The 144179-nt window shown below is 38.5% G+C and overlaps 2 protein-coding genes across 7 annotated transcripts; one reads left to right on the top strand and one right to left on the bottom strand.

The window, feature by feature from the left end:
- Positions 1 to 44455: 44455 nt before the first annotated feature.
- Positions 44456 to 127206, bottom strand: RAD51D (RAD51 paralog D). 4 transcript variants are annotated; one of them, XM_053707427.1, is made up of 10 exons: positions 87475 to 87702; positions 77284 to 77345; positions 75470 to 75588; positions 67099 to 67180; positions 52052 to 52186; positions 49598 to 49693; positions 49376 to 49466; positions 48736 to 48806; positions 48442 to 48600; positions 44456 to 44761 (listed from the first exon to the last, which is right to left on the bottom strand). In XM_053707427.1, exons 1-10 carry the CDS (start codon positions 87554 to 87556, stop codon positions 44678 to 44680), a joined length of 981 nt encoding a protein of 326 aa, XP_053563402.1. In that variant the 5' UTR covers positions 87557 to 87702; the 3' UTR covers positions 44456 to 44677. The 4 variants fall into 4 exon arrangements, with proteins under 4 accessions (XP_053563402.1, XP_053563403.1, XP_053563404.1 ...); XM_053707428.1 differs by having other exon boundaries at positions 77284 to 77342; XM_053707429.1 differs by lacking the exons at positions 77284 to 77345; positions 87475 to 87702 and adding an exon at positions 127047 to 127206.
- On the top strand, positions 87858 to 118174 carry LOC128653884 (uncharacterized). 3 transcript variants are annotated; one of them, XR_008401399.1, is made up of 4 exons: positions 87858 to 87923; positions 94418 to 94504; positions 117119 to 117184; positions 117386 to 118174. XR_008401399.1 is itself a non-coding variant. In XM_053707431.1 (4 exons), the coding sequence occupies exons 3-4, from the start codon at positions 104967 to 104969 to the stop codon at positions 118001 to 118003; spliced, it is 630 nt and encodes a 209-aa protein (XP_053563406.1). In that variant the 5' UTR covers positions 87888 to 87923; positions 94418 to 94504; positions 104900 to 104966; the 3' UTR covers positions 118004 to 118174. The 3 variants fall into 3 exon arrangements, 1 of the variants encoding a protein (XP_053563406.1); XM_053707431.1 differs by lacking the exon at positions 117119 to 117184 and adding an exon at positions 104900 to 104978 and having other exon boundaries at positions 87888 to 87923; XR_008401398.1 differs by lacking the exon at positions 117119 to 117184.
- Positions 127207 to 144179: the final 16973 nt, after the last annotated feature.

Genomic DNA, 144179 nt, shown 5'->3' with positions numbered 1-144179 from the left:
CCAAACTAACTCCTTTCTACATTAACTACGGCTACCATCCTACCTATCATCTATTCCACAGAGATGAGACCGTATCACCTTTAGTAAATGAAACCGTGAACACCTTGGCTCAATCCGTCACTCAACTCCAAGAGACCCTTAGAGCTGCACAAACCAAACAGAAACACTACTATGATTTGAGACGTTCTAAGTCACCTGAATATAACTCAGGAGATATGGTTTGGCTATCCTCAAAACATCTCCGCCTCCAAATACTGAGTAAAAAGCTTGGAAAATTATACATAGGTCCTTTCAAAATCACTAGTCGTAAATGCAAATGCAGTTACCTTAGAGTTACCATCTTCATTCCGTATACATCCGACTTTCCACGTTTTCCTCCTCAAACCATATTGACCTGTCCGAACATCCTCACAAGAGGATTCTGACCCAGTACTATTACAGGACGATACGGTATATGAAGTTGCTGACATCTTGGACTCCAGGTATCATCGCCGTTGCCTGCAATATCTGGTTCAATGGAAGGGGTATGGCCCAGAAGAAGATTCTTGGAAACCGTTTTCGAACTTGGCAGCTCCAAGGCTTGTCTCTTTGTTCCACAACCGTCATCCGGACCGTCCTCAGCCTTGATCTTTTGGGCGGCTCCTTGGAGGGGGTGTACTGTCAGGAACATGTAAGCATAGATTACTCTTGTTGCTACTTTCCATTTAAGACCTCCTCACAGGTGTTTAGGCATTCCTATTTAAGGCATCACAATGCTTCCTTTCACTGCTAGGTAATTTGGATTTCCCTTGTTCCCACAGGCAGTTTACTCACTGCAGCTCTCAACCGGCAGCCCTCTTTGTTGTGCCTTAGGAACTAATCAAGCCTGGCTATATTCCAATAGTTCCGTTCTTCTATTGCTCATCTGTAAACACGCCGCAGCGTGTGACGTCATCAGCACTTCGGATCCGGACTGTGGGACTGGAGGTCTGGATTTAACTACCGGGACCGTCAGCTAAAGGTAAAGTGGTTCCTGCAATTACCTCTTCATTTCTATGCACTGTTCAGTGTCCCACGGCTTCCCAGTTTCATTCCATCTGTCTGCCTCTTGTGCTTTGCAAGTCTGTTCACAGTTGTTACTGATACAAACGCTCTTAAAGTCCCCTGACTTTCTTATTGTGCCTTGCAAGTCTCTTCACAATTGTTACTGATACAAAAGCTCTTAAAGGGCCCCTGACATTCTAATTGTGCTCTGCAACTCTGTTCACAGTTGTTACCAATACAAACGCTCTTAAAGGGCTCCTGACTTTCTTATTGTGCAAAAGTATATCAGTTTCTACAGACACATGGTTTATGGCTTACTAATGTTTCCTGATAACAACTAATCTAAACATCTATGATCATAGCAATATTACCCAGCTGTATGCACTGTAATTATATGGTTAACCTGCTTTAAATCTATCAGCTAGTAGTAGTTAATTTATGAATATTCTATACATGATATATGTCACCTTACATTCTTATGCTCCAACACATAGATTCTCAACATCTATTGACACTTATTTATTAACATCTTGACCCTAACACGGTCACCCTCAGTTCTATGAGCATAACTAGAGAGTAACATGATAACTCTCAAGGTGTGGTGTGAGACTGAGTGGAGCTAAGGTATACTATAGGTACTTATCATATTGCACCGTATCCTGACACCCTCTGGCAGAGCTACCCAGTCAGGGTAGCTGGAGTCTGCCACAGGGTGAGACATTGAGTACTGGTGCTGTTGGGCATCAGGGGTGGCTACAGGCTGTGGTCACTAGCCAACTACATAGCTGCAGTCGGCAGGGAGGAAGCAGGACCCATTTGGCGGAGCTACCCAGTCGGGGTATCCGGGTATCCGTCACATGTAGTCTGTACTGAAATTACAGAAATTGACATAAATTCTATACACAATAACTTAACTGTTAAAGAAAAAGAAGCCCTTGCAGAAATGAAACAAGGGAATGATGTAATAATTCAGAACTCAGACAAAAGGGGGAAATATCGTAATTTGGCCCATGGAATTATACATGAGAGAAGCCAAAAAACAACTACATAACAAAGATTGCTATAAGCAACTAATCTTTAACCCCACACAAGACTATCTGAGAATCTACAAAAATATAATCTTAGAGGCAGATAAAGATCAAATTATCAATGATAAAGAATTCAGATTTCTTACAGTTGATCAACCGAAAGTGGCTACCTTTTACATTATACCGAAAATACATAAAAACAGTAAAAATCCACCAGGCCGCCCCATAGTGTCAGGGATTAACAACCTAACTGAAAAGGCAAGCCAATATATTGATATGAGGTTGAGAGAATTTGTAATAACCCTCCATCGTATGTGCGAGATACGATGGAGGTGCTTAAAGGGCCACTGTAAGTAAATATTTTCTATGCCTGTTACTAACTAACTACCCCAAATAAGCTTTTTATCAATAGCATTTCATTAACATATCTCTACCGTATATCAGAAATCTTGTCTGCAAATTTAATTGTTTTCCAAACCCACTTCGTGGGTATCCTTTGCTCTGTACCAATCCGTTTACAATACCTAGGTTTCAAAATGGCGCTTTAAACACAAAGTTATTGGTTTAAGTATTTTGAACATGCAGTGCTGAAAATAGTGGGCAGGATAACGTGACATCATCGGCGAATAAAAGATATAACTTTTAGAACGTTATGAAACTTCGTTTTGGAGAAAATATAGGTTAGTAGGTGTTACTTAATGTTTATTAACTTTAATATGTTAGTTGTTTAGCTTAAAAATTATAACAGAAAGTAATCCTTTAAACAATTAGAAAACGTATCAGTCTCCCAAACAACTTGGCTATGCTCAGTAGATGCAGAAGACTTATGCACAAGTATAAACTATCAAGTTGGTATAAAAGCGGTTGAATACTTCCTCAGTATGGCATCAGAAGAAGATTTATTACACAACAGATTTATACTAAAACTGCTCAACTTTGTGTTACACAACTACTTTACATTTGACAGACAATTATTTCTCCAAACTAGAGGCACCGCAATGGGTACGGCCTGTCGACTCACCTATGCAAATCTGTTTTTAGGGTGGTGGGAGAAAACATTAGTATTCATTGATGATCTGAATGAATTTACAAATCACATCCCATTCTGGATCAGATACATCGATGATGTGTCTTCCTTTGGAAAGGGACAAAAGAGAAATTACTGCTATTCATCTCCATACTAAACCAGAACAAGATCAACATCAAACTAACCATGAATATAGATCAACAAGAACTTTCTTTCCTTGATCTTAAGATTATGAAAAATAAAGATAGATCTATCTATACAGACATTTACAGAAAGGAAACAGTGACGATTGATATCCTCCACTCATCCAGCGCACATGCACCAAATACCATCAGAGCGTTACCAATTGGTGAATTTCTGAGGGTCAGAAGAAATTGCTATAAGGATGAAACATTTAAAGAAAGAGCCAAAGAACTAACAGTTAGACTCCAGACAAGAGGTTACAGTAACAGATCCATAAAAAAGGTAAAATGGAGAGCGGAACAAACACATAGAAAAGATCTGCTCAAAATCAAATATAAAGAAAAAGATAATCAAACCAGACTCATCTTAACGTACAACCCCCAAAATCGAAATGTAATCAATGTTATACAGAAACACACACATATCCTATACACTAATCCCACTATTATAGAAATAATAGGTGACAGAGTTCAAATAGGATTCAGGAGATACACCAACCTGCAATCTCTGATTAGCCCCAGTCATTTATGAACAGAGACCAAACGTATAACAACAATAGGCTCTTACAGATGTAGAGAAAGCAGCATGTGTAATTATATGGAAAATAAATCCTCAGTCATGGATAGATTTAACAGAACACACACAATTAAATCTTATATTACCTGCCAAACAGAGGGAGTAATATATGCCCTATCATGTGAATGCAATTTGATCTATATAGGAATGACCACCAGAAAATTAAGAACACGACTGGGAAAACATCTTAGAAATATAAAAAATGCTGCCAAAGACATCAAAGAAGGCAAAAAAATAACCAGCATAGCCCTACATTTTTTTCAAAAAACATTATTGTAAAAGTAAGACTGAAATGTTTTGGTCTCCAGCACATAAATCTGGGAGTAAGAGGAGGCAACATAGAGCAAGAATTATGAAAAGCTTAAGCCTAGTTGATTTACCTAATGAACACTGTATATCCACACGGCATGAATGAAAATAATAATTATTTCTCATACTTATAGATCGAATATCATCATTACCACATACATCTTACATTAGAGGCTTTTATCAATAGGTTATGCAAATATGAGGATTCTACTTTATAAATTCACCTTGATGAACATGTTCCACATTTGAAGTCTTTGCTCACATTAGAGGTTCTCACTACGAAGCTATTGATATATCAGGAATTTATCACATCACTTTCACTCAACATTCAAGACATAACACAATTAATCACAGCACAATTATTGAAATACATTCAACATTAAATCTTCACACATGCAACACTAGATTGGGGTAACTTTTGGTTTTGCCATCATACATATATGTATAACAAGTATAATATATTAAAGAGTACTATAACAAGTATAATATATTAAAGAGTACTATTCTTAAGAATCTACCAAAAGATGGCATTGTACCAAGGTTGTCCAAATTTCACTTATTTTATTGTATTTATTTCAAAAAACCTTTTGACCCAATCAGGGCACACTAGTGAATATATTTTAGCACTGTCACACAAACTAATGTAATCCATTGGTAATAATATATATATCACGTAATTAATTTTATCAGCACACTGTATTTACACATGTATGTATTTAAGCACAATATTAAGTAAACCTTCTCTCAATTACAATTCAGAAATAGGGTCGATAACCTATAATAATTCTAAATTTAAAATTCATAGCCCAATGTATAAATGATGTATAATCCTATATAGTAAGACTTCAGTGAAATAGTATGACTTATATGAAATAATTAATACCGTTTTCAAATTAATGCCTCTTTTTTGGTCCTGCTTCCCTGCAATAATACTTTAGAAAAAATACACTGATCAACTAAGTACCATTGCAATAGATAAGGCATTAGGTACAAGGATGCCTAGGATGATAGACGGATTGGAAGAATCATGACGTCATATTCCCAGATCTCACGAGAATTTACAGCTTTAAATCCCGTTGAGGATGGCACGCCTCATCCTTTTGGAAAAGCTGTTTGGTGAAACATGTCAAGGGCAGGAGGGAGTTGTTTGGGGCTCCTAGCAATATTTTAAACTAAGTACCGTGGCTTATCCGCATTTACCTTTAACTGGCAAACCGCTAATTGTAAATTTGAGTTTAAATTGATCGTAGTACTGGGTATAGTACCGCTATAGGCACTTTGACCTTAAGAAGTAGTTTGGATATCAAGCAGGGTGCTGGTATTGTAATAGTGCCTCTGTTTGTAATCTTAACTCTATGATATTTTAATACCAGTAAAAAGACCTTATCCGCACTGACAATACAACTCTCTATGGTTATCCGTAACTACATATTATTAAATATATGCTTATGTAATGGCAATGTTCTATTACATATGAGTTCGGAATCTACCAGGCGAATATTCTTTAAATACGGAAGGAATTTTACTGTCATACTACCGTCAACATCAATGCCAAATAGTGAGACATCTTTATTTAAGCACAGGCCGTATTAACCCTTAAGGTTGGCTTTATAAACCTTAGCTATGGGTCTATAACACTTTGCCAACTGCATTTTTCTTTCCTAATAGCTTATGACTGCTTATTTAACCTTATAAATGTTAAGTGACTTTATAAGCATCCCCATTCCCAGTAACATGTGATGGATACATATTAATCCTCTCTTAGCTGGAATATCTACTTGGTAAAATTGTAATAGCAACAGTTTCAATACTGGCTGAACTACAATTGCAATTCTGAGAACTTTTGATCCAATATATGTTCCAGTAACAGCTCAATTCACAGCGGTGTGGCGTTATCTATTCAATTATATGGATATACAGTATAGTCACGGCACTTTCGCTTTTAAGACCCAATTTTTAATGTTTAATTCAATAAAGATTATTTTAATTTAGTCTGTTAAATGTAGTTACACCAAGCACTATCTACACTACATTATACTTTTTTTTCTCTCTGTGGAACAAAGTGAGTGCTATATGTGTATTCTTTCTGCACAAACAGAGGATTTTCTTTTCCTCTGCTAGTGTATTTGTTAAAATATACATTATATATATATATATATATATATATATATACACACAAACATACATCTTAAGACATGTATATGTATGTATGTATCTCTATGTTAAAGCCCTTTGCAGGTCTTTTTTTTCCCTAACACATGAGATCTCATATCTTTGAAAAATATATAAAATCTTAAGGACAAATTAGTTAAAAGTTTTTTTTGTCAGAAGTCCCAGTACAAATGATTGGTTAGGGGAACATAGAAAGGTGAAAGGCAGCTTCCAATGCAGACATTGCGTTTTATGTAAATACATTGTACGTACAAAAACTTTTTCAACAGGTTCTTTGTCATACCCTATCAAGCAGTTTATTAACTGCAAAACTGAGAACGTCATCTATTTATTATCCTGTAGCTGCCTGGTTTTCTATGTAAGAAAGACTAGACGCATGTTAAAGGATAGGGTGACCGAACATAGGGACAACATTAAAATTGCAAAGGAGGGAAAGATAAAAAGTGGTGTGGCTTTACAATTTGCTACACACCACAACTGCTCCCCTAATGACCTTAAAGTAATAGGAATTGAAGCTTGTTCTCTGTATGGAAGAGGAGGGGCTATTGATAATATCCTCCTCAATAAAGAGACAGCTCCGATGTACAAGTTACAAACTGTAACCCCAAAAGGTTTGAATGAGAAGTTCGAATTTGCAGATTTTCTTTGACCAAACAAGTAACATTTATTGTTCCCCTTTTTTGGAACCATGTACATAAAAATGTATCTTTAAATTATATATAAAAAAACTCAGCCATGGTTATGGTATATGGAATCCTTCGATTTCATTTCACTATATGTATAAATTTGGTTTGATAAATTAATAATGAAATTTTTATTGCGTATTAACTAAGACATATGAACCACTGTTTTTATCAAATGATAAGGGTCTATTTTACTTTACTATATACTATAGTTTATTTGGTTACTTTATTTATTTTTAAATCTGTCTGATTAAGTTTAGTTGTTTGTTCGTACTTTATACCACAATGTTCCGGTGTTTGTCAATATATTTTTACTTCTTTCCAAATCAGGGGTGTGTTTGAAGGAGACTCTTTAATTGGTTGCTGGTTCAAAAAGAGAATCAAATCATGTTGATTTATGGCTTTTAAATAACCAGCCTGGTCCTCCAACCAACAACCGTTTGCCCCGAGGAAACCCCTATGACGTTGCTATCACGTGGGGGGTGAAACGCGCGTCGGCAGTGACGTACTCAGAGCGGGTTGCTCTGTCTCAGACCTAACTGACGGTTACAGTGTTTCCAGCTAAACAGCAGCTAAGGAGGAATTTGGTTTGTTCGCTACACACTTGCCATCTGTAGCGGTGCCTTTCCTAAGACAAACCTTTGGAGCCAAAAGTTGGTAATACGGAGGAAAACAAGCTTCTGACAGTTCGCACAATGGCATGTTAACTTTGTTCACTCCTTTTTACCTTGGAAAGTCACAGACTTTTTTTTTTGTGGCCTTTTAGCAGTACTGTATGGACGCTTAAGTGAATGCTTTAAAGGGAGATTATCACAACAATCTATACACACCCGTTTCACTAAAGAAACTTCTAAGCGTACCTGCATCGAACTGTTACACTTATGGCAGCAAGCTCTGTCTTTAGGACAATATTTATGCCAACTGTCCTTACACATTCCATGATCATAAGTTTAATTTAATATGATTAAACAATATAAATAATATGATGCTGTGTCTCTGATGGTTAATAACACTGATCCATAATTTGTTGTGGTAATTACTAGACTTTGGGGTTGTACATAGATCCTAAATAATAATTTTATTTTCATGGCACCAAGAACTATTTCATGATAGTGGTACCCTCTGAAAAAGGTGTTGTACATATCCCATAGTCTACATGACGTGCAGTCATAGGAGGCAGGTGAGGCAGCGCCTCACCTGTCCTATGTGTGTATTACACTTTCTTTCATGTAATTGGCACGAGTCCATGAGCTAGTGACGTATGGGATATACAATCCTACCAGGAGGGGCAAAGCTTCCCAAACCTCAAAATGCCTATAAATACACCCCTCACCACACCCACAATTCAGTTTTACAAACTTTGCCTCCTATGGAGGTGGTGACTAGAGACGTTTAAAATTGGTTGCAGCATGCCGGCACCTTCAGCCTCAGTCATTCCCTTCAGTGCTATGTGCATGGAAGTTTTAGGTCTCATGACTGCAGCATCGGACGCGATCCCCTTTCCTCGTTTTCACATGAGACCTCTACAGCTTTGTATGCTGAATCAATGTACGACACTCTCTGAGATGGTGGATAGATCACCATCGTTTAGTTCAAAGGGCTTCTTTTGTTCGGCCAACCTGGACTGTGATCACAACAGATGCGAGTCTTTCAGGTTGGGGAGCTGTTTGGGGATCTCTGACAGCACAAGGGGTTTGGAAATCTCAAGAGGCGAGATTACCAATAAATATTTTAGAACTCCTTGCAATTCTCAGAGCTCTTCAGTTTTGGCCTCTGCTAAAGAGAGAACCGTTCATTTGTTTTCAGACAGACAATATCACAACAGTGGCATATGTCAATCATCAGAATGGGACTCACAGTCCCCAAGCTATGAAAAAAGTATCTTGGATACTTGTTTGGGTGGAATCCAGCTCTTGTCTAATTTTTGCGGTGCTTATCCCAGGTGTAGACAATTGGGAGGCGGATTATCTTAGCCGCCAGACTTTACATCCAGAGGAGTGGTCTCCCCATCCAGATGTGTTTTCTTAGATTGTTCAGTTGTGGGGTCTTCCAGAGATGGATGTCCAGTTGCCGCTTTGGACACTTCCGTTCGGCCAGACCTACTATCTCAATGTCCGTTTTTCCATAAGGATCTCAATTCATTAAATTTGAAGGTATGGAAATTGAATGCTTAGTACTAAGTCATAGAGGTTTCTCTGACTCAGTGATTATTACTATGTTACAAGCTCGTAAATCTGTTTCTAGAAAGATTTATTATAGAGTTTGGAAGACTTACATTTCATGGTGTTCTTCTCATAAATTATCCTGGCATTCTTTTAGAATTCCTAGAATTTTACAGTTTCTTCAGGACGGTTTGGATAAGGGTTTGTCTGCAAGTTCCTTGAAAGGACAAATCTCCGCTCTTTCTGTTTTATTTCACAGAAAGATTGCTATGCTTCCTGATATACACTGTTTTGTACAGGCTTTAGTTCTTATTAAGCCTGTTATTTAATCAATTTCTCCTCCTTGGAGTCTTAATTTGGTTCTGACGGCTTTACAGGTTCTTCCATTTGTACCTATGCATTTTTTGGACATTAAACTACTTTCTTGGAAAGTGTTGTTCCTTTTGGCCATCTCTTCTGCTAGAAGAGTTTCTGAGTTATCTGCTCTTTCTTGTGAGTCTCCTTTTCTGAATTTCTCATCAGGATAAGGCAGTTTTGCGGACTTCTTTTTAATTTTTACCTAAGGTTGTGAATTCTAACAACATTAGTAGAGAAATGCTTGTCCCTTCCTTGTGTCCTAATCCTAAGAATTCTTTGGAAAGTTCCTTACATTCTTTGGATGTGGTAAGAGCTTTGAAATATTATGTGGAAGCTACTAAAGATTTCAGGAAGACTTCCAGTCTATTTGTTTTATTTTCTGGTCCTAGGAAAGGTCAGAAGGCTTCTGCTATTTCCTTGGCTTCTTGGTTGAAACTTTTGATTCATCAAGTTTATTTTGAGTTGGGTCAGGCCCCGCCTCAGAGAATTACAGCTCATTCTACTAGATCAGTCTCCACTTCGTGGGCTTTTAAGAATGAAGCTTCAGTTGATCAGATTTGCAAAGCGGCAACTTGGTCCTCTTTGCATTCATTTACTTAATTCTATCGTTTTGATGTATTTGCTTCTTCGGAAGCAGTTTTTGGTAGAAAAGTTCTTCAGGCAGCTGTTTCAGTTTGATTCTTCTGCTTTTGATTTAAGTTTTTTCTTTCAAATGAAATAAACTTATATTTTTGGGCTGTGGATTAATTTTTTTCAGCAGATTATGGCAGTTTTTATTTTATTCCCTCCCTCTCTAGTGACTCTTGAGTGGAGATCCCCATCTTGGGTATTGATATCCCATATGTCACTAGCTCATGGACTCTTGCCAATTACATGAAAGAAAACATAATTTAAGTAAGAACTTACCTGATAAATTCATTTCTTTCATATTGGCAAGAGTCCATGAGGCCCACCCTTTTTATGGTGGTTATGATTTTTTGTATAAAGCACAATTATTTCCAAATTTCCTTTGTTGATGCTTTCTACTCCTTTCTTTATCACCCCACTGCTTGGCTATTCGTTAAACTGAATTGTGGGTGTGACGAGGGGTGTATTTATAGGCATTTTGAGGTTTGGGAAACTTTGCCCCTCCTGGTAGGATTGTATATCCCATATGTCACTAGCTCATGGACTCTTGCCAATATGAAAGAAATGAATTTATCAGGTAAGTTCTTACATAAATTATGTTTTTTTAAATAATCTTTAATAAAAAAATAATTTGTAAAATTTTTTAAAAAAAATTTGTATACCAAGGTTACCCCCCCACCCGTGCTGCCGCTATCGCCACCATGCAATTGCAATATAAAATTATAACTAGCCTAGCCTGAATAGAGGCTGCTCTCTAAAAGCCTCGGGACTCAGGAACCAATCAGCGTTCCAGTGCTGGATACACGTGACTGTGAGTCTGTCACTGTTTCTCTTCTCTCTCTTCTGGGTCTGGGTGGGAACTGGGAAGAGAGCCGAGTCAAGTCACATGTGAGCCAGTGTGAGGAGAGCTGCTGCCGGTGAGAAAGGTAAGTTCATTTTATTTTTTTCTTTGATAGATATATGCCGGTGTTACTGAGTCCTCTGTCCTGACTCCTCGCTCATAGCAGCAATGCTTCGCTCTGTCACCCAGTGCAAAAACATAATTTATGTAAGAACTTACCTGATAAATTCATTTTTTTTCATATTGGCAAGAGTCCATGAGCTAGTGACATATGGGATATACAATCCTACCAGGAGGGGCAAAGTTTCCCAAACCTCAAAATGCCTATAAATACACCCCTCACCACACCCACAATTCAGTTTAACGAATAGCCAAGCAGTGGGGTGATAAAGAAAGGAGTAGAAAGCATCAACAAAGGAAATTTGGAAATAATTGTGCTTTATACAAAAAATCATAACCACCATAAAAAAGGGTGGGCCTCATGGACTCTTGCCAATATGAAAGAAATGAATTTATCAGGTAAGTTCTTACATAAATTATGTTTTCTTTCATGTAATTGGCAAGAGTCCATGAGCTAGTGATGTATGGGATATCAATACCCAAGATGTGGAGTCTTCCACTCAAGAGTCACTAGAGAGGGAGGGACTAAAACAAAAACAGCCATATTCCGCTGAGAAAATAATCCACAACCCAAAAATAAGTTTATTTTCACTTTTGAAAGAAAAAAACTTAAATCAAAAAGCAGAAGAATCAAACTGAAACAGCTGCCTGAAGAACTTTTCTACCAAAAACTGCTTCCGAAGAAGCAAATACATCAAAATGGTAGAATTTAGTAAATGTATGCAAAGAGGACCAAGTGGCTACTTTGCAAATCTGATCGACTGAAGCTTCATTCTTAAAAGCCCATGAAGTAGAGACTGATCTAGTAGAATGAGCTGTAATTCTCTGAGGCGGGGTTTGATCCGACTCCAAATAAGCTTGATGAATCAAAAGTTTCAACCAAGAAGCCAAGGAAACAGCAGAAGCTTTCTGACCTTTCCTAGGACCAGAAAAAAAACCAAATAGACTAGAAGTCTTCCTGAAATTTTTAGTAGCTTCCACATATTATTTCAAAGCTCTTACCACATCCAAAGAATGTAAGGATCTCTCCAAAGAATTCTTAGGATTAGGACACAAGGAAGGGACAACAATTTCTCTACTAGTGTTGTTAGAATTCACAACCTTAGGTAAAAATTGAAAAGAAGTCCGCAAAACTGCCTTATCCTGATGAAAAATCAGAAAAGGAGACTCACAAGAAAGAGCAGATAGCTCAGAAACTCTTCTAGCAGAAGAGATAGCCAAAAGGAACAACACTTTCCAGGAAAGTAGTTTAATGTCGAAAGAATGCATAGGTTCAAATGGAGGAGCCTGTAAAGCACTCAGAACCAAATTAAGACTCCAAGGAGGAGAAATTGACTTAATGACAGGCTTAAAGGGATAGTAAACCCCAAAAATTATGTATAATTTTCTAAAACTACTTCAAAATTTATTAAACATTATAATTCATACTTATTAACGTTTTTTAATATAATCAATTAATTATAAAAATAAAATATAAATCATGCCAAACCCATAATTGTAATACTTGTCACAGCAAATTGAAGATTTCTACCTAGGTAGAGATATAATTTGGCGTCACGCATGTGCAGTAGTCATCATTTTGGGAAGCGCATGCGTACTTGCACACAACAATATCTGTCTTCAGCAAGCTCGTCATCTCCTCGAGGGATATTAAGAGGAAACAAACGTGACGTTTGAGCTGTGGGTGTGGCGAGCCAGAGAGCAACGCTGTCAATTGAGAACACAGTATTTAAAAACAAAAGGCTCAGTAAATAACATTTTTAATAAAGAGAGCAGCTTTAAAACTAAGAACGGCTAGATTGTCTGAAGCACTTTGATCACACTGTTCAGACAGACTTTCAGAAGACGCAGTGTATCCAAAGCTGCAGGAATGTGAAGTATTTTTTTCACTCCATAGCCACTGCTCTGTCTGACTCTGAAAAACAGTGGTGCGATCAGAACGGAGGGACCTTCCCCCTACACAGCCTCTTGTCACTGGAATTGGAAATACTTAGCTAAATGTTTTCTATTCTCCAGCATTTCCCTATTACACTATGGCAATAAAAAGTATTGCAGATCCCCCTTCTCCCCTCGCCTCCCCAGCCTAGAAATGCTGACAAGCTACACAGAGATCGTTTAGGTAATAAATTAGCTGCACACACAGACTCACCGACAGATGAAAGTTTTACTCTCTCTCTGCTCTGTCAATAACTGTGCAGAGTGTATAGGGTTAAATTTACAGAGCAGAGTGAAACTTTCATCTGCCGGTGAGTCTGTGTGTGCTGCTAATTTATTACCTATACGATCTCTGTGAAACTTGTCGGCATTTATAGGCTGAGGAGTGGGGAGGGGAGAAGGGGGATCTGCAATACATATTATTGCCTGGAATTAAATGCTGGAGAATAGAAAACCTTTATCTTGGGAAATAAATTATCTTTTTTTTTTTACGGTCATGAATTGTCAGTGTTCTCAGTGGCAGTGTGTAACAGCACTATCTGATATTAGACTGCTAAGCAAAGCGCTGTCACTCAATAAGGAAATCAAATGCCCATTGTGACACAATCTTGTCAATCAATTGACAAGAATAACGCCCATATTAGAAAGCTAACGCCCAGTATTTTGAGTGAATTCTCCAGTGTGATACAGGAAGTGAAATTTTCAGACAACTGCTTTTTGGAAGGGCGGATCAGACTCTGCAGCAGGGCACTATTTGAGCATAATAACAGTATGATTTTAATGTACTTAGCATATGAGAAATTTATTTTTCACAACACTAGGGTGTTACTTATTTAGAAAGGCTTATTTAAGTATGGAATTTCAGTAGTTATTTTCTATTCCTTTAATACGAACTAAAGCCTGTACAAAACAGTGTATATCAGGAAGTATAGCAATTTTTCTGTGAAATAAAACAGAAAGAGCGGAGATTTGTCCTTTCAAGGAGCTTGCAGACAAACCATTATCCAGACCATCCTGAAGAAACTGCAAAATTCTAGGAATTCTAAAAGAATGCCAGGAGAATTTATGAGCAGAACACCATGAAATGTAAGCCTTCCAAACTCTATAATAAATCTTCCTAGAGACAGATTTACGAGCTTGTAACATAGTATTAATCACTGAATCAGAGAAACCTCTATGACTTAGAACTAAGCGTTCAATTTCCATACCTTCAAATTTAATGATTTGAGATCCTGATGGAAAAACGGACCTTGAGATAGTAGGTCCGGCCGTAACGGAAGTGGCCAAGGCGGGCAACTGGACATCCGAACCAGATCCGCATACCAAAACCTGTGTGGCCATGCTGGAGCCACCAGCAACACAAAAGACTGTTCCATGATGATTTTGGAAATCACTCTTGGAAGAAGAACTAGAGGCGGGAAGATGTAAGCAGGTTGATAACACCAAGGAAGTGTCAGCGCATCCACTGCTTCCGCCTGAACATCCCTGGACAGGTATCTGGGAAGTTTCTTGTTTAGATGAGAGGCCATGAGATCTATCTCTGGAAGCCCCCACATCTGAACAATCTGAGAAAACACATCTGGATGGAGAGACCACTCCCCTGGATGTAAAGTCTGGCAGCTGAGATAATCCGCCTCCCAATTATCTACACCTGGGATATGCACCGCAGAGATTAGACAGGAGCTGGATTCCGCCCAAACAAGTATCTGAGATACTTCTTTCATAGCTTGGGGACTGTGAGTCCCACCCTTATGATTGACATAAGCCACAGTTGTGATATTGTCTGTCTGAAAACAAATGAACGGTTCTCTCTTTAGTAGAGGCCAGAACTGAAGAGCCCTGAGAATTGCACGGAGTTCTAAAATATTTATTGGTAATCTCGCCTCTTGAGATTTCCAAACCCCTTGTGCTGTCAGAGACCCCCAAACGGCTCCCCAACCTGAAAGACTCGCATCTGTTGTGATCACAGTCCAGGTTGGGCGAACAAAAGAAGCCCCTTGAACCAAACGATGGTGATCTATCCACCATGTCAGAGAGTGTCGTACATTGGGATTCAAGGATATTAATTGTGATATCTTTGTATAAACCCTGCACCATTGATTCAGCATACAAAGCTGTAGAGGTCTCATGTGAAAACGAGCAAAGGGGATTGCGTCCGATGCTGCAGTCATGAGACCTAAAACTTCCATGCACATAGCCACTGAAGGGAATGACTGAGACTGAAGGCGCCGGCAGGCTGCAACCAATTTTAAACGTCTCTTGTCTGTTACAGACAGAGTCATGGACACTGAATCTATCTGGAAACCTAAAAAGGTGACCCTTGTCTGAGGAATCAAGAAACTTTTTGGTAAATTGATCCTCCAACCATGTTTCCGAAGAAACAACACTATAAGAACAGGAGAAGTGGACCGAGCGCTACACCCAGGGCCTTAAGCTTACTAACTATATAGCCTCCTAGTAGGCTAATAAAATAAAGTAAAATGGGGAGAAAGTAAGCGCTAAAAAGCTTAAAAGGCTAGTAAAAAGTACATTTTAATACATATAAAAATTACAAATGGCAGTCAGACGCATGGATCCATGTCTGACCTAACAAATATATAATAAACGAATCTAAAAGTATTTAAAAATATCCAATGGAGTAAAGTATGTGATGCTGACTTAGTGTGCCAGTGATGAAGAGTTAAAAGGACATGTACATTCAATAATATAAACAACCTAGGTGAGTGATTGAGTGCACACAATAGCTGTCAACAAAGAAAAATAGCGTTCACAAAAAAGTGTTCACAAAAATGGGCGTATATAAAAAATGTTCAAATGTTCAACCAGTTATCTGTAAGTGAATCCCGTAGTGTTTCCTCCAAAGTGACGTGTAGAGATATAACGTGAAGTCAATAATAGTAAAATGTAAACGTTGAGTGGGTCAGATTATTGTGGTTCAGCTTCTAAATTAAAAAATTGTAAATCTGTGAGGTGTATAAAAATAAGAATAAAAATAACGTGAAAAAATCCACGTGGAAAACTTGAGTTCAAATGATAAACAATGGTCAAAAATCAAAAGACAAAAATATCAAAAGACAAAAATAAAAAATCAGTGATAATATTAGAACGCACTAAAAATCTAGTGAAAACAAATCCTTAATTCAGATGTTAAAAATCCTTGGTAAGATCCATAACAAACAAATACATCGATAAAATACCTAAAAGGGAACAAAAGAGAAACAAATAGTGCAACACTGTATATTATATATAATATAGGTAATTAAAACCAAGCTCACCAGTATGCCAACGCGTTTCGGCCTAGACTAGGCCTTTCTCAAGACTATACTCACTATAAGACTATACTCACTTGGTTTTAATTACCTATATTACCTATATTATATATCATATACAGTGTTGCACTATTTGTTTCTCTTTTGTTCCCTTTTAGGTATTTTATCGATGTATTTGTTTGTTATGGATCTTACCAAGGATTTTTAACATCTGAATTAAGGATTTGTTTTCACTAGATTTTTAGTGCGTTCTAATATTATCACTGATTTTTTATTTTTGTCTTTTGATATTTTTGTCTTTTGATTTTTGACCATTGTTTATCATTTGAACTCAAGTTTTCCACGTGGATTTTTTCACAAGTTATTTTTATTCTTATTTTTATACACCTCACGGATTTACAATTTTTTAATTTAGAAGCTGAACCACAATAATCTGACCCACTCAACGTTTACATTTTACTATTATTGACTTCACGTTATATCTCTACACGTCACCCCGAAGAAACAACACTAGTTGATTCGTGTGAGATTCTGCAGTATGTAAAGACTGAGCTAGTACCAAGATATCGTCCAAAAAAGGAAACACCGCAATACCCTGTTCTCTGATTACAGATAATAGGGCACCCAGAACCTTTGAAAAGATTCTTGGAGCTGTTGCTAGGCCAAATGGAAGAGCAACAAATTGGTAATGCTTGTCTAGAAAAGAGAATCTCAGAAACTGATAGTGTTCTGGATGAATCGGAATATGAAGGTATGCATCCTGCAAGTCTATTGTGGACATATAATGTCCTTGCTGAACAAAAAGGCAGAATAGTCCTTATAGTCACCATCTTGAAAGTTGGTACTCTTACATAACGATTCAAAATTTTCAGATCCAGAACTGGTCTGAACAAAATTTCTTTCTTTGGTACAATGAATAGGTTTGAATAAAACCCCAAACCTTGTTCCTGAAGAGGAACTGGCATGATTACCCCTGAAGACTCCAGGTCTGAAACACACTTCAGAAAAGCCTGAGCTTTTACTGGATTTACAGGAATGTGTGAGAGAAAAAATCTTCTCACAGGAGGTCTTACTTTGAATCCTATTCGATACCCTTGAGAGACAATGCTCTGAATCCAATGATTTTGGACAGATTTTATCCAAAAATCCTTGAAAAACCTTAATCTGCCCCCTACCAGCTGAGCTGGAATGAGGGCGGCACCTTCATGCGGATTTAGGGGCAGACTTTGGTTTCCTAAATGGCTTGGATTTATTCCAATTTGAGGAAGGCTTCCAACTGGAAGCAGATTCATTGGGAGGAGGATTGAGTTTTTGTTCCTTATTCTGACGAAAGGAACGAAAACGGTTAGAAGCCTTAGATTTACCCTTAGGTTTTTTATCCTGAGGCAAAAAAACTCCTTTTCCTCCAGTGATAGTTGAAATAATAGAATCCAACTGAGAACCAAATAAATTATTACCTTGGAAAGAAAGAGATAGTAATCTAGATTTAGATGTCATATCAGCATTCCAAGATTTAAGCCACAAAGCTCTTCTAGCTAATACAGCTAAAGACATGGATCTAACATCAATTTTGATAATATCAAAAATGGCATCACAAATAAAATGATTAGCATGTTGCAGTAAGCGAACAATGCTATATATGTCAGAATCCAATTCATGTTGCGCTAAATTTTCCAACCAGAAAGTTGATGCAGCCGCAACATCACCCAAAGAAATAGCAGGTCTGAGAAGATGACCTGAATATAAATAGGCCTTCCTTAGATAAGATTCAAGCTTCCTATCTAAAGGATCCTTAAAGGAAGTGCTATCTTCCATAGGAATAGTGGTATGTTTAGCAAGAGTAGAAATAGCCCCATCAACTTTGGGGATCTTTTCCCAAAACTCTATAGATTTTGCTGGTAAAGGATACAATCTCTTAAACCTTGAAGAAGGAACAAAGGAAGTACCTGGCTTATTCCATTCCCTAGTAATCATATCAGAAATAGCCTCAGGAATGGGAAAAACCCCTGGGAAAACCACAGGAGGTTTAAAAACAGCATTTAAACGTTTATTAGACTGAACGTCAATAGGACTGGTTACCTCAATATCCAAAGTAATTAACACTTCTTTTAATAAAGAACGCATATACTCTATTTTAAATAAATAAGTAGATTTGTCAGTGTCAATATCTGAGGAAGGATCTTCTGTTTCAGATAGATCCTCAGCAGAAGAGGATGAATTATTATGTTGTTGGTCATTTGAAATTTCATCAGCTAAATGAGAAGTTTTAAAAGACCTTTTACGTTTATTAGAAAGTGGAAATGCAGACAAAGCCTTCATAATAGATTCAGAAACAAATTCTTTAAAATTTACAGGTATATCATGCACATTAGAAGTTGAAGGAACTGCAACTGGCAATGTACTATTACTGATAGAAACACTATCTGCATGTAAAAGTTTATCATGACAACTATTACAAATGACATTCGGTGGAATAATTTCTACAATTTTGCAACAAATGCACTTAGCTTTGGTAGAACCGATGTCAGGCAGCAATGTTCCAGCAGATACTTCAGAGACAGGATCGGATTGGGACATCTTGCTCAATGTAAAAGAAAAAACAACATATAAAGCAAAATTATCTATTTCCTTAAATGACAGTTTCAGGAATAGGAAAAAATGCAAAAAGCATAGGCCTCTTGATAGAGAAGAAAGCAGGAGGCAAACATGAATGGGGTATTGAAATAATGAAAAAAATTTGGCGCCAAGTATGACGCACAACGTAACGTAAACTTTTTTGGCGCCAAAAATGACCGGAAATGACACATTTGCGTCACTAATGACGCCACTGTGTGAAAGGTCTCAACGTCACGTATGACGCTGGAAATGACGAAGTTGCGTCAAATACGTAATTTCCCGCGCCAAAAATGACGCAATAAAGTCTAACATTTGACGCACCCGCGGGCCTAATACCCGCAAATGCAAAAGTAGTCAAAATTGAAAAAGACTAAACCCCAGGTAAGAAACAAATTTCTTAAAGTGTTTATATTCCCAAATATGAAACTGACAGTCTGCAGAAGGAAATACATGAACCTGACTCATGGCAAATATAAGTACAATACATATATTTAGAACTTTATATAATTTGCATAAAGTGCCAAACCATAGCTGAGAGTGTCTTAAGTAATAAAAACATACTTACCAAAAGACACCCATCCACATATAGCAGATAGCCAAACCAGTACTAAAACAGTTCTTTAGTAGAGGTAATGGTAAATTTGAGAGTATATCGTAAATCTGAAAAGGGAGGTAGGAGATGAATCTCTACGACCGATAACAGAGAACCCATGAAAAAGACCCCCGTTAGGGAAATCATCGTAATCAATAGGTAATACTCCCTTCACGTCCCTCTGACATTCGCTGTACTCTGAGAGGAATCGGGCTTCAACAATGCTGAGAAGCGCATATCAACGTAGAAATCTTAGCACAAACTTATTTCACCACCTCCATAGGAGGCAAAGTTTGTAAAACTGAATTGTGGGTGTGGTGAGGTGTGTATTTATAGGCATTTTGAGGTTTGAGAAACTTTGCCCCTCCTGGTAGGATTGTATATCCCATATGTCACTAGCTCATGGACTCTTGCCAATTACATGAAAGAAATAGAGAGCGTTGTAAAGCTGGGCCCTCCGGATGTGGCTGGTGGTCTGTTTCAGCACTGTTTCTTGATACCTGAATCTTGGTGCTGACCGAGTGGTTACTAAATCCATGAAATTTTATTTTACACACAGAGATGACTATATACATGGTGCTTTGAAGACTTGGCTATAGTGTTATGTGGGCTTGAGAGTGAGAGAACCATTTAGTCACTGTTTCATTGGGGGTCCTATTAGAACCTTGCAACATGTGGTAATTTCACAGCATAATATATTAACAGACATTATCTCAACAAAGAAATGCAGGCAAGTGTCAAGAAACAATGTTATTTACTTTGCTTCTTTTTGGCCAATAGATGATGTGCAGGAAGCAGCCAGTGATTGCTTATGTGAAAATTATGTAATTTCTGGGACATGCTGAAAAGGGAGGATTATGTAGCAGGCACATAAGGAAATTAGCTCTAACGTTTAATTTAACTAGTTTTCTGCTATGATTTACTTTACATTCCTAATTGACTGAGGAGGCAGATGAAGTCTCAGTCCCATGCAGACTCATTCACTATGGGAATAAATTGCTCTTTTTCAAAATACACCACTCACAATATATAATCAGTAAAATACATGCAATTAATATGTTGATTTTTTTTATTAATAGAATTACTCCCTGCCTTGCAGGTGTGAGATTCAAACCAGGAATAAAAAAAAAAGTCTGCAAAGAAATTCAATTTACAATTGAATGAGATTTTTATTAGCTTGATTTGTCAAGGAAACTAGATTTAAACTGTCAAAAATTATTTAGAGTCTCCAATCATCTGGATAATAATTAGGTCGAATTCTATGATCCAGATCTCAGTATCATATAAATGTCTTATTTATTGCATATCCAAAAGATGTGATTAATTTTTAAAAGGCTGGCTAAGTCCTCACATAGCTGTTAGAGTTGATCACTACAAGTATACCATGACCTTTTCTGCTGTGCCCAATGTCGCTGTGTACCCACTGCTCTCTTGCCTTTTTACACAAGATTCATCTAATGTGACATAAAGTATGGGAATTGTTTAAAGCTGTGACACCTTGTGTTGTTTATAAGGGTACACCTTTAAATCTTGACAAGAGTTTTTTAGCAGAGCAATGACATTTTCCAGACTTACTGAGGTTTATCCTGTGACTTGGTTATTAATTTGACTTTTAGAACACTTCATATTGTGTTAAAATTTGCACACCCTTATTTATAACTATAGCTGATAAATTATGCCTCATTAATGTGTACAATTTTTTTTCTTTTATCTTGCTTTGACTGTCATAACATTCTGAACACCCTTCCCCAATATGCCAAGAGGTAAGGCTGGGATTTAAGGCTTAGCTTATTTTATGTAGCTCATATAGGTACTAAGTAAGCACCCAGTACAATGACAGTCTGTCTGACACCCATAACCTGAGCCTATTTGTTAATAATACTGATTGCATTGCAATCGTTGCTGGGTTTGCTTCGTTGTTTTCTAGGCCTAGGGTCTTAGTTAATTATTGGTGTTTTTTACACTACACCACCAGGGTTGGGCTATGTGGGGCAGCCGGAAGTGCAAAATCTGCAAATACTGTACATGCTGCACTGCAAAGCTTACGTTAACCCAGCATCTGCATTCTGCCACTGAGAAAAGAAAGGACAGAACAATGTGTACACGCCTGCCAACCTGTGCAAAATATATAATGTTGTACAAAAATATTGTGGCAGGTGCAAACCCAATCAATTAAAGACTAATGCATAGTGCAGTTTACACTATTGGGCTATGTAGCTAGATGATTCCTACTACCATAACTGGGTTAATAAATAGTTGAATGACCACACATTATAAATATATATAAAAAAGCCTGTCTTAAACCTTTCTTCTGTGATAAAATTGAATTGATCAGTGATTTATCTGCAAGACTTGCAGAGACATCACTGAGCAATTAAATTTTAAAACAGATTCCAGAAATAATGTTTAAGACACTAAGACAGGCTTTAAATTTATTTATTTTGATTTGCACAGGTTGGCAGGTGTGTACACATTGCTCTGGCCTTTCTTTTCTCCGTAGCAGATGGGTTAACTTAAGCTTTGCAGTTTGCACAGTCCAGTGCAAGATCCTTTATTTAGTGAGTAATATAATGCAGGAGGTTAAAATATTGGAGCTGTATTTGAGATATATGCATTACTTTTACTACATGATTTTATCTGCTGGTATTGGGTTAGGCAGTGGCACCTTTTAAACTTTATATAGCAATCCTTTGTTAGGTTAAAAGTTAGGCAAGGGCAGTTTGTGTGTGCTCCATTGAGCAGGGCTGCATGCAATGTCTTTTTCAGCTTCTTAAACTCATAATAGGAAACTAGGAGTGCATTTGTGGCACCTCTTAGTATGGTAAATTATTTTTCTTTTTACAACACAGTAGTGAGTATAGAAGAGATTGTGTATCATTCTAATTGCTTATTAACTGGCACTGTGCAGAGTGTTTGTATGTGCATGTAGTGTGTGTGTCAGTGAGCAGATTAGGTGTGCTTTTACTTTATTCTCCAGGTAATTAACACATTTCAGATGAGCAGGTGCTTAAGTGCAGTGTTTCTCAACCACGGTCCTCAAGTACCCAAACAGGCCAGGTTTTCATTATAGCTGACTCGGTGCACAGGTGAAGTAATCAGCTGATCAGTAACACAGTGGTTACTAACTTGCTCTCACCCATCAGCTGATTATTTCACCTGTGCACTGGTTCACCAATAATTAAAACCTGCCCGGTTGGGGGTACTCCGGTGTATCATATCTAGTGCCTCATCAGCCTCTGACCTCACTGCACGTCACCTTTAATGACCATAAGGTCATCTTTGTATTTTTATTTGTTTGCACTTGATCATGTATGCAACTAATTTGAATATTATTAGGAGTGAGTTTATTAACAGGCATAGATCCTCATGGATCACTATGGTGGCCAATTTTCGCTATCTATGCGAAGCCACCCTCTAGTGGAGGTGTTGCTGTGTTAAGAATATAATAGATTATTCATTTGTTTGCTCCTGCTTTGTCGTAATTGTGTTTAGGTCCACAAAGCAACCATTGCTCTTAAGTACTTCCAGATGGTTAATTTGTCTATATAATGTTTATCTGGATGCTCTGCCTATGACGTATAAGCACGATTGGAAAAGCACTGAGATATACCATCTCTATATGGTGGGTTCTTTGAATGATGTATTTATAAAATAAATACGATGTACTGAAATCCCTGTCTTGTGTGTAGTAACTTATTTAGTTTCTACATTTTCTTCCTTTAATAAAGTTTACATCTCATATCTTTGACCCTTGTAACTTTTTTATGCAATTTTTTTTCCAATAATTTTTTTTAGACAGTGTTAATGGGTGTAACTGCTACTTTTTTTAATGCGTTTTGTGCAACTTTTTAATTGAGCGTAAGTTAACCAGAGCTCTGAAATCGTGCTATCCTGATGTGCATTAAATTATTAAATTTAATTGCACTCAAGCGAATGCATTTACTTGCAACTTTTAATACGTGCGCTATTTCAGACGCACGCAAAGAGCCAATATAAACCCATTAGCGCTTGTGCGCAACGGTTAGCGTGCCACTCATAATCTAGCCCTTTGTTAGCAAATGCTGCATAGTATTGCAAAATTGGCTGATTTAAACTGCTCAGGCCAATTAGAGATAGATATCAAAGAGAAGGTAAAAGGAAAAAAAGGGAATGCGAAGGGGAGAAGGATTAAAAAGGAAGAAGTAGGGAAGGGAAAGGACCAAAGAGGGGAAAAGGAAAAAACACACATACACACATTATATATATATATATATATATATATATATATATATACACACACACACACACACACATATATATATATATATATATATATATATACACTCACATACGTATATATACATACACACACAGACATATTATGCTAACTTTGGACCAATCACCTATCACTAGGACTCTACGAATCACAAAGAAGCGTATTAGAGCACTCACACATATTTCTCACTCAATATTTGATCTGTTTTTCTTTTTTTTTTGTACTATTTCTATTTCACTACCCTTAAAAAGGAAAATATCACTCCCATCACTTTATGCACATGGAAAAATTTGTTACACACACTAAAATACACTCTCCCCCTATGCCTGTCAAAACTAGGGGGGGGGGGGAAATCGTCTTTCTGAGACATGTGCTGAGATTCCAAATGAAGCTTTAATCCCTATAAAAGATCTGAAACCATTAGTTGCACAATTATCTGACCTTTTCTTACCGCAGTTTGACTTAGTTAAAAGTCAAATTTCTGCTCTAAACACTGAAATACGACAATTTGCTAATAGACTTAATGAAGTCGAAGACAGAATTTCAGAGACAGACTTAACCTACAAGAACAGTCTTTGACCTCACAAGAGAAAAATATTAAAATCTTACAAGATAAAATCGAAGGCTTAGAAAATCGCTCCAGACGCAACCATTTAAAAATCATTGGCCTTCCAGAAAATATAGAATTCTTAGACCTTCATTTTGCTGCCACAGTTTTACCTAAAGCTCTTATGATCCAACAGCAGAATCTCCCACTAGCAGTAGAGAGGGCACATAGATTAGGTAACCCAAAAATACAATCTACCGGTTATAAAACGTCTACACCCATCTTGATTAGGTTCTTAAACTACCAAGACAAAATGAATATGATAAGATTATACAGGAAAAAGACGAATTTATTGATAGGTGAACATAAGGTTTTGCTTTTTTAGGACTTTTCTGTGAAGGTATCATTGAAAAGAAAAACTATGGCACCATATTGTACAAAACTGATTAACATAGGTACAAAAGCTAGGCTTATCTACCTTGTTAAAATCATCATTAACGAAGATGATGCCATCATTACATTAGCTAAAGTTGATGAGGTGAAGGAATATTTCCAACAAAGAAATATTTCCCTTGTCTAATATAGATAGGGGGTAATAATATGTGTTGTTTATATATGCATCTTTATCTGGTTACAATGCACTCAGAATATATTAGGATAGTGGACTGTCTGGTTGTGATGTTTTTAATGTTCTTCTTCTTTTTTTTCCCTCTCCTACCTCCTTTTGCGCCCCCCCCCCCACTCCCTTTATTCACTGGAAAAATAAAGATAAGTATACCTATTTACTTTTTTCTAATAAATTAACAATGTTATTAAGTACCTCTATTGGAATGTAGGAGGTATCACCTCCCCAATTAAAAGAAAACTGATTTTAAAACAACGTGGGAAATATAACCCAGACATAGTTTTTATTCAAGAAACGCACCTTAGAAACAAGGAAATAGTTCAACTAAAATCCAAATGGGTCGGGGAAGTAGTTGCCTCCTCATGTGCGCACAGGAAAGAGGCGTAGCAATCCTATTTAACAAAAATCTTAGTTATAATATCTTAAACACTGAAATAGATTCAGATGATAGATATTAGTAGAATTAGAAATCCAGGGTTTTAAATTTATACTATATAACATATATGGACCTAATAAAGTAGAAAAAGAGTTTTAGTATAAAGTTATCCTCCATCTTTCCAAATATATTGGACAAAATATAATAGTAGCGGAGGACTTTAACATGATTCCCTTCCCAGCCCTAGACAGAATTGGCCAAAAAGACCTAGGATATGTGACCCAAAAAACTAAAATCTGTAAACAACTCTCTAAAGACTTAAAATTGCATGATATTTGGCGAATCCAACACCCGGATGCCAAGGAATACACCTGTGAGTCCAAATCATTTAGATATTTCTCCTGAATTGATTATTTCCTAATTTCAGAGTCTATCTTCTTTCAAGAGACTAAAACCGAAATTAACGACATATTATCTCCGACCATGCTATTAATTTTGTTACAAATCCCAAATAAAATAGTTATGCCTGGACAAACATCTAATTTCCCCCCCCCCCTAAATTTTTAATAAATAATGTGCAATTCCAAAACTGGTTAACCCAGAAATGGAGAGAATATAAAAAATATAATGATGCTTATTACGAAAAATCTGAAATATTCTGGGAAACAGCCAAAGCCTATCTCAGAGGAGAAATCAAAGCTTACATAGTAAAACAGAAGAAGAAAGCTAGAGCACGAGAGCTACAACTTGCAAATCAAGTCAGAAAGCTTATAGGATCTATATAGCCTCACTGAATAGTATACTGTGGAATAAATATATTACCTCAAGACAAGAGAGAGATCTTTTTTTAAATAAATGCAAGATATAGAGGTCAAGTCGGTAAATCGGCAAAATACTTAGCTAGTCTAGACAAAGCGAGGAAAAAAATCTAATATCATCGAAAAAATTATAGAAAACAATAAAACCCATACAGACCTGATGAGTATTAAAAATTCCTTTTTTGAATACTATAAGAAGATAAATACAGCAAAAGAAGTAGATGCTGTGAATAAAACCCAATTTTGGAATATGGTAAAACCCCCTAATATTACACCAGACCTTTTAGAAGATTTAAACAGTCCAATAACAATAAAAGAAATCGAAGACGCTATTGACGCAGCCAAAGCAAATAAAGCGCCGGGCACAGACCAGATCCCAGCAGAGTTTTTTAAAATATTGAGGCCTAGATTTGGAGTTCGGCGGTAAAAGGGCTGTTAACGCTCCGCGGGCTTTTTTCTGGCCGCACCATAAAATTAACTCTGGTATCGAGAGTTCAAACAAATGCTGCGTTAGGCTCCAAAAAAGGAGCGTAGAGCATTTTTACCGCAAATACAACTCTCGATACCAGAGTTGCTTACGGACGCGGCCGGCCTCAAAAACGTGCTCGTGCACGATTCCCCCATAGGAAACAATGGGGCTGTTTGAGCTGAAAAAAAACCTAACACCTGCAAAAAAGCAGCGTTCAGCTCCTAACGCAGCCCCATTGTTTCCTATGGGGAAACACTTCCTACGTCTGCACCTAACACTCTAACATGTACCCCGAGTCTAAACACCCCTAGCCTTACACTTATTAACCCCTAATCTGCCGCCCCCGCTATCGCTGACCCCTGCATATTTTTTTAAACCCCTAATCTGCCGCTCCGTAAACCGCCGCCACCTACGTTATCCCTATGTACCCCTAATCTGCTACCCCTAACATCGCCGACCCCTATATTATATTTATTAACCCCTAACCTGCCCCCCACAACGTCGCCGACACCTGCCTACACTTATTAACAAGATGAGGAAAAAGGAGGCTGAGTCCTGGAGTCAATTTAGTAAGAGTTTATTATGGAGCAGACTTCAGCATATCAGGTGAGCTCCTATCTTACGCGTTTCGCGCATGGGCACATGCGCTTCATCAGAGAATTCAGTCTCTGCCGGCCAGGATCCATATGAAGGTGTAGTGGACCAATCAGTTTGATTCGGATAATTGGCCATTAAAAAACAGGTGTGTTACAAAAGTGATGGAAAAACACCCTCAATATGATCACATAGATCCTGGTCGGCATGAGACAGACAGAACAGATTATTTATAAACAATTGTCAATGTGAGTAATACTTGCTTATGCTCAATATTTCAGACACAAAAGTATTAGCATTTAAATAAAAACAATCTTAACAGGGGTCTCTATGGGAAAACCATATAGAGTATGCTAAATTAATGTTAAGCATTGGTTATGATTTCACTTTCAATGTCAATGACAACTTATGCTATAATGATGCAACAAAATTATTTAGCAAATTTTAGATTGAGTGGGGCCCCTTGATCTGAAATAATGCTATGTCAATACTATACTAAACACGACATTGTATGGGCCTCCAAGAGTCCTCTCAGTGTGTATAAAGCATCAATTAGTTAAAACCTTAATAACATTCTATAAACCCTATGTATATTCTAATGTGTGAATACTACGTTTTAAATCTATAAGGAGGGGGGAATGTGTATGCCTCTCTGTGTTGGATGTCCTCTAAGAAACATTTGGCTGTTAAATAGACTTCGCTCTATTTAGTGAATGAGTATATGAACCTTAATGTTCTAGTCCTCTCTAAGATAATTGTATATACAATAGAGGGGGAGGGTGGCTCAAATGATTCTAGATCTTATGGAGAGCTGGAATATGTTATATACCTAGCCAGCTCTAAGATGGCACTCTAGAGAGAGGGGGGGGGGGGAGGGTTAATAACTAATGGATTGGCATAGTAAAATCATAAGTGTATAAAACTTGAGGCTAACCTTGCTTTTTTCATGAATGTTCTAGGAGGGACTCGTCTGACTTGGTTAGGATAGCATTCGACTAGTTATATTCCATGGTGGGTGTGTTATAGATGTTGGTTGGACTCTTTGTCTTTCTTATCTCTTATGTTTTCATATGTTTGAGGATTTTAAAGTTGGAGAGAGACACTAACAGAATAGAAAAAATCCTACTGTTTTATGTATAGGGTCAGAAAACTCTAAAGGATTATAAAGTATTTTTATCAAGAATCAGAGTGGAGTAAGTCCTGTTTATTCTATATATATGTTTACATCATATCTTTTGTTCATGCCCTGGGGTACCCTAGTTTGTAACATGAAAATCCAATATACTTCTCTTTTGGAGAGTGTTTTGTTTCTGTCACCTACCTACACTTATTAACCCCTAATCTGCCGAGCGGACCTGAGCGCTACTATAATAAATGTATTAACCCCTAATCCGCCTCACTAACCCTATCATAAATAGTATTAACCCCTAATCTGCCCTCCCTAACATCGCCGACACCTAACTTCAATTATTAACCCCTAATCTTCCGATCGGAGCTCACCGCTATTCTAATAAATGGATTAACCCCTAAAGCTAAGTCTAACCCTAACACTAACACCCCCCTAAGTTAAATATAATATGTATCTAACGAAATAAATTAACTCTTATTAAATAACTTATTTCTATTTAAAGCTAAATACTTACCTGTAAAATAAATCCTAATATAGCTACAATATAAATTATAATTATATTATAGCTATTTTAGGATTAATATTTATTTTACAGGTAACTTTGTATTTATTTTAACCAGGTACAATAACTATTAAATAGTTAAGAACTATTTAATAGTTACCTAGTTAAAATAATAACAAATTTACCTGTAAAATAAATCCTAACCTAAGTTATAATTAAACCTAACACTACCCTATCAATAAAATAATTAAATAAACTACCTACAATTACCTACAATTAACCTAACACTACACTATCAATAAATTAATTAAACACAATTCCTACAAATAAATACAATTAAATAAACTAGCTAAAGTACAAAAAATAAAAAAGAACTAAGTTACAGAAAATAAAAAAATATTTACAAACATAAGAAAAATATTACAACAATTTTAAACTAATTACACCTACTCTAAGCCCCCTAATAAAATAACAAAGCCCCCCAAAATAAAAAATTCCCTACCCTATTCTAAATTAAAAAAGTTACAAGCTCTTTTACCTTAAATTAAAAGAGAGAAGCGCTCAACCTGGAAACGAACAATAGCATAATAGCTTGTTCTATGGCTAGTTACCACCCAAGAAGCAGCCTCTTTTTGCTCAACATGTGCCTTTCACAAAGAAAAACTTTCCTGAAGCATATCAGTCTGATCCTGACTTCACAGTACAGTCCAGCACCGAAATACCAGGCAATTCTTCTCTGAACGGGAGAAACAGCAAAACCCCAGACGTACGTTTCGGCCTATTGTGGGCCTCGTCAGTGAGGTGCAGCCATATCCCCCTAGGCACACTGAGCAACGGGTCCACGTCTGGATTCCCGCATCACACTTAGGGAGACTTCCCAAAATGTCATAATTTGCATAAATTAAAAGAGAGAAGCGCTCAACCTGGAAACGAACAATAGCATAATAGCTTGTTCTATGGCTAGTTACCACCCAAGAAGCAGCCTCTTTTTGCTCAACATGTGCCTTTCACAAAGAAAAACTTTCCTGAAGCATATCAGTCTGATCCTGACTTCACAGTACAGTCCAGCACCGAAATACCAGGCAATTCTTCTCTGAACGGGAGAAACAGCAAAACCCCAGACGTACGTTTCGGCCTATTGTGGGCCTCGTCAGTGAGGTGCAGCCATATCCCCCTAGGCACACTGAGCAACGGGTCCACGTCTGGATTCCCGCATCACACTTAGGGAGACTTCCCAAAATGTCATAATTTGCATAAATTAAAAGAGAGAAGCGCTCAACCTGGAAACGAACAATAGCATAATAGCTTGTTCTATGGCTAGTTACCACCCAAGAAGCAGCCTCTTTTTGCTCAACATGTGCCTTTCACAAAGAAAAACTTTCCTGAAGCATATCAGTCTGATCCTGACTTCACAGTACAGTCCAGCACCGAAATACCAGGCAATTCTTCTCTGAACGGGAGAAACAGCAAAACCCCAGACGTACGTTTCGGCCTATTGTGGGCCTCGTCAGTGAGGTGCAGCCATATCCCCCTAGGCACACTGAGCAACGGGTCCACGTCTGGATTCCCGCATCACACTTAGGGAGACTTCCCAAAATGTCATAATTTGCATAAATTAAAAGAGAGAAGCGCTCAACCTGGAAACGAACAATAGCATAATAGCTTGTTCTATGGCTAGTTACCACCCAAGAAGCAGCCTCTTTTTGCTCAACATGTGCCTTTCACAAAGAAAAACTTTCCTGAAGCATATCAAAAAGTTACAAGCTCTTTTACCTTACCAGCCCTGAACAGGGCCCTTTGCGGGGCATGCCCCAAGGATTTCAGCTCTTTTGCCTGTAAAAAAAAACATACAATACCCCCCCCCAACATTACAACCCACCACCCACATACCCCTAATCTAACCCAAACCCCCCTTAAATAAACCTAACACTAAGCCCCTGAAGATCTTCCTACCTTGTCTTCACCATCCAGGTATCACCGATCCGTCCTGGCTCCAAGATCTTCATCCAACCCAAGCGGGGGTTGGCGATCCATAATCCGGTCCAGAAGAGGCTCCAAAGTCTTCCTCCTATCCGGCAAGAAGAGGACATCCGGACCGGCAAACATCTTCTCCAAGCGGCATCTTCGATCTTCTTCCATCCGGAGCGAAGCGGCAGGATCCTGAAGACATCCAGCGCGGAACATCCATCCGGACCGACGACTGAACGACGAATGACTGTTCCTTTAAGGGACGTCATCCAAGATGGCGTCCCTCGAATTCCGATTGGCTGATAGGATTCTATCAGCCAATCGGAATTAAGGTAGGAATTTTCTGATTGGCTGATGGAATCAGCCAATCAGAATCTAGTTCAATCCGATTGGCCGATCCAATCAGCCAATCAGATTGAGCTCGCATTCTATTGGCTGATCGGAACAGCCAATAGAATGCGAGCTCAATCTGATTGGCTGATTGGATCAGCCAATCGGATTGAACTTGATTCTGATTGGCTGATTCCATCAGCCAATCAGAAAATTCCTACCTTAATTCCGATTGGCTGATAGAATCCTATCAGCCAATCGGAATTCGAGGGACGCCATCTTGGATGACGTCCCTTAAAGGAACAGTCATTCGTCGTTCAGTCGTCGGTCCGGATGGATGTTCCGCGCTGGATGTCTTCAGGATCCTGCCGCTTCGCTCCGGATGGAAGAAGATCGAAGATGCCGCTTGGAGAAGATGTTTGCCGGTCCGGATGTCCTCTTCTTGCCGGATAGGAGGAAGACTTTGGAGCCTCTTCTGGACCGGATTATGGATCGCCAACCCCCGCTTGGGTTGGATGAAGATCTTGGAGCCAGGACGGATCGGTGATACCTGGATGGTGAAGACAAGGTAGGAAGATCTTCAGGGGCTTAGTGTTAGGTTTATTTAAGGGGGGTTTGGGTTAGATTAGGGGTATGTGGGTGGTGGGTTGTAATGTTGGGGGGGGGGGTATTGTATGTTTTTTTTTACAGGCAAAAGAGCTGAAATCCTTGGGGCATGCCCCGCAAAGGGCCCTGTTCAGGGCTGGTAAGGTAAAAGAGCTTGTAACTTTTTTAATTTAGAATAGGGTAGGGAATTTTTTATTTTGGGGGGCTTTGTTATTTTATTAGGGGGCTTAGAGTAGGTGCAATTAGTTTAAAATTGTTGTAATATTTTTCTTATGTTTGTAAATATTTTTTTATTTTCTGTAACTTAGTTCTTTTTTATTTTTTGTACTTTAGCTAGTTTATTTAATTGTATTTATTTGTAGGAATTGTGTTTAATTAATTTATTGATAGTGTAGTGTTAGGTTAATTGTAGGTAATTGTAGGTAGTTTATTTAATTATTTTATTGATAGGGTAGTGTTAGGTTTAATTATAACTTAGGTTAGGATTTATTTTACAGGTAAATTTGTTATTATTTTAACTAGGTAACTATTAAATAGTTCTTAACTATTTAATAGCTATTGTACCTGGTTAAAATAATTACAAAGTTGCCTGTAAAAACAGAATTTATGTTTACCTGATAAATTTCTTTCTCCAACGGTGTGTCCGGTCCACGGCGTCATCCTTACTTGTGGGATATTCTCTTCCCCAACAGGAAATGGCAAAGAGCCCAGCAAAGCTGGTCACATGATCCCTCCTAGGCTCCGCCTACCCCAGTCATTCGACCGACGTTAAGGAGGAATATTTGCATAGGAGAAACCATATGGTACCGTGGTGACTGTAGTTAAAGAAAATAAAATATCAGACCTGATTAAAAAAACCAGGGCGGGCCGTGGACCGGACACACCGTTGGAGAAAGAAATTTATCAGGTAAACATAAATTCTGTTTTCTCCAACATCGGTGTGTCCGGTCCACGGCGTCATCCTTACTTGTGGGAACCAATACCAAAGCTTTAGGACACGGATGAAGGGAGGGAGCAAATCAGGTCACCTAAATGGAAGGCACCACGGCTTGCAAAACCTTTCTCCCAAAAATAGCCTCAGAAGAAGCAAAAGTATCAAACTTGTAAAATTTGGTAAAAGTGTGCAGTGAAGACCAAGTCGCTGCCCTACATATCTGATCAACAGAAGCCTCGTTCTTGAAGGCCCATGTGGAAGCCACAGCCCTAGTGGAATGAGCTGTGATTCTTTCGGGAGGCTGCCGTCCGGCAGTCTCGTAAGCCAATCTGATGATGCTTTTAATCCAAAAAGAGAGAGAGGTAGAAGTTGCTTTTTGACCTCTCCTTTTACCTGAATAAACAACAAACAAGGAAGATGTTTGTCTAAAATCCTTTGTAGCATCTAAATAGAATTTTAGAGCGCGAACAACATCCAAATTGTGTAACAAACGTTCCTTCTTTGAAACTGGTTTTGGACACAGAGAAGGTACGATAATCTCCTGGTTAATGTTTTTGTTAGAAACAACTTTTGGAAGAAAACCAGGTTTAGTACGTAAAACCACCTTATCTGCATGGAACACCAGATAAGGAGGAGAACACTGCAGAGCAGATAATTCTGAGACTCTTCTAGCAGAAGAAATCGCAACTAAAAACAAAACTTTCCAAGATAATAACTTAATATCAACGGAATGTAAGGGTTCAAACGGAACCCCCTGAAGAACTGAAAGAACTAAATTGAGACTCCAAGGAGGAGTCAAGGGTTTGTAAACAGGCTTGATTCTAACCAGAGCCTGAACAAAGGCTTGAACATCTGGCACAGCTGCCAGCTTTTTGTGAAGTAATACCGACAAGGCAGAAATCTGTCCCTTCAGGGAACTTGCAGATAATCCTTTTTCCAATCCTTCTTGAAGGAAGGATAGAATCCTAGGAATCTTAACCTTGTCCCAAGGGAATCCTTTAGATTCACACCAACAGATATATTTTTTCCAAATTTTGTGGTAAATCTTTCTAGTCACAGGCTTTCTGGCCTGAACAAGAGTATCGATAACAGAATCTGAGAATCCTCGCTTCGATAAAATCAAGCGTTCAATCTCCAAGCAGTCAGCTGGAGTGAAACCAGATTCGGATGTTCGAACGGACCCTGAACAAGAAGGTCTCGTCTCAAAGGTAGCTTCCAAGGTGGAGCCGATGACATATTCACCAGATCTGCATACCAAGTCCTGCGTGGCCACGCAGGAGCTATCAAGATCACCGACGCCCTCTCCTGCTTGATCCTGGCTATCAGCCTGGGGATGAGAGGAAATGGCGGGAACACATAAGCTAGTTTGAAGGTCCAAGGTGCTACTAGTGCATCCACTAGAGCCGCCTTGGGATCCCTGGATCTGGCCCCGTAGCAAGGAACTTTGAAGTTCTGACGAGAGGCCATCAGATCCATGTCTGGAATGCCCCACAGGTGAGTGACTTGGGCAAAGATTTCCGGATGGAGTTCCCACTCCCCCGGATGCAATGTCTGCCGACTCAGAAAATCCGCTTCCCAATTTTCCACTCCTGGGATGTGGATAGCAGACAGGTGGCAGGAGTGAGACTCCGCCCAAAGAATAATTTTGGTTACTTCTTCCATCGCTAGGGAACTCCTTGTTCCCCCCTGATGGTTGATGTACGCAACAGTCGTCATGTTGTCTGATTGAAACCGTATGAACCTGGTCCTCGCAAGCTGGGGCCAGGCCTGGAGAGCATTGAATATCGCTCTCAGTTCCAGAATATTTATCGGTAGAAGAGATTCTTCCCGAGACCAAAGACCCTGAGCTTTCAGGGATCCCCAGACCGCGCCCCAGCCTATCAGACTGGCGTCGGTCGTGACAATGACCCACTCTGGTCTGTGGAACATCATCCCTTGAGACAGATTGTCCAGGGACAGCCACCAACGGAGTGAGTCTCTGGTTCTCTGATTTACTTGTATCTTCGGAGACAAGTCTGTATAGTCCCCATTCCACTGACTGAGCATGCACAGTTGTAATGGTCTTAGATGAATGCGCGCAAAAGGAACTATGTCCATCGCCGCCACCATCAACCCGATCACTTCCATGCACTGAGCTATGGAAGGAAGAGGAACGGAATGAAGTATCCGACAAGAGTCCAGAAGCTTTGTTTTTCTGGCCTCTGTTAGAAAGATCCTCATTTCTAAGGAGTCTATAATTGTTCCCAAGAAGGGAACCCTTGTTGACGGGGATAGAGAACTCTTTTCCACGTTCACTTTCCAGCCGTGAGATCTGAGAAAGGCCAGGACAATGTCCGTGTGAGCCTTTGCTTGAGGAAGGGACGACGCTTGAATCAGAATGTCGTCCAGGTAAGGTACTACTGCAATGCCCCTTGGTCTTAGCACCGCTAGAAGGGACCCTAGTACCTTTGTGAAAATCCTTGGAGCAGTGGCTAATCCGAAAGGAAGCGCCACGAACTGGTAATGTTTGTCCAGGAATGCAAACCTTAGGAACCGATGATGTTCCTTGTGGATAGGAATATGTAGATACGCATCCTTTAAATCCACCGTGGTCATGAATTGACCTTCTTGGATGGAAGGAAGGATAGTTCGAATGGTTTCCATCTTGAACGATGGGACCTTGAGAAATTTGTTTAAGATCTTGAGATCTAGGATTGGTCTGAACGTTCCCTCTTTTTTGGGAACTATGAACAGATTGGAGTAGAACCCCATCCCTTGTTCTCTTAATGGAACAGGATGAATCACTCCCATTTTTAACAGGTCTTCTACACAATGTAAGAACGCCTGTCTTTTTATGTGGTCTGAAGACAACTGCGACCTGTGGAACCTCCCCCTTGGGGGAAGTCCCTTGAATTCCAGAAGATAACCCTGGGAGACTATTTCTAGCGCCCAAGGATCCAGAACATCTCTTGCCCAAGCCTGAGCGAAGAGAGAGAGTCTGCCCCCCACCAGATCCGGTCCCGGATCGGGGGCCAATATTTCATGCTGTCTTGGTAGCAGTGGCAGGTTTCTTGGCCTGCTTTCCCTTGTTCCAGCCTTGCATTGGTCTCCAAGCTGGCTTGGCCTGAGAAGTATTACCCTCTTGCTTAGAGGACGTAGCACCTTGGGCTGGTCCGTTTTTACGAAAGGGACGAAAATTAGGTCTATTTTTTGCCTTGAAAGGCCGATCCTGAGGAAGGGCGTGGCCCTTACCCCCAGTGATATCAGAGATAATCTCTTTCAAGTCAGGACCAAACAACGTTTTCCCCTTGAAAGGAATGTTTAGTAGCTTGTTCTTGGAAGACGCATCAGCCGACCAAGATTTCAACCAAAGCGCTCTGCGCGCCACAATAGCAAACCCAGAGTTCTTAGCCGCTAACTTAGCCAATTGCAAAGAGGCGTCTAGAGTGAAAGAATTAGCCAATTTGAGAGCATTGATTCTGTCCATAATCTCCTCATAAGGAGGAGAGTCACTATCGAGCACCTTAAGCAGTTCATCAAACCAGAAATATGCGGCAGTAGTGACAGGGACAATGCATGAAATGGGTTGTAGAAGGTAACCCTGCTGAACAAACATCTTTTTAAGCAAACCTTCTAATTTTTTATCCATAGGATCTTTGAAAGCACAACTATCCTCTATGGGAATAGTGGTGCGTTTGTTTAAAGTAGAAACCGCTCCCTCGACCTTGGGGACTGACTGCCATAAGTCCTTTCTGGGGTCGACCATAGGAAACAATTTTTTAAATATGGGGGGAGGGACGAAAGGAATACCGGGCCTTTCCCATTCTTTATTAACAATGTCCGCCACCCGCTTGGGTATAGGAAAAGCTTCTGGGAGCCCCGGCACCTCTAGGAACTTGTCCATTTTACATAGTTTCTCTGGGATGACTAAATTTTCACAATCATCCAGAGTGGATAATACCTCCTTAAGCAAAATGCGGAGATGTTCCAATTTAAATTTAAATGTAATCACATCAGATTCAGCCTGCTGAGAAATGTTCCCTAAATCAGTAATTTCTCCCTCAGACAAAACCTCCCTGGCCCCCTCAGATTGGGTTAGGGGCCCTTCAGAGATATTAATATCAGCGTCGTCATGCTCTTCAGTAACTAAAACAGAGCAGCCACGTTTACGCTGACAAGGGTTCATTTTGGCTAAAATGTTTTTGACAGAATTATCCATTACAGCCGTTAATTGTTGCATAGTAAGGAGTATTGGCGCGCTAGATGTACTAGGGGCCTCCTGAGTGGGCAAGACTCGTGTAGACGAAGGAGGGAATGATGCAGTACCATGCTTACTCCCCTCACTTGAGGAATCATCTTGGGCATCATTGTCATTATCACATAAATCACATTTATTTAAATGAATAGGAATTCTGGCTTCCCCACATTCAGAACACAGTCTATCTGGTAGTTCAGACATGTTAAACAGGCATAAACTTGATCAGAAAGTACAAAAAACGTTTTAAAATAAAACCGTTACTGTCACTTTAAATTTTAAACTGAACACACTTTATTACTGCAATTGCGAAAAAACATGAAGGAATTGTTCAAAATTCACCAAATTTTCACCACAGCGTCTTAAAGCCTTGAAAATATTGCACACCAATTTTGGAAGCTTTAACCCTTAAAATAACGGAACCGGAGCCGTTTTAAGCTTTAAACCCCTTTACAGTCCCTGGTATCTGCTTTGCTGAGACCCAACCAAACCCAAAGGGGAATACGATACCAAATGACGCCTTCAGAAGTCTTTTATAAGTATCAGAGCTCCTCTCACATGCGACTGCATGCCATGCCTCTCAAAAACAAGTGCGCAACACCGGCGCGAAAATGAGACTCTGCCTATGCTTTGGGAAAGCCCCTAAAGAATAAGGTGTCTAAAACAGTGCCTGCCGATATTATTATATCAAAATACCCAGATAAAATGATTCCTCAAGGCTAAATATGTGTTAATAATCAATCGATTTAGCCCAGAAAAAGTCTACAGTTTAAATAAGCCCTTGTGAAGCCCTTATTTACAATCGTAATAAACATGGCTTACCGGATCCCATAGGGAAAATGACAGCTTCCAGCATTACATCGTCTTGTTAGAATGTGTCATACCTCAAGCAGCAAGGGACTGCAAACTGTTCCCCCAACTGAAGTTAATTGCTCTCAACAGTCCTGTGTGGAACAGCCATGGATTTTAGTTACGGTTGCTAAAATCATTTTCCTCATACAAACAGAATTCTTCATCTCTTTTCTGTTTCTGAGTAAATAGTACGTACCAGCACTATTTGAAAATAACAAACTCTTGATTGAATAATGAAAAACTACAGTTAAACACTAAAAAACTCTAAGCCATCTCCGTGGAGATGTTGCCTGTACAACGGCAAAGAGAATGACTGGGGTAGGCGGAGCCTAGGAGGGATCATGTGACCAGCTTTGCTGGGCTCTTTGCCATTTCCTGTTGGGGAAGAGAATATCCCACAAGTAAGGATGACGCCGTGGACCGGACACACCTATGTTGGAGAAATAAATATTAATCCTAAAATAGCTATAATATAATTATAATTTATATTGTAGCTATATTAGGATTTATTTTACAGGTAAGTATTTAGCTTTAAATAGGAATAAGTTATTTAATAAGAGTTAATTTATTTCATTAGATAAAAATTATATTTAACTTAGGGGGGTGTTAGTGTTAGGGTTAGACTTAGCTTTAGGGGTTAATACATTTATTAGAATAGCGGTGAGCTCCGGTCGGCAGATTAGGGGTTAATAATTGAAGTTAGGTGTCGGCGATGTTAGGGAGGGCAGATTAGGGGTTAATACTATTTATGATAGGGTTAGTGAGGCGGATTAGGGGTTAATACATTTATTATAGTAGCGCTCAGGTCCGCTCGGCAGATTAGGGGTTAATAAGTGTAGGCAGGTGTCGGCGACGTTGAGGGGGGCAGATTAGGGGTTAATAAATATAATATAGGGGTCGGCGATGTTAGGGGCAGCAGATTAGGGGTACATAGGGATAACGTAGGTGGCGGCGATTTGCGGTCGGAAGATTAGGGGTTAATTATTTTAAGTAGCTGGCGGCGACGTTGTGGGGGGCAAGTTAGGGTTTAATAAATGTAATACAGGGGTCGGCGGGGTTAGGGGCAGCAGATTAGGGGTACATAAATATAACGTAGGTGGCAGTCGGCAGATTAGGGGTTAAAAATTTTAATCGAGTGGCGGCGGTGTGGGGGGACCTCGGTTTAGGGGTACATAGGTAGTTTATGGGTGTTAGTGTACTTTAGGGTACAGTAGTTAAGAGCTTTATGAACCGGCGTTAGCCAGAAAGCTCTTAACTCCTGCTATTTTCAGGCGGCTGGAATCTTGTCGTTAGAGCTCTAACGCTCACTTCAGAAACGACTCTAAATACCAGCGTTAGAAAGATCCCATTGAAAATATAGGCTACGCAAATGGCGTAGGGGGATCTGCGGTATGGAAAAGTCGCGGCTGTAAAGTGAGCGTTAGACCCTTTAATCACTGACTCCAAATACCAGCGGGCGGCCAAAACCAGCGTTAGGAGCCTCTAACGCTGGTTTTGACGGCTACCGCCGAACTCCAAATCTAGGCCTAAGAGTGGAAATTATAGAGGTTTTGAATCATTTATATAATAACTATTATACTAAGAATCAATCGATGTCAAAGATATTTACTGCTTCTTTGATTACGCTAATCTTAAAGAAAGACAAAAATCCTACTGACCTACTAAATGTAGATTATAAAATACTTACCTCTATTGTGGCAAATAGACTTAAAAAATGTCTAAATGTGATTATCCATGAGGATCAGTCTGGAGTTATGGTTGGTAAATCCCCAACTAAAAATACGAGGAAAGTAGCTCTTTGGTTGGACCTTTTTTGGAATGATTTGTATAAAAAAAATAGAAAATGGTGATACAAATTTTGCAATTTTAACAGTAGACGCAGAGAAAGCGTTTTATTCTGTAATATGAGATCACCTATACTCATCACTCCAAAATGTTGGGTTCTCAGGCCATTTCACTTCTTTTGTTAAAGCAATCTATAACCACCCAGTTTGATCTATTATGGTAAATGGCTGCCTCACCTCAAATTTAATTTTAAATGAAGGGACAGGACAGGGGTGCCCACTCTCCCCTCTTATTTAATCTTGCTCTCGAACCGTTGGCTATACTTTTTAGGCAAGAACTAAAGGGAATTAGACTAGAAAAGAAGGAACTAATACTTACCCTGTATGCCGATGATCTCTTATTATTCCTCAAAAATACAAAGATTAGTATCCCCTTATGCCTCCAGATCTTTGACATATTCAGCTCAATATCAGGACATAAAATTAATATATCCAAAACAGAAATTTTATGGCTATCCAAGCATAAAAATAGTTACCACCATCATCCATTCAGAGAAGTAGAATCAATAAGATATCTTGGAATCCTATTTCATAAGAACCCAAACAATTGGTATAAATTTAACTATACAAACTTTTTGTAAAGGCACAAGCTAGGCTATACAGATAGCAATCATTTCCCATATCCTTCTCAGCGAAAGTAATGTTAATCAAAATTATCTTACTTCCCCAATTGCTATACATAATACAAAATTTACCATTGTTTATCTCTAATAAAGATATTAAATCCTTTTACAGAGCATGTGCTACCTTTATATGGGCTGGGAAAAGACACATACTATCAATACATAAATTATCACAACTCACGAGCTTTGGCGGGTTTTCCTTCCTGGGTATTAAATCCTATAATATTACTACTTTAGCCAGATATGCAGTGGATTGACTTACCAAAGAGAATTTTTAAGAAAAACCAACTCCCAGCAAACATTCAAAATAGAGATATAATATGGAATACTATTATTGCTTGGCAGATGCTATGCACTATGCTAGGAATAAATTATAAAATCTCTTCTTTTCTTACAATTAGGGGTAACCCAAATTTTGTCCTCAGGTTAAATTCGCAGGTCTTTAGATCCTGGGAACAGAAAGGCTTGGTTTTCGTAAACCAAATTTTAGATAGTAATAAACAGATTAAATATTTTGAAGCTATCTCTCGAGAATATAATATTTCTAACAAATCTTTTTTCGCTTATTTGCAAATCAGGCATTTTATATCCTTTAATATAGAAATTACACAAAGGTTGTGTGGATTAGGAGAGTTGGGGGATTATATTAGACTTTATCAAAAGGGATGTCATTCATCTTATTCTCTCTACAAAATATGCTTAACTAAATACAGTAAAGATTTTCTTGAGGTACTTCAGGCTAAGTGGGTAAATTATTTCCCTGGTCTTGAGGTTAGAGATTTAAAAGATAGCATTACATGGATTGGGAATGCACCAATTTCCAATACATGGAAGGAATCGCACATTAAATTATTAGATAATACCTATATTACCCCTCACCAAAGTTAAGCTAAGTGGAAAAAAGATGAGAATATAACTTGCATTAGATGCAACTTCTCTCAGGCAGATATCATGCATTGTCTGTGGTATTGTCCAAAAATAAATCAATTCTGGAAAAAAGTCTGTTTTTGGTTAAACAAAACTATGTTCAAATTATAATACATCAGAAGGAAATCATTTTTCTACACAATCGAATAGACAAAAATCTAATCTAATCTAATCAATACTTCTATCATGATAGGACGCAATTTAATCTTAAAGAATTGGAAGAGTAGAAAAGCACCTACCTTATCTATGCTCAAGAGATAGGTATTTCTATTTTCTTTCTGAAGTGGCTCAACATTTTTCTTTCATTTCCAACAACCACCCATTACATATTTACCCTACAATTACATAGTTCTGAAGCATTTCAGTATTTGGCGTTAAGGGAGATTTTTCGTCCAGTATGGGCATTTGGTTAAATTCTCGAGATTCCTAGGGTGGCAAGAGGAGGTGATATATATCAATTTTTTTTCTCTTTTTTTTCCTCTCTCTGTCATTTTTTCCCCTCTTTTCCCTCCACCGGAATTAATGCTGAGGGCAAAGGAGTCGAAGCGAGGAAAGTAAATAAAGAGACTTAATCCTAACCTATTATCTCGCTCCATTGTTTAGTTGAGATCATGGAAACTTTGTTAAGGTATTAAGTATGTCATAGGAATACTCCCCTTAAAGGTGGAGGGATGAAGGGGAGGGTTTTTATTAATTGTTGTGTTATATTTCTTTTTCTAGATATAAAAAATGTGAAAAGCACTAACAGTATATACATTAGTTTTGACCTTTTTTTTCTTGTTTTCGGTAAAAGAGAGTTTCCTAGAGTAAAAAACTGTCTCAAGATTTATTCAATGGTATCTATTGCAATTTTTGTTGCCCTGCGTGGCTACTTATTACCTATGTTGTATACTTGTATATCTGTTGGCTTTAAATAAATAAATAAATAAATATAAAAAAAGAGATAGATATCAAAGGGTCACTTTAGTAAACTCTTCAAATTCTTAGAATTGGAAAACCTACAATTTTCAGAGTTAAATTGCAAAAAACCTCTCATTTGCGAGTATCAAACAAAACAGTGCTTTAACCCCTTACTTATCAGCAGCACATAGAAGTGAATTAGCAACACGCACAAATTAAAAGCAGGGTTGGAAAAATCCTTAGAGAGACAGTCATCAATCAATCCACTTATCTGTTCTCTTCAAACAACATTTCACTCTAGCTGCACTGTGCTAATGAAGTTTCACAGTGCAGTCAGAGCACTGTGCTGTTTGAACAGAACCGCCTGATGTGGAGTAGCTGCAAAGCAAAAGTGCTAATAGTTCTAGCACATATCCTGTTCTTTCTGTAGACATGCTGCATTTTCTGTGATGACATCGCACATCACAGTATGTTCTGCTTTGGGGCATGAAACACAATTTTTTTTATGTAATGATTCAGATAGAGCATGTAATTTTAAACAACTTTCTAATTTACTTCTATTAACAAATTGTCTTAGTTCTCTTGGTATATTTTGTTGAAACACAGGTACATAAGCTAAGGAGTGTGCACGTGTCTGAAGCACTTTATGTCAGAAGTCTTGGAAGAATGTTATCCATTTGCAAGAGCACTAAATGGCAGCACTATTTCCTGCCTTGTGGTGCTCCAGACATGTATCTCTTTTCATAAATGAATACCATGGGGACAAAGCAAATTTGGTAATATTGAAGGAAATTGGAAACTTTTTTTAAAAAATTGTGTGCTCTGTCTGAATCACAAAAGAAAATTTTTGGGTTTCATATAATTTAAAGGGACAGTCTAGTCCAAAAAAAACCTTTCATGATTGAGATAGGGTATGTGATTTTAAAAAATTTTCCAATTTACTTTTATCACCAATTTTGCTTTGTTCTTTTGATATTCTTTGTTTAAAGCTAAACCTAGGAAGTTCATATGCTAATATTTCTTAGACCTTGAAGGCCTCCTCTTTTCTGAATGCATTTAGACAGTTTTTCACCACTAGAGGGTGTTAGTTCATGTGTGACATATAGATAACACTGTGCTCACGCATGTCGAGTTACCTAGGAGCCAGCACTGATTGGCTAAAATGCAAGTATGCCAAAAGAACTGAAATATCAGGGCAGTTTGCAGAAGCTTAGATACAAGGTAATCACAGAGGTAAAAAGTATATTAATATAACTGTGTTGGTTATGCAAAACTAGGGAATGAGTAATAAAGGGATTATCTATCTTTTAAAACAATAACAATTCTGGTGTAGACTGTCCCTTTAAGTATATAGTAGACAGATCAGATATGTATTAAAGGGACACTAAACCCAAATTTTTTGTTTCATGATTCAGATAGATTATGCAATTTTAAGCAACTTTCTATTTTACTCCTCTTATAATTTTTTGTTTGTTCTCTTGCTATCTTTATTTAAAAAGCAGGAATGGAATGCATAGGAGCCGGCCCATTTTTGGTTGAGAACCTGGGTTATGCTTGCTTATTGGTGGCTAAATGTCAGTCACCAATAAGCAATCGCTATCCATGGTGCTGAACCTAAAATGAGCTGGCTGCTAAGATTTACATTCCTGCTTTTTAAATAAAGATAGCAAGAAAACGAAGAAAATTTTATAATAGGAGTAAATTAGAAAGTTGCTTAAAGGGACAGTATACACTCATTTTCATATAACTGCATGTAATAGACACTACTATAAAGAATAAGATGCACAGATACTGATATAAAAATCCAGTCTAAAAATGTTTAAAAACTTACTTAGAACCTCTTAGTTTAGCTCTGTTGAAAAGGTAGTTGGAAAGCCCACTGCAAGTGGCAAATAAGACACTCCCCCCCTCCCCCTTCTTTTGCATATGAAAAGACCCTTTACACAAACAGGAGCAAGCTGGAGAAGGTAGCTGACGGTATTCTTATAAAACTTTGGGGCTTGGTTAGGAGTCTGAAAATCAGAGCAATGTTATTTAAAAATAAGCAAAACTATACATTTTTAAAAAAAACAAAAAAAACAACTTTATGGGCTTTATAAATAGATCATCTACAAAACATTTATGCAAAGAAAAAATGAGTGTATAATGTCCCTTTAAAATGTCATGCTCTATCTGAATCATGAAAGAAAGAATGTGGGTTTAGTGTGACTTTAACTGGCAGTTTAAAAGTTGGTTATTGCCTTTTTTCTTAAATTTCTTTATTAACAATAATTGCATTTATTTAACCATTAAAACCAACTAGTGTATAATGCCCAGTGAAATTTACATGGAATAACCATAATATAAAATAAATTATAAGACCTTGAAATAGAATACAGATATTGAAAGCATATAGATGTAAATTAAGTTAATATAGTTGTTATGGCTTTATTGTTTCTCACTTATTAAAACCAATACAATGAAGAGAGATGACCTCTGTTGATTTCTCTTCTTCCTGGGAAAAAAAGTTTACAGCATGTTTCAAACACCAAGAACTTCCTTTGACACACAAGAAGGTTCTGTTATACAATTTATTTATAAAAGTGTTGTACTAGAACTTTAAACAGTCAAAATAGGATGTAACATTATGAGCAAGTTGCAGTTTCCCCACTGTTAGCCTCTAATGTCTCACAGAATCCAATGTCCAACTCTGTTTGCAGGTTGCTGGGCTGAAATAAAGAACATGTTTATACAATTAATAGTAACAAAAGGGAACACTATTTAAACACATCAAGTCTGAGGTAAAGATGCAGGATTTATACTAAAAGTCAATTCCCTTTCTTCATGTTCATTGTGACAATACGTGAAGCAAAAGATGAATAATTACCAATGGAGTGAGATTCATCTACAGACAGAATACAGAGATTCTGCGATCAATAGGAATCAGAAATATCCAGTGAATAAGGGAAATTAAAACTGTAAACAAGCAATGTTTCCCCCAAAACTTACCTCAGTATAATATAAAGCATTGCAATGACAGAACCTTGTAAATGTGTGAAATGAGGAAAAAGTATAAACTTTTCAAAGCTGCTCAAGTGAATCCTTATGTCTAGCTGCCCATGAGGCATCAACGTAAACGGTAGAAACTGTATTTACACCAAAAAGGTGGAGATTCAGCAACCAAATAATAAGCTAAGGTAACAACCAACAAACCCAAACAGGGAAAAAGGCTTTTAGTGTCTTAAAAACTTTTCTGTAGATTCAGTATGGAACAAAAAGAGTGTCAAATAGGTAATATTTAAATATCAGTAAATATTAATAATAATAAAAACTAATATAAGCCTTCAGTTCTCAATCTTTTACAATAGTATAATAAAATGTGGGCTGCTTCTGAAGACAACACATCCTTTTCACTAAAGTGGTCTTTTACAGAAATGCTTTGGCCAGGCCCAATACCAGATAAGGAAGTTTACAGGCTTGGGGAGGCAAGCAGTAAAATGGATTGTAGACACTTGAACATAAAACTTAAATAGCTTGATCATTGGCAATCTTGCTTAAGCTTCTCATGAACATTCTTGATCCTGAATACATAGGTAGGAACCTTCTTCCATCTGGGCGCCATGAGATTAACATAGGGCATTCCACAACATTTGATGAGGGTCAAGAAAACTGCAGGGTACAGAAACTATTCCCTGAAATAAAAAGACATTGTGTCTGAGGTAATCTGTGTCCCAGTTGTTCACCCAAAGATTCAGAAATGTAAAATCGGCCTATAATCCAATGCACACTGAAAGGCCAGCCAGGTTGGTTAATCAGAGGAACAAAATTCAATTAATTAATCTGAGTTTTATGGCATTTGTAGCGTGGTTCATCTTGCTTACCAAGGAAGAAGTAGGATGTTGCACTAACAAATTAGATATTGTTTTCAAAAGGACCAGTGACAGAGGAAGTGCACCTGTAATTACCCGATTCTCACAATCTTAACAAATTTAAAATCACTCCTTTATTTTGAGCCTTAAAGGGACACTTAACACCTGATAAAAATCATTAAAAAGAATGTTTTCTTTCACTGGGCCCCATCGGAAAGAGGAAGAGAGGTTAGAAAACAGAGGTTGAATATCTGTTTGACACCTACTACAATGGCCGCCCGAGTCTATCTAAGGTTTTGAATTTGGATAGTGGCTTAGTTAGTTAAGGGAATTTAGTTTAATATGTTTAGAAGGTTATTAATAAAATATTTTTTTTTTAAAATGAAAGCAAGAGAGAGTTTGAAGACAACAGCTTTATATTGTTTATGGTAAAACCAAGGAACTGCTAAGGCATCCACCATCTCCGCCTAAGGATCCCTGGAAGGTATCTGGCAAGCTTCTTGTTTAGACAGGAGGCCATCAGATCTATTTCTGGAAGACCCCACATCTGTACAAGATGAAAAAACACATCTGGATGGAGAGACCACTCCCCTGGATGTAACGTCTGACGGCTGAGATAATCCACTTCCCAATTGTCTACACCTGGGATATGAATTGCAGAAATTTGACAAGAGTTGGATTCCGCCCAAGAAAGTATCCAAGGTACTTCCTTCATTGCTGAAGGACTGCAAGTCCCTCCTTGATGATTAACATATGCCACTGTTGTGATATTGTCTGTTTGAAAACTAATGTAAAGTTCTCTCTTCAATAGAGGCCATGCCTGAAGAGCTCTGAAAATAGCACAGAGTTCTAAAATATTGATTGGCAACCTCGCTTCTTGAGGATACCAAACCCCTTGTGCTGTCAAAGACCCCCAGACAGCTCCCCAACCTGTGAGACTTGCATCTGTTTTGATCACAGTCCAGGTGGGACAAACAAATGAGGCCCCTTGAACAATAAGGTGATGGTATAAAAACCAAGTCAGAGAGAGTTGAGTGTTGGGATTTAAGTATATCAGTTGTGATATCTTAGTATAATCCCTGCACCATTGGTGCAACATACAAAGCTGTAGAGGTCTCGTATGAAAAGGAGCAAAGGGGATCGCGTCCAAAGCTGCAGTCATGAGACCAAAAACTTCAATGCTCATAGTCACTGAAGGCAATGATAGAGACTGAAGGTTTAGACAAGCTAAAACTAACTTTATTCGTATCGTCTGTCAGAGAAAGAGTCATGGACACTGAATCTATCTGGAAACCTAAAAAGGTGACCCTTGTCTGTGGAATCAAAAATCTCTTTTGTAAATTGATCCTCCAAACATGTTCTTGAAGAAACCACACTAGTTATTTTGTGTGAGATTCTGCTAAATGAAAAGATTGAGCTAGTACCAAGATATTGTCCAAATAAGGAAACACTGCAATACCCCGCTCTCTGATTACAGAAAGAAGGGTAGGAGAACCTTCAAAAAGATTCTTGGAGCTGCAGCTAGGCCAAACGGAAGAGCGACAAATTGATAATGCTTGTCTAGAAAAGAGAATCTCAGAAATCAATAGTGGTCTGGATGAATTGGAATGTACAATATACAATGTGAGGAGGAGGAGGCGCTATAACAAGCACTAGAAGTAAAAAACTATGGTATTAATATTTCTTACGTCAATGGTGCTTTGCCTTTCAATAGAATATTTAGTAGTTTGATGTAACAAATAGGTTTAGAATAGATATGGAGCATATAAATGAAGAATATAAATGAAAAGGACAATTTTTTAATCACTGAGGGTATTATCCTCACAAAGAAGGCACATTTTAAAATAGTGTTGCAACACTAAAAAACTTAAGAACTTGAAAAACTCTTAAAAACAAATTTGACCAACATTTCACCAGTTATATTACCGATCACAATATCGTTTTCAATTATAATTAAAACAGTCCTAAGAAAAAAGATAATTTCCTCTGATATAACAATATCTTAACGTTGCTGCTATTCCTTCAAGGTAAAAAAAAACTTGTTTCAAAGCTTGTAGACAGTTTGGGATCAGACTTTGATCTTTTAAGTGATATCGGCAACTGTGTATGGTTGAGCCTTCTACGGGATACACTTTAGTGCCCAAAAACATGTGATAATGTCTGAATATGTAGAGGCTAATGTGACTCAGATGTAATGCTGGATCTTTTCAACCGGTCTTATTACCGTGATACAGTTCCCCGATCAGCAGTCTGTCTGATTTTCCGTGCAGACTATCAAAGCGGTAATTGCCACGGTATTTTTTTGAGAACAATATTTCATATCAATGTGAAATGGACCTTCTTCTCCACTAGAGTCTCAAAATATTACTATTATGCATATAATATATGTGACTAACTGATTATACATAATATAATTCAATTGTAAAGAAAAGAAAACTTGGAAACAAAATGCCCAATAATAGAATGCATTTGTTAAACTATATTTAACAGCTTAGAGATAACAGGGAGCTTATGGACTCTAATTCTAGCTAAGATCTTACCTGTCGAGGTGATTTAAGAAGTGTTACAGAGCGATGTTGGCTCCCTTTAGCTTCTTCTGGTCTTCTCAATAGGATGCGAGTGCTAGGTACAAAACTCCATGATCGACCCAGAGCAGGGCGTATGCAATTGGCTCCATCTCTAGTGATATGATTTGTTACCTACAAATGCATTCTTCCATCAAGCACACAAAACAAATCTTATCGAACATAATGGATAATCTTATTCAAGAAACTATTTAAAAAAAATAATAAATTTAAATTTCAGGTGAAAGTGTAAATTCTCTGTAAACTTACAAAAACAGACAGATTGAATTCATGGGCTAGGGTCTGTAGTTCCCGTGCTAGATGCATCATTATGGCCATACCTAAACAAAAAACAAATAGTTCCTTAGATTCTACTGAAACTCTTTAACTTCATATACCTCACCTGACAACATTTACATTTCAGTTTGCCAATATTTTATTTTAGGACTCAAATAGTCACATATAGTTAATTTAATTCTACTATATTTTTACAGTATTATTTATATTTATTTGTATTAGTCTTAAAAGGACCACTAAAGTAAAAATTAAGCTTTCATGAATCAGATAGAACACACAATATTAAACAACTTTCCAATTCACATCCATTATCTTAATACACACAATCTTTTTATATGCACACTTTAAGAGGCACCAGCTTCTACTGAGCATGAGCACAGAATATACACCTATGCATTTTGTGATTGGCTGATGGATGTCACATAATGCAGTGGGAAGGAAAATAAAACTAACTGAAATTTTCAGAAAAAAACCCCTCTCATGTGAAATTCAAACCAAGTGCTTATGCATTATCTTTTTATTATGCATTTATTGATTATTCTGTTCTACTGTGCTTAGTGGTCCTTTAAGCAATTAAAAAAAGGATTTTGCGCATAAATATTTAACTACTGACCTTCAATCTGATGTCCTCCTAGAAGTGGGTAAATTACTGAACAGATTGAGTCAATGATCACAAGTCTCAGCGGATCTCCAGATCTCAACAACTGCAAAACATACAAAACTAATACAAATGTGTGTAGTAAAAAACAAAAACACTTGCACAGTGTATTTGCCTACTTATGTGTACATACTACACAAGCTGTACAAAAGCTATTTGAAGATAAAGCAGTCACACCTGTTGAGAAATACTTTGCCTTAAATCCTGTAGCACATCCAACATCTTGTAAGCTTCATAAACGTGGACCACTTCAATTCTCTTTAGTGCTTCTACCTGTGAGACAAATACTAACATGAAACTGGTTTGAAGTTCTTGATTTAGTTCTGTCCTCTTCTATTTTAATTAAACATAAAACACTACAAACACATAAACACATACATACAATGCTTCAAATTTCCACTAGTTTCCCTAGTCCTGGAAGAGTAAGATATATTTTGAGTAGACTAGTAACGGTTTTCTCTGTTGGCTAGTAACTTTTAATCCCGGACTAGTAAACTAGTGATATTTTTCTTATTAATATTAAACTTAATATTATGGCTGCCCTCCAAAAAAAAAAAAAAAAATACCAATGAATCGTGGGTTCTATCATTTGTGGTCAGGATAACCTAGTATGTGGCTTGATTCATGCCTGATCTGCCCGATTCTAGGCCTGCTGAAGCACCCCCCAGATCATCACAGATTCTCCACCAAATTTCACAGTGGGTCAGAGACACTGTGGCTTGTAGGCTTCTCCAGGTCTAAGTCTAACCAGTAGACGACTAAGTTTTGGGCAAAGCTGAAAACTGGGATTGTAATACAATAGAAACCTCAGCGCTGAGAAAGTAACACAAAGCAGCTGTATATAAAAAAGATTCCCCAATTACTTAAAATGCGAAGTGGTATATGGTCCTTAAAATGCACAGTGGTATATGATACATTCTTATGTGAATAACTGTATTACTGTATATCATTATGTTGAAGCTTTTAAATTGGACAAGGCTAATACACCATATGGTCTGTTTGAATGTGTGTATATCGCTTTAAATCTGTCATATAAATCCCCAGACCCTATGCAGCTTAACTATTGAGCTTGACAAAGGCTGTACGCAGCCGAAACACATTGCTCTGTTTTTTGAGTCACTTGAGCATTCATAGCTATACTGAACGGACGCTGTAGGAGTTCACTGAACCCATCCATAGGAGAAATACTCTTTGGAGGTTTTGAAAGCTACACAGGCGAGGAGGGAGGAATACAGACCCAGATATACTCCTTGGGAAACAACTACAAAACGGCACCGGTGTAAGTATAAATGTACACCTTGCCTTTGGAATAATTTATATGCCTTAAAGGATTTTCCTGTCGTCCTTCTCGCCCACACCTTGCAGCTTTTTAGCTATGCATCTTTCCAGCTTTCCACCTGCTGTCAATAACGATTGTGGCTATCTCTGTTAAAACTAACCAGCAATTAACAAACTACGACTGTGGTCTCAAAAAGACTTTTACTTTATAAAACTGAGACTTAACCTGCAACTTGCTGCAATATTTTGTGTATTTGCAAATGGGTCTACAGGTATGTTAGACTGTATGAAATGTATCTTTAAGTGTTGTTGATATGATTATCACATGATTTTATGTCTATGCTGCATATTACAATCTATACCTATGTTGTTTATGTTTTCTAAACTTAGTTTATGTTTTTAAACCCTGCTTATTTTAAATTAAATATCTTTTGCAATACATATTTTCTGCAATACCTATTCAGGTCTTTATGCAAGTCAGATATCATACACATTTAGCTGCTTCTAGGGCAGCGCAGCTGTATAAAATTACTAGCCTGTAGTCCCCTGCAGACACTGTAATTTACCATATAAAACTGAAAACTGGACTCAGAGATTACATGGAATCAAGCAGATTTATCTTTGTAAAGGACGCATGAATCAAGCTATATACAAGATTATTCTGGAAGAAAACTTACTTCCTTTTGCTCTGACAATGTTCCCCAAACTTGAGGATTGTTTTTTTTCCAGCAGGACAATGACCCATACCACACAGCCAGGTTAATCGTGTGGATAGAGGACCACCAGATCAAGACCCTCTCATGGCCAGCCCAATCTTCAGACCTGAACCCCACTGAAAACCTCTAGAATGTGATCAAGAGTAAGATGGATGGTCACAAGCCATCAAACAAAGCTGAGATGTTTGAATTTTTGCGCCGGGATTGGCATAAAGTCACCCAATAGCAATATGAAAGACTGGTTGAGAGCATGCCAAGACGCATGTAAGCTGTGATTAAATATCAAGGTTATTTCATCCAAGTATTGATTTCTGAACTCTTGCTATGTAAAAACACGAGTAATGTGTTGCTTAAAAATGAATATGAACTTGTTTTCTTTGCATTATTCAAGGTCTGAAAACACTGCATCTTTTTTGTTATTTTAACAAGCTGCCATTTTCTGCAAATAAATACTATAAATGGCAATATTTTTATTTGGGGAAAATTTCAGTAGTTTATAGAACGAAACAAACAAACATATACCTATTATATACCATATACCAGATTAACTGATAATTTTGCAGTGGTCTCATTTTCTTTCCAGAGCTATATACTCATACATACGGTCTCTAATCTACACATAGCTTCCAAGACTTACCTGCTCATCTTCCTGATCAGTCCTGGACTGCACCAGCTGCAGGAGACGTGATGCGGTTAGCCCCCCAGTGGTATCCATATACAGAACACTCTGCTTTATACTACAAGCCACATTCACAGCGAGGCACTGACACACCTAAACACATAAAATTAGCAAGTTTTAAAAAAAATAATAGTAAAAGTGCACAACAGTTTCAAACAAATTTCATAAAGAATTTGTGGGGGGAAAAACGTAATTGTCAACCACTCGTTAGCACCACTTATTTAAATGGAAGTCATGAAAGTCAAAATTAAACTTAAGTGACAGCGTATTGTAAAATTGGTTCCCCTTAAAGTGTATTCAATGACTTGTTATACCAGCAGCAGTATACAATGTATGAAGAATTGTTCCTTTAGGTTTTTTTTTTATATAAAAGCTGTTTCTGCTAATTGAAACCACAAACCAATGCAATGGGCTGAGCTTGAAGGGAAAGTACACCTCATTAGTTAATCTGTCTAATTATACGTCTTCCTTATCTTATTTCTTACTGTTTACTCAAAACCCAATACACAGAGAAAACAATTGAAAACGAACATTTTAGTATATCTGTCACCCCCCCCCCCACACTGAGATAGCGACTTAATCTCAACCATCTAGTTTTTCTATAACCAATACTTAAGTTACTGAAATTTTCAGTATAAGTGAGGATACAAGATGAAAATCAGCTGTTTTAAATGACAAAATAAAAAAGGTATAGGAGACATGTATACATACATACACATACATACACACACACTTAATTAAATGTGTTTGATTATAAGTCCGGAGAGTGCTTTCTCAAAATTTCAAGTTCTAAGCTACTAACCAGGACAAAATGTTACTCGCCACTTCTAATACCAACCACACCACCCCCTCTGCATATGTTTAGCCATTGTGTAAAATATTGTAATATTGTTTTTATTTTATACAATAAAAAAATTAAATAATGCTACATACAGTAAAAAAATAAGTTCATAGTAATTAGAAACATCAACTAGAGGTTCTGGGTAAGACAACAGCTGGATAGAAATAGGAAGTTGTTGAACTGAGATAATACAGAGAGTGCTGACAGTCATGGAAGGACATAGCAGACCTGGAGATTTTTTTTTTTTTAAATAATTATCATCTCTCCCTTCTCGCTCTTAACTATCTTTCTTTACTCCCTCCTCTCTCCAATGTCTCTTTTTACCATCTCCATTATCTCTCAGGCCATATCTTCTCTTCACACACTCTTTCCCCTCTCTCATATCTCTTCACTCTTTTTTTTCTCCATTCTCTCTTAAAGGGATATTCCAGCCTAAATTGGAAACCACATGGGTGCATTTCGATATTGAACAGAAGCAATTTTGTAATATACATGCATTAGCAAAAATGCTAATAATATACTTCAAAAGTATATTTAAGTATGCATCGTGCACCAGCATTTTAGACACAGCACTTGCTCAGAGAGCCTAAGGTGCTTTTACCATCTGGTAATGACTCAATTTGTTAATTGCTGACATGATACAAGCCCCAGTGATGATCTGAGCAGCTGCATTATTTAAAATGTGGGTGCAGTAACAATATCTAGCTATGCTTACCATGCAGAGAAAAATGTTAACACTAAAGCAGTGATAACTTTTACTAGAAACATTTTTTCTAATACATGTACTTTGCAAATATGTTTCTATTCAAAGATGTAATTAATATATGTGCATTTATATTTTGACTGGAATGTCACTTTAACTCTACCTTTCACTTTCACTTTTCCTCTACAATCTCTCTCTGTGTCCTGTTTATCCTCTCAGAAGTAACAATCTAAGCACTATTGGGGTCCCTACAGCCCTAGAGGAATGACATATCCTTGCACTTTCATGGCTATATAATATCCCTTTAGATAATAGTTTTAGCACATAGCCCAAAATGTGTGTTTGTCAGTTCTTCAATAGAAATGTACATTCTGCAAATACAATGTGCCATACTTACAACATGCCACCAGACTTCAGATTCAACATTCACTGTCGCCACCCTTAAATTTCCACAATTGGCAATACATTAAAAGGAGAGAAAAAAAGTTACAGTGCACTGCCCCTTTACAAAACAACAACAACCCAGAAACAAAACTTTCATTTTTTATTTTTATTATAAAATTAACCTATTTCTCTTTGTATCATTTGTTGATAATCATACTAGTGTGTGCATGTGTTGTGAGCACCATGTGGCAGCTATGTTTGTAACAATCTGATACCTATAGACATGTGCATACTCCTGAGCCTATCTAGGTAAGCACTAATGCAAAGGAGATGCATTTCAACAAAGGATACCAAGAGAAAGAGGTACATTTGATAATAGAAGTAAAATTGTTTTAAAAACATTTCACACCATGGGCCAGATTACGAGTGGAGCGCTAACGTTTGCGCACAAGTGATAAAGGGTTTATTGTTGGCGTTTGCGCTCATCGTGTTTACCACTGGTATTACGAGTTGAAAGTAAATGTGATCGCTTGAGCGCAATCACAATTTATGCTAGAATGATTACGGCGTCCTCAGAGCTCTGGTTAACCGTTTCGCAAAACACATCACAAAGTACACTTACACTCATAATTACAGCATCTAATAAAAATTATATAAAAATATTGCACACAAAAGTTATAAAGGCTCAAAAATATGAGGTCTCAGGTGTTAGAAAAAAAGGCAGACAAAGAGCTTTAACAAAGATAGATAAAATTTTTTATATATATATATATATATATATATATATAAATATAAACACACACACACTGTATAGAACATATTCCTGTATGAGAACATTGGAATGTAAAATATTCATATTTTCATGTCGGGTTAGAACACATGAGAATATGGGATCGGGTTTGCGTGTGAGTAGAGTGTTAGGTTTCCCCCCCCCCCCCCCCACACACACTTTTTTTGCTCCATTGATTTCTATGGCGGAAATAAGTGAACGTGCACGCAATATTCAAAGTTTGGCTTTTTGCGCTCGACCCCCTGCAATTCGGAGTCCGTCTCAAACACTCAACTGAGACTGCACTTACCAAGGCTACTAACGATCTTCTTTCTGCTAAAAGTAATGGCCACTACTCTATACTTTACTTACTTGACCTCTCAGCTGCCTTCAACACAGTTGATCACCCCCTCCTCCTATAGACCCTGAGCTCCTTCAAATCCCCCCTCTAGCTCTACGCCCACTTCTGACTTTTCTATCCCTGTTGACGGCATCATAATCTCCCCATCACCCCAAATCCGCTGCCTCAGAGTTACACTTGACTCAAAACTATCCTTCGCCCCCACATCCAATCGCTTTCTTTATCCTGCTGCAACCACCTACGCAATATTTCCAAGATTCGCCCTTTTATGAACACTAACACCACAAAGCAAATAATCCACTCCCTTGTTATTTCCCACCTTGACTACTGCAATAACCTACTTACTGGCCTTCCTCTTTCCCGCCTCTTCCACCTGTCAGAGTATCTGTGAATGCCAGCAGACAATATATATATATATATATATATATAAGATAAAATAAGTATGCAACCTATCAAATATTATATTTGAGCATGCTCATTTTATCGCTGAATACATTCTGTGTATTGCAATTCTGAGGTCAGACATGAGATGCCTTGCTGACTACACATCAAAATTCAATCCTCCCCCTTCTTCTTAGTTACACAGGAGAGAACAAAGGATTTAGACCTTTGTATAGATATACAAAGTAAATATTAGCATTATGGAGCCCTCAGATGTATATGCCCATATATGGGTTTCCTGCCCAACATGGATAATAAACTTACAGACCCTATGTGGAGATATACAGACATAATGTCTGGGACTGAACTCTTTGAGGCTTGAGTGTATGCAGAGACAAAAACAACAATGTTACAGGGGAACTGACCATTCACACTTCGATACAAATTGGTACCTGCTGTGTTTTCAATACACAAAGAATCTGAACTCAAGTTACCTATAGACATATGGGAATGCTGTCACTTAATCTTCATATAACATTATATTAACAACATGTATTTATTTAAATATGTGTATATCTATTGATCTGAAAATTACTGTATTGGATAGATGTCTGCTGTATTGAAGGGCTGCATTGGTGAATTTAAAATGTGTTATAGAGTCTCAGAATAATAACATCTGTTTCTTTTTATTTTTCAGACATGTGATAACAAGATGTCCTATGAATAGTGGTCATAAACATAAATCCACTCAAAAAATGTTAGAAACATGAAATATACTGTATTCACATTAAGATACAATATAATGCCAGGATGTTGAATGCAATGATTCTGTGAAGAGCCAAATAATTTACAGTATAATTGCTTACTAGTATGATACTGGAAGTATACTCATGTTTGGTCTCTATAAATACATGCTAAATTATATGGGATGGGGCATATATGCTGACCAGATACGTTTATTAATACAAGAAATTATAGTATATTAAATAAACATTTTAAGGTGAGATATTTAAACTGCAGCAATAATTGATGGTGAGACTGCATTTCTGGTTATCTGCTGCCACCAATAGTTCAGAAATTGTATGACAGCCAAATGAATTGACTATTAGAACATATGCAAATCCAAATAAGCCAATCAGGGAGGCGTCTTCCAAATAACCAATCAGGGACAAGCATCGGAGGGCCTTGTGGGAATGATTAGAAAAAAAGGAGGGGCTATATCTTTGATAAGCAGCCACACACACAGTAGAGAAAGGACAGACAAACTCAAAGAAGCATAAAGTTTTGGAGAGGAAAATACACAGGCTTTGTGCCAAGTATATTCTCTGCCATTTTGGGACACTTTCTTGAACAAAGGAAGATTAACAATTTTGAGGCCTGCACCTTTACACATAGTGGATAAATCCTTCTTAGATGACCCACAAGAAATTCTGGAAACTGAATAATCATTTATTATGTGGTAACATAAGGCAGTGACTATAATTAAATATTTTAAAGCAAATACATTCATTGTTGCTACAGTTTAATTGAAGTTAGTGATTTTAAAAGGGCACTTTGTATTTTATGCTTATATCCATAGTCCTGTGTAGTCTTAGCTAGTCACATTAATGCCAAATAATTTAATTTGCCAGATAAAGGTCTTTTGTATTTCATATTTCTAAGTCAGGCTTATTATTGTAAGTAAATCTCTCTGGTGTGTATTTAGTTATCTGTATATATATATATATATATATATATATATATATATATATATATATATTAGAATTTGTCTTATTGTAGCTAAATAAGAGGTAATTTCAGGTCAGACATATTGGCACATAAATTGGCTGTTTGCATTAATATATACAACTGGTTTCCGGAGTGGGAGGAGTTGTAGCAGGCACGTATGCTAGCGTCCCTGGTGTGTGAGCTTCACCACACCCTCCAGCCAACCATACCCGCCAGTGGTGCGTGTTCTCACCGGGCTTTCCATCCATGGAGGGATTGCCGTTGGAGGCCCTCTATGTCTGAGTCTGTGGCCGGAAGCCTCTCAAGCCACTCATGCTCGGAGCCACAATCCAACGTGGGCTTGTCCAGGAGGAAAGAAGAGGAAGCAGCACAGGATTCCCCTGCAGCCAGGCTTTCCATAAGCAAGCCAGCGATACTCCCGGAGTTGCCAGTCCCAGGCTGTCTTTCCCCCACACGGCCGCTTGTTAACAGCCAGCAAGAAGGAGAAGCGGTGGTAAAACTCCCAGGACCCCTGTGTGTCATGAGAGTAAGGAGAGCGGGTTATACCGCTACTTCTGGTCTCCTACGAGCGGTATAGGAGTTCCGCTTTCACCCAAACGAATTATCCACGAAGGTCTGGCGGAGAAAGATGTGAGCAATCACCTGTGGGGTAAGCTGAACAACCAAGACAAAAGACGCTGACAAAGGGACATGGCCTAAGACGCTGCACTTATACAGATAAGTATATTTTCCTTCAATTCAACACCTACAATTTGAAGGGGAATTTTTGACTGTGTATACAGAGAGTGCTATTATCATTTGAAAAGTGACTCTGCCCAAAGATCTTCTCTATATCAATATTGCTGTCTATAACCTAGCAGAGGGCAGTGAATAGATCTTCTGCGCCTTAGGAAATCACCTGTTTGTTATGGAACTTTTGTAATTGTACCAAGACTTAAAGCTCTCTTGCTTGGAAGTGTGGGACATATCTGTTTATTAAGTTCCTACATAATACAAGAATAACACTAAGGAACCCTAGGGTCTGGGTTTCTCCTCTATGCTTTCTGGTTGGAACTTTTAATGATACAGAGGCCTATCTACCACTTCTGTATTTACCATATTTCAATAGATTGGGACTATGGTTGAGTCAAGTTCTTTATTTCTGGATAAAGCGTTTTGAACAGTTAATTCTCAAGACCCTGAGATAAAGAGATGGCTTCCTAAAGCAAAACTACTTGATACATTTTTCTCAGAACTGTGTTTAATATGCTAGCATAAGGTTATTCTATTTTCTTGACATCTGTGGTATATTTGTATGAAAATCCTGAGTCAAGTTATTTAAATAGCTGTTCGAGGATACATAAGTAGAAAATTAAAGGGGATGAGAAACTGAGCCTAGTAACCCCCTGGGTAAACGTATAAACACAATGTAATATATTAACTATACTTAAAAAGGCTCTCTAAGAAGCAAGCAACTAAGAGTTATTATATTATCCTATACAACCTGAAAAGAATCAATGTTTGTATACCTGTGCATTTAATACAACTAGCTTGTGAAAAGGCATAATATTGTCTTAGTTTAAAGCTTAATCTCGTGTTACATCAGGCTTGAACGCCAGGCATTTACATATTTAACAATAAGCTGTTTCTATTTTTTAGGTAAATTTTTATACCCAATTTAATACTCTAATTATACCTAAAGAGGTTCTCTAAGAAGCAATTAATTAACGGCTAGATTACGAGTTTTGCGTTATGAGTGAAAAAGCTTCATAACGATGCTTTTTCACTACCACTGGTATTACAAGTTTTGCAGGTATATCTGTCCCGCACACTTTTTGGCCGTAACGTAACTACTGCAGCTTTCAAAAAGTCCTTTTTCAATGGGACTTCCATAGCGCCGGTATTACGAGTTTGCCTGTCCGGCCAAAAAGTGAGTGGTACAGCCTATACCGTCAAGATCCGTACCGTAAACTGAAAGTCAGTAGTTATAGCTTTTATGTTACAAAGCTGTAACATAAAACTCAAAACTAAAGTGCTAAAAAGTACACTAACACCCATAAACTACCTATTAACCCCTAAACTGAGGCCCTCCCGCACAGCAAACACTAAAATAAAATTATTAACCCCTAATCTGCCGCTCCCGACATCGCCGCCACTATAATAAACATATTAACCCCTAAACCTAACCCTAAGTCTAACCCTAACCCTTACTAGCTTTAGCATAATTAAAATAAATCTAAATAAAAATTACAATTAATACCTAAATAATTCCTATTTAAAACTAAATACTTACCTGTAAAATAAACCCTAGGCTAGCTACAATATAACTAATAGTTACATTGTATCCATCTTAGGTTTTATTTTTATTTCACAGCTAAGTTTGTATTTAGTTTAACTAGGTAGACTAGTTAGTAAATAGTTATTAACTATTTACTAACTACCTAGTTAAAATAAATACAAATTTACCTGTAAAATAAAACCTAACCTGTCTTGCACTAACACCTAACCTTACACTACAATTAAATCAATTACATTAATTAAATACAATTAACTAAATTACACAAAATAAAAGAAATTATCAAATATTTAAACTAATTACACCTAATCTAATAGCCCTATAAAAATAAAAAAGCCTCCCAAAATAAATAAAAAACCCTAGCCTAAACTAAACTACCAATAGCCCTTAAAAGGGCTGTAGAAAGGAATAGGAAGGCGCCACATAGGGTAATATTGCCAGACCACCAAGCCCAAACAGTAAGACAAATGGTAACTTACAAACGAAGAGGCACTTAGGAGATGCCAAATATCGCAGGCCGGGACCTTTTTCATCGCCCGACAGACAGAACAACCGGTAAACGCCAACCAGTCACGAGGGGACGTACGGCCAATCCGGAACAACCAGGAACCAACACCTCCAAAGCCAAGCACCAATCATCAGTGTCGGTGAGAGGGGTGTGTTAAGACGGATACAGCCTGATGAAACTGCTCTGTGTAGCTGAGAAACGAGTTGCTGACACTTTTTATATATTTTAAATAAATTGCCACATACTCTTTTATCCCTGCTGTGGTGTTTGGACTTTATTTTCACCCTTCACTACTTTATCTACTCGCCGGAGGTAGCAAGTGGCTTGTTGGTGATGTCATCCTTCCTTCTTAACATACCCCTCTCACTGACACTGACGATTGGTGCTTGGCTTTGGAGGTTTTGGTTCCTGGTTGTTCCGGATTGGCCGTACGTCCCCTCGTGACTGGTTGGCGTTTACCGGTTGTTCTGTCTGTCGGGCTATGATAAGGTCCCGACCTGCGATATTTGGCATCTCCTAAGTACCTCTTCGTTTGTAAGTTACCATTTGTCTTACTGTTTGGGCTTGGTGGTCTGGCAATATTACCCTATGTGGCACCTTCCTATTCCTTTCTACAGGATCGTCTTCTGAATCATCTATCTGGGGAGAGCTGCCTCTGACCTGACTGTTCTTGGACTTTCCTTATCGCATCTCTATAGGGTGTTCTATCCCTATTTCTTTATCCAAAAAAATTCTATTGGCTGATGCAATCAGCTAATAGGATTGAGCTTCAATCCTATTGGCTGATCCAATCAGCCAATAGGATTGAGCTCATATTCTATTAGCTGTTCCAATCAGCCAATAGAATCCCCAATTAAAAGAAAAAGAATCATCCTATACCTTAAAAAATTCACCGCAGATGTTGTGTTTCTATAAGAAATGCATTTAAACAGCTTGGAGGCAGATAAAAGGTGGATAGGATGGGTAAGAGAAGTGATCTCAGTACCGGTGATTTGGAGGAAGAGAGGGGTGGCTTGCTTGCTCAATAAAAATCTGGATTTTAAAGTATCTACTCAAGTTCAAGATGTTGAGGGTAGATTTTTAATTGTAAAAATTGAAATTCAAGGCTCTTCTTTCATCTTATGCAACATATATGCTCCTAATGAATACCAACCCATTTTTTGGGAAAAATTATTTGCTAGATTAATAAATTTTTCAGACTCACAGTTAATTGTAGGAGGAGATTTTAACTGTGTGTTCAACCCATATCTAGATCGGCTTAGCACTCTGAAAAGGAAAAGATATTTAAAGGAGACAAAATTGATCTCTAACTTTACTAAACATTTAAAACTTAAGGACATATGGAGGCTTCAGCACCCAGTTGAAAGAGATTTTTCATGTGAATCAAGGGCATTCAAAACGTTTTCAAGAATCAATGTATTTCTGATACATGAGTCTTTACTGGGTGCTGAGATCTCCACTAAAATCTTTGATATATTCCTTTCAAATCATGCTTTTATTTCCCTTACCATTCAGATTGCCCTTAATTGGAAGAGACAAGTTGGGAATTTTTTCTTCCCTTCTTTCCTACAATCGAATGTAAATTTCAGAAATTGGCTCTCCCACAAATGGAGTAAATTTAAAAGGCTAAATATAGATTACTTGTCCAAAACAGAAATATTCTGGGAGTCGGCAAAAGCTGGTCTCCGAGGAGAAATAATTGCAATGATACAAAGAGGAAGCAACACCACTTGAAGAAATCTTCAAAGCTTATTTATTGGGACAACACAAAAAGCACAAAGCAAGTGCTGGACATTTCGAGAAATAATTTCATACATGTCAAAAAGGGAAAAAAAATTAGTAAAAGAGAGCTCCAATTAGCAAATCAAGTGAAGAATATCTATGCCAAATATAAAGCAGAACCTTCCAGAATGCACTGGTTGGCATATCAGAAAGCGAAAACGGAGAGGGAAGTTTTTTTCCCTCAACAAACGATACAAAAAGACATTAAAAATATTGCAATATTCAATCGGTTCTCGCCAAAATTTCTATCAAAGATAGCAAAGTGTAGGGATTTTTTTTTTTATTGGCTCAATTACGGTTGATTGGGACAATTATAGTCTACCAAAAGATATTATGAAGCATTTTCATAAGTTCTTTCAGGATCTCTATACTGCAGATATTTTTAATCCAGAGGCCAAAGAAAGATTCTGGCGAAAAGTTAAGCTATTAAGAGTATCAACAGAGCAAGTGTCTGTATTAAACAGGAATATTACGCGGGTGGAAGTAGTACAAGCCATCCATAACTCAGCAAATGGTAAAGCTCCTGGCACAGATCAAATACCTGTCGAATTCTATAAAATTCTAGAGGAGCAAGTTGCTCCCCTTCTCGTTAATCTTTTCAATGAGTATTTTATACAAGGAATTAAACCATCCAGATTTTTTACTGCTTCGAATGTTACTCTTATTCTTAAAAAAAGATAAAGACCCTTATTCCATGGACTCCTACCGACCAATATCCCTGCTCAACACAGACTACAAACTTTTAACAAATATTCTAGCAAAAAGATTGAAAAGTGTGATAGGAGAGATAATAGACTCATGCCTGAGATCTTCTCAGAAAAACATCAGGCTTGCTATGGTATTAATTGAGCATTTTACATCTCTTCTTAAAAAACAGGTACATATTAAAGATGACTTTGTGTTACTTACCATTGATGCGGTTAAAGCCTTTGATTCTATATCTTGGGACCATCTATTCACTACATTAGGGAAATTTGGTTTTACAGGCTGCTTTACCAGTTTTATAAAAGTAATATACCAAAAACCAACATCACAATTAAGCATTAATGGGAATCTCTCACCAAACATAACACTTTGCAAAGCACTAGACAGGGATGTCCTCTGTCACAACTTCTTTTTAAGATGGCATTAGAATCTCTTGCTGTGCTATGCAGAAATACATTAGAGGGTGTCCTACTGGGGAAAAAGAGATATATTTTATCCTTATATGCAGATGACATCCTCTTTTATATGGGGAATACCAAAATAAATATACCACGATTGCTAGATATAAATTTCTGAACTTAGCAAGTTTTCGGGATATAAAATCAATCTCCAGAAATCGTAACTATTATGGATAGTTGAAAAGAATGACAGCCTACGATTAAATACTTTTATTCAAGTAGACCGGGGAATAAAATATCTTGGTATTTTTTTATCGAAAAACCCAAATGAATGGTACAAGCTCAATTTCTCCCCTTTATGGCAAAAATGCTCTCTTCTTCTCCATAATTGGACTAGATTACATCTATCATTATCGGCTAAATTTGTTTTTATTAAAATGATTCTATTCCCTAAACTACTTTTTGTTATACAAAATGTTCCAATACTCCTACACGCTCAGGATATTAGGAAATTTAACTCCAGTTGCTAGCGTTATTTATGGGGTAAGAGGAAGCCCAGCATTTCTATTAATACATTATCACACTCTAGAAAAGACAGAGGTTTCGCTCTACCCAATATCAGGTTCTACAACTGGGCAGCATTAGCTAAGATCGCTTTGGATTGGCTCTCCGAATCGGAGTTCATCACCAATTATGCAGAAGAAGCAGCTTTGGTTTTTCCATATTCTATTAAAGCTCTTTTACATCTAAACAAATCCGCTCTTAATAAAGAGAAAATACCAAATTACACTATAAATAATATTCTGCTGGCATGGAATAAGGTGTGCAATTTTTTAAAAGTAGACAAAGGTATGTCAATTTACCTTCCAATTATGGGCAATCCCCAATTTGATACTGCCCTTAAATCTAATGCATTTAAAAAATGGGCACAAAATGGTCTTAAGTTTATATATCAATTAATTGATCCCCATCTTAAAGTGGTCAAATCATTTGAATTTATTATGCCTTGAATATAATATAGAGAACACCCTCCAACTCCAACACACCACGCACAAAATCTAGGCGTCATCCTTGACTCCTCACTTTCCATGGACCGCCAAGTCAACGCCGTCTCTTCGACTTGTTTTCACATACTCCACCTACTGCGAAAAATCTTCAAGTGGATCCCCACCGAAACTAGAAAATTTGTCACCTACGCCCTCGTCAGTAGTCGACTGGACTACGGCAATGCACTCTATGCCGGGTCCACCATCAAGCTCCAGAAACGACTCCAACGCATCCAGAACACCTCGGCCAGACTCATCCTCGACATCCCTCGCCAAAACCACATCACTGAACACCTAAGGAACCTACACTGGCTCCCCGTCAACAAGAGAATCACCTTCAAGCTCCTAACCCATGCATTCAAGGCCCTCCACAATATCGGTCCTGAATACATCAACCACCGTGTCAATTTCTACACCCCCTCCAGACAACTCCGCTCTGCCGACCAAGCACTCGCAGTCATCCCTTGCATCAAGAAAAAAAACAGCTGGAGGAAAATCCTTCTCCTATATGGCAGCAAGGTCCTGGAACTCCCTCCCGTTGCACCTCAGACAATCCACCTTCCTTACAAACTTCAGGAAGGACCTCAAGACCTAGCTCTTCGACTGAATCGTCTTCCCTTAGCCCCCCTCTCCCCGCCCTCCCATAGCGCCTTGAGACCCCCACGGGTGATTAGTTTGCGCTTTACAAGTACCCAATAGAGAACATATAACATATTATATAACATTTTTTCGCGTACCTACAGGTGTGACATTATAGTACATCTAATAAGCTCTTAGATTATAAACTCTGGTCGCTGGGGGACCTTGGCACTGCTGTTAAATGCTTTAAAGCAGGCTATCACTCTATTTTTTTTTTTATACAATCTTCTAATAGCACAGGAGGCAAAAACTAAAAGGACAGCTCTCTTCCATCAATGGTGTTTGGACATTCCAAGTCTAAATTGTAATCGTTTCAGCGAAAGTTTCCTCATCGTAACTAAATTTACAAAAGCAATTTATTTTAGGGAAGCTCACATTAGAATTTTAAATAGATCTTACATTACTCCTAAAAAAATGGCCAAATGGTATCCTATGGGTAACAATATATGCTATAGATGTAGTAGACCAGCATCAGACTTACTTCATGCTTTTTTCCCATATCCTAAATTTCAGAAACTCTAGTCTCAATTTACATTTTGGCTAAACAGATTTCTCCCTAATAAATTCAATCTAGATATTCAATCTGTTTTTTTCTTAGTCACCCCCTGCCGTTCACAAAATATACAGTTAATTAACTTGGCAAAGCTCCAACGATAGCAGCATTTATTAAAAACATGTTGTACCAGATGGCAGTTGAAAAACAAGATCCCTTGATATATACTGACAAATTCAAACTCTTCCTCTTAAAAAGGGAGAAAGTTATACTATCTCTCCCTATTGAGACACAATTGCAAGTCTTAAATCCATTTTGTGCCTCCCCGCTCTTCCTTCAGCTGCTACAGCTGGATTGATTTGCGTCGTATTGGCGTCAAAATCTGACATAATGTAGGGAGGGTTATTATATATTTTTTTGTCTGTCTAGTTTTGTCTTGATTATATATATGTTTGTATAAAAATGATCCATTTTCGAGTTTTGACTCAGTCCAGTAGGACAAGTTAGAAATAGATATAAGGTCAAGTTGTATGACTGATTTTTTCTTTCTCAAGTATGAAAAGTTTTTTTTTTCCATGTGAAGGTCCGCAAATCGATGTGTGAGTTTTTCTTTGTATAAAATAATTTTTATTGTCTGTCCTCATATTTTCCTTTTGTAAACGAAAATGGATGTTAAATAAAGTAAAAAAAATAAATAATAATATATACAACTTATGGTGTTTTTAATCGGAGTTACATAGAATCATTTGTGGGCTAAGCTTAATTATACTTGTCTGAAAGTGATCTTAAATCTACTGAGACCCAGTAAGATTTGTGTGAAGTATCTTGTTATACTGTTTAACTAAACACTGTTAAGCTAATGGTCCATACTCTGGTATTTTATTGTGATATTTGAATGCGATTCATTGTGAGTAAAATTAAATTTTAAAGGTATATATTTTATGATCTTTGTAAAGAATATTATAACAGCAGCATAAGCGTGTATAACTTGATACATAATCTGGTCTCTCATAAATGTATTATTCAAAACAGGGTGGAGTGAGTGCACCTTAGGATAAAAAGTATAATTTTAATTTTAAAGAGAGCTCTAAACCCAGCAATAAGACAAAAGTTCCTCCAAACTAATGTCAGTAAGATAAATGATTAGAACAGGTTAGGGGAGCTATTGTTATGTCTAGAGAATTTTAACTAATCTAAAGAATTTAGGAATAAATATTAATTTCAATTGTTTCGTATATACATTTTAATTGGAGGTTATCTTAAAGAATAAATAAATTGTATTATAACCCTGCTATATACTGACACCCCTTCAATGCATCCTAAATGCCTCTGTCAGAATAATCCACCTTTCCCGTCGCTCTGTATCTGTCTGCACCTCTCTGCGAGTCCCTTCAATGGCTCCCCATTCATAGCAGAATTAAATTCAAAATCCTCACCCTTACATACAAAGCTCTCACCAACGCCGCTCCTCTCTACCTATACTCTCTAATCAACAAGTATTCTCCAGCCCCCTCACTAAGATCCAACAAGAACCTGCTCCTTGCATCTTCGACTATCACCTCTTCCCATGCTAGACTGCAGGACTTCTGTCGTGCAGCACCTACCCTCTGGAACACTCTCCCTCGTGCTGTCAGGCTTTCTCCTAATCTTTCTTCTTTTAAATACTCCCTGAATACTTTTTTGTTCAGAGAAGCCTATCACCCAACTCAATAACAAATTAATTTCTCTTACCTAACATTTCCCTCTGTATTAACATCTTTCTCAATCTTGCAGTCCTCAGCTCCTGTTTCTCAACCTCTAACCCTTCTAGATTGTAAGTTACCACGGGAATAGGGCCCTCAATTCCTCCTGTATGTGTTTGTCAAGTTTTTTCCTGTCTCTTACAAGTTTTATAGCATTGCTTTCTTTAAATGAATTGTACCCATGGACAGCGCTGCAGAATATGTTGTTTCATAAATACAGTAAAATAATAATATTATTATAAGGTCTAACCTGGGTCTTGCCACTGCCAGCTGCTCCAACAATCTCTGTTAACTCTCCTGTATACAATCCAGAGTCCAGGAGAGTATCTAGTCTGGTAACAAATATAGATTTAAAAAGGACAAAAATTAAAAAACAAATTATAAAAACATAATTTATGTAAGAACTTACCTGATAAATTCATTTCTTTCATATTAGCAAGAGTCCATGAGCTAGTGACGTATGGGATATACATTCCTACCAGGAGGGGCAAAGTTTCCCAAACCTTAAAATGCCTATAAATACACCCCTCACCACACCCACAATTCAGTTTAACGAATAGCCAAGAAGTGGGGTGATAAGAAGGAGCGAAAGCATCAAAAATAAGGAATTGGAATAATTGTGCTTTATACAAAAAAATCATAACCACCACAAAAAAGGGTGGGCCTCATGGACTCTTGCTAATATGAAAGAAATTAATTTATCAGGTAAGTTCTTACATAAATTATGTTTTCTTTCATGTAATTAGCAAGAGTCCATGAGCTAGTGACGTATGGGATAGCAGATACCCAAGATGTGGAACTTCCACGCAAGAGTCACTAGAGAGGGAGGGATAAAATAAAGACAGCCAATTCCGCTGAAAAATTAATCCACTACCCAAATCAAAAGTTTCAATTTTTATAATGAAAAAAACTGAACTTATAAGCAGAAGAATCAAACTGAAACAGCTGCCTGAAGTACCATTCTACCAAAACTTAATCTGAAGAAGAAAAAACATCAAAATGGTAGAATTTAGTAAAAGTATGCAAAGAAGACCAAGTCATTGCTTTGCAAATCTGATCAACAAAAGCTTCATTCTTAAAAGTCCAGGAAGTAGAAACTAACCTAGTAGAATGAGCCGTAATCCTCTGAGGCGGGGATTAACCCAACTCCAAATAAGCATGATAAATCAAAAGCTTAACCAAGATGCCAAAGAAATGGCAGAAGCCTTCTGACCTTTCCTAAAACCAGAAAAGATAACAAATAGACTAGAAGTCTGTCTGAAATCTGAGTAGCTTCAACATAATATTTCAAAACTCTTACCACATCCAAGAATGTAAGAATCTTACCAAAGAATTCTTAGGATTAGGACACAAAGAAGGGACAATAATTCCTCTACCAATGTTGTTAGAATTCACAACTTTAGGTAAAAATTGAAATGAGGACAGCAAAAACCACCTTATCCTGATGAAAAATCAGAAAAAGGAGATTCACAAGAAAGAACAGATCATTCAAAAACTGTTCTAGCTGAAGAGATGTCTAAAAAGAACAATACTTTCCATGAAAGTAATTAATGTCCAAAGAAAGCATATGCTCAAACAGAAGAGCCTGTAAAGCCTTCAGAACCAAATTAAGACTCCAAGGAGGAGAAATTGGCTTAAATGACAGGCTTGATACGAACCAAAGCCTGAACAAAACAATGAATATCAGAAAGATTTAGCAATTCTTACTGTGAAACAGCACAGGAAAAGCAGAGATTTGTCCTTTCAAGGAACATGCAGACAAAAACTTATGAAGAAACTATAAAATCCTAAGAATTCTAAAAGAATGCCAAGAGAATTCATAAGAAGAGCATCATGAGATGTAAATCTTCCAAACTCGATAATAAATCCTACTAGTCATAGATTTACAAGCCTGCAATATAGTATTAATCACTGAGTCAGAGAAACTTCTATGACTAAGTACTAAGTGTTACATTTTCATACCATCAAATTAATAATTTGAATTCCTGATGAAAAAAACAAATGTTAAGATATAAGGTCTGGCCTTAATGGAAGTAACCAAGATTGGCAACTGAACATCCGATCAAGAACCATATACCAAAACCTGTGTGGCCATGCTAGAGCCACCAGCCACACCAAAGATTGTTCTCTGATGATTTTGAAAATCACTCTTAAAAGAAGAACCAGAGATGAAAAAATATAGGCAGAATGATAATTCCAAGGAAGTGTCAATGCATACACTACTTCCGCCTGAGGATCCCCGGACCTGAATAGGCCCCTGGGAAGTTCCTTGTTTAGATGAGATGCCAACAGATCTATTTCTGGAAGCCCTCACATCTGAAAAATTGAAAACATAACTGGGTAAAGAGACCATTCTCCCGGATGTAAAGCTTGATTAACAGAGATAATCCGCTTCCCAATGTCTATACCTGGGAAAAAGACCACAGAATTTAGAAAGGAGCTGGATTTAACCCAAGCAAATATCCGAGATACTTCTGTCACAGCCTAAGGACTGATAGTCCCACCCTGATGATTAACATACGCCACAGTTGTGACATTGTCTGAAAAAAACAATAAACGTCTCTTCTTCAAAAAGAAACCAAACTGAAGAACTCTGAGAATGCACGGAGTTCCAAAATATCAAATGGTAATCTCGCCTCCTGAGATTTCCAAACCCCTTGTGCTGACAGAGATCCTCAGACAGCCTCCCAACCTAAAAGACTCGCATCTGTAGAGATCATGGTCCAGGTTGAAAGAACCGAAGAGACCTGTAGAACTAAATGATGGTGATCTTAAACACCGAATCAAAGATAGTTAAACATTAGGATTCGAAGATATAAAAAGTGATATCCTAGAATCCCTGCACCATTATTCAGCATAAAAAACTGGAAAGATTTTTTATGAAAATGAGCAAAGGGAATCGAATCCAATGCAGCAGCCATGAGACCTAAAACTTCCATGCATATATAGCAACTGAAGGAAATAATAGAGACTGAAGGTTCCGACAGACGGAACCCAATAAAATTGTCACTTGTCTGTTAGAGACAAAGACATTGAGACAAACTATCTGGAAACCTAAAAAAGGTGACCCTTGTGTGAGGAATCAAGAAGCTTTTGATAAAAAGAACCTCTAACCATGTCTTGAAGAAACAAAGTTGAATCATATGAGATTCCGCAGAACGAAAAGACTGAGCCAGTACCACGAGACTGTCCAAATAAGGAACACTGAGAACCTTGAAAAGATTCTTAGAACTGTCGCTAGACCAGAAGGAAAAGCAACAAATTGGTAATGCTTGTCAAAAAAGAAAATCTCAAAAAGATATGCATCTATTGTATCTATTGTAAACAAATAATGCATCACTGACCAAAAAGGCAAAATAGACTATATAAACACCATTCTAAAAGATGGTATACTTATATGACAATTCAGAAAGATTTTCTATCTTTAGAACAATGAATAGTCTTGAATAAAACCCCAAACCCATTTCCTAAAAATGGAACTGGAATAAATACCCCAGAAAACTCTAGGTCTGAGCAGCGCTTAATCCCCAACGGGTGATCAGCCGTGTTTCATCAAAACCCAAAATATATAGGACTGAAACACACTTAAGGAAAGTGTTAGCCTTACTGGAATAGCTGGAATATAATAGAAAAAAAAAAAAAAAAAAGACTTCTCACAGACGGTTTTACTCTGAATCTTATTCTGTACCCAAAATGTAAGAAATTTGGACCGAATAGAACCAAACAAATTTCAAAAAAGTCTTAACCTGCCCCTTACCAGCCAAGCTGGAATACGGCACATACATGCAAATTTAGGGAGCGGATTTTGAACTAAAAAACTTCCAATTAAAAACAACATATAAAGCAAAATTATCAAATTCCTTAAATGACAGTTTCAGGAATGGGAAAAAATGCAAAATAAAACAAGCCTCTAGCAACCAGAAGCAACAAAAAAGTGAGACTTAAATAATGTGAGAAAAAAGTGAAACAAGTATGACGCCCACATTTTTGGAACCAAGTATGATGCCCACATTATTGGCGCTAAGTACAACGGCCATATTTTTTGGCACCAAGTATAACGCCATATCCTCTGACGTCGAAACCGACGCCCACATTTTTTGGCGCAAAAAACGTCTGAATACACATGCGTCAAAAGAATGACGTAACTACGACGCCGGAAATGACAAAATTTTGCGCCAAAAAAGTTTGCGCCAAGAATGACGCAATAAAATGAAGAATTTTCTGCCCCCGCGAGCCTAACAGCCCGCAGGGAAAAATAGTCAATTGAAAATTTTCAAGGTAAGAAAAAAATATTTATTCATATGCATTATCCCAAATAATGAAACTGACAGTCTGAATGAAGGAATACTGATTATCCTGAATCATGGCAAATATAAGTTTAAAGACATATATTTAGAACTTTATATATAAAGTGCCCAACCATAGCTTAGAGTGTCACAAAAAATAAGACTTACTTACCCCAGGACACTCATCTACATATAGTAGATAGCCAAACCAGTACTGAAACGAGAATCAGTAGAGGTAATGGTATATAAGAGTATATCGTCGATCTGAAAAGGGAGGTAGGAGAAGAAATCTCTACGACCGATAACAGAGAACCTATGAAATAGATCCCCTAGAGGAAGACCATTGTATTCAAATAGGCAATACTCTCTTCACATCCCTCTGACATTCACTGCACTCTGAGAGGAAAACCGGGCTTCAGCCTGCTGCGAAGCGCATATCAACGTAGAATCTAGCACAAACTTACTTCACCACCTCCATGGGAGGCAAAGTTTGTAAAACTGAATTGTGGGTGTGGTGAGGGGTGTATTTATAGGCATTTTAAGGTTTGGGAAACTTTACCCCTCCTGGTAGGAATGTATATCCCATACGTCACTAGCTCATGGACTCTTGCTAATTACATGAAAGAAAAGTAAAAATGTAAATGATCAACCTGCAGGTTCTGTTTTAAAAGACTGATATCTAACAGAACAATCTTCCAACAATCTGACAGACAGGACCAGAGTGGATTTGATTAAAATCACAAATTAAATTATGGTTTTCTACATAAAGGTTTCATTTTTTTAAAAACAACTTTTCAGATTATTTTTCCAGTTATAATAAAAAAATTACTGGTTTGGTTGTATACCATTAGAAATACATAGATAATTATGAAATTATTGAAGGTAAACTATCGCCAGTTTAATAGGCTAATCATTCATATAGTGATCAACTTTTCAGCTGTACCTTATTGGAAGGAGAAAAATAATCATCACCACAATAATAACAATTTAAATATCTTTATTTAAAGTGAAGGTAAACTTTGGTGAATGAAAGCCCGTTTTTTAAAAATACTATTAAATACAGGGGCACTTTCATTCATCAAAGTTTACAAAGCAGCCGTTTTGTTAAAAAAAAATTACCTTCTTTTCTTTTCACTGCTACAGCAGCTTCCCCCACATAGAGTTTCCTCTATTCACACGTCAGCAATGACTAATCCTGCTTCCTCCAATCACATCATGGCCTCAGGCAATGACTACCCAGGGGGGAAATCTGTGATTAGAGGAAGCCGGATTAGTCATTGCTGACGTGTGAATAGAGGATCTCTAGGTGAGGGAAGCTGCTGTAGCTGTGAAAAGTAAAAAAGGTAATTTTTTTTAACAAAACGGCTGCTTTGTAAACTTTGATGAATGAAAGTACCCCTGTATTTAATAGTATTTATAAAAAACGGGCTTTCGTTCAAGTTTACCTTCACTTTAACTAAAGAATAATCATTACCTTGATGAAAACAAATTTAAATAGTTTTATTTAAAGGACCAGTAAACTTTTGTTTTTTATACCATATTTTACTATCGTATATCGGTAGTACATTGTTAATGAACACAATGCATATGAATATTACTTAAAAGAATATTATATTGTAGAATAACCATTTACTGAAAAATATTTCCGTTTGCCAAACTAAAGCCAGCCTCCTAAAAATTTGGGAATGGCATAATTTGACTAGGACCAATCGCTGAGCTTTAGTTAATGATTAATGATTGATGTGGATGGGAGAGGTGACCTGTCTCTAGGGGTAAGTGACAGTGCTATCTTCTCTCTCTCCTCTCTATGAATCCCGCTGCTCCAGCCTGGGGAGTCTGGGTCCTTTTTATCTCCGCACGGGGAATCTATAGTGACGTAACTGCCCATATATGGACGCACACAGCCTGTGATGTCAGGAAGGAAACTTCTTATAATGGAACATTATATCAAAAGCAGGAACTGGTGAAGAGATTGGGACCCACACACTGTATATAAAAATACCTGTATGTATACATGTATTGTGTACATATTTATATATTGCCCTCATTTTATATATAGATGTAAAGGAATCAATATATATAAATCCAAATTGATTTACATGCGCTTTAACAAAACAGCAATGGCATAAAGTACATTTCTATAATGTCTTTCTATAATGTTTTAGAATTTTGGAACACTAGTTATGGGAGATTGTAGATATTCCTCATATTTAACATTATCCTATACACTACATTCGGCTTATTTATCACCAACTGCACATAAATTGTCTGCAGATGTGCGCATGTCATTTTCCTGTGACATGAGGGTCAATGTACTGCACATGCGCATTCTTTGGAACCTGGCACCCAGGTAGCCCTCCATGATTCAACATGAATAATGAGGATCACAGAGGGCTTGGAAATGATTAAATATTCAAGGTTATTTTATTAACATAAGGAAAAAAAAATGTTGTAATGCATATAAATTGATCGATTATTATTCAAATTAGCAATTTTCTATTGCTGTAATAAAAATTTCGGGGTTTACTGTCCCTTTAACTAAAATAATAAAAATATAGGTTTCACTTTCATTTTTATTGCTTGCCCCTCCCTCCCAACACTTAGGTCCTTGAACAGATTTATTCCACTACAAACTATTTTCAATGAATTGAGCTTCTTAAAACTAATTAGATGATTCTCTACATAGATTTGCAGGGGAACAATTGGGTTGAAGGGACAAAGTATAAATTAAACTTTCATGATTAACATAGAACAGGCAACGTTCCAATTTACTTCTATAATCTAATTTGATTTATTCTCTTGGTATCCTTTGTTGAAAAGCATAATTAGGCTAAGGAGCAGCAATTAACTACTGGGGGTTAACTGATGATTGGTGGCTGCACATATATGCCTCTTGTCATTGGTTCATCCAATGTGTTCATCTAGCTACCCGTAGTGCATTTCTGCTTCTTCAAAAAATGGAAACCAAGAGTATGTAGCAAATTTGCTAATAGAAGTATATAAGAAAGTTGTTTAACATTGTATGGTCTATCAGATTAATGAGAAAAAAAAATGGGTTTATGCCCCTTTAAGGTCTATTTCTCAACTCTGTTTATTGTATAACATTTTTTGCTGTGAAGATGAGGCATGTTATGCAACTGACACAAATTCACAGTTCTGAGAACTACAAAACCAAAAATATGTGAGAATATCTTCTAGATAGATAAAATGCCCAATATAATCTTACAGAAACCTCTTGGAGAGCATGACAATGTGAATGAATTAAATGAATACTTAAAGGGACATTATATACTCGATTTTTCTTTGCATAAATGTTTTGCAGATGATCCAATTATATAGCCCATACAGGTTTTTTTTTTTTTTTTAAATGTATAGTTTTGCTTATTTTTAAATAACATTGCTCTGATTTTCAGATTTCTAACCAAGCCCCAAAGATTTAGGAGAATACCGAAGTATACCTACTCCAGCTTGCTCCTTTTCATATGCAAGGGAAGGGGGAGTGTCTGCTATTTCCCACTTGCAGCGGGTGTTCCAGCTACCTTTTAAACGGTTTTATACTGGATTTTTATATCAGTATCTGTGCATATTATTCTTTATAGTAGTGTCTATTACAAGCAGTAATATGAAAATTATCATTTTTTCTTCGTTTTCTTGGTATCTTTATTTGAAAAAGCAGGAATGTAAGCTTACAAGCCGGCCCATTTTTGGTTCAGAACCCTGGATAGCGCTTGCTGATTGGTGGCTGCATTTAGCCACCAATCAGCAAGCGCTACACAGGTGCTGAACCAAAGATGGGCCGGCTCGTAAGCTTACATTCCTGATTTTTCAAATAAAGATACCAAGAAAACGAAGAAAAAATGATAATAGGAGTAAATTAGAAAGTTGCTTAAAATTGCATGCTTTATCTAAATCATGGAGAAAAAAATGGGTTCAGTATCTCTTTAATGGAGTTAATTTACCAAAAAAAATTAAACATTAAATTTAACATAAAAAGGTATCTTAAATTAATGCATACTTTAAAAAAAACAACAACAACACTGATTTGTAACCACCCTCAACAGAATAATTAATGTTCTGTATATTAAATATGAAAACCTAAACTATTTCCAAAGAATAATGCCCTTTAACTGAAATAGTAGAACATTCATACCCATCAGTCTCAGTAGACCTTGTAAAATGTAGGTTATTGATAAAGTTAGCTAAAAAGTTTGCAACACAAAAGTACATTAGTGCATCAAGTGCATTATACAACTGAAAGCTAAAAGTTTCATGTAGAAAAATGACATAAAGGAAGACATTTGTAATCTCTATTACTCGTGGGGAATAGACTCTTACCTCTGGATGCCTGTGGGAATGATGGCTTTGGAACTCTTCAGCTCTTCATACAAATCTGCTCCATTAGAAGGAAATGCAGAGTACTGAGCAAGCAGAACGCGTCTCACAGCTACCAGTGTCTGAAAGCACAACAGACAAAACTGTACAACTCTTAGAAATATACAAAGATTCCAAGGCTCTAGCAATGTTTTAATGGTAGTTCTAAAGTAAAAAGGTCATTCTAAAAAAAATCTGCATTTCCTTCTGAACAAGTTATATCTTTGAAGCCTTTTTAAATCTTACATTTTAGCCACAAATCTGGTTGTATATAGACTAAGCACAGTATGTAGGAGTTTATTTAAAGGGGTAGGAAAGCGCAACCAGAAATTAATCTTATGTGTTATGTGCAAGAAGCAACAGGGCAAGTATGAAGTAGCTATGGTCTAGAATCTAGATTACAAGTGGATCGCACAAACTTTAGCGCAATGTGTTAACATTGCTCACGCACAATCCATACCACTTCTATTTTTGCATAAATATTACAAGTAGTGAAGTTCTTAATTTAGTTCTGTGCTATAATATGTCAACATATTTTAAGTATAAAACACTTCAATCATAGATACATACACATTTAGTACATAAAATCTTTGTTTTCTAAGTATTAAGTCTAAATATATTTTAAATCCTCTATTTCCATGTGTTTTTTAATGCAAACTAGCAAGCAATAATCATCTACTTCAGTTTTGAAAAGCATTAAATAAACTAAAGTTTTACATTTATTTCTTCAATATTTAAACATTTAATAAAATAAAAATGTAAATACATCATTATATTCATCATTTACATACAATTTAATGTCCATGTAAAAGTATTTAAAGGGACAGTCTACTCCAGAATTGTTATTGTTTAAAAAGATAGATAATCCTTTTATTACCTATTCCCCGGCTTTGTATAACCAACACTGTTATATTAATATACTTTTTACATCTGCGATTACTTTGTATCTAAGCCTCTGCAGATTTCCCCCCTATCTCAGTTCTTTTGAAAGATTTGCATTTCAGCAAATCAGTGCTGACCACAGGAGTGAGCATAATGTTATCTATATGGCAGACATGAACTAGAGCTGTCTAGCTGTGAAAAACTATCAAAATGCACTGAGATAAGAGGCGGCCTTCAAGGGCTTAGAAATAAGCATATAAGCCTACCTAGGTTTAGCTTTCAAAGATTACCATGAGAACAAAGCAAATTTGATGATAAAAGTAAGTTGGAAAGTTGTTTAAGATTGCATGCCCTTTCTGAATCATGAAAGTTACATTTTGACTAGACTGTCTCTTTAATGTCTATTTAAAGGTCTGGTCTTAATTGATGAGTGCTATGTGCCAATACATAAATAGTGGACACTTACACTTAAAATAGATAAACACTGCACTGTCAGAATTCAATTTCTAACAAAAGTCAAATTCATAAACTATAATGAATAAATAAAAATAAAATGGAGGCAGTTCCTTTGCCATTTTTTCGGGAATTAAAAAAAAATATCAAGTTTTAATAGGCTGCAGGATTAAAATATTTTATTAGTTAAATATTGTAAAGATTATAAGTATCTTTTCTCCTTTGCCACATTGGTAAATTACCTGGAATTATTTATCATATGCCCAGAAAATAGAAAGATTGTGGCTTCAATTATGCTATTCAACTGGAATTTTCAAAACAATTACAAAGAACTAACGTTATGTTATAATATTTTCACCAAATAGAATTATGTAGATGTAACTGTTGAAAAAGGGTAAAACTGCATTCTAAATCGCTAATAAAATTAGGCATATAAATATTACCTTATATGACAAAGAGCATTTCCGAGCAAGATCTTCTAAATCAGAAGCAACCAGATCAACTACTAAAAAGTAAAGAAACAATGCCATGTAACAACGTATAAACAATAATAGTAATGATAATTATTAGTATTACAAGAAATGTAAAATATTTATCTTTATATAAGTAGCATAGGTTTGCAATTATTTAGAATGTGGTAGCAATAATCAGTCCTCCTCAAGAAAAATAAAAGCACATTCTCATACCCTGTTTCTCACTTCCATAGTAAACCTAACAGCCCAGGGCTTAAAGGGATGCTGAACCCAAATGTTTTCTTTCATGATTCAGATAGAGCATGTAATTTTAAGCAACTTTCTAATATACTCCTATTATCAAATTTTCTTTGTTCTCTTGGTATCTTTATTTGAAAAAGCAGGAATGTAAGCATAGGAGCCGGTGTTCCAAAATTAGTCTCAACGCATAAAAATTCCGGACCCGCGTCACTTCCAGTGATGTGACATTAGCTGTTGGAGGCGTGTGGCACTCACTGCACATGCGCAAATCGCCCATCTTCCCAAAATCAACTGTTTAGGTCTAAGCAAAGGGTCGAGGAATTCTATGGGCATTAGACTGCATTGTGCCTGCGTGCATGGCTCCACAAAATGTAACAGTGTCTATATGGTTGTTCTAGATAACCGTTAAATTGTGTGGGGCCACATGATGCTGTACATTAATTTGTTAATAGAATCCGCCCTATACTGTAAAATTTGAAAATTTGGGATTCACATATTTTATTATATTAATATAACTTGTATGTTGGTTTGTTTTTCCCCATTCCCATTTTACGCTGCGCACACATGCGCACTGAAGGCAACTCGCCTGTAAAAATCATGGACCCTCTGATGCAGCTTATTAAGCTGATCGTCAGGAGTTGGGCTGTGTGCGCATGCGTGGTATTCTGCATGCAGGCGCAATGCAGTCTTAAGCCTATATAATTCCTCGACCCTTTGCTTAGACCTAAACAGCTGATTTTGGGAGGTTGGGACGTTTGCACATGTGCAGTGAGTGCCACATGCCTCCAACAGCTGATGTCACATCACCGGAAGTGTATGCGTCAAAACTAATTTTAGAACACTGGTCCATTTTTGGTTCAGAACCTGGATATCGCTTGCTGATTGGTGGCTACATTCAGCCACCAACCATCAAGCGCTACCCAGGTGCTGAACCAAAGATGGGACAGCTTGTAAGGTTACATTTCTGCTTTTACAAATAAAGATACCAAGAGAATGAAGAAAATGTGATAATAGGAGTAAATTAGAAAGTTGCTGATTTTTATTTTAAAGTCAATTAAAGCAGTCTGACAAAACAAATTGAAGAAGAAACCAACTTCCATGAAGAAAACAAAATACCACGAATAAGAAACAGCTTGAATAAGAAACCAACTTCCATATTGCCTTAAAATTGCATACTCTAGCTCAGTGTTTTCCAAAATGTGTGTCGTGACACAGTGTGTCAGCTGCAGTTTGTAGGTTTGTCCCTGCTTCAGCACAATTTTTTTTAATGTAATTTTTTTGTGGGTTTCCGACTTTCCGCCTGCCTGCTACGCATATCACATGATTGATACCTAGTGGGTCACAGATCATCTTAACCTATTGGCGCAGCTAGGCGGGAACTGAAACTATTCCCATTGGCGGCTTATGCGAGTGTCTTTATCTAATATTCCACCAAATATTCAGAAACTGTGTTAATCCCATCAACCTCATACATTCTATTAAAATAGTAAGTAGCTATTGGTGTTATTTTTTTTTTAATTCTTGCACATACATACTGTTACTTGTAAATACATTTTGTTATTATATAATTTATGTATGTGTCCGTATCTCTTAAAACATGTTTGTTTAGCCTCCTGTTTGCTAGTACAACTGAATTACTGTGTCGCAAAATGATGTAGGTGTCAAAAGTGTGTCACCAACATTAAAAGTTTGGAAAGCTCTGTTCTAGCTGAATCATGAACTAAAACATTTGGGTTCAGTATCCCTTTAATCAATAGAAAAATCATACAACCCAAAAAAAAAAAAGTTTATGTAAAATATATTATTGTTTTTTTGAGTGTCTGCTGTATGTTTACAAGTCAGACTGCCAGTATATGTGCATTATATACTATGTGTTATATGGGATAGGCACAGACAAAGGCTGTGGTGGACATTTTACAAAGTACAGACCTTAGTGAAGGACACCAAGGTACATTTTAAATTAAAAACATTATTTTATAGCGCTGGGTGTTATTATACTGATGCAGATACCACTGATCCCATAACCAGCCCTCCTCTAGCTATACCCATGTGCCAGTGTCACTACTGTGTCATTATATAGTGCTTGGTGATATTATACTGATGCAGATACCACTGATCCTATAACCAGCCCTCCTCTAGCTATACCCATGTGCCAGTGTCACTACTGTGTCATAATATAGTGCTGGGTGTTATTATACTGATGCAGATACCACTGACCCTATAACCAGCCCTCCTCTAGCTATACTCATGAGTCAGTGTCACTACTGTGTCATAATATAGTGCTGGGTGTTATTATACTGATGCAGATACCACTGATCCTATAACCAGCCCTTGTCTGGCTATACGCATGTGCCAGTGTCACTACTGTGTTATTATATAGTGCTGGGTGTTATTATACTGATGCAGATACCACTGATCCTATAACCAGCCCTCCTCTGGCTATACCCATGTGCCAGTGTCACTACTGTGTTATTATATAGTGCTGGGTGTTATTATACTGATGCAGATACCACTGATCCTATAACCAGTCCTCCTCTGGCTATACGCATGTGCCAGTGTCACTACTGTGTTATTATATAGTGCTGGGTGTTATTATACTGATGCAGATACCACTGATCCTATAACCAGCCCTCCTCTAGCTATACCCATGTGCCAGTGTCACTACTGTGTTATTATATAGTGCTGGGTGTTATTATACTGATGCAGATACCACTGATCCTATAACCAGCCCTTGTCTGGCTATATGCATGTGCCAGTGTCACTACTGTGTCATTATATAGTGTTGGGTGTTATTATACTGATGCAGATACCACTGATCCTATAACCAGCCCTCCTCTGGCTATACGCATGTACCAGTGTCACTACTGTGTCATTATATAGTGCTGGGTGTTATTATACTGATGCAGATACCACTGACACTATAACCAGTCCTTGTCTGGCTATACGCATGTGCCAGTGTCACTACTGTGTCATTATATAGTGCTGGGTGTTATTATACTGATGCAGATACCACTGACACTATAACCAGCCCTTGTCTGGCTATACTCATGAGTCAGTGTTACTACTGTGTCATTATATAGCACTGGGTGTTATTATACTGATGCAGATACCACTGATCCTATAACCAGCTCTTGTCTGGCTATACGCATGTGCCAGTGTCACTACTGTGTCATTATATAGCACTGGGTGTTATTATACTGATGCAGATACCACTGACCCTATAACCAGCTCTTGTCTGGCTATACCCATGTGCCAGTGTCACTACTGTGTCATTATATAGTGCTGGGTGTTATTATACTGATGCAGATACAACTGATTCTATATCTAGCCCTTGTCTGGCTATACCCATGTGCCAGCGTCACTACTGTGTCATTATATAGCACTGGGTGTTATTATACTGATGCAGATACCACTGATCCTATAACCAGCCCTCCTCTGGCTATACCCATGTGCCAGTGTCACTACTGTGTCATTATATAGCACTGGGTGTTATTATACTGATGCAGATACCACTGACCCTATAACCAGCCCTCCTCTAGCTATACCCATGTGCCAGTGTCACTACTGTGTCATTATATAGTGCTGGGTGTTATTATACTGATGCAGATACCACTGATCCTATAACCAGCCCTCCTCTGGCTATACCCATGTGCCAGTGTCACTACTGTGTCATTATATAGTGCTGGGTGTTATTATACTGATGCAGATACCACTGATTCTATATCTAGCCCTTGTCTGGCTATACCCATGTGCCAGCGTCACTACTGTGTCATTATATAGCACTGGGTGTTATTATACTGATGCAGATACCACTGATCCTATAACCAGCCCTTGTCTGGCTATACCCATGTGCCAGTGTCACTACTGTGTCATTATATAGTGTTGGGTGTTATTATACTGATGCAGATACCACTGACCCTATAACCAGCCCTTGTCTGGCTATACGCATGTGCCAGTGTCACTACTGTGTCATTATATGGCGCTGGGTGTTATTATACTGATGCAGGTACCACTGATCCTATAACTAGCCCTCCTCTAGCTATACCCATGTGCCAGTGTCACTACTGTGTCATTATATAGTGTTGGGTGTTATTATACTGATGCAGATACCACTGACCCTATAACCAGCCCTTGTCTGGCTATACCCATGTGCCAGTGTCAATACTGTGTCATTATATAGTGCTTGGTGTTATTATACTGATGCAGATACCACTGACCCTATAACCAGCCCTTGTCTGGCTATACCCATGTGCCAGTGTCACTACTGTGTCATTATATAGTGCTGGGTGTTATTATACTGATGCAGATACCACTGACCCTATAACCATCCCTTGTCTGGCTATACCCATGTGCCAGTGTCACTACTGTGTCATTATATAGTGCTGGGTGTTATACTGATGCAGATACCACTGATCCTATAACCAGCCCTCCTCTAGCTATACCCATGTGCCAGTGTCACTACTGTGTCATTATATAGTGCTGGGTGTTATTATACTGATGAAGATACCACTGACCCTATAACCAGCCCTTGTCTGGCTATACCCATGTACCAGTGTCACTACTGTGTTGTTATATAGTGCTGGGTGTTATTATACTGATGCAGATACCACTGATACTATAACAAGCCCTCCTCTGGCTATACCCATGAGCCAGTATCACTAATAGTACTGTGTCATTATATAGTGCTGGATGTTATTATACTGATGCAGATACCACTGATCCTATAACCAGCCCTCCTCTAGCTATACCCATGTGCCTGTGTCACTACTGTGTCATTATATAGCGCTGGGTGTTATTATACTGATGCAGATACCACTGATCCTATAACCAGCCCTCCTCTAGCTATACCCAAGTGCCAGTGTCACTACTGTGTCATTATATAGCGCTGGGTGTTATTATACTGATGAAGATACCACTGACCCTATAACCAGCCCTTGTCTAGCTATACGCATGTGCACGTGTCACTACTCTGTCATTATATAGTGCTGGGTGTTATTATACTGATGCAGATACCACTGACCCTATAACCAGCTCTTGTCTGGCTATACGCATGTGCCAGTGTCACTACTGTGTCATTATATAGTGCTGGGTGTTATTATACTGATGCAGATACCACTGACCCTATAACCAGCTCTTGTCTGGCTATACGCATGTGCCAGTGTCACTACTGTGTCATTATATAGCGCTGGGTGTTATTATACTGATGCAGATACCACTGATCCTATAACCAGCCCTCCTCTAGCTATACCCATGTGCCTGTGTCACTACTGTGTCATTATATAGAGCTGGGTGTTATACTGATGCAGATACCACTGATCCTATAACCAGCCCTCCTCTGGCTATACCCATGTGCCAGTGTCACTACTGTGTCATTATATAGTGCTGGGTGTTATACTGATGCAGATACCACTGATCCTATAACCAGCCCTCCTCTGGCTATACCCATGTGCCAGTGTCACTACTGTGTCATTATATAGTGCTGGGTGTTATTATACTGATGCAGATACCACTGATCCTATAACCAGCCCTCCTCTAGCTATACCCATGTGCTAGTGTCACTACTGTGTCATTATATAGCACTGGGTGTTATTATACTGATGCAGATACCACTGACACTATAACCAGTCCTTGTCTGGCTATACCCATGTGCCAGTGTCACTACTGTGTCATTATATAGCACTGGGTGTTATTATACTGATGCAGATACCACTGACACTATAACCAGCCCTTGTCTGGCTATACGCATGTGCCAGTGTCACTACTGTGTTATTATATAGTGCTGGGTGTTATTATACTGATGCAGATACCACTGATTCTATAACCATCCCTTGTCTGGCTATACCCATGAGCCAGTGTCACTACTGTGTTATTATATAGCGCTGGGTGTTATTATACTGATGCAGATACCACTGATCCTATAACCATCCCTTGTCTAGCTATACCCATGTGCTAGTGTCACTACTGTGTCATTATATAGCGCTGGGTGTTATTATACTGATGAAGATACCACTAGGGTTGCCACCTCAGCCATGTTTTCCTGGACACTTATGAGTTACACATGCTGCAGGGTGTGCAGGGAGGAACATGTATTGTGTTTCTGGACAGCACTATTCATGTTCCTCCCTGCAGCATGTGTAACTTATAAGTGTTCTGTATTTTAAGGGACAGGTGGCAACCCTAGATACCACTGACCCTATAACCAGCCCTCCTCTAGCTATACCCATGTGCCAGTGTCACTACTGTGTCATTATATAGTGCTTGGTGTTATTATACTGATGCAGAAACCACTGATCCTATAACCAGCCCTCCTCTAGCTATACCCATGTGCCAGTGTCACTACTGTGTCATTATATAGCGCTGGGTGTTATTATACTGATGCAGATACCACTGACCCTATAACCAGCCCTTGTCTGGCTATACGCATGTGCCAGTGTCACTACTGTGTCATTATATAGTGCTTGGTGTTATTATACTGATGCAGATACCACTGAACCTATATCTAGCCCTTGTCTGGCTATACGCATGTGCCAGTGTCACTACTGTGTCATTATATAGTGCTTGGTGTTATTATACTGATGCAGATACCACTGATCCTATATCTAGCCCTTGTCTGGCTATACGCATGTGCCAGTGTCACTACTGTGTCATTAAATAGTGCTGGGTGTTATTATACTGATGCAGATACCACTGATCCTATAACCAGCCCTCCTTTAGCTATACCCATGTGCCAGTGTCACTACTGTGTCATTATATAGCGCTGGGTGTTATTATACTGATGAAGATACCACTGACCCTATAACCAGCCCTTGTCTAGCTATACACATGTGCCAGTGTCACTACTCTGTCATTATATAGTGCTGGGTGTTATTATACTGATGCAGACACCACTGATCCTATAACCAGCTCTTGTCTGGCTATACGCATGTGCCAGTGTCACTACTGTGTCATTATATAGTGCTGGGTGTTATTATACTGATGCAGATACCACTGATCCTATAACCAGCCCTCCTCTAGCTATACCCATGTGCCTGTGTCACTACTGTGTCATTATATAGCGCTGGGTGTTATTATACTGATGCAGATACCACTGACACTATAACCAGTCCTTGTCGGGCTATACCCATGTGCCAGTGTCACTACTGTGTCATTATATAGCACTGGGTGTTATTATACTGATGCAGATACCACTGACACTATAACCAGCCCTTGTCTGGCTATACGCATGTGCCAGTGTCACTACTGTGTTATTATATAGTGCTGGGTGTTATTATACTGATGCAGATACCACTGATTCTATAACCATCCCTTGTCTGGCTATACCCATGAGCCAGTGTCACTACTGTGTTATTATATAGCGCTGGGTGTTATTATACTGATGCAGATACCACTGATCCTATAACCATCCCTTGTCTAGCTATACCCATGTGCTAGTGTCACTACTGTGTCATTATATAGCGCTGGGTGTTATTATACTGATGAAGATACCACTAGGGTTGCCACCTCAGCCATGTTTTCCTGGACACTTATGAGTTACACATGCTGCAGGGTGTGCAGGGAGGAACATGTATTGTGTTTCTGGACAGCACTATTCATGTTCCTCCCTGCAGCATGTGTAACTTATAAGTGTTCTGTATTTTAAGGGACAGGTGGCAACCCTAGATACCACTGACCCTATAACCAGCCCTCCTCTAGCTATACCCATGTGCCAGTGTCACTACTGTGTCATTATATAGTGCTTGGTGTTATTATACTGATGCAGAAACCACTGATCCTATAACCAGCCCTCCTCTAGCTATACCCATGTGCCAGTGTCACTACTGTGTCATTATATAGCGCTGGGTGTTATTATACTGATGCAGATACCACTGACCCTATAACCAGCCCTTGTCTGGCTATACGCATGTGCCAGTGTCACTACTGTGTCATTATATAGTGCTTGGTGTTATTATACTGATGCAGATACCACTGAACCTATATCTAGCCCTTGTCTGGCTATACGCATGTGCCAGTGTCACTACTGTGTCATTATATAGTGCTTGGTGTTATTATACTGATGCAGATACCACTGATCCTATATCTAGCCCTTGTCTGGCTATACGCATGTGCCAGTGTCACTACTGTGTCATTAAATAGTGCTGGGTGTTATTATACTGATGCAGATACCACTGATCCTATAACCAGCCCTCCTCTAGCTATACCCATGTGCCAGTGTCACTACTGTGTCATTATATAGCGCTGGGTGTTATTATACTGATGAAGATACCACTGACCCTATAACCAGCCCTTGTCTAGCTATACACATGTGCCAGTGTCACTACTCTGTCATTATATAGTGCTGGGTGTTATTATACTGATGCAGACACCACTGATCCTATAACCAGCTCTTGTCTGGCTATACGCATGTGCCAGTGTCACTACTGTGTCATTATATAGTGCTGGGTGTTATTATACTGATGCAGATACCACTGATCCTATAACCAGCCCTCCTCTAGCTATACCCATGTGCCTGTGTCACTACTGTGTCATTATATAGCGCTGGGTGTTATTATACTGATGCAGATACCACTGATCCTATAACCAGCCCTCCTCTAGCTATACCCATGTACCAGTGTTACTACTGTGTCATTATATAGCGCTGGGTGTTATTATACTGATGCAGATACCACTGATTCTATCACCAGCCCTCCTCTGGCTATACCCATGTGCCAGTGTCACTACTGTGTTATTATATAGCGCTGGGTGTTATTATACTGATGCAGATACAACTGATCCTATATCTAGCCCTCCTCTAGCTATAGCCATGTGCCAGTGTCACTACTGTGTCATTATATAGTGCTGGGTGTTATTATACCGATGCAGATACCACTGATCCTATAACCAGCCCTCCTCTAGCTATACCCATGTGCTAGTGTCACTACTGTGTCATTATATAGTGCTGGGTGTTATTATACTGATGAAGATACCACTAGGGTTGCCATATCAGCCATGTTTTCCTGGACACTTATGAGTTACACATGCTGCAGGGTGTGCAGGGAGGAACATGTATTGTGTTTCTGGACAGCACTATTCATGTTCCTCCCTGCAGCATGTGTAACTTATAAGTGTTCTGTATTTTAAGGGACAGGTGGCAACCCTAGATACCACTGACCCTATATCCAGCCCTCCTCTAGCTATACCCATGTGCCAGTGTCACTACTGTGTCATTATATAGCGCTGGGTGTTATTATACGGATGCAGATACCACTGATCCTATAACCAGCCCTCCTCTGGCTATACCCATGAGGCAGTGTCACTACTGTGTCATTATATAGTGCTGGGTGTTATTATACTGATGCAGATACCACTGACCCTATAACCAGCCCTTGTCTAGCTATACCCATGTACCAGTGTCACTACTGTGTCATTATATAGTGCTTGGTGTTATTATACTGATGCAGATACCACTGATCCTATAACCAGCCCTCCTCTAGCTATACCCATGTGCCTGTGTCACTACTGTGTCATTATATAGTGCTGGGTGTTATTATACTGATGCAGATACCACTGACCCTATAACCAGCCCTCCTCTGGCTATACCCATGAGCCAGTGACACTACTGTGTCTTTGTATAGAGCTGGGTGTTATTATACAGATGCACATCCAGTATTTCACTCAGGCTTTATTTATTCCATAACTTATCACCCAATATCGCTAGCAGTGTCTTGACAAGCCACTGACTTTATTCACACAACATATTTTTTTTTATTCCTATTATTTAATCATAAAGAAAAGATATACTAAGGTTGTGGCGGACACTGCAAGGGCTAGTCACGGACACCTTGCCTATCCCGTCAGACCCTTACCAGAAACATGCTTGTGCACATATGCCAGCATCAGACCCCAGAACCGTATATGCCCATTATTTGGTAATGCAAACGATACCTGTTTTCACATTGTTTTTCTTCAGAGCTATAATTATGTCAGCTGATAAGCCAGGGCAAAGCCCCTCTCGCAGGATCACCATGGCTCCAAATGGTTATATTTTTCTCTAAATAATATACATATATAAAAAACGTATATCATATAAGGAAGGACTAGCAGATAGCCATCCGTACATGCCTAATATTACAGGAACTTATAAGACACACACAAAAAATACACATCCGGAAATTTGCTCATATTTCCAAAGCGCCCAAATAATGTGTTGAAATAAAGTTGGTTCAAAGCTCCCACCTCACCGCTCCTTGCTGATTCGCTGCTGCTTGACAAGTTAACTTTTTGCGTTGATTGGGTACCTGGGAGTTGTAGTTTTGCTTGTGTCAAAATGTTATTGTACACACGCAACTTCCTGTTTCTCTCACAGAATGATTCCTTCGCTAGTACAAAGAACTGTAAGTCTTAATTTTGTGCCATATAGGAAATGTGGTTCATTCATTAGCTCTCAGCATGATATAGGCACATGGATTTAAAGTAATGGTTTTATAGTGATTGGACAGTGAAATATTTCATATTACAGTTCTAGTTGCATCTTATTAGTTTTGTTTGAGAGATGTAAATAATTAATTGGCGGGAATGTACAACGATCAAATATTAATTACCGAGGCCGTAGCTTTACAGTCTGTGTCCACGAAGAGTAACAGCGTCTGCTGTGCAAATACTTTCATTAGCAAATTGTTCTGAAATTCTGTAATGTTGCCAAGCACTTTAAGTATATAACTCTATGTTATCTTTAAATCAGTAGCATTCATAAATATACTGTAAAATATCTGTTTATATTGTAAAATATGATTATTTTTCACTTCTGCATTAAAATGGATTCGAATGGAATATATGGGTAAATCAAATGGTTATGGATTTCTTTTCAAAATTATTACACAGAGCATGTTACTGTAATGTGTTTTTATGCTTGTGACCTTAAATATGTGGGAGTTGTCCTTATCAGACTGTAAGCAAACTATCCCATGGACTAGTTGTGTACAAACATGCACTTCTTGTTAGCTTTAAAGATACCTAAACCCACAATTTTTTCTTAAACGATTCAGATAGAGAATGCAATTTAGAACAACTTTCCTATTTACATCTATGATCTATTTCGCTTCATTCTCTTGGTATCCTTTGTTGAAAAGCCTATCTGAATAGGCTCAATAGTTGCTGATTGGTGGCTATATATAGATGACTCGTGTGATTGGCTCATCCATGTGGACAATGCACTGCTATTTCTTTAACAAAGGATATTTAAAGAATGAAGCAAATTGGATAATAGAAGTAAATTGGAATGCTGTTTAAAATTGTATTCTCTATCTGAGTCATGAAATAAAAAAATATGGGTTTCATGTCCCTTTAAGATCACCAACTTGAATCTAAGTTTTTTTTTTTAATGCAAAAAAAAATAAATATTCTTAATATTTTAAAATAGTTCTCTTTCATAAACTTGGTAGGATTATTTTGCAGTTTCATATCAATTTAACCATCTACTGACATGAACATATATTAAACTCAAAATGATAAATCAGTAGGATGAAAGACTGATTTTGTAAACTTAGGGCAGAAATCTACTACCCTATATTTTTAACAGGTACTGCATATGCCAGAATAACCAATTGAGCAATCTCAAAATAATTTAGTTTTTTTTTTTTTATAAAAAAGGGGTCAGTAAAGACCTAAGTGAAGTGACCAATAATTAATAAAAAAAAAAAAAATATATATATATATATACTGTGTGTGTGTATATATATATATATATATATATATATATATATATATATATATACACAGTATATACTGATTGTTTAACAGCAAAAAATAATTTAATTTAAGCACTGTATAATCTAAAATATGCTGTCAGGTCAAAATATGTTTGCATGTTTTCTCCAAAAGTATGTAAATTTACTACAGTTGCTCAAATTAAAGCTTTTAAATATAGTATAAACAAATAGACACACAAAATAAATATATCAGCGCTAATTCACTGAAATAATCAGACCACCTGTACTGTTTCTATAAAATCAATCTAGGTAACAGTATCAATTCAACATAAACATTAAATAAACTAAACCTGAGCAATTACAGAATTTCAAATAAACATACAAAAATATAAGATAATATAAAATGGTTATATCACATATTAGGTAAAAATATACACGTAAGTACCAACATAACAGAAATTCTAACCTAGAGTCCAAATGTACTTCAATCAAGAGTCCCAAATGAGAATAAGGAGATTCCAAGTCCTGAAAAAGGATTCTAGGTGCACTCAAGCAGATGCCGCTTCTTTTTGGTGACAATTCTTGTAATCACCAGAGTAGAAACCAGGACTAGAGCAAAAGAGAACAAGAAGCGCAAAAAGACTTGAGTTATTTAATGTAGAAGCACATAAAAATAATCAACATAAAAACTTACATTAAAGTAAGCACAATAAATCACTGGATCAGTTGACAGTGGCAATCTAAGTCCCAATCCTCAGGCAGAGTTGTCCAGATTTCAAATGGACCGCTGAACAAGCCGGCGTCTGACGTCACTGCAGATATCAGGAACCGGAGCGTCCCCCTTCAGGTCTATACCTCTTAGAATGCTGGAACTGTCAATGAGGAAAGAGCACAATTTGCGATATCCCTACGCGTTTCGTCCGGATCCTGGCCGGACTTCTTCAAGGGCTTAATGAAAATAGTTCAAGTTGAATGCTTGAAGCAGCGTTAAGCTTTTATTTATGGTATTGACAGTTCCAGCATTCTAAGAGGTATAGACCTGAAGGGGGACGCTCCGGTTCCTGATTTCTGCAGTGACATCAGACGCCGGCTTGTTCGGCGGTCCATTTGAAATCTGGACAACTCTGCCTGAGTATCGGGACTTAGATTGCCACTGTCAACTGATCCAGTGATTTATTGTGCTTACTTTAATGTAAGTTTTTATGTTGATTATTTTTATGTGCTTCTACATTAAATAACTCAAGTCTTTTTGCGCTTCCTGTACTCTTTTGCTCTAGTCCTGGTTTAAATATAGTATGTGGCCTAAAAAAACAACAACAATTTTGTTGTTTGTCATTTAACAGATATTGACCTTAGGCTACTGTAATTAATCCCCGCAAAGGGGGTTAGTGGCGGTTTCGATTCAGGGTCTGCATTGCTCTGCGGGTCCCGAGCAGCGCTTTTAATGTGTGTTTAACCTATATGTGGGGGAAGGGGGTAAACACACGGTAGTACAGAGTCTTTAGAGCATGTCATTTTCCCCACTATTATGGCCAGTTATTATGTATAGCATAGTGGAGAGAAAGGAGACTGGAAGCATGATATAAACTTCTGAAAGCATTTTTCACAAAAAGAACAATACCAGAACACGGGGACATAAAGCATTTTTTTTATTACAGTTATGAATAGTAAAATAACAGCAACTATGCAATGTACGTCATTTATTTTCCCCCATTTTCATCTAATTTAACAATTAAAATTTTGGGAATTCAAGTTGTGGATGTACACCCTGCAGATTTTAAACACATAGTCCTTAAAGGGACAGCCTGTCACTAACTGGCTTTTGCAGAGGCGATGAGATATGAAAGTGAAAAACAATGCAATATTTGCTAATACAATGACATTGGCTAACCTTGTCTACTTTAGCGTCAAGTCACAAATGACTCCTCCCAAACAGGCAAGTGGTGGTGGGAATGAGAATGTGGCCATTGGGAAAACAACCGGCAGCAAATAATGTGTTAATCTAGTCTGAAAATGTTTGCAGTTGGCTGGTATGTTCATCTGTTGCAAAATGACAGAAGAGTCTTGCAATCACAAGATATTGTATGTCCCTTCTAAATAAGCATTTATTTACATAAAGAGTAGTTGGTTCATGGAATAGACTTAAAATCAGGGTGGTAGGGACATATACAGTAAGAGAAATCAAGAACGCCTGCAATATACAAAAAACCCAACCTAATTGATAAAGGGCATATCAGTACACATTATATAAACTTGATTAACACAATACTGAGTGTGTTAAAAATCAATTCTTTAGCTTTTTTAGTAACAACATTCAACAGATCCCAGAGCATAGGCACGAGGTGATTTGCTGCATATGCATTGTTAATTAGCTTGCCTTCTGATAAAAACTCATTCAGTTATAAATCAGTGTACTCTGTGATATTGTCACATGGGGCATTTTAGAGGTGATGAAACCCTTGTTTAACTTTGTTTTCACAGACAGTTTTATCAGGTGGGTATTTGGTCACATACATTGTGGCCCGGGCAGATTGCTAAAGATACTGCCAAGCAGAGAATCCTCAGTGTTTGGTATTAGGTCAAATAAACTGACATAGCTCTACTGTTAAAGGGACAGTGTACACCAATTCTCATATAACTGCATGCTATAGCCACTAATATAAAGAAGAATATGCACAGATACTGACTAAATCCAGTATAAAACCTTTTAAAAACTTACTTAGAAGCTCCCAGTTTAAGAGGTAGTCTGGGACACCCAGTGAAAGGGGCTGGAAAACCAAGAAGAGCAGGCACTTCCCTTACCCCACTTCCCTGCATATGAAAATACAGATAACATTAACAGGAGCCAGCAGGAGTCTGTAAACGCAGGTATATATCTAACACTGTGGGACTTGGTTAGGAGTCTGGAAACCATCACAATGTTATTAAAAAATAAGCAAAACTATACATTACAAAAACACCCCAGATGGGCTATATAAATTGATCATCTTCCAAACATTAAAGTGAAAGTAAATCCTAGCGTTTTACAAACGCTAGGATTTACTATTGAAACAAATAAAGGGCACTTTCATTCATGAAGTATAATATTCTTCATGTAGAAAGCTCCTTTATTTGATTCAATCGATCACGGCGCATAGCTCCTACAGCAGCGCATGGCTAAAAAATTTTTGGCTACGAGGTGACGTTTTCACCTCGTAGCCAATAGATGTGCGGTAAATCCGTTTCCTATGGGCGCCAAGCCAGATTTACCGCACGTCTATTGGCTAAGAGGTGAAAATGTCACTTCTTAGCCAAAACATTTTTTTAGCCGTGGGCTGCTGTAGGAGCTAAGAGCGGCGATCGATTGAATCAAATAAAGGAGCTTTCTACATGAAGTATCTTATACTTCATGAATGAAAGTGCCCTTTATTTGTTTCAATACTAAATCCTAGCGTTTGTAAAACGCTAGGATTTACTTTCACTTTAATGCAAAGAAAAATCTAGTGTACAATGTCCCTTTAAGGGTTGAAGTGATATGCTTTAAAGTGAAAGTCCACCCCAGTGTTAATGAAACGCTAGCATTGACTATTGAAACAAACAAAGGAGCTTTCTGCATGAAGTATCTTATACTTCATGAATGAAAGTCCCCTTTATTTGTTTCAATAGTCAATCCTAGCGTTTCACAAACGCTAGGATTGACTTTCACTTTAAAAGGAACAGTAAACACAATGGGGTCAATTTATCAAGCCCCGTACGGAGCTTGATGTCCTGTGTTTCAGGCGAGCCGGAAACAGAAGTTATGAAGCAGCGCTCTAAAGACCGCTGCTCCATAACTTGTCCGCCTGCTCTTAGGCCGCAGACAGAAATCAAACCGATCGGGTTGATTGACACTCCCTGCTAGCGGCTGATTGGCCGCAAATCTGCAGGGGGTGGTATTGCTGGTGCAATGATAAATAGCTGTCGCCATTTATCAATGTGCAGCGGACATGATACGCTACATTGTATCATGTCCGCTTGCACATTAATAAATTGACCCCAATGTAATTACAATACATTTGTTGCCTTGCTATAGAAAAACATCAACCTAGTCTAAATATATTTGTAAAACAAATTAACAACATATTTTTCCTACAATTGATTGTAATAACCAATCTCCACCCACTGCTTGCCTTAATCTGGGTTTGCGTCTACAGCTGGTAAGTTTAGTCATGACCATTATGCATTGTTTTGCAGTTCTTATCTGTTAAAGGGACTTTAAACGCCCCCGAAAAACTTTTATGATTCAGGTAGAGTTTAAAACTTCCAAATTTACTTCTATTATCAACTGACTGGAGCACTATATGGCAGTAGTTTTTTTTAACTATGTTATAGGTGGCGGCAGTGTTTCCTGTTGTGTACTGCTGCAGAAATGTACATGCTACCTTTCTAAATATCTCTTTAACAAAGAATTCCATGAGAATGAAGTACATTTGAAAAGGTTTTTAAAAATGGTATGCTTTGTCTGAATCACAAAAAAAGACATTTGTGTTTCAAGTCCCTTTAAAGCCATTTAGGGATATATGTAGCAGGGTTATCCTTGTATGCAGGGTGCTTTCTTAGTTTGTAGAATTAAAGAAAGCCACAATTTTCCTGAGCTAAATTACATAAAATGGGGCATAAATAAACAAAGTATGTCACAAAGTTGTTTCACTATGCATAACTGAATATTGCATATTAAAATCTTAAGGTTTTGCACACTAGATTGTATATGTTGTTATTTTAATTTACTTCTACTATCAAATTTGCTTTATTCTCTTGTTATCCTTTGCTGAAGGAACAGTATTGCACTACTGGCATCTAGCTGAACACATCTAGTTAGCCAATCACAAGAGACACCTGTGCAGGTACCAATCAGCAGCTAGCTTCAAATAGTGTATGATATGTACGTATTCTTTTTCAACAGTGGATACCAAGAAAATGAAGCACATTTGAAAATAGAAGTGAATTTAAAAGTGTATTAAAATGACATCCTCTATCTGAATCATGCAAGTTTAAGTTTGACTTTCGTATCCCTTTAAACTTGAGCTGCCTGTTGTTTTCCCCTCAGCCCCCCCCCCCCCCCCAACCATTTCCTCTTTTTAGTGAGTCAGTTTAGCTGATTACAGATCAAGTTGTAAATATCCTGGTACCAGTTGCATTTTATTACTTCCATATTTTAACAGCTTCATCCCATGGGGAAAAAGCCTGAACTTCTTCCATAGTTCCGAAGTCTTTTTTTTTGGTTCTGTTACATCTGATCACGCTGTCTGGTAAGTTTGCATACACCATAGCATAAAACTAATGAAGGATTTATCATATCATATTAACATATGCCTTATAATTAGTTAGCAACATATTTTAAAAAAAGTTTAATAATACTGTCATATTTATTTGTGTTTTTTTAATTTGTTATTAAGCTGAGCTTGCAGTTTGGAGTTTGCTGGTAGAGAATTTTGACATCTTATTAAACAAGGACAAAGAGAGCAGCATAAATAACCTCTGGCTGTCAGGGAGGTCTTATTATCACATGGTTAATGTCCAGTTTTTTTTTGTCCTCTGGAAGCCAAGATGTTAAGTTGATTAGTTTTGCTTACAGCCTGGTACATATCACACTCAAGCATTCTTTGGATTAATTAGCATTTGTTTATAAATAGTGTGGAAATACGGTATATCAAATTCTTTTTTTTTTTTTATTTATAACTAAACGTAGGTATACACATCTCAAAAAAACAACCTCTTTATTTTTTTAAATTTTTTTTTTTTTATTATTACATAGCATTACTAGAATAGTCAGATATAGCAGTACACAGATGCAAAATTTGTTACATACAAACAGGAGATTGTTATCACAATGCTTTGGTGCAACACCGCAGTGATGCAGGTCTTAAAAAGCCTTCTGTGTTCAAATAATAAAATACATTTTGTAAGCAAACATTGTAAAATTCTCGCCTGCATCCTGTATGGGTAGTTGATCTAATCGAAATATAACAAGTCAACTAGTTAGGCTATTCTTGGACCTTGACAAATAACTGTAAATATATATGAGTTTAGAGGGATTAACTTTACTTGGTTTGCATATAAAAGTATAATTATAGTTGCGGCATTGGCGAGAGAAACCGCAGAGTTAGCCTCTGGACACAGTTAAGTAATTCCAGAGTACATTAGTGGGTGGGGGGAAGGACTGTAGAAAGGAGCCATTCTGTTAGTTTGAGAATTATATATAGTACCATATAGATGTGACCCATGTAAGCAATGTTAAAGATTATACGTAATAGTAAAGAACCAAGCTCTATCACGGGGAGGGGAAGAATAAGCAAATGCTTTAAACAATTATGCATTTGGACATTTATGTGAGTATAATCATGTAGCTAGAAGGCCTCATGTCTTGTGAACTATGGTTAGAGCTCTAGGACAATATTGTGTAGATTATATTCCTAGGTATTCTGAGAACTGTAGGGACCATTATGACTCAAACTAAAATACATTGGAGGTATAACCAACCTTATTGTAATAAAAAAGAAAAAAAATCAGACAGTACAATGAGATAAGATATAAAATAGGCATTAGTAACTATTTACCAGCTATACCACATTGTAGATAAGAGATGCAACTTTACATAAAGAATCAGCAGACAAAGTAATCAACTTAACATAAAGCCAGGGACTGGTAAATTGTGCATGAGTGAAGGAATAAAGTAGGTAAAATTGTTATGTATGCATCTAAGCTAATAAATTCAGGTAAGATGGGAGTAAACAGCAGATATTGTCTTGTTAAACTTTGTGTCTATAGAATTTCTATATGTGAGTTGAATATCGAAAGTCTATATGCATAGAAATGTAGTGCTGTAATCTCCAAGAATCATACTGCCTATAGACAGAAACTAGCATTGTTGAGTGTTAAATAATAATTGCTGGGAGAGGTTCATTTACTGCGTCGTACGGGAGGGTAAAAGGCAGATGTGTTTCAGACTTAACTAAGCCAGAGAGATAAGCCCCCCGTAAGTAAAACTTTTGAAGCCATGCTGCTTCAGCTGCTAGCAGCACGGCAACTTTCACTGGCATATGCAAGTAAAATATTAAAAAAATCCAATATACTGTTATATAGTATTTAAGACTGGACATATGCTAGTTAGATAAAGCCTAGTAAGTAAATGAGGTTCTTGTTACGCCAAAATATACAAGCAAAACAGTATATACTGTAAGTAACATTTACAACAACAAGAACGTTTTTAGTCCTGAAAGTCTGCGGAAAATATGAAACAAAAAAACCCTCCAGGATATGTGTAGGATCCGTTACTACTTTACCCAATACCAGTCTCAGGCTTGCATAGGGTGGAATGGTTGAGATCTAATAAGCTTCCATTATGTTTCAGAGTGCCATAGCAATCAACATGAATATGTTGTCCTGTCTTATCAACCCTGACCACGACCAAAGCATACACAGTCTTCATTCTTCTTCTGTTTATATAATGTCCAGTCCCATAGCCAGTACATGTAGGTGTGGAGAGCTTAATTACTACGATGAGTAATATAAGATAAATTTACCCCACATCGGTTGTAAGTAGAAGCTTGTAACGCCCTGTTGCGTCCTCCATAAAAGATCCACCAGGGTCCCATTTAACCTGTGGCAATTATGCACATGTGGAAGTACCATGCTGCTGATAAAGTGGAGGCCAAGTTGTAAAGCATGGTTGGAAAGCTCCACCACGCAGGATAGGAATAGCCGATTAGGTCTTTGCCAGTATTCATTCCCTGTGGTGAATGTTAGAGGATAGCTCCATCGCTGACTGAGAACGTGTCCTCGCCATAGAAGTTTCAGCCGTCCGGTGACTTACTGGAATAATGCGGTCTACTTTATCTGGTGCAATGTAGATAATGTTTGGGAGCTTTAAAACGCTCTACCTTAGATATTTTGTCTTTGGCGTCCATCCCATTTATGTGAATTGCTGTGTTCGTAGGCTACGCTTCCCAAGTCTTCCCTATTCGATGCCCAGTAGGTGGTGAGCGCCTGGGCCCCAGAGCGTCACCTCCCTTGGAAGCAGCTACGAAGATGGGTGGACGGGCAGCACATTCTGCAGACGTTGCTCCTGCTTGCTGGGTCGCTATTTTGAATGTATGTTCAAATACATTGCGGCAACCTTCTAGAAAGTTATGCATCTCCTCCATAATGTGCTCTGAAACCTCCATAGTCAGGCAGTATAATAGGCACCTAAACTGAAGGTATAGCAATAGTCTTTGGTCGGTCTCGCTCTCCACGGCAGATGCCGCTTAGGCCTGAAGATGGCTGCTCCCAAGATCTGCAGTCAGCAGTACACGCATCAGGATCGTAATGTCCCGTCCATCCAATATTTCTCTCTTTAAAATTAACTATGTAGGTCTTCTGGGCTTACTAATCTTCAGTAATGACCAAATATTTGGGCTTGAACGGTCACCAAGTTTGTTTGTTATCTATAGTATACCCGGAGCTGTTTATTTAACGCCTTTAGGACGTTCCATGTGGTCCTAAATTCGCTGGGCTTTAGCACAGTTAGGACGGCATGGAACGTCCTAGCTGTTCTGCTGTACTCAAGCAGCTATGGCTTCTTAATTGGGATCGCGGACTGGAGGGCATGCCTGGCGTCATAGGTACTCCCTCCAGACTCGATCCCATCATTGAAATCACACGATCGAATGTACCCTTCTAAATGTACCTAAATATGCCCTTCTTAGATAATTTTCAAGCTTCCTATCTAAAGGATCCTTAAAATAGTAGGAATAGTAGTACGTTTGGCAAGAATAGAAATTACCTTATCAACTTTAGAAACTTTTTCCCAAAGTTTCTAAATTGTCTACAGGTAAAGAATACAATTTCTTAAACCTAGAAGAATGGTTAAAAGAGGTACCAGGCTTAGACCATTCTTTAGCAATCACATTAGAGATAGCGTTAGGAATAGGAAATACTTCAGGAGTAATAACAGTAGTCTTAAATACAGAATTTAGACGATTACTAGCTTTCTCATCAGGAGGTTTAGACTCCTTAATACCCAAAGTAAACAAAACTTCCTTTAAGAGAGAACAATTATAGTCTATCTTAAATAAAAAAGATTTGTCTATATCTGTCTCTGATGTGACATTCTCTCAAACAGAGGATACCCCATCAGTAGAGGATACATAAGTATGCTGAAGGTCAGAACTTAATTCACTAGATTTAGGAAAATGTTGCAAAACCCCTTAGGTTTATTTGAAGGCAAAATAGCAGTCATTGCCTTCTCTTTAGCTGCAGCAATAAAATCTTAAATTTCTGCAGTAATGCTATGTACATTAGACTGAGATGGAATAACAGTGGGTGTATTTGTACTCATAGACATATTATCAGCATTTAACAATTTGTCAAAACAAGAGCCACATAATTGAGCTGAAGAATTTAGATCAGCTTTAATACAACAAACACACATTTAGTTTTGGTAGATACGTGTTAAGGCAGCTATGGTAACATCAGAGGCAGGTTCAGTTTTAAGACATAATTGCAAAAAAACTAAATTTGAAAAAAATAAATTAATTCTGCAAATTTATATCCATGCTCCTATATATGATATAAATAACATGCTTGAGAGAATGGGAAACAGAGTGAAAATCTATATAAAAAAGAAAACTGATAAATAAGTGTTTTCTGAGAACACGGAATGAGCTTGAGCGGAGCTTCTAACTGCAATTTTGGAGGGAAAAAATTTGCCGGGAAAATGAAATTTTTGGAGCCAAAAAAATTGTGCAAAATGATGACATGTCACCCTATGACATAAATAGCATCATCACATGCGCGACATGCAAAGCTGTAGTGGATTTCTAACACACCTATCACTCTAAAAAGCAGGTACGAATTTTGATAGTATATACAAAAAAACAAAATGTACCTAAATAAAGCCTGATGGATACTTCTATTATGGCTGCATAAAATGTGATTATCAACATTCCATGAGACTAACAAATACTTAGCATCCTAATTTATAAATAAATTACTAGCTCAAAAAAAAAACTGTATGTTTCACAGACTCTACCAACCTTCACAAATATTTAGCCTACAAATAAAGTTGCTAAAAAAGAGCACTGAATTACTGACTCTAGGCATGTATACAAACAATATATAACAGCTTTAGATAAAAAGTGCCCAATCCATAGCTGAGTCTTATATATTAAAAGTATATACTTAAAACCTCAATTAATCGCCGCAATTTGAAAACCGCGAGAGTACACAATTTTTTTCCAACAAAAAAAATCCTCAGATGTGGCTGTACTGCATTGATTTACATGTGATTTCTTGCAAACCAGCTCCATCTAGTGGTTGCTTTTAGCACACATTTGTAAAATGGCTGTTTTACTTTCACTTTCTGTTTGTGATCTCAGTAGCAGCCGATCAATCTATAGAAGTCTAAAAGCAGAGCCCATGCAGGAGATGTGAAGAGGAGGGAAAGCCACTTACTTATATTTCCCTCTAGGGACGTTTGCAGTCTGAAACTTAGGGTACGTAATACTATGTATTACCGTGTAAGACACCCAACCACATATATACAGCAGACAGCCAAACCAGTACTAAAACATATCAGCTGAGGTAATGGTACAAGAGTATATTGTCGATCTATAAAGGGAGGTAGCAGATGAATCCCTGCAACCGATTTTCAGAGAGCCTTATGAAAAGCTTTACCATAGGCGAAAACATGGTATCATCAGGCAACACTCCCTTCACACTGCACTTAGAGAGGAACTGGGCTTCAATATGCTTAGAAGTGCCTTTCACTGAAGAAATCAAGCACATCATGCTTCACCACCTCCTAAGGAGGCAAAGCTTTTAAAACTGAGGTATGAGTGAGGTGGGAGGTGTATTTATAGGCATTTGAAGTTTGGGAAACTTTGCTTCCTCCTGTTAGGAATGTATATCCCATCAGTATGGACTCTCGCCACCTATATGAAAGAAATACAATATTTAAAAAGCCGTCACGTTTTACATAGTGTGTTTTTGTACACATTGCACTATTAAAAACAAAAAAAGCAGTGGCTAAAGTCTTCTGTGGGTTATTAATATCTCCTACATCACTGGTTTTCAAACCTGTCCTCAGGCCTCTCCAACAGTCCAGGTTTTCAGGATTACCTTAGATGACAGAAGGTAAAATAACCATGTTTTACTTATCAGCTTATTGTTTCACTTGTGCTCTAGTTCAGCTATCCTTAAAATGTGGCCTGTTAGGGAGGCCTGAGGACAGGTCTGAAAACCAGTGTCCTATATGAAATTTTGTTCCTAAAAAGAAAGGACAATATGTTTATTTAAATAACGGTTACTTTAAATACATAGTATAGTATTTTACAGTACAATGTATACATATAACACATATATACATGTACAATATACCCACAACCCCCTTAGCTCAAATTGGTTTATTACTCATGTACTAGTTTCACTTTTGTATTGTAACAAAAGAGGCTGACTTTTAGTCCACACAAATTGTATTTCCCTTCAGTACAGTCTATAGGTATGGTTTACATTACATCTTTACTATATATGGTAATGCTGCTTTTAACATTCCGCCAGTGGCAGATACCCATCACATTTTGATGAGACTGCCTTCAAACACTAATAATCCCTTAAGAGCATTTCACCAACAATCTTGATCATGATATGGATACCTTTACAACCTAGCTGTCATGATACCTGAAATAGAGGTGGTATGGTGTCTCAGCAATTCCAGGGTTAATCTGAAATGTTCTTTTTTTTTTGTAACATCTGTGTTTGCTGTAGAATGCATTGATCTAAAGACCCCCTTCCCTCCTCCCGGTGCCTGGCATCTCTTGGTACTGTCGGTTAAGGACTTGCGAGGAGGGGCTAGGTGGTCATATTTTACAATGAAGGTTGGTTTGTGACAAGACAAAGGAAGATTCAGGGATATAATTGAATGTACAGAAACATTATATCAGAATTTGCCTGTGACAACTTGAGAAAACATCTAAAGGGAGTTCCCACAAAGCTTGGTGATATGTGCAAAGTGTAGGTATTGTGTTTAGTTTATGTACCATTTTACATAGTAACATAGTAAATGAGGTTGAAAAAAAGACAGAAGTCCATTGAGTTCAACCTATACATATCTAATTTACTTACAAAAAAGCTACAGTTGAGCTTAAAATAATCCCATTAAAAGGTGACCCATTTAACACAAGCAGTCATATCCATGAATTCTGTTTCTAGCCAGTTAAAATAATCCCATTAAAAGGTGACCCATTTAACACAAGCAGTCATATCCATGAATTCTGTTTCTAGCCAGAAATGTATCCAAACCATTTTTAAAAGTATCTAAGGTATTGGCATTCACTACCTCCTTTTTTAATGAGTTCCACAATTGTAATGCTCTTACAAATCTTCTTTCCTCCAGCCTTAAATTGTAACCTCTTGTCACAAACAATTTTCTTGGAATAAACACAGCTTCTGGCATCTCTGTATATGGGCCTTAAATATATTTATATAAATTAATCATGTCACCTCTCAAGCGCCTTTTTTCTAGAGAAAACAGACCCAGTTTGGCTAACCTCATAGCAAATTCTCCATTACCCTTATTATCTTTGTGGCCATTTTCTGAACCTTTTCAAGGTCTGCAGTGTCTTTTTTGAGATTGGTCCCCAGAAGTGCACTCAATACTCAAGGTGAGGTCTTACCAGGGATTTATATAGTGACAAAATTATGATTTCCTCCCTTGAATCAATGCCTCTTTTAATACATGCTAGTATCTTATTAGCCTTAGAAGCAGCTGCCCTGCATTGTACCCCCATCTTTAGCTTGTTATCTATTACTACTCCAAAATCCCTTTCCTCCTCTGTTTGGCTAAGTCTTGTCCCATTTAAATAATACATTGCCTGCTTATTTTTACTTCCAAAATGTAGAACCTTGCATTTTCCCATATTAAATCTCATTTTCCATTTACCTGCCCAAACTTCAAATTTTTGCAGATCCCCTTCAAACACTAGTTCATCCTGCCTTGACCTAATGTCCTTACACAACTTTGTATCATCTGCAAAAATAGAGATGTTGCTATTTAATCCTTGCTCCAAGTCATTAATAAAAATATTAAAAAGAACAGGGCCCAGTACTGATCCCTGGGGAACTCCACTGATTACCTTTGTCCAATATTACTATGATCCATTTACTACTACTCGTTGCTCCCTGTCTTTTATCCAGTTATTTATCCATGAGCTAACATTTTCAGCTATTCGTAGTCACTTAATTGTGTACATTAATCTCTCATGTGGCACTGTATCATATGCCTTTGAAAAATCTAAGTATATCACATCAACTGATTCCCTTTTATCTATATTTTTACTTACTTCCTCGTAGAATCTAATTAGATTAGTTTGACATGATCTATTTCTCTTCAAACCATGCTGATTTAAACTCATAATCTTGTTTACATGAATATACTCATCAATATAATCCCTTATAACCCCTTCAAGTATCTTCCTCACTATTGATGTCAGACTAACTGGTCTCTAACCACCTGGATTAGCCCTGCTTCCCTTTTTAAGAGTAGCACCACATCAGCTTTACGCCAGTCCTTGGGTACTATGCTTGAGGATAATGAGTTTTGAAAAATTAAGTGTAGAGGTTTGTCTATAACAGTGCTAAATTCCGGTAAAACCCCTGGGTGTATTCCATTTGGGCCTGGAGTTTTATTTACCTTAATATTATCCAGTTTTTTTTCCCGATATCCTTTAGAATTAACACAGTTAAAGGGACACTGAACCCAAAATGTTTCTTTCGCGATTCAGATAGAGCATTCAATTTTAAGCAACTTTCTATTTTACTCCTATTATCAATGTTTTTTCGTTCTCTTGCTATCTTTATATAAAAAAGAAGGCATCTAAGCTTTTTTCTTGGTTCAGCACTCTGCACAGCAGTTTTTGATTGGTGGATGAATTTATCCACCAATCAGCAAAGACAACCTAGGTTGTTCACCAAAAATGGGCCGGCATCTAAACTTACATTCTTGCATTTCAAATAAAGATACCAATTGTATAAGGAGCATTTGATAATAGGAGTACATTACAAAGTTGCTTAAAATTTCATTATCTATCTGAATCACAAAAGAAAAAATTGGGGTTCAGGGTCCCTTTAATAATAGGGCTGACATGTTCTAGTTTTATTTTTGCATTTATTCTTTTTCTTTTGTATGCCTTCTGTTTTTGCATTTTGGCACTGTGTAACTTGTATTTATCTTTTGTTTGTTTGTTTTTTAAATTCTTTTTATTAATAGAGACACATCCATTAAGTTACAAATATGTGAAAATCACAATACAGTTTAAAAAGTAAGTTCCAGAACACGGCTATTAATGAAATAAGATATGAATAAGCGACCAGGAATAACGTTTTTTTAGCAATTTCACAAAAAGTCCAGTGCAATCATCTCAGAAAAGTTTTCCACTTCTAGGATCTCTCAAAATTACCTTGATGAGTCGATTATTGTATATCTTGATGAAGGTCGTGTCTTAATTTTTCAACATATAATTAAAACTATTTAAACAATAAACTATTTAAACAATTAACTATTAAATTCAACAGTCTGATCACTCTTGTACTCAGAGAAAAAGTACCTGCGAGTCTGCCAGGGTGTGAATGATGTAAAAGGGGGAAAGAAGGGAAGGATCAAGGAAATAGGGGTGTGTAGAGGGGCTCCATCTCTGTCCCTGCGCCGACTGCCCAATGCAAAGCAGGTTCAAAATAGCAATTCTTCTAGCTTTATCTCGGTGGGATGACTGTCCACAGTCTCTGTGAGTGCAGTCCATTCACCTCTCAAAGTGGCCGATAGCATCAGTTCATGTTGGAGAAACGGTTGTAAAATCTGTCTCTGCATGGGGGGGTAAAAGTCGTCAACAGAGGCTGCCACTTCTTAAGGAAGGGGCCGAGTGCGCTTAGTGTCTAATTTCGTGTCATATTGTTCAATATAGATGTGCCTTAGTAGGAGGTTTCTAAACTGTTCCATAGTCTGAGCTTTTTTGGTAATCCATCTGCAAAGGATGCAGTGTCTTGCTAATAAAATGCATAATCTTAGTAATTTGTGTAATTCTTTATACGAGTCATCCCATGAGAAGAGTATTATTTTATCTAAGTCCAGTTTAATGTCCAGTCCAAATGTGATCTTAATCGAGTACTGAAGACATCCCCAAAACCGTCTGATCAAAGGACAAGCGTAAAAATAATGTTGGAAATGTGATGAGTCACTGACATTTAACAGGTGCTAGGATGTTGGGTATTACATTTGGCTAAACGATCTTGAGTTTGTGCCTAAGTCGAATGGCTAGTATTGTAGCTTTCATCCTTTTAGGCTGAGTTTTATGTCTAAGATTGTAATGTGTGTCGAGGTCAGTGGGGGGATCCCCTCTAGTATTTTAGTCTGTATAGTTGTTTCTTTCTATTTGAGCAATCGTTTATAAAATTCAGAGGACGAAAAGATTCCCGTACGGAATAGTGTGTGTGAAATAGCAAAAGGAGAGGAATGCTAAAACTTTTCTCTGTAGATCATTGATAAAGAGCCTAAGTTGAGGGTAAGCATAGAAATGTTTGCTAGGAATGTTGAATTGTCTCTGTAAGTCTTGAAAGTTTTTCACAATGTGCAATAATGGATCTAATACATCCTCTAATGTTTTGATTCCCAGATGTTTCCAAGAGTGAAATGGTGCAGAGGAGTCTCCCACCGTGAACTTCTCATTCCCCATTATTGGAATGAATTTTGGTGTAGGTAATTTTATTTTCAAGTATCTAAAGGCCATGTGCCAAGCTCTTAGGGGATCTCTATACAAGGGATTGTCTTTGATGATGGGTGTAGTGTTTCTAAGAGGGGCATAGGGTAAGTAAGATAGGGCTAGTGGTGCAATCACTGATTCCTCAAGTTGCGCATCGCAGAAGTGCAATGTGTTAAGCTGCCAATCTACAACCAGTCTAATCAAGGATGCCCAATTATATAGCTTTAAATTTGGAAGGCCTAGCCCACCACTTAGATATGAAAGTTGTATTTTGTCTGTCACTATACAAATTTTCTTTCCCCTCCAGATAAAAGTATTAAAAGCTTTAGATAAAGATGCTAGATCTTTCTTGGTCATAAGGAATGGTAAAGCAAGAAGTGGATATAAAATCTTGGGAAGAATGGCCATCTTGATCAAATTGATCTGGCCCGATAAGCCCATGGGAAGGTTCATCCAACCCTGCAACTGAGCAACTAAGGCAGCACACTGTTTTGAAATGTTTAAGTCATATATTTTATGTGGGTTTTTGTGTAGTTAAATACCTAGGTATGTGAGTGTGTTTTGGGCTTCCACAAATGGGTAGCTGTAGGGCGAGTGTTGGTGTTTATTCAGCCACAACATTTCAGACTTTTACGCATTAATTTTATAACCAGAGAAGCTGCCAAAGTCTGAAATTGTCTGTAAGATGGGGGGGGGGATATATATTTGGTTTGTCAATGAAGAGTAGCATGTCATCTGCATAGAGGGCTATCTGGACAGGGGTGCCCTGGATATTGTTGCCTGGGAAAATTTGTCTGAGTTTGACCGCTAGCGGCTCCAGGGCAATATCAAAGAGTAAGGGGGATAGTGGGCACCCCTGCCGAGTGCCCCGCGGCAGGAGGAAATCAGGGGAGAATATTCCATTGACTAGTATACGTGCCATCGGTTGTGTGTATATTTTACGGATTATTTCTAAGAAGGGGCCCTGAAAATTGAAACGTTGCAAGGTGTAGAGTAAGTGTGGCCACTCAAACCAGTCAAAGGCCTTCTCTACGTCCAATGACAACAGGAAGGCCTCAGGATCCCCCCTCGCCCCACCATCCCTCCCCAGGGCCCAGTAATGGTTAATGACTTGTAGTACTTTGGGTATGTTGACGACTGATGTACATTTGAAGACAAAGCCTGTCTGATCAGTATGTAAGAGGGAAGGGAGAAGGGTCTTTAAGCGATTTCAAAGAATCTTTATAAGGATTTTGTAGTCAGTATTAAGTAGGGAAATGGGACGGTAGGACTCCAGAAGTGTATGATACTTACCTGGTATGGTCCGAGGAAAAGTTTTGTGAGGGAATGGTGTTTTCTTGAAAATAAGTATTATACAATTTTGCTAAGATGTGAATAACTTGTGCATGAAGAAGCCCATCTGGGCCTGGTGTCTTACCTATAGAGATGGATTTCAAAATGAAGGCTATTTCATCAATGGAGATGGGAGCATTTAAACTGGTCACTTGGTCTTGGGTAAGCTGTGGTAAAGCGATAGACTGCCAGAAGGTGTTCTGGGTCTCCAGTGGGCTTAATCTCTAACGTTTGTACAAATGTGTGTAATATTTGGCAAAACAGTTTGCCACTTCTGAGGGTGATGTGTAAGTTTTGCCCTGATGTTTAAGCACCGCTACATTGTCTTTTGCTGTGCGTACCTTAGTTGGTGACGCTAAAAGTTTGCCTGACCTGTTGCCAAATCTGTAATATTTACTAGAGGTTCTTAAAAGCCAGAAGAGGCTTGTTTTTTTAAAAAGACATCTAAGTCTTCTTTGCCTGCTATGTGAAGGTCAAAGGCTGATCTAGTTTTTTTCTATATGGTATGACTTATATGTTTGACCTAGTTTTCTTTGAAGTTCAATGTACCTCTGTTGGGTTTTGTGCTTAATAGCCGCCGTATAAGAGATTTTGTGTCCTGTGAGTACTGTTTTTGTGCTTTCCCAAAAGAATTGCGGGTTATCTACATGTATCAGATTGTCAGTATAGAAGTCAGTCCAGCAGTGGGATAAATATTTTTTGAATGGTTCTGAGGTTTGCAAATAGGTGGGGAAGCGTAGGATGTTTCTGTTAGGTTTAGGTCCACAAGAATCCAGGTATAGTTCTACGTGAGCATGGTCAGAAATGATAATATTGTGTATTTTATCCTGTCGAACTCTGGGGATAAGAAATAAGAAAGAGATCTATTCTGGAGAGGGTTGCCTTAGCTTTAGAAAGACAAGTATAGTCTCTATCTTCAAGATGGCGTAGCCTCCAGATGTCACACAAGTCAAGGTCTTTATATAGTCTGTTAAATGTCCTATTTTCAAATCTGGCTTTGTATTGGGAATGTGGGACTCTGATTGTTCTGCCCTGGAGCCATACTCTGTTAAGAGAGTGCGAGGGGGTTAAATTAAAGTTCCCTTCCAGTATCAACCCCATGCGAGGGGATTTAATTAATGTCCCCTCCCAGTATCAACCCCATTCCTGAATAGGGAGCTAGGGCCTGGATTAATGCGTTCCAATAGGATGGGGATCTATGGTTGGGTGCATATAAATTACAGAAAGTGTAATCCATAGAGTTAACCTGCGCCTGTACAATAAGAAATCTTCCCTCTGTATCTACATGAGTCTGTGTGTGTGATGTTCGTGGCAAGTCTTTTACCGAATAGGATTCCAAAGACTCTACTTGTGCTTGTGTGTGAGAGAAATGCCGCAGTTCCTACCCAATCACTTTTTAATTTAAGATTAGGCCTGGGCGATATGGGGGGAGGGTCGCAATTCTTTTTTTTTTTTTTTTAAACGTAATTGCGATTTAATCGCGATTTTATTAAAAATTACCAAAACACCTTAATTTTTCAACAAAACGTTTATTTAACACTATAGAATCTTACTGTACATGTTTCACAATGTCCAATACACTCTTGGAGCATAAAAATACAAACCACAAAATAGTTCAACATTATGTTGAATATATTATATTTTACAATTCACTTCACAATACATCCTACAAGCAACCCTTAATGAACATTTATAAATAAAATATATTGTATTATTGTAATATGTAATCAAACTTAATGTTAAGTGTCACAGAAGTTAAAAAAAAATCAGTAAGGCACTTACTATATCCACCGCCATACCACCGCTTGACCACCTCCACAACACTCCCAGATGACTCCCACACACACTTCAATTTCTTCCAATATGGCCGTTTCGTGGGCATTCTCAGGTCCGCCCATGATTATTATTATTATTATCGGTTATTTGTTGAGCGCCAACAGATTCCGCAGCGCTATAAACAATGGGGGAGTACAACAAAACAATTATAGGGATCAAATGGGTAGAGGGCCCTGCCAAGAGTTGCACTGTTGTAGTTAGCTCTTAAGAAGGTGATCTACAAACAGCTGGACTCTTAGGCTTACATGCTAAGGGGGTTCAGGGGATAGCAATGGAGGAGAGGAACTGGTATTAGGAAAGGTTAGTGTAGGTTGTATGCATCCCTAGTAGAGTCTTTAGGGAGCACTTGAAGCTTTTAAAACTTGTGGAGCGAGGCAGAGAGTTCCACAAGATGGGAGCCAGTCTGGAGAAGTCCTGTAAACGGGAGTGTGATGAGGTGACAAGAGAGGAGGAGAGTAGGAGGTCATGAGCAGAGCGAAGGGGACGGGAGGGAGAGTATCTGGAGACAAGGTCTGAGATGTAGGGGGGAGCAGTGCAGTTGAGGGCTTTGTATGTCAGAATGAGAATTTTGTGTTTGATCCTAGGGGCAAGAGGAAGCCAGTGAAGGGATTGGCAGAGAGGTGCAGCAGATGAAGAGCGACGTGTAAGGAAGATGAGTCTGGCAGAGGCATTAATTATGGATTGTAAAGGAGCTAGGCGGCAGGTGGGGAGACCAGAGAGGACAGAGTTGCAGTAATCAAGCCGGGAAAGAATGAGAGAGGGGATTAAAATCTTAGTTGTGTCTTGTGTAAGGAAGTGTCTAATTTTAGAGATTGCTTTAGCCAAGGACTGAATGTGAGGAGTGAAAGAATGATCTGAGTCAAATGTGACCCCGAGACATCGGGCGTGCGGGGTAGGGGTAATGATGGAGTTGTCGACAGTTATAGAGAGATTGGGGGTGGAGAGTTTTGAGGAAGGGGGGAAAATAAGGAGCTCAGTTTTGGAGAGACTTAGCTTGAGGTAGTGAGAGGACATCCAGTTAGAGATGTGAGAAAGACAGTTCGTGACACGGGTTAGCAAGGAAGGAGATAGGTCTGGTGCAGAGAAGTAGATTTGGGTGTCGTCGGCATACAAATTATATTGTAAACCGTGGGACTTTATTAGGGAACCTAGTGATGACGCGTAGATTGAGAAGAGAAGGGGACCAAGGTCAGAGCCTTGCGGTACTCCGACAGAAAGTGGTGACGGGGCAGAGGAGGCCCCAGAGAAGGCTACACTAAAGGTACAGTTTGACAGGTAGGAAGAGAGCCACGAGAGGGCTGTGTTACAGATGCCGAAGGATTGGAGGGTTTGGAGCAAAAGAGGGTGGTCGACAGTGTCAAAGGCTGCGGACAGATCAAGAAGGATACAAAAAGAGGGGGTGAGGAGTGAAGCTTAGATCAGACTCAACTTGCTTCCCCAAGTCTGATATGCTCCCAATATCAGATGTGTGAAAGTGTGCAAGGTGGGGGTGGGGAGCGCTCAAAAAGAGCTGTGAGTTGGACTGTGATTCTTAACTATTCCTTAAAATCCTTCAAATCTTCTCACAAAAATCCTAAATTAAAATGTTAATAAATTAATCACTATGCTATGTGGCGGTAGACGTTTCTACAAAAGAGTGTACTCCGTGTTAAAACTTATTTCCCCTAATCGGCAATTTTGTAACAATATATATTGTTTGAAACTTAGTTTAAAGTGCAGTGCGTGTATATATGTGCATTAGTAATATTCCCATCCGCAACAGATACTACTGGTATTTATCCTATTCCTTAATACTTCTATCCGTAATGTGTAAGCACAATGTTGTGAATACAATATTGTAAATATACTTATAAGTGAATGAAAAAATTATACAGTGGTTTAGAAAAAAACATTTACTTAAAACATGTTAAAATACAAATACAAATACTGTTGCTGTAGACAATTCATATGGTGTTCCGTATCTTTGTAATTAAAGCATATATTAGAGCATATCCATATCCTATGAAAAAAAGTGTAATTGTTAAAAAATAATGTTTTTCAGTGAGTTCAGATATTGTGATTCTTTAGTAATATATCTGATAGGGTATTCTTAAGTTGTGGCCACAACTAGTCCATAGATTAAAAAGTCCCAAAGGTAAAAACAAATTGGCTCAACTCCCCCTAACCGGACCTCCGATATCCCTTACCTCCGTGATATTTATCGTGGTGCCGTGGGTTCTGGGAAGAGTGCTTCTGTGTACAAGCCGAGTTTGTTGTTTCTCCCGTCGGCGTGCCGCCGTTTGGGTCGCTTCCGCAACTACTTCCTACCCAGGTGTGTTTGATGTCCGTCTGACGTGGTGCACGGAGGACCTATCGGGTAGCCGGATCGTGGGGGGAGTGTTCCTGTGATCCTTCTGCTGGAGCTAATAGTATCCACACTCAATGTCGTTTTCTACGCGTTTCAGCGCTGTACCTTGCGCCTTTATCAAGACTGTATCGATCAAGAAGGATAAGCAGAGAGAAGTGGCCTTTTGATTTTGCTGTAAGTAGGTCAGTGGTAACCTTAACAATTGCTGTCTCTGTGGAGTGATGGGGACGAAATCCAGATTGCAGTGGGTCAAGGAGGGAGTTTATTGAAAGGAAATGGGATAGGCGTGCATAAACTAGTTTTTCGAGAAGCTTTGATGCAAGAGGGAGGAGGGAAATAGGGCGGTAGTTGGATGGGGAGGTAGGATCAAGGGAAGGTTTTTTTGAGGACTGGTGTGACCAGTGCATGTTTCAGCGATGAGGGAAATATACCGGTGCTGAGGGAGAGGTTGAAAGTGTGTGTGAGTATAGGGGTGAGGGTAGCAGAGAGGGAGGGGAGTAGCTGTGAGGGGATAGGGTCAAGGGGACAGGTAGTGAGGTGAGAGCGCAGTATAAGTGCCGAGACTTCTTCCTCAGTGACAGGGGAGAATGAGCTAAGTTTAAGGTTATGTGGGTTGTGGTTGAATGAGAGCATTTGAGGGGGTGAGAGAAAGGAATTATGTTGAGAGCTGATTTCATTTCTGATGGAGTTGATTTTGTTATTGAAGTCTTGAGCTGACAGAGAAGTTGTATTAGGAGGTGGGGGAGGGCGGAGAAGGGTATTGAAAGTGGAGAACAAACATTTTGGGTTTGAAGAAAGATTAGAGATAAGAGTAGAGAAGTAATGTTGCTTATGGAAAGTAAGGGCAGAATAGTAGGAGTTCAAGATAAATTTGTAATGTTGAAAATCAGCTGAATTCCTAGATTTTCTCCAGTGCCGCTTAGCAGTACGGGAACATCTGCGTAGGTATCGTGTCAGAGGAGTATGCCAAGGCTGAGGATGAGTGTTTGATTTCCGAGCTATGGTAAGAGGGGCGAGATTGTCAAGGACGGATGTAAGGGTGGAGTTATAGTGGCAGATAGATTGGTCAGGGCAGGAAAAGGAGAAGGACGAGAGGAGAGGTTTGAGGGAATTAGAAAGCTGTTGTTGATCTAATGACATAATGCTTCTGTGAAGTTTGGTGTGAGGAGCAGAAGGAGGGAGAGTTGTAGGGAGGGATGATATGTTGCAAGTAAGGAGGTGGTCAGAAAGAGGAAAGGGTGAGTTTGTGAAGTTTGAGAGAGTGCAGATAGATAGCTAAAGATCAGGTCAAGGGAGTGACCATCTTTGTGAGTGGGAGAATCAGTCCATTGTGACAAACCGAAAGAGGAAGTGAGTTGCAGAACCACACACTGGTCCGCCTCTCATCCTCTCTCTCCGCCTCCGTTTTCATGACGATCTGAAGATTTTTTTTTTTTAAATTGCGTACTCTCGCGGTTTTAAAACTGCGTCGATTAATCACGGTTTAAAAAACGCATCCGCGATTAATTGTGCAGCCCTATTTAAGATGCTCGTCATCAGTGAGATGGGTCTCCTGTAAAAAAGCTATGTCTGCTCCTATCCGACGCAGATGTGCAAGGATTGACTTTCGTTTTATGGGGGAGTTAATGCCCCCCACATTCCACGTTATAATTTTTTGACATCCTAGATCAATAAGGGTGTCTGCAGGGGACAGAGATACAGCGTCAAGGGGTTAATAGAAAATTGACATTTGCACTAACCAGCGTGTGTCGGGTAGTGTAAACCTGGTTTGGGGGGTTTCAAGGATAAGATAGTGAGTGTTTCATCTGTAATAAGTGAAAAAACAGCCTCCAGCCCGACCATTACCTTAGTAATATTAACCTTGGTGATGAAAGGTTGGGATTGGCAACTGCAACTCCACTGTAGGAGTCAATATGCTTGGTAAGGTATCCCCCATCTCCACGAGTATGGCGCATCCAGAGTGGAGTAAGAGTAGACAAATACAATCAGTTACTAAAATGTTGATAGGTGCACCAAAGCTGCAGAGAGCAGGGAACCACCACTTTCCCTGTGTTGTAGAACCAGAAGGTTGGGTAATTAATCAAACTCTCATATTATTATTATTATTCTTCTTTATTTATAAAGCGCCGACAGATTCCGCAGCGCTGCCCATGGGTACAAGGATAACAGTACAGTGGAGAAATACGATAAGACACAAAATTTTACAGACAAATACAGGGGGAATTGAGGGCCCTGTTCCCGTGGGAACTTACAATCTAGATGATATGAAATTAGTGCGTTTCAATTGCAATACATAGTTAACTAAACATTTATGTGAAATCCATGACAATATAACATACAATCCTATTGTGATAATATAGAATTCCTCATTCCCTGTGGTAGGTTTATTGTTCCTGCGGGAATGGTGCCAATGTTGTGATGCTTCATTGTGCTGAAAGAACAGCCCTAAAGCATTCTCCATGGTGCACCAGAGACATAAAGAACGAGAAAGTTGCAAACTCTCCACTCCTTCCTGCCACATGTTAATTGCACATATATGCAATTAAGCACCCACTTACAGGCGGCAAATATCCCAGCAATCAGAATATGTTGGTTCGCATGAAGTGAGAGGCCTGTAAACCCTGACAGACTATGCGCTTAAGTACAAGGAACAAAACAAATAGCCAATTAAGTAACAACCTGAACAATAGTGTAAATGGGCTAACAACCTCATCATAGTTTTCAACATCTGTTCAGAAAAGTGCTCTTTCCCTGCGCCCCAGGCACTGTGAAATCAAGGCATGGTGGGATCCCAGGAGGAGCCCTGGGAACTGTTTCCCACTGTACCGAGAGCGCAGGGAACAAACACCTGCTACTTCCCTCCCCACACCCAACCACTCAACATAATAAATATCAGTATCCACGTGAAAATATTGAGTAAATCCTAGGCAGTGTATACATTTCAGTACAAGGATCAGAGCAAGCAAACAATTAAATAATAACAAAATAATAGCATGGGAGACTTAACCATAACGTTATAGTATTTGACATCTCTACCGATAAATTCTTTGTTCCTACGCCTGTGGCACAGTGAGTTTAAGGCTCGGCGGGGACTCGGAAACCATTTTGACAGTTGTCCCAGACTGTACCCAAAGCGCCAAGAACAAATAAATTAGGTTCCTGTACCGTAACCACCCACATATTAAAACAAAACATTCAACAATATGAAAACATTGAACAAACATTTGAGTTATTACTTTTTGCAGGCGTGAGATTGGAGTGGAGTCTGCAACACCTTTGAGCCGACATCTTCAGTTAACGGAGTAGGATTGCTACCCACACTCCTCAGGTGTTGCATGCTCAGCAACCACGTGAAAAAATCCAGTGAAATAATTAAAAGTAAAGCTTTCATAGCCATCCAAAAGGCTACATTTTGATCCAGGTGACACACAGTTCGCATTAGTAGAAATTCAAGTGGAGACTTGCTGCTCCTCCGTAGCTAGGTAGCTTTGCAAAGCTTTGGGGGAGTGGAAGATTTTGGTTCCTGATGCTATTTGGAGATGAAGCTTGGCTGGAAACAGTAGCGCCACCTGGCGACCTTGCTCGTGAAGACTGGAACATAATGGGGCAAATTCTTTTCTTTGCTTTGTGACTTCAGCCGAGTAGTCCTAAAAGAGTAGTTATCTGGATCCCTCATAGGTCACTTCTTTTCGTGCTCTATATGCACGTAGGATTTAAATTTTTTCCTGGAAGTTCAGGCATTTGTAGATGACCTGTCTAGGTTTTTATTTTGGCATGTTCCTGAGTTCTCTCGGGGCCTACCCGGTGAGCCCCCTCTACATCAATTGGTAGTATGTCTGGGGACATTCCTAGCAATTTGGGGAAGGTTAGAGCAGTGAATTCCAGTAGGTCTTTTCCTTTTACCGATTCTAGGACACCCACTATACGCAGGTTGTTGCGCCTTTTCCTGTTCTCCAAGTCTATTCGATCTTGTAAGTGTTGATTTTCTTTATGGACCTGTCTAAGAGAGGTGTCTGAGTTTGTTTGCCTGTCTTCCACCTTGGATATTAGAGTTTCTGCTGCAGTAAGACAGGAGGAGAACGGACGGACCTCACTTGTTAAAGTGTCTACTCCGGCTTGCAAAGAATCCATCTTGGGGAGAAAAAATTATTTTAGTTCTTGCAGCAGCAGTGTCTGTTCTCCCATTTGGGAAGCTGAGTGTTCTATCAGTTGGTGACTTTCAGCATGAACTTCAGCCTTATGTCTTTGCTTTCTTTCCGTTGCTTTAGTTTTATAGCTCATATTTTCTTTTGTGGCAGGTGAGAGTTTTAGGAAATATTTATCCACTTTCATGGACAACAGCAATAAAGCAGATAATTAAATGCAGTGGAGTGCAACTGATATCTTTGACAGAAAGCGGTACATGAAGGCCAGGGGCTTGGTTTGTGCCTGGTGGATTTGAAGTATCTGGGTCATGTAACACTTCATAGCTAAGTGAGGAGGGGGTACTATGTGATCTACTGCCCAGATGTCCCCTGCACTTTACACTTAGGTGTAAAAGATAAGTCGACTGTGCATAACCAGTGAAAACAAAGCCAGGCCTGGAGAAATCTCCTCTGTACTGATTAGTTTATGACCGGTATATATTGCTTTATTTTTATTCTCCCAATCTCTTCGTCCCTTCACACTGCAGTCCAGCACAAGGTATATCAGTGCTGCGTGATAGGGGTTAAATGTCCTCAGGGAGATACAGATATCTTATGTCAAGGGGTGAAGCAATAACTGATTAAGTGATAATTAACCCCAACAAGTGACTGGTATTCAAATTAGCTGTTAGTGGGTAATGACAGATAAGGGCTTTGCTGTAATAATAGCTGTCTCCCTGCGTTTTATTTGCGGCCCACGTTATGAGTGAAGTTTCCACTGATTTCCAATTAGCTGCTACGCTGATCTCAGTGCTCTATAAAGCGGGTATATTCTTACCCTGTTTCGTGAGGCTCTGTCTTGAGCCGTTTGTGAACTCGTCAGTGCTGCGGCCTGGGGCCGTTACAGCAAGGCTGAAATCCAAGATGGCGCCGATGGCTCTCCGCTCCACTTGTACTGAACCTCCGGAAGCTAGGACTGGTGTTAGCTGCCCTTCATGCTTGTCCCACAGTTGGCGCAATGTCCCTGCTGCTTGCCCAACAAGATTAATGTGTTGGGTAGGGCGGTTCTGGTCTCTAGACATAGATTATGTGCTATGGTGTACTGAACTCTCTGTCTATGAAAGGAAGTCGTATTTATCTTTTGTTATTAAAAATATGAATAATTTCTCTAATATCTGAATTTGTGTAAGTTATTGGGTTCCCAAGACACCCTTATTCAGTACTCTTCGTGGGGGCAGTATTGTTAATCTGGGCTGGTGTAGGTAGGATTTAGAGTATAGGTGTAAGGGAACCAGAGGCCATTAACCCCTTCATGCCCACACTCTCCACAAAGCCATGGCTGAGCGGATAGGCTTAGTCGTTACACTAGCTTTGTCTTAGTATCAGCCTTTGTGTATTGACAGAAACACAAGATAAGGAGGCATATGTGTATAGAGAAATAGATCAAGATTTCTGCTCTTTCTACAAGCTCAACCCTTTTAAATTCACTGTGCTTTCAATGAGCATAAGCCTCTATTTCATATACATAAAAAAACAACTTGGAAACACATTAAGAGAAAAACAATTTTACAGTACAATATCTATTTAAATCAGGTTTATGCAGTAGGTGTTGACTAAATAGTGTGATATTGGGGTTTTGCAGATTGACCTCATGGCTTCTCTCCTGAATCACAAGCTACCTCATTATTGTGCCAGGTCTCAGATCCTGAAGCGGATGTAATACATGCCCTGGTAGTTCCCTGATCGTTCAATCTAGGGACCAGGACTTTGTACGTGGATCTGATTCAAATATCTCCTTGCCAGCCTTGTGTTTCCAATGACTTGTTATAAAATTTGCAGGGTATAAAATGTATGAGAAATTGCATCTTTAGGTTTATTTTTGTAAATTAAATAATTGGTTTTGTTCCTTGAAACCACTACCTATTAAAATGGGTTGAGCTTGCAGGGAAATTCAATCTTATTTTATCACTTTCTGTACACACACACACACACACACACACACACACAATGTTTCTTTTTATTATCTCTGTATACCAAAGCCAAATACTTAGGACTTGATGATTAAAAACTCACATCCCAATCTTTGGGATTTTTTTAGACCTTATATTATACGTCTTCTTCAGATAAATAACACTATATAGCAACATAAGCGTCTCAAGATACCATTTGTGTTGAGGGTAACTATTTAATGCTTTTTTGTAGGTAAAATTGATTATTAGGAACAAATTAAAGGGGCAGGAAATTTAGGGTACACCATCCCTTTAACACAGTGTATCCAGAGCGAAGCACTGTTTGAAGAGAATAGTCAAATATGAAGCAGCACTGTAAACCAGCAGCACATTGATTGCCATCTCCTCCCCCTAGCCTTTCCTTTCCTGTATAATGTGGGCATTTATTTATTTATTATTTACTGTCTATAGTGCTTTTTTCAACAAATTTTTCATATGATAATTGTTGTTTTTTTTTTTGTAACTTTCTTTATTTAATTCATAGAAACAACTGTTTTCTTCTTACTGAGATTCGTGCAAACTTTGGCACCTTGTGAGTCTGTTTGTAAATGTAAGTCTTCTGTATTCTGAATTCTTATTACGACTGCTGTATATTTTAGTATTGTCTAAACGTATTGCATTTGTTGTACAATACACAACTGATATCCATTTTCAATTTTGTACTGTTTAAAATTGGTAAGCTCTGAGAACAGTGTGCTTTTTATCTATCTGTTATGTTATAATTTATTTAATAAAAACTCTTCTTTTGCAGATGCGCAAGTGCATTGTTAAAGGCTGCCCATCACGGCAGATGCCTGGAAGATGCTCAAGAGAGATAATCTTTCATATTTTTCCCAAATGTCCGGTGAAAGCACGACGTTGGCTGGAAAGTACAGGGCAGCATTTTGAGGACATGGATACCTTGATCAAAGAGGTAACAGAAACCAAACGCTCAAACTACCGTCTGTGTTCAACTCATTTCACTGTGAACAGCTATGAAATCATTGGTTCACGTAAATGCCTAAAGAAATCAGCTATGCCAACAATTTATGAGTACACAAAAAGTAGTGCACAATCTACTCTCAAGGTACCAAAAGTTGAACCAATATTTTCAACGGATAATACCCCTAGTGCTGGAACATCAGGTGAGACAGCGACAGCGGAAAACTCAGAACGTTTTGGGACAGAAAGGAAATTTATTGTGTACGAGTCCTGTCTTGATCAACTAATTGGAAACATAAAATGTAACTATCAGGGACATTGCAATGGAAATATTCTCAAATTTAAAAAAGAAGTTTCGGGTACATTGTTGACTGTAAGGGGAGAGTGTGAACACGGCCATTTTACAATATTATGGAATAGTGAACCAATTAAAATTAAGGTCCTATAGGAAATACACTTGTCTGTGCATTAAACCATTGTATTTAATACATGTAAATAAACAAAACAGAGTATAGAATATAGTTATATAAACAGTGTTAAACACTATTTTTCCAGTGCTTGTAACTGGATTGTCTTACTACAAATGTTGAAAATCTGAAGTAAATAGTTTTTTTCTGGATTTGTTTGTTATTTGTTTGTATGGTGCTGCATACCTGAAAGGCAATGAATACCTGTAAAAGAGGAAATAGAGAGAGAGAGAGATACAAATCCCCAAATCCAAAATTCCGTAATCTAGACTTTTTTATTTAATTTATTTTAAAAAAGTAAAATGACACAATCTTCTCAGCGTGTGTCTTTGGTTTGATTTTTTGATTTCTAAAATGCAAATAATATTTATTTTACTGTTCTGATTACAGTACTGTACTATCTTTCTAGTGGCTCTATATATACAAAAGTATTAATAATGATATAAAACTACCTTTAGGTTACATGTATAAGCTGTATTATGACACGTAAATATTGTCTAAGTGACATAAGATTTTATTGTTCTCCAAACTGTCCCATTATATATATATATATATATATATATATATATATATATATATATATATATATATATATATATATATATATATATATATACATACACACACACATTTACAGAAAAAAATCCCATGTACCGTAAATATAAAGATAACCATTTTAGGATCTAGTTTGAAAGGGTTGCAGAATGTTATGAGAGAGCAGAATACAGAAGTAGAAATCGTATGGTTAGAGAAAAGGTAGCAGCAGGAATACCAATACCATAGTCTGGAACCAAGTGTTGTAATCCAGAAGGTGCTTGGCAATCACATGATTTAAGATGACGTTAAAGAATTTAATATTGTATTATAAAACGTTTAATTATGCATCTTGAAAGCAGAAATGTCCGCTGCACATTGATAAATGCCGACAGCATACGCTGTCTTCATTTTTAATTGCACGAGCAGTTCTTGTTAACTGCTGGTGCAATGCCGCCCCCTGCACATTCGCGGCCAATCGGCTGCTAGCAGGGGGTGTCAATCAACCCGATCGTATTCGTCTCGGCCTCAGAGCAGGCGGACAGGTTATGGAGCAGCGGTCTTTAGACCGCTGCTTCATAACTTCTGTTTCCAGCGAGCCTGAAGGCTCGCGCGGACACAGGAGCATCAAGCTCCATACAGAGCTTGATAAATTTGGCCCCATACAGTCTTTTTTTAATTTTTATTTTTTAAGTATTTTATGTCCCTTTTAAGAATTGATTATGTTTGTAACTTGCAATAATCAGGACAGGCCTTTGTAATCATCTAATTAAGAACAGACTGGGACAGCAATATGTAGCAGTCACAAAAATACTTGCTAGTCTTGTCGTCATTAACCTGTAATGAGGCTAGGACTTGGCAATCACATAAGAACAAACAGTTGCACAACAGACTGAGGAACTCTCAAGTCAATGCTTAAAGGAACATAGTGTGACATCACAGCCTCTACTGTGCCTTTAAATTTCTAACCAAGGTCTTGTGCAAGACACAATGTTTTCCAAAACAGCACAGCAGTATCTGCCTCAGAACTCCAGACAGTCGTTGCAGTACATACACCAAAGCCTGTGAAACACACAGGACAAAGCAGGTAAGATGTAATGCCAGTTCTAGACAGTAACAAGAATCAAAGGGGGAAAGGGACATATAAAAGGAAATGCTTATTAAAGCTAAAATTAAAATACATATTTAATTGCACAGAAAAATATATACAGTATATTATTTGATTTGTTTTTTAAGGGACTTGAGCATTTTCCACAAAATATAAAGGATATGAATACAGTTTTAGCCTTTTTTTAGCGCCCAGGTGCATATCTCAGTCAATGCCACTGGCAGGTTTTGTACACTCCCACATTGATTGACAGGCAGGCTGGCAAGTGTATGGTGTAAGTGGAGGCAAATACACAGGATAAATGTAAAATATAGATACTGATCATTCTAACTCTGGAGTTGTCATGTACTCAAGGCTTCCTCAGACATTTCATGAAACCATAGGGGCTTGTAATTTTCTACGCCTGCAGGCAGCGGGAGTTATTTAAAACCCACAAGATGTGTCTTGGACACACAAACTCTCCTCTAATCATACAACAAAATTTCTATATCTGCTTTCTGAGAACGCATACTAAGTATCTACATTTGTTGTATGGAAACAATTCTTTATCAGAGGATCCAGCAATAGCTAATATATACAGCTGCTGCATAAAAGGGAACAGCTGAATATATTCTTTAAAGGGACATGATTCAGATAGAGGATACAATTTTTAAAAAGTCTCCAATTAACTTCTATTAATTTGTTTTCCTTCTCATGTTATTCTTTGTTGAAGCGATACCTAGGTAGGTAGCGTGCACATGCCTGAAGCACTACAGGACAGGAACTAGTGCTGCCATCTAGTGCCCCTGCTAATGTATAACATTGTTGCAAAACTGCTGCCATATAGAGCTGCAGACACGTGCACACTCTTGAGCTTACATTTCTGCTTTTCCACAAAGGATAACAAGAAAACTAAGAAAATTTTATAATCAATGTAAATTAGAAAGTTGTTTAAAATATTATGTTCTATCTAAATCATGAAAGAAAAATTTGGGTTTTATGTCCCTTTAATACATACATTCAACATAGTTTTGCTACAATATTTGATTACAATAGTACTTTTATGGATACACATTTTATATGGTTTTCATTAAAATATGCAGCTTTGACATATTTTGTTACATATAGCACTAATGTACATGACCATAGCTTTTCTCTTGCATAATATTAAATATAAGTTTGTGGTGTGCCCTGTATTGGCATAAAAAAAGTGCATTCTTCCGATGTATCTAATTAAAAGTTGTTAAAACCCAGTTAATACATTGTTTTAACCACATATAATAAATAAATACTGGTTAAAATGTATATTTTCCAAAAGCAGTTAAAGGATTGAAATTCCTTCAGTCAAGAAAATAAATGTTATAATACTTTATATCGAACATTATTGATTTGAAAGCACCAGTATGATCATCATCTCACAGGAACCTTTAACAAATATGATAAGATTTAAAACACTATTAAATATCAAAATTTTAATGTGATCAATTATGCACTATATTTTTTTAGTTAGGATGTAATTCCTTATGTTCCCCAGTAGGTGGCAGTAAAACTTATTCAGCTACTTGAAAACAGTATAAGGAGATACATAGAGGTTACAAATGAAATTGCATTTCAACTACATTTTCAAACCTGGATTTTTAATGTATGATGTTTATAACTGATGTTTCACCCTCACAATGCTATTTTTGCGACAGATAGATTAACGTATGTTACATTTAAAGTAGGACTTTTTTTATGAAACCGTGATAAAGAACAGATTTCTTTCTAATGACACGATGAGTCCACGGATCATCTAATTACTATTGGGAATATCACTCCTGCCCAGCAGGAGGCGGAAAAGAGCACCACAGAAAAGCTGTTATATATCAGCTCCCTTCCCTCCAACCCCAGTCATTCTCTTTGCCTACGTTAGAGCAAGGAAGTGGTAAAGTTAGGTGTTAGAAAAGATTCTTCTAGCAAGATTTTATTATTTGTTAAGTAGTGAAAGATTGTGCTGCTTTGTTCTAGGGTGTAGCCGTAGTCCATATCAGTCTCTTTAGTGGAGCAGTGGTGGCTTTCATGCAATGGGAACTTGTGGGACATAATTCTCACTGCCTCCCATGTAGTTAATGCTGCCCTAATACTGAAAGCCTGAGTAAGATTACTCAGTCTTTATCTCTTTTTCCACAGGTCCATGTGAGGGAGAAGACCTCTCAAACCTAGTGAGCTGCCTGGCAGATTTATGAGGTATGTGCTGACTTTATTTTTCTGGGTAAACAGGAAAAAGTGGGCACTTTATTCACTAAGGGACACACAATTTTCTCCTATACAGGGAGTGCAGAATTATTAGGCAAATGAGTATTTTGACCACATCATCCTCTTTATGCATGTTGTCTTACTCCAAGCTGTATAGGCTCGAAAGCCTACTACCAATTAAGCATATTAGGTGATGTGCATCTCTGTAATGAGAAGGAGTGTGGTCTAATGACATCAACACCCTATATCAGGTGTGCATAATTATTAGGCAACTTCCTTTCCTTTGGCAAAATGGGTCAAAAGAAGGACTTGACAGGCTCAGAAAAGTCAAAAATAGTGAGATATCTTGCAGAGGGATGCAGCACTCTTAAAATTGCAAAGCTTCTGAAGCGTGATCATCGAACAATCAAGCGTTTCATTCAAAATAGTCAACAGGGTCGCAAGAAGCGTGTGGAAAAACCAAGGCGCAAAATAACTGCCCATGAACTGAGAAAAGTCAAGCGTGCAGCTGCCAAGATGCCACTTGCCACCAGTTTGGCCATATTTCAGAGCTGCAACATCACTGGAGTGCCCAAAAGCACAAGGTGTGCAATACTCAGAGACATGGCCAAGGTAAGAAAGGCTGAAAGACGACCACCACTGAACAAGACATACAAGCTGAAATGTCAAGACTGGGCCAAGAAATATCTCAAGACTGATTTTTCTAAGGTTTTATGGACTGATGAAATGAGAGTGAGTCTTGATGGGCCAGATGGATGGGCCCGTGGCTGGATTGGTAAAGGGCAGAGAGCTCCAGTCCGACTCAGACACCAGCAAGGTGGAGGTGGAGTACTGGTTTGGGCTGGTATCATCAAAGATGAGCTTGTGGGGCCTTTTCGGGTTGAGGATGGAGTCAAGCTCAACTCCCAGTCCTACTGCCAGTTTCTGGAAGACACCTTCTTCAAGCAGTGGTACAGGAAGAAGTCTGCATCCTTCAAGAAAAACATGATTTTCATGCAGGACAATGCTCCATCACACGCGTCCAAGTACTCCACAGCGTGGCTGGCAAGAAAGGGTATAAAAGAAGAAAATCTAATGACATGGCCTCCTTGTTCACCTGATCTGAACCCCATTGAGAACCTGTGGTCCATCATCAAATGTGAGATTTACAAGGAGGGAAAACAGTGCACCTCTCTGAACAGTGGGAGGCTGTGGTTGCTGCTGCACGCAATGTTGATGGTGAACAGATCAAAACACTGACAGAATCCATGGATGGCAGGCTTTTGAGTGTCCTTGCAAAGAAAGGTGGCTATATTGGTCACTGATTTGTTTTTGTTTTGTTTTTGAATGTCAGAAATGTATATTTGTGAATGTTGAGATGTTATATTGGTTTCACTGGTAAAAATAAATAATTGAAATGGGTATATATTTGTTTTTTGTTAAGTTGCCTAATAATTATGCACAGTAATAGTCACCTGCACACACAGATATCCCCCTAAAATAGCTATAACTAAAAACAAACTAAAAACTACTTCCAAAACTATTCAGCTTTGATATTAATGAGTTTTTTGGGTTCATTGAGAACATAGTTGTTGTTCAATAATAAAATTAATCCTCAAAAATACAACTTGCCTAATAATTCTGCACTCCCTGTATGTTTAGGGGAACATATAATGGCAGTATGGTTATAGCAGGCACTGGGGCTTACGATTAATACAAAAAAGGCTAATTTTATGTGGTTTCGCTTCTCCCGGCGGCTTGACTTTAAAGTATGCCAACCGAGAGGTTCATTTTTTAGACGCCCACGATGGACGGGTCTAACTGAGGCGGCAGTTTGCTGTTGCGCGCCATTTTCTCCTTCATTCACTTTGACCGGAGGGTGCAGATAACAGTCTCAGACAGGAAAGCGCATAATAAGTTTTAAAACCGTGCTTTTAGCAGATTCTATCAAGGAATCTTGGCAGACGGTACCCAAAGTGTAAGGGGCAATTTCCACGCTAGCCAAGAGAACTACTATTCCTATAGGATAGTTGTTCCTTTAAGGATCCTATGCATAAGAAGTTAGAGGGGTTACTCAAGAAGATGTATGTACACCAGGGTTTACAATGGCAACCCGTGGTTTGTATTGCTATTATCACTAGTGCGGCAGCATACTGGTTTGATGCATTGTCTGAATCTATTCGGACAGACACTCCCCTTGAAGAAATCCAGGCTAGGATAAAGGTCCTTAAGTTGGCCAACTCCTTTATCACGGATGCTTCCCTTCAGGTTATTAAGCTGGGAGCTAAGATTTCTGGTTTTGCCGTACTGGCCCGCTGTCATATCCTGTCAGTAGCATGTCCCTTTAATTCAGAAACTCCACCCTGTTAGCTCTCTATAAAGGAACTCCCTTTCACAAGCTTCAGTGCTTGATTATTTCAGAAGTGTTAGGGAATCCCTTGATCGTTTGTTCCTTAAACTTTATATTAAGCCTTTGCAGAAATTCTAAAGCTTAAAACCTATGAAGTGTCTCTGATTACAAAAGTCATAGCATCAAACCTTTGATATTTTGCCGCAAACCATACAGAACTTTACTGTGTAAAAATCTAAGTCCGGATTACCTGTTTGATTCTCAGAGCCACAACGCTGCAAGTAGAGCTGCTGGGTGACGTCATCTCACGCTGACAAGCTCTGCCGATTCAGTCTGTCTAAGACCCGCAGCTGTAACTAGCTCTGACTGGGGAACTAATCATACCAAAGACAATCGCAAGTATTTCTATGACAGTATTTGACCGCATTACTTATATCTACAGCTAAAGATGAACTTTATTGATCTATGTAACACTGCTAACTATCCTGTCTGTTTCTAAGCTGTGTATTCATTTAAGTTAATGCTCAATTTAACTTCTCGTTATTATTGTGCAGATATCTGGTTAAAGCACCTAACACCTTGCTAACAACAGAGGTACCTATCATTTAATCATATTTGTTAGGTAATGTTGTCACGCATACAAATCCATTCTATATAAGGGGACTTTCCTTAAACATAAGGATTGGTGTGTAAGTACACTTATCACACCCGCAGATCTTTATGGTTAAAATCTTGGTCTGCGGATGTGTCATATAAGTCTAAACTTTTGTCGATTGCTTACAAAGGAAAGACTTTGTTTGAGCAGCGGTTGACGGAAATTTATTTCTGACATCACGGGAGGAAAGGGACATTTCCTCCCTCAGGATAAGAGAAATAAACAAAAGGGACGTCAGAGTAATTTTTGTTCCTTTCGAAATTTCAAGGGAAATCCTTCCACTTCCTCCTCCAAGCAGGAGCAGTCCAAGCCTTCCTGGAGACCCAATCAGTCTTGGAACAAGGGAAAACTATCCAAGAAGCCTACTATTGAATTAAAAGCAGCATGAAGGGTCTGCCCCCGATCCGGGACCGGATCTTGTGGGGGGCAGACTTTCATTCTTTGCTCAGGCTTGGGTTTGAGATGTTTTAAAACTGCGCTTTTAGGACCGGACAGCTGTTCGTTATACTGCAAGTCGAGTTCCGGATCTTTTACTAGAGAAATACTATCCGGTTTCAGCAAGGCAGGTAGGCACCTCAGCAAAGCTAAGCTGAGGTGTAGAGGTTGTCAGTAGTTCCAATCAGCCAATAGAATGCGAGCTCAATCCTATTAGCTGATTGGATCAGCCAATAGGATGAAAGCTCAATCCTATTGGCTGATTGCAACAGCCAATAGGATTTTTTTCCCCTTTAATTCCTATTGGCTGATTCTATCAGCCAATCGGAATGTAAGGCACGCCATCTTGGATGAAGTACCTTAAAGGGAAACTTCTTTTTTTTTTTTTTTTTTTTTTTTTTTTATAGTAACTTTTTATTTTGTTTTAAAAACATAAGTAACAATTGGGGACACGCAGGTCCCCTGCTCTAATAGGTACAAACAAGGTATTTGGACACGCAGGTCCGAAATAGATGAACACACATACTGAAAAGATGCAATTAATAAGGCCTATGAGCACCCTGGAAAGGGAAAACATGAGATAAATGTTCCCTTAAGCACATACATGAATTGCATTATATGGAACCATAATTCCCCATCCAAGGAACACACAAGTTAGGTCTAGTCAATGAGGAAGCTTATACTTCTGTGATATCAAAGGGTTTGCGGCGAAAATAGTTCGCCTAATTTGAGCCCTGGAGTGGGCTCTGTATGTGGGGGGGGGAGGTGAACGTGCACAAAATATCTACTGTAAGTAAACATAGAGGTGATTAGCCATTGCACAATATAATAAATTAAACAAAGTGTTGCGTGGTCTAGGCTTAATATAAATGTCATAACTTTCTTTATGGTATAATATGATATAATATAACGGGCCCTAGACTCTTATGGGTTACATGAAACTAGTCACCTGCAGGACTGAAAACCCTCCTATCATGCTATGGGGTCTAGTTACACATCCTCACCAGATTGAGTAGTTAAGGCTTGCATATATCCTGTGGGAGTAAGTTATCTCATAGACAATACATCAAAACAGGATACCTGTGTTAGTGAAATGCAATTCCCCTCATAACATCTCGCTATATAAGAAGAATTTATATCAATTGATCTTAGGTTGCCACCTTCAAGGTTTTAAGCTTCCTTTATGTGTACTCCCTCAAGGCCCTGGCCACTGGTCCAGAAGGAAAAACACAGATTATGAAAGGATAGTCTTGAACAATAATGAAATAATAATGATACACATAAGCACAGTAGTAGATTGCAATTGTCCCTGCCAGGGGCCCCCTCTAACCCCCAGCCAGGACAGACACAAAAAATGGCTTGTCATTATCATTAGAGGCCTCATATCAGTGACCCAAGATCAATACAATTGTAAGGTAGCTGCTAGGACAGCTGTTTCCCGGACACTTATGTAGATGTCTCTCCTGAGGCTCCCCACTAACCCCCAGGTGAGGTATAAAGTCAAGATGTCCGCAGCCACTATTATATTAACACTCAGCAAGCTATATGGAGAAGGCAAACAGTAAGTTAAATTAACATTGAAGTCCCACAGCATAAATATCATACATTAAGGTAGTGGGATGTCCCAGGCTATAGAGTTGAGTATGAGATAAGCCTAGTGTTAGACCCTTGATATAAGAGAGCCATAACATGCAACATATATTATTAGTGTGTATACATTGTGAAATAGAGCCAAAATAAAACACTCACTGTGGATATAGGAGTTTTCTGACCCATCCTCTAACACACAATTGCAATGTAAATGCAAGCAGACTCATCTCTAACTGTGTCTAGTTGTGAGCTGCATATAGAAAAGTAGATGTGTCTGTAGAAGGCGTCACAATAAATGTATAACCAGGAATATTGGAGCAGACCCAAGCAATACAGGAAGCCAAGCGTGTACAAAATGTGCCATGCATAGAGCATAATTAAACCTCTACTCCCCTCCGGTGGCAGAAAATGGTAATTACATCTTTCAACAGAAAATATACATTTAAATCTAAATTCTGCCGTGCGGTGAATTTTTATACAAATGACTCAAATTATTGAGGTCAAAGGAGCTTAAGAATGTGGATCAACTGTGTATGTATGTGAGAAAAGCCTTCAGGGGACAGTTGTCATATTTAGCCAGGTCACATAGGTGGACAATCACTGTTGTAAGTCCGATTTCTGCCATGCCATTATTAATACACATTCTCCCCCTCCTCCTGAACAAATTGAGAGCAATTCAATCGGTCCTATAGTGTAACATGCAAAAGTATGCTAGGCACATAAGTAATATAGAAAACAAAGCATTGGTATGTAGATCATTTGGAACACATAATAGGATTGGCTACATCTCACTAAAGTACCACTGCGTAATATTCAAAAGTAAAGATACTGGTAGTATTGAAACACATATGTTCCTAGTAGGAATTAGAATGAACAGGGAGTAAAAACATCAATATATATTAAACAAGTCGCAGCTAAATAGTTCCCCAATGAGTATTGTTGACTTTTTCACACCAATCATAAAATAAAAGTAAAGTCTCAGAGTCCTTGCTCTTCAAACAGAATCAGTTGAAGGGACACAGATAAGATCGTTCTCCTCATTGTCCTCCTATGAAATAATCTGTCCCATTACCCCACACCAACCGTAGGCAGCAAAGAGACAGAGAGCAGCAAAGACACTTCTACAAGCTGAGGCCCTTCCACTATGTTTAGCCACCAAAATATTGCGGGAGCATGTCCTGTCTCAGCCAGGATAACATGGTTAGCAGAAATGGAGCCTGTATTCAGGTCAGTTCCCACCACATTGTCAGAAGTCAGCTCACTGATCGATATTGAAGGGACCTTTAGAACTGCTCCGGTGCAACTCAGCCACATGTCACAATCAGTAAAGGGAATCGGTCCTATCTCCACACGATGCGGACCATCTACAGCTGACTGTCTCCCTTCCATATTCAAAGTGCTATACTCACAAGTCACTTCAGGTAAAGGTGAAGCAGGCAGAAACAAATCCTGTGCAGGAACAGCAGTCTCACTCTCACCAACTCTTGTTTCAGCGCTGTCCACGATGTTTGAGGGCCTGAACCCAGCGAGACCCAGGGTCTGGTAAAGCAGTGTCTCCATTCTGAGAGAATGGCGATGCAAGACATTGCGCAGATCAGCTTCCCAGGTATCAATTGCGGCAGCAGATCTTAGAGTAGGAGGCATTATTGGCTGTCTTAATGGCTTGAGAGTCACTGTATAGGATTATAGATCTCTGGAAAGACAGCAACCACGTGGCCCATCTGCCGCACGTAGATAGAGTAGATTAGCTTGAAATTAACTGCTAAGTTGCGGTATCTTGCTTCATGTAGTTTCTTGAGGGTACTATAGGACAGATCTTATGACTTTTACATCAAAATTTTTGTAGTTAATCCCATATTAGGCATAATGAAGTCAGGAGCTCCACTAAAACATGACCAGTCACTTTGGCTTCAGGCTCCGCCCCCTTCCTTAAAGGGAAACTTCATTCGTCGTTGACCATCGGAAGAGGATGCTCCGCGTCGGATGTCTTGAAGATGGAGCCGCTTCGCGCTGGATGAATAAAGATAGAAGATACCTTTTGGATGAAGACTTCTGCCGGCTTTGCTGAGGACTTCTTCCGGATGTCCGGTCTTCGAAAACTGTAAGTGGATCGTCGGTGGTTAGTGTTAGATTTTTTTTTAAGGGTTTATTGGGTGGGTTTTTAATTTTAGGTTAGGGACTTTGGGCAGTAAAAGAGCTAAATGCCCTTTTAAGGGCAATGCCCATACAAAAGCCCTTTTCAGGGCAATGGGGAGTTTAGGTTTTTTAGATAGGGTTTTACTGATGGGGGGGGGGTGTTTTTGTATTTATTTTTTTACAGGTAAAAGAGCTGATTTCTTTGGGGCAATGCCCACAAAAGGCCCTTTTAAGGGCCATTGGTAGTTTATTGTAGGCTAGGTTTTTTTTTTTGGGGGGGGGGTCTTTTTTATTTTGATAGGGCTCTTGGATAAGGTGTAATTCTTTTTTATTTTTTATACTGTGGTTTTTTTATTTTTTGTAACTTAGTTGTTGATTTTTTGTAACTTGGTAATTTTTTATAGTAGATTCAAATAACTTGAGTAGGGTTAGGTTTTTAAATATGTAATATAGTTAATTTAATTGTTTAATGTAGTTAGTATAATAGTTAGGGTAGGTTAATTAATAGTTTAATATAGTTTATTTTAATTTTAAAGGTAAGTTTTAATTTATTATAAGATAGGGATGTATTAATATTAAATGTAAAGTTAGCGGGTTGTTAGGTTTAGGGGTTAATAGCTTAATTTAGTTTATGGCGATGTGGGGGGCTGGCGGTTTAGAGGTTAATAAGTTTAGTTGGTGGTAGTGATGTGGAAGGCCAGGGTTTAGGGGTTAATACATTTGTTTAGTTGCGGTGGGGTCCGGGAGCGGCGGGATTGGGGTTAATTCTTTTAGTTAGTTGTGGTGGGCTCCGGGAGTGGCAAGATAGGGGTTAATATATTTAGTTGCGGCGGGATAGGGGTTAATACGTTTATTTAGTTGCGGTGGGCTCCGGGAGCTGCGGGATAGGGGTTAATAACATTATGTAGGTTGCGGTGATGTCGGGGTGGCAGATTAGGGGTGTTTAGACTCGGGGCTTATATTAGGGTGTTAGGTGTAAACTTAATTTGTTTTCTACCATAGAAATCAATGGGATATCTGGCAGCATCGAACATAAGCTTTAGCTGCTTTCAGACTCCCATTGATTCCTATGGCATCCGCGGCCTCCAGGGTGGCGGATTGAAAACCAGGTTCGCTGAGCAGGAATAGTGCGTATTTGCAGTTGACGGCTTGATAAATATCCCTCATTGTGTCAAGAAAGAAAGAAATTCATCAGGTAAGCATATATTTTGTTTTTATGATGTATGCTATAGGTTTTTCTTTATGTAATGTTAAGATTGAGTACTATTCTTTTTTGTTTCATTTGCAATAGTGGGGGGGAAAAAAACAGCCTATCAGCATCAACAGTGCTGACTAATCATTTTGCTATCTCGTGATCTCATGGGATTTCACCATGATATCCTGAGATTACGAAGTAAACTTTCTTTAACTGAGGAGGGAAATAAAGTGCCCGCACATCCCTAGCAAGTCCTGGGACAAACATCCTAATTGCATTATCTACAATGGCATGTGGTTACTGAGGACATTTTATGGTAAAGTATAGTAAGCTATTTACAGATATGCTGCTTCACTTTTAGGGCTCAATTTATCAATCGTGGGCGGACATATTTGCCCCTGTCCACCCGAGCTCTCACGACAAGACTGGGGAGATTGGAATTCTGCACCCAAGAGGTGGAGAAGAGGGTAAGGAAGCAGCGGTCTGATGAGTGCTGCTTGATAAATACTCTTGTGAGAACCTGCAGTGAAAGGGAGTAGAAGAGCTTGATGAATCAAGTCTTTAGTGATTTAGTATTTGGGTAACACGTATCTGTTATCTGATTAATAATTTGCGTGTCTTGCAGTGTTTGCTGTCTCAATAAAAAAAACAATGTGTCAAAAGCAGTGCACGTTCACAGATCAGGGATGTCGTTGTCTTCTTGACAAGCTGTGTTGTGTTCTTCAGTTGTACACAATACCTATCGAGAGTTGTATGTTTTTTTTTTATATTTATATATCTTTTAAACTGTGTAAAGAACAGCAAAGATTTAACTCTTCTGCATTCTATTGTGCTAGCTAACCCAAAGTGCAATGTACAGCTGTCAAAAGCTGGTAACATCACTGATTTTTGAAAGCTCACTACTTTTTTCCCCCACAGTGCAACAATATGTGCGTTTCAAAGTGACAGCGCCCAGTATAAAGATGCAGAGTTTTACCACCTGGCTTCTATAATGGGTTAAAGGGAGATAATCGTTTTAAAAAGAGCTGCAGCTACAGGAGGGAAAACAATAGCGCTGTGAATAGTAACACTGCTACTGTAGTTGTACCCAGCAGTTTAATGTCCCTTTTCCAAAATATAATCTTAAAGGGATAATGTACTGTAAAACTTTCTCCCCTACAATTTTGCTTGACCAGGCTACCATTAGCACGCAACTTTGATATTACAAGTCCATGGTAAAACAAGTTAACCAGAAAAGAGTTTGCATGTCCGACTTCAATCAAGCTCAGCGTATACTTTCAATGGATATAACGACCCCGCTAATTTGCACTGGTATTACAAGTTGAAAGTTATAGTTTGCGCTGGAACAAAAGCAGAAACTGTGCTAGAATATTTAGCATGACTTCAGACCTGAAGTAAAATGTAAGTGTTGTATACACATATACATATACAAAATTGAGCCCTTACCAGTCAAATACCTTGAAACACGCAATATCAGTATTTTCATTTTAAGGTGTTTTGAATAAAAAAATACTTTAAATTATAATGTTCTTCATATAGAAAAAATTGCATTTTTATTTTAAAATATATATTTCTCTCTATATATATATGTATAATCAGGGCTCAAAATTTCAGGCCGTAAGCTACTAGCCACATCAAAATGTTACTCTCCATTTCTGATTCTACACGCTACCTGCCCACACCCACTACTCCACCCCCTCTTTGCATATGTTTAATCATTGCAGTCATTTTTTATTTTATACCATAACAAATTAAATAATGCTACATACAGTAATATATTTTTTTAAAAAAAATAAGTTCATAGCCGTTAGCATCGTTAGCTTGGTGGTTCTGGGTAAGACAACAGCTGGATAGAAGTAGGAAGTTGCTGACAGTCATGGAAGGTTTCAGCAGACCTGGAGATTTTTTTTTAATAATTATCATCTCTTCCTTCCTTCTCTATCTTAATTCTCTTTCTCCCCTCCCTCCTCTTTTCTATCTATCCTTTTAACCTGTCCCTTTTCTATCAGACCATATCTTCTCTTTAAACTCTCTTTCCCCCTCTCATAGCTTTTTACTCTTTTTTTTTTTTTCTCCACTCTCATAACTCAATCTTCTCTACTTTTACTTTTCCTCTTCAATCTCTCTCTCTCTGCCCCCATTTACCCTCTCAGAAGTAACAGTCTAAAAACTAATATTGTTCCTACAGCCCTAGAGGAATAACATATCCCTGTCCTTTCTATGATATATAATATCCCTTCAGATAATATTTCTCTTGCAAGGTGTATCCAATCCGCGGATTCATCCTTTACTTGTGGGATATTCTCATTCCCTACAGGAAGTGGCAAAGAGAGCACACAGCAGAGCTGTCCATATAGCTCCCTTTCTAGCTCCACCCCCCAGTCATTCTCTTTGCCGGCTCTAAGCACTAGGGTCTCTCGGGAGGGTAAAGTGAATGTGGTGTTAGAATTGTAGTTTTATTATCTTCAATCAAAAGTTTGTTATTTTAAATGGTATCGGTTTGTACAATTTACTCTCTAGCAGAAAAGTGATGAAGATTTCTGCTGAGAGGAAAATGATTTTAGCATGTTGTAACTAAAATCCACTACTGTTCCCACACAGGACTGAGGAATACCAGAAAACTTCAGTTGGGGGGAACAGTTTGCAGGGTGATCTGCAATAAGGTATGTTCAGTCATTTATTTATAGACAAGACTGAGATAATGCTAGAAGAAACTGACAATATCCCCATGAGGGGAGGGTAAGCTATGTTCACAGACTTAGTAAGGAATTGAATGCTTACATAATAGGGCTAATATACTGGTTGACACTTATTCAGGGCAATCGATTGTTTAGCTAGGAAAAATCGTTTTGCAAGACACTTTGAAAGCCCATTTGGGTTCTTTCTGGGGTTATTACCCACTTGGCTGTTTTTTATTCACTTAGGAGTGATTTAGTAGGCCTCACAGCTCCGGAGTAGAGTGGAAGGGGCCTAATTTCGCACCTCAGATGCGCACTTAGAATTCCAGAGAAGTTCATGCTGCTTCACATGGAGGGTCCTGCTGCTGTTTGAGGGCCTTAAAGAAGCTATATTCCCCCAAATCTGATCCCTAAGGGCAGGTATGGCCACAGCAAGGCTGTGGCAAGGTGCTGTAGTAATTTTAACCGGGTGTTGGCATTAAGCTGCTCCGTTTTGGGCATTAAGGGGTTAATCGTTCTGCAACTTGTGGTGCAATCTTATTAAGGCTTTAGGTACATACTAGGAAAATTTCAAAAGGATTGCTGCATTTTTCACTGTTTTGTAAAATTGTGTGCTCTTTTTATCTCTTAAAGGCACAGTAAAGTTTTTTTCAAATTGTGTTTTTTATTTGATTAAAGTGATTCCAAGCCTGTTTGTGTACTCTACTAGTCTATTAAACATGTCTGACACTAAGGAAAATCCTTGTTCAATGTGTTAAGAAGCCATGGTGGAACCCCCTCTCAGAATGTGTCCCACTTGTACTGATATGTCTATACACTTTAAATATCATATTGTTGCACTTAAGAATGTGGCCCAAGATGATTCTCAGACTGAAGGTAACGAGGGTAGCCCGTCTGCCTCTCCCCAAGTGTCACAACCAGTTAAGCCCGCGCAAGCGACGCCTAGTACCTCTAGTGCGTCTAACCCTTTTATATTACAAAACTTAGCGGCAGTCATGGATAATTCTCTTACAGCCTTCTTATCTAAACTGCCCGTGTTACCTGCAAAGCGTGATAGCTCCGTTTTAAGAACAGATTATGAGCAGTCTGACGCTTTGGTAGCCGTATCCGATATACCCTCACAACGCTCTGAAGTGGGAGCGAGGGATTTGATGTCTGAGGGAGAAGTCTCTGATTCAGGAAGGGTTCCTCCTCAGACAGATTCAGATACATTGGCTTTTAAATTTAAACTAGAACACCTCCATGTTTTGCTTAGGGAGGTATTAGCTACTCTGGATGACTGCGACCCTTTGGTGATCCCAGAGAAATTGTGTAAAATGGACAAGTACCTAGAGGTCCCTGTTTACACGGATGCATTTCCGGTCCCTAAGAGTATTGTGGATATCGTTACTAGGGAGTGGGATAGACTAGGTGTTCCCTTTGTTCCCCCTCCTGTTTTTAAGAAAATGTTCCCCATATCTGACCCTGTGAGGGACTCGTGGCAGACGGTCCCTAAGGTGGAGGGGGCTGTTTCTTCACTTGCTAAACGCACAACCATACCAATTGAAGACAGTTGTGCTTTCAAAGACCCTATGGATAAGAAGTTAGAGGGTTTACTTAAGAAAATTTTTGTTCAACAAGGTTTTCTTCTCCAGCCTATTGCCTGCATTATTCCTGTAACTACTGCAGCCGCCTTCTGGTTTGAGGCGCTGGAAGACTCTCTCCAGACGGAGACCTCATATGAGGAAATTATGGATAGAATTAAGGCTCTAAAGCTAGCTAATTCTTTTATCACTGACGCCGCTTTCCAAATAGCTAAGTTAGCGGCAAAAAAATCAGGTTTCGCCATTTTGGCGCGCAGGGCGCTATGGCTAAAGTCCTGGTTGGCCGATGTGTCGTCTAAATCCAAGCTTTTGAACATCCCTTTCAAAGGAAAGACCCTCTTCGGGCCTGAATTGAAAGAGATTATTTCAGAAATCACAGGGGGAAAAAGCCATGCTCTCCCTCAGGACAAGTCCTTAAAGACAAAGAACAAAGCTCAACAAGGTTTTCTTCTCCAGCCTATTGCCTGCATTATTCCTGTAACTACTGCAGCCGCCTTCTGGTTTGAGGTGCTGGAAGACTCGCTCCAGACGGAGACCTCATATGAGGAAATTATGGATAGAATTAAGGCTCTAAAGGTAGCTAATTCTTTTATCACTGACGCCGCTTTCCAAATAGCTAATTTAGCGGCAAAAAATTCAGGTTTCGCCATTTTGGCGCGCAGAGCGCGATGGCTAAAGTCCTGGTCGGCCGATGTGTTGTCTAAATCCAAGCTTTTGAACATCCCTTTCAAAGGAAAGACCCTCTTCGGGCCTGAATTGAAAGAGATTATTTCAGAAATCACTGGGGGAAAAGGCCATATTCTCCCTCAGGACAAGTCCTTTAAGACAAAGAACAAAGCTAATTTTCGTTCCTTTCGTAATTTCAGGAACGGCCCCGCTTCATCCTCTCCGGCTGCAAAGCAAGAGGGTAACGCTTCACAGCCCAAGGCAACTTGGAAACCTTACCAGGGCTGGAATAAGGGGAAACAGGCCAAAAAGCATGCAGCTGCCACCAAGACAGCATGAAGGGGTAGCCCCCAATCCGGGACCAGATCTAGTAGGGGGCAGACTCTCTCTCTTCGCTCAGGCCTGGGCAAGAGATGTACACGATCCTTGGGCGTTAGATATTGTATCCCAGGGATATCTTCTAGAATTCAAGGGTTCTCCTCCAAGGGGGAGGTTCCACATTTCTCGTCTGGCTACAGATCAGACAAAGAAAGAGGCGTTTTTACACTGTGTAGAAGATCTACATACAATGGGAGTGATCCAACCAGTTCCAATCGTGGAACAAGGGCTGGGTTTTTACTCAAACCTGTTTGTGGTTCCCAAAAAAGAGGGAACTTTCAGACCCATCCTGGATCTAAAAATTCTAAACAGATTCCTCAGAGTCCCATCATTCAAAATGGAGACCATTCGGACAATCTTACCAATGATCCAGGAAGGTCAATATATGACCACCGTGGATCTAAAGGATGCATACCTACACATTCCTATCCACAAAGATCATCACCAGTTTCTCAGGTTCGCCTTTCTGGACAAGCATTACCAGTTTGTGGCTCTTCCTTTCGGCTTAGCCACTGCTCCCAGAATTTTCACAAAGGTGCTAGGGTCCCTTCTGGCGGTACTAAGACTGCGGGGCATAGCAGTGGCGCCTTACCTAGACGACATTTTAATTCAGGCGCCGTCTTTCCAAAGAGCCAAGTCTCACACGGAGATTGTGTTGGCCTTTCTGAGGTCTCACGGGTGGAAGGTGAACATCAAAAAGAGTTCTCTTTCCCCTCTCACAAGGGTTCCCTTCCTAGGGACTCTAATAGACTCGGTAGAAATGAAAATTAAAAATCTGACGGAGGTCAGAAAATTAAAACTCTTAACTACTTGCCGAGTTCTTCATTCCATTCTCCGGCCATCTGTGGCTCAGTGCATGGAGACAATCGGATTAATGGTAGCGGCAATGGACATAGTCCCTTTTGCTTGGATACACCTCAGACCACTGCAACTATGCATGCTCAAACAGTGGAATGGGGATTATGCAGATTTGTCTCCTCAAATTCACTTGGACCAGGAGACCAGAGATTCTCTTCTCTGGTGGTTGTCTCAGGACCACCTGTCTCAGGGAATATGTTTCCGCAGGCCAGAGTGGGTCATTGTAACGACCGATGCCAGTCTCTTAGGCTGGGGTGCGGTCTGGGACTCCCTGAAAGCTCAGGGCTTATGGTCTCGGGAAGAAACGCTTCTCCCGATAAACATTCTAGAACTGAGGGCGATATTCAACGCTCTTCAGGCATGGCCTCAACTAGCTGCGGCCAAATTCATCAGATTTCAGTCGGACAACATCACGACTGTAGCTTACGTCAATCATCAGGGGGGAACAAAGAGTTCCCTAGCGATGACGGAAGTAACCAAAATAATCAGGTGGGCGGAGGACCACTCCTGCCATCTCTCAGCAATTCACATCCCAGGAGTAGACAACTGGGAGGCGGATTTTCTAAGTCGTCAGACTTTTCACCCGGGGAGTGGGAACTTCACCCGGAGGTATTTGCTTAGCTGACTCAGCTATGGGGCACTCCAGAATTGGATCTAATGGCGTCCTGTCAGAACGACAAACTTCCTCTCTACAGGTCCATGTCCCGGGACCCCAAGGCGGTATTGATAGATGCTCTAGCAGCGCCTTGGTCCTTCAATCTGGCTTATGTTTTTCCACCGTTTCCTCTCCTCCCACGTCTGGTCGCCAGAATCAAGCAGGAGAAGGCTTCGGTGATTCTGATAGCACCTGCGTGGCCAGGACTTGGTATGCAGACCTAGTGGACATGTCATCTTTCCCTCCATGGACACTGCCAATGAGGCAGGATCTCCTAATACAGGGTCCGTTCAAGCATCCAAATTTAGTTTCTCTACGTCTGACTGCTTGGAGATTGAACGCTTAATTCTATCAAAGCGTGAGTTCTCTGAGTCAGTTATAGATACTCTGATTCAGGCTAGAAAGCCTGTCACCAGGAAAATCTACCATAAGATATGGCGGAAATATCTTTGTTGGTGTGAATCCAAGGGTTACTCATGGAGTAAGATTAGGATTCCCAGGATATTGTCCTTTCTCCAAGAAGGATTGGAGAAAGGATTGTCAGCTAGTTCCTTAAAAGGACAAATATCTGCTTTGTCTATCCTGTTACACAAGCGTCTGGCAGAAGTACCAGACGTTCAAGCGTTTGCTCAGGCTTTAGTCAGAATCAAGCCTATCTATAAACCTGTGGCTCCGCCATGGAGTTTGAATCTAGTTCTTTCAGTTCTTCAAGGGGTTCCGTTTGAACCTTTACATTCCATAGACATTAAGTTGTTAACTTGGAAAGTTTTGTTTTTGGTAGCTTCTGCTCGAAGAGTTACAGAATTATCTGCCTTACAGTGTGATTCACCTTACCTGGTGTTCCACAAAGATAAGGTGGTTTTGGGTACCAAGCCTGGTTTTCTTCCTAAAGTTCTTAAATGCCTGTTTGCTTCTGTATTTTATATACAGTATATATATATATACACATACATACATACATACACAATATATATATACATACATACATATACACACACACAATTCCATATACACACACACTTTATTAAAAAAAGGAGCACATTTTTTATATATGATTGCTGATTTTTTATTTTTTTCAATGTGAAAAATTTAAATTGACAAACATTTGAAGCTTGTGGGGATTTTTTCAACTATTCTAGAACCATAACAATAGTAGGGGAAAAGTCTAAAGAGAACGATATATTGCCAGGACAGTTAAATGCATGTATGTGTGGGGTGTGATAATAAATAAATAAATAATATTTTGACTCAAATCCAGAGAGTGCCTTTCTTTGCCTGCAGTTTTGTATGAATTTTTGTTGTGCACCCTGGTCATGATGGGATCACCGTGAGTGCTAGGTCTTACATGCTCAATTTTTTTATATATATATATATACCGTACCGTCCCAGATCCTTGGGCTGTGGACATAGTATGTCAGGGTTACAAAATAGAATTCAAAACTTTCCCTCTCAAGATTATCTGCAGACCAGGTAAAAAGAGAGGCATTCTTGAACTGCATTCAGGACCTTTCCTCCCTGGGAGTGATTGTTCCAGTTCCAGTAAGGGAACAGGGTCTAGGGTTCTATTCAAATCTGTTCGTAGTGCCCAAAAAAAGAGGGAACTTTTCGACCCATTTTAGACCTAAAGTGTCTCAACAAGTTTCTCTGGGTACCGTTGTTTAAAATGGAAACCATTCGTTCCATTCTTCCTTTGGTCCAAGAGGGTCAGTTCATGACAACCATAGACCTGAAGGACGCGTTTCCTCATGTTCCCATCCACAGGGATCATCACAAATTCCTGAGATTCGCCTTTCTAGACAAACACTTTCAGTTTGTGGCTCTTCAGTTTGGCCTTTCCACATCTCCCAGAATTTTCTCAACGGTTCTGGGGGCTCTCTTGGCAGTGATCAGGTCTCAGGGAATTGCAGTGGCACCCTACCTGGATGACATATTGGTTCAGATGCCATCTTTTCAACAGGCAAACTCTCATACAGAGATCTTATTGTCTTTTCTACGTTCCCACGGTTAGAAAGTGAATCTGGAAAAGAGTTCCATTGTTCCAGCTACAAGGGTGTTTTTCTTAGGGACCATAATAGATTCCCTATCTATGAAATTTTTTTTGACGGAGGTCAGAAAATCCAGAATTCTCTCCTTTTTGCCTCTCTGTACAGTCTACTGTTCGGCCATCAGTGGCTCAATGTATGGAGGTAATTGGTCTGATGGTCGCTTCCATGGACATCATTCCATTTGCTCGATTCCATTTGAGAGATCTGCAATTATGTATGCTCAGACAATGGAACGGAGATCATTTGGATCTGTCTCAGAGGATAGATCTAGACCAGTCAACAGACTCTCTCCAGTGGTGGCTTTCTCAGGACCATCTTTCTCAAGGCACATTCTTCCGGAGACCTTCCTGGGTGATTGTGACCACGGACGCCAGCCTGCTAAGCTGGGGAGCAGTCTGGGACTCAAAGGCACAGGGACTATGGACTCGGGAGGAGTTTGCTCTCCCCATAAACATCTTGGAATTGAGAGCGATTTACAATGCTCTAATGGTTTGGCCTCAATTGTCCTTAACCCATTTTATCAGGTTTCAGTCGGACAACATCACCTCAGTGGCTTACATCAACTACCAGGGAGGAACTTGGAGTTCATTAGCCATGAAGGAGGTGGCACCGATTATTCAGTGGGCAGAAGCTCACAATTGTTGTCTATCTGCCATCCACATTCCTGGAGTGGACAACTGGGAAGCAGATTTCCTGAGCAGACAGACATTTCATCCCGGGGAGTGGGCCTTCCATCCGGAGGTGTTCTCCAGGTTAACCCAAAAATGGGGGGTGCCAGAGTTGGATCTGATGGCGCCTCAGCAGAACGCCAAGCTTCCAAGGTACGGTTCAAGGTCAAGAGATCCTCAGATCACTCTGATAGATGCTCTGAGGGTTCCTTGGGATTTCGGTCTAGCATACCTGTTTCCTCCATTTGCGCTCCTTCCACGAGTTATTGCTCGTATCAAACAGGAGAGAGCATCTGTAATTCTAATAGCTCCTGCATGGCCTCGCCAGATCTGGTATGCAGACCTGAAGATGTCATCTCGGGCACCTTGGAGATTGCCTCTGAGGAAGGACCTTCTAACTCGGGGTCCATTCCTCCATCCGAATCTCGTTTCTCTGAAGCTGACTGCTTGGAGATTGAACGCTTAGTTCTGTCTATGCGTCATTGAAACCTTGATCCAGGCTTGCAAGCCTGTTACTTGAAAAATTTACAATAAGGTATGGCATAAATACCCTTATTGGTGTGAATCTAAGGGCTACTCTTGGAGTAGGGTCAGGATTCCTAGAATTTTGTCTTTTCTACAGAAAGGTCTGGAGAAAGGGTTGTCAATAAGTTCTCTGAAAGGTCAGATTTCTGCATTATCTATTTTGTTACACAAGCGTCTGGCGGATGTGCTAGATCTTCAATCTTTTTGTCAGGCTCTGGCCAGAATCTGGCCTGTGTTTAAACCTGTTGCTCCTCCTTGGAGCCTTAATCTTGTTCTTAAAGTTTTGCAGCAGGCTCCGTTTAAGCCAATGCATTCCATAGATATAAAGTTGCTATCTTGGAAGGTTTTGTTTCTTATTGCTATCTCTTATGCTCAGAGAGTTTCTGAACTCTCGGCTTTGCTGTGTGATTCGCCTTACCTTATCTTTCATGCAGATAGGGTGGTTCTTTGTACTAAATTGGGGTTTCTTCCTAAAGTGGTTTCGGATAGAAATATTAATCAGGAAATTGTTGTTCCTTCTCTCTGCCCCAATCCTTCTTCTCAAAAAGAACGTCTGTTGCACAACTTTGATGTTGTGCATGCTCTAAAATTCTACCTACAGGCGACTAAGGATTTTCGCCAGTCTTCTGCCCTGTTTGTTTGTCTCTCAGGAAAGCGTAAGGGTCAAAAAGCTACTGCTACTTCTCTTTCCCTCTGGTTGAGAAGCATAATTAGTTTTGCTTATGAGACTGCTGGACAGTAGCCTCCTGAGAGAATTACAGCTCATTCCACAAGGGCTGTCTCCTCTTCTTGGGCTTTCAAAAAGGAAGCTTCTGTGGAACAGATTTCCAAGGCTGTAACTTGGTCCTCTCTGCATACTTTTTCCAAATTTGATACTTTTGCCTCAGCTGAGGCCTCTTTTTGGAGAAAGTCTCTTCAAGCGGTGGTGCCTTCTGTTTAGGTCGGCCTGTCTTGTTCTCCCTCCTTGTTCATTCGGTGTACTCTCGCTTGGGTATTGGTTCCCACTAGTAATTGAATGACGTTGTGGACCCTCCATATCTTAGGAAATAAAACAAAATGTATGCTTACCCGACCCCACCCTTTATTAAGACAGTTATTTTTTACTAAACCTCAGGCATCTCTACACCTTTGTGTTATTCCTTTTCCATTTCCCTTCGATCGAATGACTGGGGATTATGGGTATGGGAGTGACATTTAACAGCTTTGCTGTGGTACTCTTTGCCTCCTCCTGCTGGCCAGGAGTGATATTCCCACTAGTAATTGAATGACGTCGTGGACTCTTCATATCTGGAAAGAAAGAAATTTATCAGGTAAGCATAAATTTTGTTTTTTGCTCCATTGACTTCTATAGGGGAGCATGTGAAAGTGCACGCAATATTCTAAGTTTGGCTTTTTTGCGCTCAATGGATTAGCGATTGATCGAAAACCGTTTACTTGCAACTCAAAATACAAGCAAAACCCTACGACCGCAAAACTCTTACTTCTAGCGCAATTAACGATGAAGCGGGAGCGTTAATTAGCACTCAACTTGTAATCTGTCTTATTATATATAAATGGGAAGCCCTCTGCAAAAATGTGATTCAATTGAAATTTTAAATTGCCCCCCCCCCCCCGCATGCTAACATTTATATGGGATGGATGTAATTGAATCGCATTTTATACCTGTCTTTATTGTATTTATTTTTTATTTTTAAATAGCTGTTTTTGTAGATTGAAACTACATCCTATTGTTTACAAGAACATGTCCATTCAAATGGGCTGAGACTAAAGAAAGTACATACCTCAGTATCTTATCAACACTCTCTTGATACAAAAAGTCCAATGTGTAGGTACTTAAATGTTACCCATAGGTGGTGGTTTCAAAGAGCAAACCATCAATTTAAATTGCAATAATAAATAAAATATACAATTTAGAATACATTTAATACCATGAAGCTGGTATTTAAAGTATTTGAGAAGACATTAGGAGGATACAATTACAATACAGGGTCCTTTTTAACATATAGCATCAGCCTCCCTTTAATTTGTAATAATCTAGTATCACATAAAGTAATTATGTGTTAATTTTAATGTAAAATTATCTTTAAATGTATATAATATACAATGGATATGTAGTTTGGTTTCCTCACTTGACTTCCATAAAATATTGTTTGAAATTATGTAGCTTCAGTAAGTGGTATAGAGATTAATTTATTTCCTTCTAAATACAGGGAGAGTCCACAGCTGCATTCATTACTTGTGGGAATACTGAACCTGGCCACCAGGAGGAGGCAAAGACACCCCAGCCAAATGCTTAAATACCTCCCCCACTTCCCTCCTACCCCAGTAATTCTTTGCCTTTAGTCACAGGAGGTTGGCAGAGAAGTGTCAGAAGTTTTTCGTAGTAGATCCCTATGAGGGGTCCGGTTGGAACTGGAGTTTTAAGTAGTCTTGTCAGTTTCTCAGTGAGAGCATTGATGAAAATTAGAGTCTGGAGATGCAGGGAGAGTGTTTCTGCGAAACCATCCAGACTCAGATTAACAGCTCCTATAAGCAATCAGCGTTGATGAGTTTCACTGCTTGCTTTCTTCACTCAAGTCCATGTCAGAGGCGCTGCTACAATCTGTCAAACTTGAAGAACCGTGTTGCTGTTCCACGGATTGGATTCTGGTAAGATCGTTTCATTTTATACACACATGTTAACGATAGAAGACAGGGTCTTAATGGGACTTTATCTTTTTGGAATCAAGGGTTAATATCTCCTGAGGAGGATTATTGAACAGTGAGGTCTTTTTAATCATGTTTGTTATGTGATTTGACTGCGTATGTGTAAGGAGACATTTTAGGCTCTTAGGCTGATATGGAACATACAGGTTATAGAGTTGCGCAGTTTTATTAAGCTGGCGCGCTTTTCCTTAGCAGGGGCGGTCCTGCATGAGGCACCATGTGAGTGGGAGTAGTCACGTCTTGTTTTCCCATTTCCAAATCCTGCCCAAGTGACTGCGGAGAATGGTTGATTTCTCTACCTGTCTGAGTCATAGGAGGTGGTGAGTGCCCCAGCCATTGGGGTTTTTTATGGTGCCAGTTGTTTTTGTCCAAAACTCTTATTTAGAATTATGGGGGTTTCGGATATCTTAGAGGATTCCTCTGATACAGATTTTTTTTTAAATTGTATTTATTTATTGAGGGTTCAAAAAAAAAAAGATATGCATACATGCATCTTACAGAAAACATAGATACAGTTATATATCCTACATTACAATGAATTATCATAGTCATTGGTGATTGCTATCAACACACCTGGAAAAGTGATAAACCTCAGAATAATAGGATATCTAAAACATATCTGTTGTGCATAATATTAAATATCACATGTCAACCCTCATAATTTTCCAGCTCCCTTAAAACAGATGAGGTCGCTTTTGGACCCCTAGGACAAGAAAATTGGATAGTAGGGAGAGTATAGTGATATGAGGTCACTCTTGGACCTTCAGAACGCTATTGGAGCAAATCAACAATGAATATATGAGAACAGATTGAGACATAGTACATAGTACATTAACCCCTAATTCTTACATTCATATCTTAAAGATTAGTAAAGAATCCCTGTGAGGGAAAGAAAAACAGAGTCTCTTGGACTCTGGCCTCTAAGGTCTGCTAATAGGGGGATTTGTTACTGGGCATATGGTGTAAATGAAACCTATAGGGCCATTCATGGACCCTTGGGACTATAAAAACCACATAATAAAGTAGATAACATATTAACAGGGATAATACATAGGTTTTTAGGATATAAATTGTTCACAGGAGCTTCAATACAGATTAAAATAAGATACATATAGTAGTAGTATTTTAGGAATCTGAGTATTTATCTGAAAGACTGGAGTATGTGACAAGGGTAAGAGCACTTCAATCAAAGCGTTGCA

The sequence above is a fragment of the Bombina bombina genome, chromosome 3 (genome assembly GCF_027579735.1).
Source record: "Bombina bombina isolate aBomBom1 chromosome 3, aBomBom1.pri, whole genome shotgun sequence".
NCBI classification, from domain to species: Eukaryota; Metazoa; Chordata; class Amphibia; order Anura; family Bombinatoridae; genus Bombina; species Bombina bombina.
This window is presented reverse-complemented; position numbering and strand designations above follow the sequence as displayed.

Coding starts and splice junctions, on each gene's coding strand:
- RAD51D (XM_053707427.1), bottom strand. CDS start 87,556: ATGGTGATCCTGCGAGAGGGGCTTTGCCCTGGCTTATCAGCTGACATA. Junction 49,467..49,597: donor GGCAAAGTATTTCTCAACAG/GTGTGACTGCTT, acceptor TATGTTTTGCAG/TTGTTGAGATCTGGAGATCC. Junction 44,762..48,441: donor TTCTTAAATCACCTCGACAG/GTAAGATCTTAG, acceptor TCTTTATTTCAG/CCCAGCAACCTGCAAACAGA.